Source organism: Neolamprologus brichardi, chromosome 3 (genome assembly GCF_056152115.1).
Source record: "Neolamprologus brichardi isolate AB-2024 chromosome 3, ASM5615211v1, whole genome shotgun sequence".
Classification (NCBI taxonomy): domain Eukaryota; kingdom Metazoa; phylum Chordata; class Actinopteri; order Cichliformes; family Cichlidae; genus Neolamprologus; species Neolamprologus brichardi.
In genome coordinates, this window is record NC_142106.1 from 11,699,735 (window position 1) to 11,831,096 (window position 131,362).

At 40.7% G+C, this 131,362-nt stretch overlaps 5 protein-coding genes across 7 annotated transcripts; all 5 read right to left on the reverse strand.

The window, feature by feature from the left end:
- Positions 1-9,844: 9,844 nt before the first annotated feature.
- LOC102778204 (uncharacterized) lies at positions 9,845-13,791 on the reverse strand. Its single transcript, XM_087838848.1, has 3 exons — positions 13,719-13,791; positions 10,283-10,621; positions 9,845-10,044 (listed from the first exon to the last, which is right to left on the reverse strand). The coding sequence occupies exons 1-3, from the start codon at positions 13,789-13,791 to the stop codon at positions 9,845-9,847; spliced, it is 612 nt and encodes a 203-aa protein (XP_087694974.1).
- An 11,484-nt stretch (positions 13,792-25,275) lies between these two features.
- Positions 25,276-73,815, reverse strand: LOC148103498 (Fc receptor-like B). 2 transcript variants are annotated; one of them, XM_087838806.1, is made up of 6 exons: positions 73,712-73,815; positions 72,864-72,899; positions 72,358-72,621; positions 72,033-72,278; positions 40,890-40,923; positions 25,276-25,465 (listed from the first exon to the last, which is right to left on the reverse strand). In XM_087838806.1, the coding sequence occupies exons 1-6, from the start codon at positions 73,740-73,742 to the stop codon at positions 25,276-25,278; spliced, it is 801 nt and encodes a 266-aa protein (XP_087694932.1). In that variant the 5' UTR covers positions 73,743-73,815. The 2 variants fall into 2 exon arrangements, with proteins under 2 accessions (XP_087694932.1, XP_087694933.1); XM_087838807.1 differs by lacking the exons at positions 40,890-40,923; positions 72,033-72,278; positions 72,358-72,621; positions 72,864-72,899; positions 73,712-73,815 and adding exons at positions 25,568-25,813; positions 25,893-26,153; positions 26,307-26,342; positions 27,274-27,372 and having other exon boundaries at positions 25,276-25,481.
- On the reverse strand, positions 47,951-57,895 carry LOC118455914 (coxsackievirus and adenovirus receptor-like). The gene is made up of 3 exons (XM_035916117.2): positions 57,793-57,895; positions 48,951-49,313; positions 47,951-48,712 (listed from the first exon to the last, which is right to left on the reverse strand). The coding sequence occupies exons 1-3, from the start codon at positions 57,863-57,865 to the stop codon at positions 48,573-48,575; spliced, it is 576 nt and encodes a 191-aa protein (XP_035772010.2). The 5' UTR covers positions 57,866-57,895; the 3' UTR covers positions 47,951-48,572.
- Positions 73,816-86,753: 12,938 nt separating the features above from the next.
- Positions 86,754-90,098, reverse strand: LOC148103499 (coxsackievirus and adenovirus receptor homolog). The gene is made up of 2 exons (XM_087838873.1): positions 89,996-90,098; positions 86,754-87,352 (listed from the first exon to the last, which is right to left on the reverse strand). Exons 1-2 carry the CDS (start codon positions 90,066-90,068, stop codon positions 86,982-86,984), a joined length of 444 nt encoding a protein of 147 aa, XP_087694999.1. The 5' UTR covers positions 90,069-90,098; the 3' UTR covers positions 86,754-86,981.
- Positions 90,099-120,773: 30,675 nt separating this feature from the next.
- Positions 120,774-124,910, reverse strand: LOC148103500 (coxsackievirus and adenovirus receptor homolog). 2 transcript variants are annotated; one of them, XM_087838837.1, is made up of 3 exons: positions 124,813-124,910; positions 121,796-122,158; positions 120,774-121,545 (listed from the first exon to the last, which is right to left on the reverse strand). In XM_087838837.1, the coding sequence occupies exons 1-3, from the start codon at positions 124,883-124,885 to the stop codon at positions 121,373-121,375; spliced, it is 609 nt and encodes a 202-aa protein (XP_087694963.1). In that variant the 5' UTR covers positions 124,886-124,910; the 3' UTR covers positions 120,774-121,372. The 2 variants fall into 2 exon arrangements, with proteins under 2 accessions (XP_087694963.1, XP_087694962.1); XM_087838836.1 differs by having other exon boundaries at positions 120,774-121,557.
- Between the last annotated feature and the right edge of the window lie 6,452 nt (positions 124,911-131,362).

Below are 131,362 nucleotides of genomic sequence, written 5' to 3' on the forward strand. Positions count from 1 at the left end.
AGAGACTGCTAAAAATAAAAACATAAGCGGTTTATGTTCTCCATTCTTTAAGCACCGGTTCGAGCACCGTTTAAGCACCGGCACTGTTTCAAAAGTACCGGTTTGGCACCGGTATTGGATAACACCTAAACAATACCCTTCCCTATTCCCATCAGCCTCATGCTTATTGGGAAATGTCAGCATGCTACTTACATAGTAAATATAATCAATAGACCTACTAACCAAGATGGTAGTACACTGAAGAGAATGTAGGAATTGTGAAAGGCGATGAAAATGACAAGCTGCACATCTCTCTGGAATCTCTGGAAAGTTTATCAGATGGTACTAAAGACTGATAACAGTTTTTAGTTTTGTTTTGGTTTTGTTTGTGTTTTTTAGGGGGGTTGGCCCTCCCTGAGATGGCATTTTCGGTCAAGGAAATTGGAGCTTTTTGAAAACGCTCTCCAAAGAGGATACAAGACACAGTTTTCACATCACAGTGTGGACAGCATAACCACAGGCTTTCGGAAACAATGACTCATTTTAGTCATGTGACCAAATAAACTAAGATATTGGAGGGGATTATACAGCAGTTGTTTTGTTTGCTCTCAATTTTGACAGCCCTATTAAAGATTAATAACAGTTTGTTCCTGCTCCAGATAGCATTTTTTCAAATTCTTTAATTCTCACTCGCTTTTGCAACTTTTCACTTTTATGTTATTCGCAGCAACAACCCACCTCATTGTCAGTACATTTAAAAAAATGTACTGTACTGTACTGTAAAATTTAAAAAATCTTGGTGCTTTTCCTCAACATTTTGCCATGACGTTCAAAGAGCCGGAAACTAAATAAACAGCAGACAGAAGTGAGGCAGGTCGAATCGTCTTACGTTTCACGATTGCATACTACAGGAACGTAAGCATTTTCGGTAGTTTCAGTGTGGATGAACAACTTTTCTGAAACAATTGAAAACTATAGTGTGGATGCGGAGGGTTTTTAGACGAAAAGGCAGTTTTCAAATTTATCCGGATTAGTGTAGACTAAAAGGGTGGTGAAATCTTCATTCTGTCACCTCAGATGTCTGTCAAAGGTTAAACCTTTTCTTTCCAGGTGTGATTTGGAAACTATTATCAATGCTTTTATAACCTCTTGCTTGAATTACTGCAGCTCTCTTTTAATAGGGGCCACCCAGGGTACCTTGTCATGCCTGCACCCGGTGCAGCATGGTTTTAACTAGTAAAGGAAAATTTGAGCATATTACTCCGTTGCTCTCAGTTCCTAAATCTGAAAGAAGAGTGAGCATTCTAAATTGTGGCCCTGAAACTTTGAAATGATCTTCCTCTTCACTTCAGGCAATCTACTTCAGTGGTGGTCTTTAAATCCAGGTTAAAAACATTTTTATTCTCTGGCTTTTCAATCAGTGGGTAACTAATACTGTTACTTTATTGTTATTTTGTATTGTATTTATTGTTCTTATTGTAATTTTTATATATCTGCTGTACAGCAGTTTGGTGCCATGTATTGTTTTTAAAGTGCTATATAAATAAATTATGGTATGGTATGGTATTGTATGGCAGATGTAAACAAAAGTTCATGTCTGTAAAAAAGTGCATTTTGGAAGAAAAGCAACTTTACCTCTCATATTTGAACTTTTTTGCTTCTTTTTGATGATGATTTGTCCATAAGTGACATCTTCTGTTCTGACTGCTGAGTGGTCTTTAGTACTCTCTACAGAATAAAACACATAAGGAAGACATCACTGTAGGTCATACAGTTGATAGCAGAGCTGATTATAAAGACAGTTCTGTTGTTACAGAAATGTCTACACAAAAAGCATTTGGATCATTAATAACTGACAATAGCGTTTACATAGAAAACATGACTACTCATCACAATGATGCTTGGATTGGATCAACATATCAGAAATGCACAAACTACAAAATAGTTATGTTTATAAAATTTAAATTTGGAATTTAAATAGAGACACCGAGATAAATAGAATTGAGTTTAACTGTGGTTTCACACCTGCAACTTTTTTTAAATCTGAGACAGGATGTTGGACGACTGCAGAGCTGTTAGCTTCTGTTAACCACAGACCACAAACACAGTCCAATGCACAACAAGCAACACTAAACACATGACAACAAATGGTATTTGATTAAGATAATAAAGTTTATGAATTCTGTACAAAAGCATAATAAGTAAAACAAAAAAAGTCTATTATAAGTTGTATAAAATATGCTTCCTATTCACACACAAATCTGAAATCAAACCAACACCTCCTATATATATATATATATATATATATATATATATATATATATATATATATATATATATATTTTTTTTTTTTTTTTTTTTTTTTTTTTTATTAATTTTTTTTTTTTCTTTACAAAGTATAAAGATGTGACTGAACTTGGTTGTGAGTGTCAATGGAACCCTCTATTAATAAACTCCATTAGGCAGTCATGCATAATGTGATGCTTCTAAGCAGGCCTATGGGTCAGTTGCATCCCTAAAAATTGTCTATGGCCAAAATAAAGTCATCAATCCCTCGCCTGGAGCTTTGCGTGCTGTGACAGGGGCTGACCTGAGAGACTATTTGCAGATGTCCACTGAGCATTCTGGGTATTATGAGAAAGAAAGGCTATCCGCCGTTATTAATCTAACTGCACTGACTGCAGACAATGGAGAGCCAAGCCTGGTTTTCCACAGATGACTGACCTACCAGACTTCCTCTTTACAAGCCAACCTTCTACTACACTGAGACAGACAGCTTCTGAAGACGTCTGAAGACGTTCTCAGGAATCTGTTGATTGAACTACAGGGCATCCTAAATTCAAAGCCATCAGGCTATGTATCCTCCAGCGTTTCTTACCTTGATCCAGAGACCCCCAGCCATTTGCTGATAGGGTAGCCAGGTGGATTACTGCCACAGGTTGTTAACCAGAGACTGAACTCAAACCTAACAGCATTTCAAATATTCAAATGTACTATATACATTTGAGGGCAGCTGTTAGAAAGGTTTCAAATTTTTATTTTGTTGTGTTTGGAATTTCATAAGATTCCTTATATGTGCTTTCAGTGATGCACCACCTGCTGGACTGGAAAGCAAATTCATACGCCTCACTGGCAGAATGGGTGGGGTAGTTGGAGTGTGGAGACCAAGCAAAACGTCCAGTCCATGTGGTGTTGTGCATTGTTTTACTACCAGTGAGTAGTTCCCAGTAGGGCCACGTATACACCTACATCTACCTGTTTACAAGCTTGTAATAAATGACCACAAAGAAATAAGAGGGCCTCTATTCTTGTGTTCTGACCGACACTGAGGCAAGCATCAACCAGCAATCAGTGCAAAACACAGTTTTTAAAACTAAAATAATATTTAATCTGTTTGACTGGCTGTTTTTCACTGTTTAATGTTGCTGTACATTTTTAACTGTTAGGCATGAAAGACATGTAACCAAAATTTAAAGTGTAGATTACTGAGCAAACCAAACCCCCATGTGTAAATTCCAGAATTCTGAGACTCACCTTCAGGTTTCCTGTGAACACATCGTCTTACCAACAGGAACAGTAACACCAGTAGAACCACAACACAGACTGATCCAACACATGAAAACACAGAGAGAACAGTAGGAGAGAGTGATGGAGGAGGTGTGGATGTAGGTGGAGGTGTGGATGTAGGTGGAGGTGTGTTGTTGTGTGTTCCCCTAAAATAAAGCAAACACAGTCATTAAGTTGTCATCACATTGTGAATGTTGAAAGCTGCAGAAACACAGACAGGTGAGTGTGTCACCTGTGACAGTGATCCAGCTGGATGGAGACTCTCCATGACCGCTGATGTCACACTTGTAGAGGCCTTCATCAGACCTGGAAACATGCTGGATGGTCATGTGACCTGTAGGCTGCTTCCTGATGAGGGAGCCATCTTTATAGAAAGCAGCTGGGAGGTTGGAGGGAGTGGTCTTTGTTTTACAGAGCAGAGTGACGTCATCTCCCTCCATCACAGGGAGGACAGGACTCTGCAGGATCACTGATCCACCTCAACACAGAGACAAACTACAGCATTTCATCCATTTACACACAGCTTCATCAACACTAACTCCACACACTCAGCTTACCAGTGACTGTCAGGTTAACCATGTTACTGATGGGACCCTCTCTGGACTCACACCAGTAAACTCCACTGTCATGAGGGAAAACATTGTTGTTACAGGAAGAGTTAGCTGGTTTTCCCCATCCATCTCCACACTGAGTCCTCTGTTGTTTGCTTGTGTTTCTCCTCAGAGTCCATCCAGCAGAGCTGTCGTCCTCCTCACAGCTCAGAGACACAAAGTCTCCTTTAAAGATCTGAGAGCTGCTGGGACTCACAGTCAGACGAGCTGTGAGGGTTAGAATTGAAAGGATCTGTTAGACTTTTGTCAAGAGATATAATTCTGTGATAAATTCTTCATTTCATCAGTTTTATATGTGAGATCCATTGTGAAACATGAACCCAATCAGGTCATATCAGTGAGCATTTATCAGGTTTAAACTGTGACAGAAGAAGGTTACTGACCTTGGTTTGTTGTGCAGCTCAGCAGTGAGATCAGAACTAAGGAGAAATGACACTCAGGTTGATTTGAGGTGAACATAAAGAACAACTCCACACAAACAGCTGACAAACACACAAACTCATCTCTCTGATATATCTGTTCATTTTCAATTTGATGATACAAATCAACAGCTTCAGCTTCAACAGCATTCCGAGGGAGACTGGGGATATTGAGTCCGAATGGACCATGTTCAGCGTCTCCATTGCCGAAGCTGCTGCATTGAGCTGCGGCCGCAGGGTGGTTGGTGCCTGCTGTGGTGGTAATCCCCGAACCAAATGGTGGACACCAGAGGTGAAGGGAGCCACCAGGCTGAAGAAGGAGTCCTATCGGGCTTGGTTAGCCTGTGGGACTCTGGAGGCAGCCGACAGGTATCGACAGGCCAAGCGGAATGCGGCTCGGGCAGTGGCTGAAGCAAAAACTCAGGTGTGGGAGGAGTTCGGAGAGGCCATGGAAAAAGACTTTCGGACTGCCTCGAAGAGGTTCTGGCAAACCGTCAGGCGTCTCAGGAGGGGAAAGCGGTGCTCTACCTGCACTGTGTATAGTGCTGGCGGAGCGCTGCTGACGTCGACTGAGAAAATTGTCAGGCAGTGGAAGGAATACTTCGACGACCTCCTTAATCCCACTGACACGTCACGTCAAGGAGGAAGCAGAGTCTGGGGATGAGGGGAATGACCCACCAATTTCCGGGAGCGAGGTCACTGAGGCAGTTAAACAACTCGTAGGTGGCAGAGCCCCTGGTGTTGATGAGGTCCGCCCCGAGTTCCTGAAGGCTCTGGACGTTGTAGGGCTGTCCTGGTTGACACGCCTTTGCAATGTTGCGTGGAGATCAGGGGCAGTACCCGTGGACTGGCAGACCGGGGTGGTGGTCCCCATCTTTAAGAAGGGGGACCGGAGGGTGTGTTCCAACTACAGGGGGATCACACTCCTCATCCTCCCTGGGAAAGTCTATGCCAGGGTGCTGGAAAGGAGAGTTCGTCCGCTAGTCTAACCTCTGATGCAGGAGGAACAATGCGGTTTTCGTCCTGGTCGCGGAACACTGGACCAGCTCTTTATCCTCTCAGGGATACTTGAGGGTGCATGGGAGTTTGCCCAACCAGTCTACATGTGTTTTGTGGACTTGGAGAAGGCATTCGACCGTGTCCCTCGGGGTGTCCTGTGGGAGGTGTTGCGGGAGTATGGGGTGTCTGGCCCATTGCCACGGGCCATTCGATCCCTATACAACCATTGCAAGAGCTTGGTTCGCATTGCCGGCAGTAAGTCGGACTCGTTCCCGGTGGGTGATGGGCTCCGCCAGGGCTGCCCTTTGTCACCGGTTCTGTTCATAATTTTTATGGACAGGATTTCTAGGCGCAGCCAAGTGGCGGAGGGCTTTTGCTTTGGTGGCCTCAGAATCTCATCTCTGATTTTTGGGGATGATGTGGTTCTGTTGGCTTCATCGAGTGAGGGCCTCCAGCTCGCACTGGAGCGGTTCGCAGCCGAGTGTGAAGCAGCGGGAATGAGGATCAGCACCTCCAAATCTGAGGCCATGGTTCTCAGCCGGAAAAGGGTGGAGTGCCCCCCGGGTCGGGGATGAGTTCCTGCCCCAAGTGGAGAAGTTCAAGTATCTCGGGGTCTTGTTCGCGAGTGATGGGAGAAGGGAGCCGGAGATCGACAGACGGATTGGGGCTGCAGCTGCAGTAATGCAGACGCTGCACCGGTCCGTCGTGGTGAAGAGGGAGCTGAGTGTAAAAGCGAAGCTCTCAATTTACCGGTCGATCTACGTCCCTACCCTCACCTATGGCCACGAGCTGTGGGTAGTGACCGAAAGAACAAGATCGCAAATACAAGCGGCAGAAATGAGCTTCCTCTGAAGGGTGGCTGGCCTCTCCCTTAGAGATAGGGTGAGAAGTTTGGCCATCCGGGAGGGGCTCAGAGTAGAGTCGCTGCTCCTCCACATCGAAAGGAGCCAGCTGAGGTGGTTCGGGCATCTGACAAGGATGCCCCCTGGGCGCCTCCTGGGTGAGGTGTTACAGGCATGTCCCACAGGGAGGAGGCCCCGGGGCAGACCCAGGACACGCTGGAGAGATTATATCTCTCGGCTGGCCTGGGAACGCCTTGGTGTTCCCCCGGATAAGCTGGAGGAGGTGGCAGGGGAGAGGGAGGTCTGGGCCTCTTTGCTTAGGCTGCTGCCCCCGCGATGAAGATGAATGGATGGATGATACAATAAAGGGGGGAGAGTGGTTAGCAGTGCTGCCTTGCAGCAAGGTGTAGGATTTGAATCCACACACTTGCTGAGGTCCTTTGGTGTGGAGTTTTTTCTGTTTGACCTACTTCATAGTACCAGAACACCTAGAGTTTGTTTTCTTCCACAAACAAATAACGTTTATATTGTGATTGTTCCAAGCCAGCCATGAATGTTAAATATGTGTTTGACAAATACAGAATAAAATGTTGTGTGGATCTGTTTGGAAGATGAAACTCATAGTCTAAAACACTTTGTGGCAAATGTTTTAAAAAGTTTGAACAACAAAAGGGAATTTGATGCTAAAACAACAGGTGAAAGCTCTCACATCCATCATTTTAATTAATAATCTAACTCTGGGATGAGACTGAGCTGGAGTATAAATCCACTGTTTTAAAATTACTGGAGTCCATTACAGACTAACATTCACACATTCGGCCAGTTTAGTATCATTAACCAAACATGTCTTTGGACTGTTGCAGGAAACCACCAGACACTAACCACTGCACCTCTGTGAAACCTGTACTGTTAGATATAAATTCTAATTATTTTTGTTGTTTTTTTAAACAACTCTTCTTATATTTATATCTAAAATTTCAATGCTTCATTGTCCTCTTACTCAGTTTGAAATTTTATATAAAACAACTCTTGAAGTAACCTTTATTTATATGTGTACTGACTTTCTGTAAATATATACAAAATACCCACTGCATTTAAATAACACAGTAAACTCATGTGTCCACTGTGCAGCTGTGTTGATATAATGAGTGAATGATTTGATCTTTTCACTGCCTGTTGTGTTTCCTCGACTCCTGAGCAAAGATAAAGAGTCAGTTCAGACCTGCAGTTGGTCCTCGTGGTGTTTTGAACTTAAATTCAGCCTGATTTGTTTTTCATGTCTTCTCCTCCATCATCAGTTATCAGGAGAGCAGACAGTCAAAGTACAAGAATTCAAACAAACACAGAGATTCTACTTACAGAGCAGACACAGCACAGATGTTTCCTTCATCGTCCTTCTCACTCATTTGAGCTTTTTTTCATTTCTGTCACTGACACCAAGTAAAGCCCGCCCTCTTCCTCTGAGCACCAGCTTTTCTATTGGTTCACAGGCAATGGCAGGTAACTCACTTTTAATTTCATGCAAAAATATGCACAATGAGATTATTTTGACACGCACACCACAAACTGCAGTTCCTTTAATTAATCATTTTGAAAACACTGTTAATGAGAACTGCTGCACAAGCAAAAATCCCATTATAGCAGCAATAGATAAAGTCTATTTGGATGTCAAGGGGTTCCAGAATCAGCTCAGCAGACTCCAATCCAGCTCATTGGACAGTGTCATAGAGTCAGAGTCATAGATTTTGTACTTTTAATTTTATCTTCATAGGTTTTACAGCTTTTGATGTCTAACGTAAAGACAAATGGTAGCTACAAAAGATTATCTTTAGGCATGAATTAATGGTGGAGATGAGACACCAGAGATCAAGGTGAGACAATTGTGTTTATGATTTGCTCATAAATTCAGTCTAACATTTGATTGCTCTGTTATAGTTGTGACTGTGGTAAAAGTGATCAGTGCATGCACCTCTGCATAAAAACAGGTTTGGGTCTAAGCTCACAAAAAAAGCAGCATTTAGAGACAAGACTGAAAGTATGAGAATAATAAAGTAAATGTACTCGATTGGAATTTGTTGACGTTTATTTAAATGCATGTGGAGTCATCACAGTATACAGAGTATTTTTCTTCAAAGCAGTTAAACACATATTTAGTTTTATACAGAAACAAAAAGAAAACAAATGAACAAAGAAAGAAAATAAACAGGCAGCAATGCATGTAAAACTTCAATAATAAACATATTCATTATATGAACAGAGTTTACTTATTCAAACTGAAGTAACAAACAGACTGAAAAGTCCTTCATGGAAGGAAAAGTGAAACAAAGCTTTACAGGTCAGATGGAGGAACATCCGACTCTGCAGCTACATAGATAAATGGATGTCTTTGGTTTAATATCACTGTAATAGCATTCAGTCATTCAATCCAATAAATAGCTCCTGATGAGATTAATGATTGTCTATAATCCACAATAATTTATCTGCACTCACTGATCAACACCTACAGTGTTTGTGCTTTCAGTTGGTCAGTAATTATACTGTAACAGCTGGTTCAAACCTCACAGAACAAGTTTGATCTAACAAACATCTGCTGAACCTGATAGGAAACAAACTATAACCAAAGCTGTTCATTATAACAGGTACATTTTGCATGAAATAAAACAGATTATTTTGTGTAGAGTACCACTGAAATAATTTTTGCCTTTTCAAAAATCTTATTTCATTATTTCTTTTTCTTGTCTAAAATCTGAAGTCTTGGCTGTTCCACGTACATAAACCTCCTAGAACCTGGCATCCACATATGTGGACACCACATTTTGGGTTGTCTAGACCAAAATACAAAATGCTCTACAAGCACAAGGACATTATACTGCCACTGCTCTATCGAAATGTAAAACGAATGTGGATCTCATTTCTTTCAGAAACAAAAATCAGGTTAAAAAAAATTAAAAAAAAATAAATCTGGCAATTATTTGTTTTTACATTCATCAGGTCCCAATATGCCCAATTATCAAAGAGAAATTAAAAATGCAAGCCATGAAAGAGCTTCTTAGGAGGTTAAGGCAGAAATGTAACAGATATTTTTAAAGAATGTAAACTGTTGAAATGAAATGAGTGACCAACCTGAGGCTACAACAAATACACTTTCGGATACCATATCATGCAGTACACTGAATAAATGAGTTGATTTAAAGCACATTTTCTCCATTCAACACTGAAGATGAGCAAACATTGTGGTGTTTGCACAGAGACACACCAATATAGTCTGAACAGGTCTGATGATATTCAGAGAAATTTACAAATCAAACTAAATTCTGCATGTCTGACGTCTGTCTGTTGGATGATGAGATCATTCCACTCCTCTGAGATCAATAATGACGCTGAGAAGTAGGAACATCAGCCTGGCACCCTTTCACACTTTCAGCTGTTAAGAGGTCTGTTCGCAGAGATGCTGATCTGAATACGGAGATGGACTTTGTCCTTTTGTATGGTTTCTGCATTTCACAGACCATAAAACTAAAACAACAACAGCAACAACAACAACAACAACAACAACTGGCAGACCAACTTTCAGTCCAACATATCCATCCTCCTTCCCTCCATCCTCTGTGTTTCCTCCTGTGTGACCTGCAGGTGAGAAACAGGTGTGAGGTGTCAGCTGTCAGGTAGGTGATGAGTGAAGAACAGAACAGAATCCATTTCCTCTTCAAACTGCTGTCAGACATTATCTACTGCACTCTGATCACATCACTCAGACCAGCTGCTTTCTACAAAGTCTCATCAACAACATCTTTAGAAACAAACATCAACAACCAGGAAGCAGCTTCACCTCTGATCACACACACACTCAACTCTACTCACTCACCTGGAGGAACAACATGAACATAGGTGGTGTTGATGAGCTTCAAACCTCCTCTCTCTTCTTGGATGACACCACACTTGTATGTTCCAGTATCATTAATCGTCACATTGTTCAGAATCAAAGACACGTCTCCGTCCTTCATCTTTGTGTCCTGCAGATTCACCCGGTTCTCAAAAGATGGATGCTGGTTTTCTGGATCCATCTTATTATTCCGGTACAAAAGCACATATTCATCTCCCAGGTCATCTCTGCTCCACTCTACACTTATGATGTTGTTGTTTGGAGCTCGACATGTCAGAGTGACGTTCTTCTGTCCAGACTCAGCTGTGATGGTTTTCTGGTCTGTAAGAAGAAACAACACAGAGCAGAGAGGCTAAAGGTCAAAGTACAACTGTTCACTTCAACAGCGTGAGGAGTAACACACACACTGATAATAAGTGAACATAATGTGTGAGAGAAAGCAGCCTCTCATTATAAGACACTGTGAGTCTCTGCATGCTGCCTTTATGGAGCTACAGCTGTTTGTATACACTGAACAAAAAGCTTTGTATCTGTACACAGGGCTGTATGTAATGAAATCTTCTTAACCAGGAAGCTTCTTAGGGTGGCATGGAAATCAAATGAGCTGGCAAAATCAAAGTAATCTCTTTACACATATGCAGCTTTTACATTGTGTAATATGACTTAAAATGTAGCCAATGCTTTTTTTGTCATCTACAAAACTACAATGGTGCTAGGTGTGGCAAGAAATCCTTATAGGGTGCCACATGCCACTCCATACCACCTCTGTAGATCCGCGCTTGGTGGTATACTGACTCCTGAAACTACAACACATCACACTGACACACACATTACACTTCTTTGTCACTGTGAGATCTGATCACACCAACATGTTAGGTGCACACAGACTCCACCCAGCCTTGTGTCACCTTCACAGAAGCATTGGGGATATTATTAAAATAGTTATTTTTTACATCTTCTTTTTTGCATTTTTTATTACTTGCTGAAAACTGTAATTAGTTACAGTTGTAGTTAAATTACATTACTGCATTACTCCATAACATGGTCTGAGATCTCAGTTTACTGGTGAAGAAGAAACTTTAAGCTACAGTCCCACCACATCTTTCTTGTTTGGGCTCCAACAAAGGTAAAAGCAGCCCAAAGAGGCTTCAAAGTGACTGCCACACAGATTCTGCCATAGGAACAGGCAGAGCTAGAAATGCAGGAAGAGCAGCTCAGACTGTGGCTGTGGCAGCTGGTTGCTGCTGCTGAGTGAAACTTAGTTCTAAGTGTAACTTCGGGTCCCACAAACGTACATGTGTCTGTTTGGAGAGAAAATGGATAAGGATGGAAACATGCTCCTGTGTAGTTCTTCAAAATCCCAACTGCATGTCAGTGGATCAGAATGACCTGTGGGACTACATTAGAGTTCATCAGGAACAGGTGAAGTGCAAAAAATTAGAGATATAAAAAAAACAGCATGGAAAGCACAGAGTGGCTGCAGTGAACACTCATTGTTGTAACAATGGCTTTGACTTTAGCTCTTTGTGTGTTATAACTTCACTCTTCTCTCCAATTGGCTGAAGATCAACAAACAGCACAAGGAAGATTTGCCCACAGACCGGTTGTACCACATACACTGCCTCCATCAACATCAAACACTGTGCAGATAGATGAGCCGTCCGTCTGCCTTCATATTACTGCACTGAAGCATAAAAGCAGTATTAGAGTGGCACCTCCAGATGCCACTGCTTTGCTGCAACAGCTGCCTCTAATCAGAGCAGGGCAACTTTTGCCATGGTTGCACTGGTGCGCTTTTTTTCTTCTTTTCTTAAATGCGCACCAGCACAAAAGTTAGGTGCACCCAATTTTTTTCAACCGCATCGCTTAACACCGCAGTTTTACATTTCACTTTTTTGGGTGGAAATTGCTGTCCAAACAGACGATATTGATTTGTAAATGATTAACTAACAATCTTGTCAACACAAAGTTCTTTATTTGGAGCACAGTTCTACAAGAAAGATACGTTACTGAAAAAGTGATTGTGCTTAAAGTGCTTTGGCAGAGAACACTTTGGTTCTATGGTCTTAAAGGGTTAAATAGCCTGTGGCAAATACAGTAGTGTTGTCTTCTCACTATACATGCTCTTAACTTTATGCAAGAGAAAATAAAGTATAAAAATTGAAATTTTTGGCATAGAAACTCCGTCTCGTGGTTTGCGACCTGGTGCTGCTGTACGTGCACCAGGATTTGCAAAAAAAAATCTCATTTGCTGTTTTAATTATATGGTGGTTGCTAAAATGGTTTGTGAGCTCTTTCTGGCAAAATTCATTTATATTTAAAAATCGATTCAGGATTTAATGAATCGATATTCAAGCTAAAATCCATTTAAATCGGAAAATTGAATATTGAAACCCACCCCTGCTACCTGTCTGCACTTTCAAACGTACATAAACGTAGGCCGACAGGAATATCTGGACCACAGCCAATCAAGGAGGTCCCGGTCCTGACTATGTCTTATTAGTTTAGACCACGATATGGGCAAAATGTGTGTTTGGTGTTGACCACACGGAGACTTTCAGAGTTGCGGCGATTTGAGACTTTAGACATGTGCGACCAAATTGGTCACGCATTAGAATCCTAGTTCAGAGGTAAACTAAAATATAATATTTAAAAGATACCCTTGGTATGCTGAACTCTGCAGCACAGGAGACCCTTTGCACTGTATTTAACAACTCGCAAATATAAAATAGTAGCAGTACGGATCAGTAGCCTCTTCCATCTGAAATGGGAAGTCAGAAATTCCTGCTTCTTAGTCAAAATTACTTTCAAATAGAACAGCCTTATTTTGTACTTTAAATTCACAAAGTCTGAGAAAGTTCTCCAACCTCGACTTTACAGTCCAACATGGCAGCAGTGCACACAAACAGTATAAAAACTAAAACTTGTATCAAACATATCATTTATGTTCAGTTTTGTGGTATTGTGTTAGCATTGTGCTATATGGCTAGTCACAGATGGATAATCAGCAGAATAACAAATCGGTGGGCCTCCAGCATGTAACAGGTCTTCGGTGTCCATCCACATCTATGGACTCTACTTAGCTACAAGCAACATAAATAGTGTTTTCCTTTCTTTTCTGACCAATTGTGCTGGAAGGAAGTTAGCTCAGGAGAGACGTCGCAGTATGACCTCCATCAGACCTCTGAGGTTAAATAACCGTAACAAGGTTTTTAATTTTAAACTTTTGCTAATGTTTACAGGCACTGCTGCCATCTTGGATGGTGAATTCAGGATTATTGGGGATTTTTCCAGGTGGAATCTGAAAGCTGAATGCCGTACTGTAACTCGTTACCGGGTTACATAAAATGATTCATACTCCATCTCACTTTTTATTTCAAAGTGACAATGAATTTGGTTTCTCATAGTTAAATCTTACCTGTCGAGACAAACATGAAGAGGTCAACAAACAGGAAAATCAAGCAGAACGAAGTAAATGTTCGGTGCGACATTTCCGTAGCCTAGCTAGCTAGCTGACGCTTCTTGTCAAACCCTAGCGGACGCCACATGATGACGCACATCCGTGGGAGTATACAATCATTTCAGTTTTAAGGCCAATTTTCAATTATATATTTTGTCAGTAAAATATTATAGCCATGGAGATGCTGAAAGACCTTGAGAAGCTCTCCAGAAATTAAAAGAAACAAAAAAATAAAAACTGAATTATTAGCTTCCTGTCACGACTTTTTCTATTTGAATAAAAGCACTGATGCCAAGTTGTTATCTGACTGGTGACACCTATCGTTCAGGAGACTAGCGTCTTTGGGTCATGAATCAAAAGTGGACCTGAGATACATTTTATCTGGTTCGTATTATTTTTAGTGGTTATATTAGGCTGATTTGGGCTCAAGTGGTTTAAATCATTGGGTTTTTAATTACTAATGTGATGCTGTCAAACTGCGGAGTAACTTCTTGATGGCAGTAACAAAGAAATTTGATCATTCATAGATGTTGGAAATTCACGCAAAGATGAAAGATGAGAGAAGATCATTTTCAGTGAGTCATTAGTCTGATAGATTGTTCCATCCAAAGATATTAAGCCATCTGTTATTAACTAGTAAGAAAGAAAGAAATGCAAGATTAGGTATGAAATTGTTGAGAAAGTAAACTTAAGTAAGATAGTGCTAGTTTATCAAATTGCACTTGATTAGCAGTCCTTACTTTTAAAAATAATCTCCGTCTTCCTCTCCTATCCTGTTCTGTCTATTTTTCTTTACACGTTTTTTACTGTGTTTCTCTCCCTGAGAGACAGATTGTGTGCCAAGGTGGGGCAATTAGACGGATTTATCGACTATCGACAATAGGCTGAGCATTTCACCGATTGTTTTTAAAAGAGCGATTTGTTTATTTATTTGCTAATGAGTAAGTTTGCTAATAATGTTTGTTAAAGCTAAAAGAAGCAGTCAGTGGAAAAAAATAATAGCGTTGTTTTAAAAGCACCCTCCTCAGAGTGCGTCCAAATGCAGCGATTCATTTACTCAAACTTAGAACAGAAAGAAAGGCAGTAGCTTATGTTCAGAAAAAACAAAAACATTTTATTTAAATTAAAAAAAAACAAAAACAAACAAAAAACACAATGGTGGGGAGGGAAACAAAGAGAAACTGGTTATTTTCCACTAAAACTGTCGTACATACTTGACCAAAAAAACAAAATTACACAAAAAGTACATTAAAAATCAAAATGTCTTTCCTAGCGAACATTAAAAAAAGATCTCAGATGTAACTTTAAGTCTTTTGTGCAATTTGGCACATCTCAAATAAATAAATAAATGAATAATCCAAAAAGTGTACTAATACTGAAACAAATAAGAAAAGAAGGTAAAATAGTCCCTTAAAAGATGCGCATAAATTCTAAACATGCAAATCAGTCCGTGCATGATTACTTTGCTCCGCCCATCAAAAAGTTACCTACACAAATATATTGCCTATCGTCATTTATTGGACTGACAAATGTCATTTGAGAAAATCACATATCGACCAACCTTAGTGTGCCAAACTGCACAGAAACAGTTTGCTTCTTCTGATATTTCCTGACATATTTCAAACATTTAGTTTGAAATTTTCTGTCACTTCTGTCCATCCATTTATTCTCCCCACTGCAGTTCTTATCAGTGCCGCTATCCCAGCTATAGTGTGAAATCTGTCAGTTAAAGTTAGTCTCCAGTAGAGCTAGCTAAATACTGAAGTACTACAACAATAACTTCAGTGACTTCTGCAGCATGAGCAGGAATGACAGAAATGCAGACCAAAGAGAACTTTCTCATAATTGTACTGTTTGAATCCTATGGACTGGTAAAGCCTACAGAAATCCAAAGGATGCAACCTCAGTACACTTGAGTGCACTAATGAACACAAACGTTCCATTGAAGCACTTCAATGACAAAATTGTGACACAAATGCTTCAGAAATGGACATAAATAAATAAAACAAAGAAGAGACTCCTGATAAATCATATCAGAAATTAAAGACACACAAAATAAAAAACAGGTTTCAATTAAACTGAAACCCGTTTCACGTGTAGAAAAAGTAAAACTCAGTCCTACAAGAATCATAAAGGAAGAAACACTCAAAATAGAAAATAAACTAAAATAGAACTCACTCAAAACAATAAAGAAAATAAAATTGTAAATCAAGATAATAATTTAAAAAAAACTTACAGAAAAGGAACAGCAAGAAACCAAACAGAAAACACTGAAAGACAAAATTACGAGGCAACTCAAAACCCTAAACTAAGCTAAGCTAAACTAGCAATCATGACAGAGTCCAGAGCTCCAAAGATCATCTTTATGATTGAGGTAATTTTCGTCTTATTTAGATTCTGTCAGATAAAGTCTGGCAGGTTTTGGTTCTTTAGATGAAAAAAACACATTGAATTCATTTCATATGATGTGTTTTCACAGATGAAACCAGCCAACAGTAAATCAGATGCTTCACACTAACTCCACATGACATTCATCTGTAACCAGTAAAGTGAAGCTTTAATCCTGGTTCAGATGGATTAACATGAACAATCTGTTAATCCACTGAAGCTCACAGACTTCATCAACCTGTCAGATTATCTAAAAGACTGAAAGACGTCATTTTAAACACTTACTGTTTTTCTGAAGGATCTCTGAAACCCTCAAACTCTCTTCTGATCATCAGGATGGAAAAATTATCCACTGAGAGCAAATAGAAAAAAGAAAGGAAACAAACTTTGACGATAGTGATTTGGTCTCTGGCTGCACTAAACAGCCCCAGTGAACAATCTAACCCGTATTTCCTTGTCAGCTGTTTAATACGACACACCTTAGACCAGTTTGACTTCATAGCATCACCGTGGCAACCATATTCCCGGACTGACTCAGCTGACTGGATCTGAGCCGTCTATTTGACAAGCAAATACCACAAACATAATGAAAGTAGCAGAGAGGTGACAGCAACAGGAAGTAAATTTGTTTCTCTGGGACAGGTGGATGTGTAGAATCTGTATAGAGTGTCTTGTGTGTGTAGAGTCGAGATAAATGATGAATGAAGGGTCTTATGACAAAATGATAATATTAAAAGTCAAAGGTGTTTTTGTATCCGACAAATATAGACACTAAGAAAAGAAGACAAATAAAAGAAAACCAGTTAATATTAAACACACACATTACAGAAAATGTCAAAGGAATTATTCTAAAATATACTGTTGTACCTCCAGAGTGTACTGATTATCGTAAAGGTTGCAGGTTCGATTCCATCTGGAAACACAAATTACTGTTGGACTGTCAGGAAGGGCACCGGGTGTAAAACTCTGTAAATCAAAATAAGGGACACTAACTGCTGTGGGGTCGTCATGTGACAAGGCACAGTCAAAAGTAACGACTTTCTCTTACATTTAACAATATGATGAATGTAAGAGTGTTGTTACTTTCATCTGTACAAAGTTTGTGTAAATAAGTTCTCACAGACAGAAAATCTGTGACAGCACCTCCCACCTGACCACTTCAGAATGCACTGATGTTAACTTAACCCTTTAAAACCGGTCGGAGCGGGCACGCTCTGTTTTGCTTAACTATTTTTAAATCCCGTAGCTCTGCAACCACGTGAGCTAGCGCAATAATTTTTTTTGCATATGAAACCGGAGTAGTTGTACTTACATCTTATGCCATCAGCTTGTCCTCGGTCACAGTTTCCTTCCACGTATAGCTTTGCAAAAACTGCATAAAAAGCACTTGCAGCAACAAAAACATAATATTCCAGAAACACACTTTGCCGATCCGATCAGCTGTTCATAACACTTCCTACATTGGATAAGACGTCAGCGCGAACTATCGCATGTCCGCCATGACCTGCCCGAAACCGGAAGTGACGTCATTTTCGCGGAAATGTATTTTTTACCATCAGGGCCTCATGAGCCTATACTGGTGTTTTTAAAAGTTATGTCTGACTTTATGACTTTCTGTGTCGTTTCTGGGATGCTTAGGACTCATATTGCACTGCTGGAAATAGTTTATTTTGATGCATATGCTGCTTTTTTGCAAATTTGCAGTATAATATTTATTTTTGTTTTTCCTGCAGTATATAAAAATTGGTGTATTTCAAAAATAAAACTATGAAGACACTCAAAATAAATTCAAGTTCAGGATATAGCCACATGAGGTTTTCAGGATTGACCAACGTATTTAAACTCTGTTTCCAAGTATTCTGAATGTTGACATTTCTTCTATAAAGATCTGAAGAAATCTCTAAAAACAGTTTGTGGTTGTGGTGAAGTGAGTCACATAAAGAGTGTCACATTTCATAAAAGCCACAGTTTTGCATATCCTGGTCAGACTGGTTCAGCTGGCAGTGTTTGTTTTTTGTTGGTACAGCTGGACTCTGGGTGTGTCAGTGCATATCATCATACGGGCTTCTGTAAAAGTACGTTCATCAAGGACTAAAAGACTAAGTGGATGCAGACAAAGCAGAGTTAAGCAACTACAAAAAGAAGGTTATCAGTAGCCTTCAAGAACTTGCAAAGGACAAAATCATTGACCTCCCTACATATCATCTTCTATACCCAGTATAGATGATAGAAAAGAGGAGCAACATGTGACCAAGAAATACAAGGTCAACAGGTGACTTTGTTCCTCTGTTCTTGCAGTGAATCAACACTAGGAAATAAACTGTTTACAGTTAAAACAGTCAGTAAACACTTTGAATCAGCCTCTGGACATAAAGGCCAAACAATGGTGAATTCATAGTAAAGTGCTGAGGATGATGAGGGAGCTGCAGCTCCCCCTGATGGATGATAGAAAACCACAACCAACAAACTGACATGACTCAAAAATAAATAATAAGTTTTCACCCTAATGATATTTTTGATTTCTGATGTGATTTTCTTGTGATTTTCACTCATGAATATGAGCTGCTGTAGACGCTCTTATTATTAAAACAGTTAAATCTGTCTTTGCTAGCAGCAGAGCAAAGCTGCTGAATTATTACTTCACATTTTTTTTTGTTATTAGACCAACTTTTTATAAATAAGCAGTGTTGGGTAAGTTACTTTAAAATAGTAACTTAGTTACATTACTAGTTACTTCTATCAAAAGTAACTCAGTTACTTCAAGTTACTCGTTACTTTCAAAGTAACTAGTTACTAGGGAAAGTAACTTTGGTTTTACTCAGAATTCTCTTGTTAATGTGTTGCTTCCATAACTTTGCCAGTCTTCTAGCTTGCTTACTTGCCACAAGTGCACTGTGCCACCTACCAATAGAAAGGAAAAGATAATGTGCATATTTCCACGAGAGAAATCCCACGCCTGGACCGTCATTGACCGCCGCCATGATTCTAGCCTACGTCACAGCATCATGTGCGCCTTTTACATCCAACACAAAAACTGCAGTCGTGATGCTTTGATTGTACTCAACTTACTGTACTGTAACTCAGAAATTCTGCCTCCTGAATAGGAAGATGTAGGTAACACCAGACTGCAGATGAGCTGCATACAGAGCTGGACTGGGACAAAAAATCGGCCCGGGCATTTTGACTAGAGACTGGCCCACCATTATAGGAAAAATCATAAAGCCTTTGAATGAAAACAAACGCTGTTGTGACAGTGATGTTCACTGTTTTGATGGTATATATGCATCAATCGTTTGTTGTAAGATTCAGATAATTATTTTTTAAAAGCTAAACATTTTAAATGAGAATAAGAAAGAAAAGTATTTCTTTGTGCCCCCCTCTCCCTGTTAATGCCCTACCTGGCCCCCCTGGCAAAACTTTGCTAGATCCGCCCCTGCACAGTTACCAGCTGTCAGCTACCTAAAAAAGGATCCTGGTGTTATCTGTCTCTCAGAAACAGTTCATAACTTCCCTTCAACTCATTCATGTCACCTAAAAGGTAAACCTGTTTCTCCATCACCTGCTCAGCTCTGATGATTCAGTAAGGACATCTCCTGGTTTCATCTTCATGTTTCCCTCTCACCAGATAACCAAACCAATATCATGACCAGCAGCTTTTTTGCAGCTGTGGCTCCAGCAAACATCAGCTGATACTAGAAATTAATATTAAATAAATTCTAACAACAGCTGATCAAGCTTAAACGTGCTGCTGTTGTTTAACGCGACATCGGCTGGTTTCCTATTTCTGGCGCAAAGTGGGCGATAAACAAACAAGAGAGCCGATTAGCTGATCAGTGATCAGTTTTCATGATTGAAGTAGAAACGGGAGAGGGAGGGGGAGAATGAAAGAAGAAGAGGCAGCTGTGCAACGTAAAGACAGAATAACTCCAGCTTTGAGTCTTTTTCATTGTAGATGAATTACGGGACAAACTGTTCCTTTTCACCTCAATAAGAAACACGCAATATTTTCTCTGAATACCAGACGGGACGGTTGGCAACTCTAATAACTTATGAACAAAATAAAGTTCAACATCATTAACTTCATAGCACCCACCCAGCTGTATAGAAACTCCGTCATGCTAGCTAGTACGCAGTATGGAAAAAGTCAGCACAACGAAAATAAACTCCACCTAAACTTGGTTTATATCTGACCCAGATAGACTGCAGGTCATAACTTCTTACCTGAAGTTCAGTTCACACTTGGACCGGCGGCCGCCTCGGGTCTCTTTTCCTTCTGCGATCCCTTTCCCTCATCCACCTGCTGCCTCCACCACTTGCCAATGTTACAGAATCTGTGGTGGAAGCTCCGCAATAGCCACCACACGAAGTAACGAGTAACGACCCTATCTAAATCCCGGTAACGACTAACGCATTCCTGATTTTGTCATAATAACTAGTTACCGTGCTCGTTACCACAATAATAACGTAGTTACTGTAACGTGTTACTTAATAACGCGTTAGTCCCAACACTGTAAATAAGTGTCATTTGTTTTGTAGGTCAAGCTGTTCTGTGAATTGTGTCCAGCGCTAAATGGGTGTATATCCAATATTTTATTATTATATCTTTTATCATCCTGTTTCACAGACAAATATTGTATTTTTTATAAACTTAAACTTTATTAACCTCCTAAGACCTGAACTCTTTCATGGCATGCATTTTTAATTTCACTTTGCAATTTGGGCTGATCAGGACCTGATCAATTTAAAAAGAAAGAATTTTGTGATTTCTTTTTTCTGAGAAAAATGAGATCCACATATGAGGACATTAGCTATAAAATTTCAAAAGAACAGTGGCAGTATAATGTCCTCGTAAGTGGATATCAGGCCCTTGTAGAGCAAAATTTAGCATTTTGGTCTATACAACCCAAAATCTAATGTCCACATATGTAGATGCCAGGTCCTAGGACAGGGGTAGGGAACTTCAGGCCTCGAGGGCCGGTGTCCTGCAGGTTTTAGATGTGTCCTTGATCCATCACAGCTGATTTAAATGGATAAATTAGCTCCTCAACATGTCTTGAAGTTCTCCAGAGGCCTGGTAATGAACTAATGTAATGAAGTACTCATTTGATTCAGGTGTGGTGACCCAGGGTGAGATCTAAAATCTGCAGGACACCGGCCCTTGAAACCTGGAGTCGCCCACCCCTTCAGCATATGTTCACTGCTCAAACACACGTTAAAACTTGATCACAGTCTATAGGCTTATTCTGTTCTTATTACAATTCATGTGTAAGTTGTTTTAAAAAAATCCTGATACACAAAGTTAAGATACATTTGGAAACTTGTATTGTAAATTGAGCAATTAACAACAACTACACACTACAATTATTCTACATATGTGAAAAATATGTGGTATTGTCCTGTTAAACATTAATATGTCACTGATGTTATAACTACTTTAGCTGACCGAATACACCAAGGATCTTCACACAACAAAAGACAATAGACAAATTAAAACATGACTGTTACAACTTACAAGGTTTCCTTTGGCTATACAAGCGAAAGCGTTTTACCATTTAAAGTGGGCACAACAAGTTATGAAATTATATCCGACTTTTGTTATAATTATTTATATAATATTAACACTTGTCTACTTAAGATAAATCGATTAAATACTACCAAATTAAAGGATTAAATAGTCATAATATAATGATTAGGTAATTAATGCACATGAGAAACTTCCCTTGTTGATTTGGAAAATGTGACATTAAAATAATAATTTATAGATCAAATGCAATTTCAACATATGCAACCCATTTAGAAAGCTAGCATGTCTCCAACACGTAGACGCTCTTCCTGCTAGCATTTATCACAGATGGTAAGTTATTAGCTGACTTACCGACAACTTGCTGCGCTACCTAACATTCACCTCACTATTTTGGTGGTAGCTAATACGTTGCTGGAACTGTTTTAACTAGCTGCGCTAATTGAGATGCTGATGCGCAAGCGCAACTTCCTGTAGATCTTCAAAATAAAAGCTGCTACAAGAACCAGCAGGAAGTGAAAATATAAAACAAAACAAATGAGTTCATGTAACTTCTTGCATGTAGCAATACAATTAAAACGATTAAAATAACTATTCAAAAACTAGACAATTCCTTTACAAATAATTTCTTATTAGAACCCATTTCTTCAACTTTGTTACGCACAGTTTTGCTGAAACACCATGCTGTGCTGGACTATCCAACTGTAGATCCTCATGCTGTGGATCAGTGAATCAGTGATTGATGTCATCTATGTGAGAGCTGGCTAACGTTTGCTCCATATCCTTTAGCCAGTCTGTAAAGTGAGTGACAGCCACGGTGTTGCAGGTTAGTGAGTGTTTTATTTTCAGTGTCTTCGGTTATTTGCTTGAGCAGCTTTTCAGCCGACTCATACTGCGCAGCACACAATGCTCTCTCGTAAGGTCCTGGCATTCTACTGAAATAGCAAAGGCATGACCAGGTGATGGAGAACAGCTGTGTGGGTCAGCCTCCCCTGACACCACACCTTTACCCCACTGCTCCACCCCTCCCCTGTAGCTGAGCTGCAAACTACACCCTGCCACACAGTCTTGTTAAAACAGCAGTGGGGACATCTCTTCTGTAAATTCCACAATTCATGGTGACTTGGACTCTCTTGTGCTTGAAGTTGGCCTCTAGTGTTGTTTTCCACAATCCAATCTAATTCCTTTTGAGTTCTTATTGATCTTGTACATTTCTGGGATTTCCAGAATTGGAGTGAAGGGCACTACGTCATAGCCTCCCACATGGATATATTGTGGGTAAGACCTGTGAGTATTTACCTGGCAGTTTCTAAGGCCTCAGGCCTCGGGTAAGGACAGCTGATCAAGCAACTATACCTTTACAATGAAAAGTTGTTCATCAGGAAGCTGCTGTATTTTCTCATGCACACAGCCAATATTGTTGGTGTGAAATCAGTAATCAGCTGTTTATGAATCACCTCTGGAGAATTTCACTCAAGAAATATAAGATATGCCGAAGAAAACAGCTTATAATTGATCTGTGTGGGATATTTGCATAATAACAAATATCAAAATATTAATTTTGATATTTGATATTTGATATCTGGGGACAAAATATTAATAGCCCAGATGTTTATCCACCAGAGGGTGCTGCACAACCCTGTGAAGTGAAACTATTTCAGACACCCATTTCCTCTGCAACATTTTGCAGCTCATCCTGATCTCGGGAACACTAAAAAGATTAAGAAAAGTCTTTAAATTTATGTTGTCTAATCTTATTATATAATATTTTCAGCAATATGTCACACCCACACAAAAAATTTATAACAGAAATAAATTGAAACATGACATCTTTTAAATTTTGTTTCTCTTGTTCAGAATTTGAGAAAAATACTCAAAAACTGACCCAAACCTAATCACATTATAATTAAATTAAATGTTATTGATATAGCTTCAAATCACAATAACAATTGACTCAAAGTACTTTATATTGTAATGTAAAGAACCAACAACATGCAATTACTTCTCTTCCAAAAATTCAAACCTGGAACAAGAAGAGCTGAAACAATCTGTTCATTGTCTGCAGTAAATGACATTAAAAAGACAATCATTTATTGCTTATGGCGTTTCTTACTCCTTTCTACAACTGACTTGTTTTAGTATTTTCTTTTAAACAATCATTGTCCTCCAGAGGTCTACGTGCCTGCGATGCTTGATAAGACTCCATCTTTGAGGTGATGGCCCCTTCACCTGTTGTTATTCCCAATCAAAATCACATAATTCCTGTAGTGAAAGCTGAGTCTGGGAACAAGGAGATGACTCGTCCATTGACAGGACTGAGGCCTCTGAAGTAAAAAGAAGTCAAACAGCTCCTCTCTGGCTGCAACCAAAGGATGGTGAGTCTCCTTTTGAAGAAGGGGCACTGAGGCAGGATTTCAAATTAAGAGTCATCACAGTCCTGAGCCCCCTGGGAAGTTTAATGGACAATTCTTTACAAAATCAGCACCTTTGTACAAAATTAGTTTGTTTATTTTTTCTCTTTTTAACACCTTTGCTGAGAATCCAAGTGACCACAATAAGCTGAGTGGGTGCTTCTGTGAAAAAGGAGGGTGGACAACCACAAAGCTGCCATCCTCTTTTAATGCAGACAGACACATTTAACCACAAAGCACAAAGCAAACATGTTTCCACTACACAAACACTGTCATTAGCCAAGCCAGGACTCACTGCAGTGAGAAGACCTTTTAGACTACAGTCAAACTAAAATCATAACTGAGATCTGGTCAGCATGGAGGATGTCGTTCACTATCAAAATATTAAAACTGTAGAAGTGAGAGTCAGAATTATGGTACAGATACTGATATAAATGAGATTTTAAATGCTGACGAAATATAAAAAGAGAAAAAGAGTGAATGAAATGTAAAAGGGTCAGTGTAGAGAAATGCTTTTCCAAATCTACATGTTCCTTCCTGTGTTTAAAATGAACAGCTCTGTGTTGAAACAGCTGCAGCTGAAGTGTTTTCTTTCTATCAGAAACAGGATGCTGGACGACTGCAGAGCTGTTAGCTTCAGTTAACCACAGACCACAAACACACAGTCCAGCTCACAGTGAACAACACTCAGTAAGTACAGAGTTAGACAGCTTTGAAACAAAGTGAAGACACATAAGAACGATATAAACTCAAATATTATGATTTCAGATTTGGATCAGATCAGGAAAATCTTTTGTTTTCACTTTTACAAAAATTTTTACACTTCTGATCATCCTTCACATGCTTAAAGTCAGTAAGTCCTCAGACCTAAATCTAATTCTGCCTTCATACTAAATTCAAGTCACATACTCAGCAGCCATCTTAGTCACAGGCCTGAGCTGATCTGTATGCAGTCATTTTAAAACATCTGCCAAAATCTCTTAAAAAGGAAGTTAAAACTGCCATGAAGGTTCTCTGATTGGCTGTTGTTGATGGTTTAACTTTTTGATAATGGTATATATGACATGAGTGATGATGTCATCTTCTCCAGTTTCTTCTTGGTCTGCTGAAATGATCCAAAATGAATATTTAAGAAAGGTGTTACAGTGATATGAATGTGAACTTTATTCTACGAAACAAACTCAGATGTGAAATATCAGGAAGTCTGAGTCTCACCTTCAGGTTTCCTGTGAACACATCGCCTCACCAGCAGAACCAGTAACACCAGTAGAACCACAACACAGGCTGATCCAACACATGACAACACAGAGAGAACAGGAGGAGAGAGTGATGGAGGAAGAGTGATGGAGGTGGAACCAGGTGGAGGTGGTGATGTAGGTGGAGGTGTGGTGGTGTGTTTCTCTAAAATAAAGCAAACACAGTCATTAAGTTGTCGTCACATTGTGAATGTTGAAAGCTGCAGAAACACAGACAGGTGAGTGTGTCACCTGTGACAGTGATCCAGCTGGATGGAGACTCTCCATGACCGCTGATGTCACACTTGTAGAGGCCTTCATCAGACCTGGAAACATGCTGGATGGTCATGTGACCTGTAGGCTGCTTCCTGATGAGGGAGCCATCTTTATAGAAAGCAGCTGGGAGGTTGGAGGGAGTGGTCTTTGTTTTACAGAGCAGAGTGACGTCATCTCCCTCCATCACAGGGAGGACAGGACTCTGCAGGATCACTGATCCACCTCAACACAGAGACAAACTACAGCATTTCATCCATTTACACACAGCTTCATCAACACTAACTCCACACACTCAGCTTACCAGTGACTGTCAGGTTAACCATGTTACTGATGGGACCCTCTCTGGACTCACACCAGTAAACTCCACTGTCATGAGGGAAAACATTGTTGTTACACGAAGAACCAGCTGGTTTTCCCCACATATCTCCACACTGAGTCCTCTGTTGTTTGCTTGTGTTTCTCCTCAGAGTCCATCCAGCAGAGCTGTCGTCCTCCTCACAGCTCAGAGACACAAAGTCTCCTTTAAAGATCTGAGAGCTGCTGGGACTCACAGTCAGACGAGCTGTGAGGGTTAAAATGGAAAATCAATGATCTTTTAAACGTTTTCCAGAGAGCTGTTTAATTTCATCAGTTTTCTATATGAAACATGAACCCAATCAGGTCATATCAGTGAGCATTAATCAGGTTTAAACTGTGACAGAAGACGTTTACTGACCTTGGTTTGTTGTGCAGCTCAGCAGTGAGATCAGAACTAAAGAGAAATGACACTCAGGTTGATTTGAGGTGAACATAAAGAAGAAATCCACACAAACAGCTGACAAACCCCCATGTTTCAGTAAGATTGGGACAACAAAAGTTTAGAAAGTGGATAAAGTTTCTAAAAAATACATGACAAGACTCAAAGAGAAAAAGACACCTCTTGCATTCACACCTATGGCCAGTTTACTGGCAAGACAAAATGAGCAATGGTTTCTAAATGGTACCACCTGTACTATTAAATATTCACTCACAAAGCCATTTTATTAGTTATGCCTTGCTACTGGCTTGGGCACACCTTTGTTTTAAAACTGACTTAATTATTTCCAACAAAGTGATGGAAACATCGCTCAGAAATTTTGGTCCATTTTGTCTTGATAGCATCACATAGCTGCTACAAATATGTTCCAACAAATCTCAAAAGTATATTGACTGAGATCTGGAGACTTTGGAGGTCAATGTGAACACATTGTTATTTCAAGAACGCTGACTTAGATGATTTGAGCTTTGGCTGCCAGCAGCCATCAAAACATGAATCAAAACACACTGGGCTCATTACATTTCCATTCCATTCTTACTCAGTTTGAAATTTTATAAAAAACCGGCTATTATTAATATGTGTATTGACTTTCTGTAAATATATATGAAATATCCACTGCATTTAAATAACCCAGTGAAGTCATGTGTCGACTGTGCAGCTGTGTCGATATAATGAGTGAATGATTTGATCTTTTCACTGCCTGCTGTGTTTCCTCGACTCCTGAGCAAAGATAAAGAGTCAGTTCAGACCTGCAGTTGGTCCTCGTGGTGTTTTGAACTTGAATTCAGCCTGATTTGTTTTTCATGTCTTCTCCTCCATCATCAGTTATCAGGAGAGCAGACAGTCAAAGTACAAGAATTCAAACAAACACAGAGATTCTACTTACAGAGCAGACACAGCACAGATGTTTCCTTCATCGTCCTTCTCACTCATTTGAGCTTTTTTTCATTTCTCTCACTGACACCAAGTAAAGCCCGCCCTCTTCCTCTGAGCACCAGCTTTCTATTGGTTTAAAGAGAGCTGGGGCTGTTTTTTTCTCTTTCTTTAAAGATATGAGTGATAGAATACTAAGTCCCTTTTTTAAACACTTTAATGTTACGCAAAACTGACATACGAACAAAATGACTATAACATGAGTGCATCTATTGTGTTAGTGTATTGTGAATAACAAGCAAAATAAAAGTAACCACTATTTGAATACAGTCTACTACACACTCCTCCATTCAAAAAGATGATTAGAAAACCCAAATGTCCTCTGCTCTCAGTGATCTGTAGTTTGGTTGATGAACAAATCCATGTCCATGTAGTGGACGCCCCCCTCAGTGAGAGAGGCAGATATGAGCTGAAACTCAGGAATCAAACCAGGGACGCTGCTGTTATGGAGCTGAACTGGAACCATTCAGACACTGAGGCCCTCTGAACACATTTTAATTACAGCTGTGCAGAGACACACTGATGACTGACTGGAACACTATGATTCACATTTTACATTAACACCATCCTCACACATGGTTTATATATGGCCACTAGAGGGAGATGTTGGACTTAAAACACTAACATGGATACAAACAGATCATCAAAGTGATTCAACACAACTGAGTTTGATGCTCTTTGATGTTTGCACAAGTACGTGAGGTGAAAATGTCTTCTGAAACACCTGTTGGGTTTTCTTTGTCAAACTATTCTAAACTCATATTAAAAACAAATATGTTGGACAGAATCCAGCTTTTGGGATCTACTTATCTGGATGATTGAGCATGCACAAAGACCGCCATGTCTATGTTATGTTGTAAAAAATCAACAGACGCTGTCGTTACAGCACCCACTTCAGCAGGCATACATTTAACAGCACTTTAAACACTCAACAATCCTGCGCCGGAGGAAGCTCCATCGCTCTTTTAAGTAGCTCCCCCGACGAGCCTGATCAGAAGCAGGTGTGTGAGAACCTAGGCGTGACCAGCAGCTGGTAGGGCCACACCCATCAGGCCTGCAGGTGGCTGTCCTTAATCCTCCAGCCACACCCGCAGACGCACACGTACACACACCAGCATGGAACACAAGAGCACAGTGCAGCAAACACACATCCAATACAATAATAATAATAATAATAATAATAATAATAATAATTATTATTATTATTATTATTATTATTATAATAAAGGTCCACACTGCTCACGGACCCCGAGTCCCAGGAACCGGGTCTGTGACAGAAACATACAATTTTTTTACATATTTAAATCAAGGACAATGGTTACCAAAAACAGAGTACTGTACAGTTATTAAAATTAAATACAATAAAATACAGACAAGAGACAAACCTAGGTTGTAGTGTGAATCGGTTGATGAAATAGTGCAAGTTACAGCGCAGATGTAAACATCTGTGTTTGTTGGGAGCAGTTCTGATTGTACAGTCTGACAGCTGCAGGGAGGAAGGACCTGCGGAAACGCTCCTTCATGCATCGAGGATGCAGCAGTCTGTCACTGAAGGAGCTCTGCAGTTCAGCAACATCTACATGCATGGGGTGGGAGACTCTGTCCATCAGAGATGCTATTTTGACCAGAGTCCTTCTGTCTCCCACCACCTGCACTGGGTCCAGGGTGCATCCCAGAACAGAGCTGGCCTTCCTGATGAGTTTATCCAACCTCTTCCTCTCAGCTGCCGATAAACTGCTGCTCCAACATACAACATTGTAAAAAATGACAGATACCAGCACAGAGTCATAGAAGGTCTTTAAAAGCGCTCCCTGGACTATAAAATATCATCACAACTGTGTCCTACACAAAACTTGTCCCTCATTCGGTGTTTGAGAGAAAACAAACTGAAAACAAGTTACTTTTTTATGAATTGAATTAAAATAAACAAAACCACTGTAAACAGAATTATTGCGTATATCAATAATAAAACAACAGGTCTTCCTGGTTGTTTCTTTCATAAAACCACATACCTTTAAAGGGGGGTTTCTTTCACCTTTGAAATACTGCTGGGTACAGCTAAAACAGTTATCATCAACTTAAACCACATTTGTACCAGTGCCCCCCACGCTCTTGTTTACCTTTTGCATATCATAAATATATAATATCAGGACCACGGAGAGTTGACTTCAATGATACACTTAGATGCAATCCACAACATTATGAGATATTCTTTGGACATCTCATGTCCTCGCTCCCAAGTTCATGCAAACCTTTGCCACTTGTCTCGCCCCATGGCAAAAAGCAGTATTTGGATAGGCTTCTCAGTCTAATAACCAAAGGCAATACAGACTTAAGATGACTGACAATAGGTAAATCTAATCCAAGTATTGTATCTACATGGTTGTGGTCTTCACTATATATATAAAATGGAAAGATGCAATGATTCATGTTTAAGAAGCTGTTTCTTTTGCTCTGCCTAAAATTAAGAAAGAAAAAAAAAGAAAGATATTATCTGCATCCAGAGTTTTTCCCTTATCATTTAGCTCCAGGTGACTAAAGAGAAAAAGGCATTAAACCTCTTCACACACACTCAGTACTGACACTCTTCTTGGCAGGTTACATTTACTGCTGTAGTTCTGGTTTAATGCCTATTCTTTGTTTTCTGCAGTGAAATGAGGCGTGTATCGGTTAGCCACAACCAAACCGAAAGAAGCTACATTTTCCATCTAACAACGTGGTGAAACCCACAGAACCACACAAGGAAAATAAATGAGAACAAAAATTTATTCAGCTGATAGAAACCAGACACTACAAATAATGGCATTGTTACTGTGGCAATAGATTAAGTGCATTAATGTCTTTTATCATTGTTTATTTTAAGTTAAAATTTTAAACTCATTTTCAAATAGGATGTGTGTTTTTAAACGCATGACACTAGGGGAATTGGAAAAAAAAATACTACTACTACTGTATACTATATATATATATATATATATACGCCACGTCGGTCTATCCTTCAAGCTCCTTCTCTGTGGATGACCACCTCTGGTCTGAGGTGCTGGGGGGACCAGTCAGTGGTTGGACTGGTGGACTACTTCAGTGAAGAGTAGACGACGTCTGGCTCTGGTTTAAAGTCTGAACAAAAACACACACAGTTCAAACAACAGGAAACATGATTACAAGCTTTGTAGTTCAATCAGGACCTTCAGTCTCCACCTCTCTACATCATAGAGAGTCCCAGTTCAGACCAGAGTTTAGAGAGTTATATAGCTTGCATAGTTTCCACACTTTAACTGCTTCATAACACACTGATAAAATTCAGGAAGTGACCTCCCATTGTTCATTCAGTTTGCAACAGTATTGGTCAAGTTACTTGAAAAACGTAATCAGTAACTAATTACTGATTACTTCCCTAAAAAAGTAATCCTGTTACTTATTTTCAAAAGTAATTAATTACTTAGTTACTTACTTGCTTTTTAAAAACACGATTTACAACCTGGATAGGTGATAAAGCGATAGATCTTTCTGCCCAATTCTACTTTTTCTGCATAATCCATGCAAGTAAAACACAGCAGAAAATAAATAAAGTCAAAGACTAGCGGTCCTGTTGCTCTATTTTCACCTGTAAAGCAGGAGTGTGATAGGCGGAGGTTTACCCTGGTGCAGGTGTGCAGCGGTCAGTGGAAGAATCCGCGTGTTTCTCTGTGAGTTTCCCATTACGTCGTAGCGCACTCGGTGCTTGTTTAGGGTTTTTTTTTCACTGTAAAAAGAAGTTTTGTTCCCACGCACAACGGACACTAATGTTTTTGTCACTTTTTATGGAATCAAACTCAAAGTAAGGTCAGTACTTCCACGCTTTAAACGCTGCACGCTCATACTCTCTCCGCACTCGATATATGATCCATTGTTGATCTGCACACAGCTGTTGTCACGAATGTCGCACTCGCTTACGTCATTGTCATGAGACATTCTCGCAAAAAAAATCACGGTTTTAGTAACGCAGTAATGCAGCGTTCCTACGGGAAAGTAACAGTAATCTAATTACCGTTTTTGCAAATAGTAATCCCTAACTTTACTCGAAAAAAGTAATCGGATTACAGTAACGCATTACTGCCCATCTCTGGTTGGCAGGCTTCAGTCATTGTGCAAATGTACTGTTTATAAGATTGGGGAAACATGCTGCTACAGCTCTTGGCCTCGGAGAAAGTGAGAAAGCCTTTTTCTCTTCAAGCAAATCTGAGAGTGCCAGGACTCACTGACAATTGGCTAGCTGGAGACCCGTGCCAGCCCTCCTGTATGCAGATTGAAGTGTGTCAACCCACATAGATGGTTGGCTGCCTGGGGATCCTGTGGTCCTACATGTAGCATTGAGTGGCTGATTGTGCTCACCTGTGGCTACAGAAGGCTGGAGATCCTTCACTCTGTGGGCTGCTGCTTAGGACTGAACATGTAGTTTTTCTCTTGCCTCTCTCTGTTTGAACTTTGCTTTGCTAAACTCTGTCTATGGTTGAACTTAGCTGGAGTAGATTTTTGTGGTGTTACTGCTTGTGAGGTTAGCTTTAGTTTTTCACTCACGGGAGTGTTAGTTAATTGTGTGCTGATTATTTGCCCAGTGGTCGGCAGAACGTGTCCCTGTCGGTCTTCTGTTTGAATTTTGCAATAAAACCTTTATTTCACTTAGTTTCCTGTGTCAGGGCTTATGTATGTTACTCCTCCCTGTCCCCTAACAGAGGGGGTCGTAACACCTCTGAGACAGAAGCTGAGACTGAAGAAGTCACTTGGATGAGTGAAGAAACATTTCTCCCACTTAAAACACTACGTCCAGATAACCAGAATCAGCTTTTTGGGAGTATTGTTTTATTGTTACACTATAGCTCTGGCAGGACAATTTTTATTTTGGTTTAATCAGATATTAAACAGTAATCTTTATACACAGCTGTGGGTTTTCAGTTTTTTTCCACTTCTTACCACCTCTGCTGAAAAACTTTTGACCTGAAAGAGCTGGTGGGTGTTTCTGTGAAAATGGGAGGCAGACGACCACAAAGCTGCCATCTTCTTCTAATGCAGACTGAGACGCTTCACCACAGAGCACAACGCATGTTGTTCTCACAACATGAACACTTCTGTTAGCCAAACCAGGACACACTGTGGTAAGAGGTCTCATCACCCACAGTCTACATTTAACTGGTATCAACAACAGGAAGTTGCTTTGGGGGTTTCACGTGCAGAAAGAAGTCAAAATAATTCATTGTATTAAAGTAGGTTAAGTATGATTATTTTGTTTGCTTAGACATCTAATCCCAACTAATTATTTCTGTTTACAACTTGTTTGCTAAATCCCAATCAACAATGCTTTGAGATTTAACACTCAGTTATGGCAATCGTCAAAAATTACAACACACCTAAAATTGTGTCGAGGTGAGGTGGACTTGAGGCTGAGACTACACAATTAGTTATGGCCTAATGTCGTCCACAGACCTGTAGATCTGCCAAATTTAAACCAGTCTGAGATATTTTATTCCTCATAGAAAATCACTGGTTGAATTGATGAACATGATCCTTCATGATCATGATGACATGCTGTAATCAGTTTGATCAGTCGGCATCATTCTGGCGTAAGCACTCAATACAGAATTTTGAAAAAGTACAATCAATCACACAAATATGTGTGTATACTTTTTTTTTTAAGAATTTCCCGCTCGCCTCTGTGGTCTATCCATCAAGTTTAGGTCCTCTACCAGAGACCTGGGAGCTTGAGAGTCTTAGCTGTTTCTAGGACTGCGCTCTTCTGGGCAGAGATCTCTGATGTTGATCTGCTGGAGCCACTCGCCTAGCTTGGGAGTCACTGCACCTAGTGCTCCGATTACAACGGAGACCACCGTCACCTTCACCCTCCATATCTTCTCGAGCTCTTCTCTGAGCCCTTGGTATTTCACGAGCTTCTCGTGTTCCTTCTCCCTGATGTTGCTGTCATTCGGAACCGCTACATCGATATGTCCGGTTGGTTAGCCACCACCATTTTGTCCGTCTGTATCTGGAAGTCCCACAGGATCTTAGCTCGGTCATTCTCTATCACCCTTGGGGGTGTCTCCCATTTTGACCTCGGGACTTCCAGGTTATACTCAGCACAGATGTTTCTGTATACTATGCCGGCCACTTGGTTATGGCGTTCCATGTATGCCTTGCCTGCTAGCATCTTGCACCCTGCTGTCATGTGCTGGATTGTTCCAGTGGCATCTTTACACAGCCTGCACCTGGGGTCTTGCCTGGTGTGATAGACCCCAGCTTCTATGGATCTTGTGGTCAGAGCTTGTTCTTGTGCTGCCATGATTAGTGCCTCTGTGCTGTCTTTCAGTCCAGCTTTGTCCAGCCACTGGTAGGATTTCTGGATGGCAGCCACCTCCTCTATCTGCCGGTGGTACATACCGTGCAGGGGCCTGTCCTTCCATGTTTCTTGGGTTACTGCTGCCTGAGGTATTCACTGAGCATGTGGTCAGTTGGGGCCATCTTCCTTTTCTGTTGTGTACCTTTCTCTTGTTTTGGTATATTTTTCTCTTAATTGTGTATATTTGTCCTGTTTATTATTTATTTCTGCTGTCCTAATTCTTATATTTTATTCCTGCACAGTTTTTGTGGCACACCAATAATTTTACTGTACATGTACAATAACCATCAAGGGCTAATATTCTTCTTCTGTTTTATTCTATAATTTCTCAAATTCTGATGACTTTTTAAAAGCAACCAATGAACTCTAATTACCAATAGATATCATAGTATTCCCATCAGCCTCATGCTACTTACATAGTAAATATAATTAATAGACCTACTAACCCAGATGTTAGTACACTGAAGAGAATGTAGGAATTGTGAAAGGCGATGAAAATGACAAGCTGCACATCTCTGTGGAAGATTGTAGTAAAGACTGATAAGAACGTTTTTTTGTTTTTTTGGGGGGGGGGTTTGTTTTTTGTTTTTTTCAGCCCTCCATCCACACTGAGACAGCCTTTTCGGTCAAGGAAATTGAAGCTTTTTGAAAACGCTCTCCAAGTGGATACATTTGAAAACACTATTTTCACGTCACAGTGTGGACAGTGTGACCACAGGCTTTCGTAAACAATGGGTCATTTTTGTCATATGATGCAGTCATGTGACCGATTAAACTGAGATATAGGAGGGCATTATACAGCAGTTGTTTTGTTTGCTCTGAATTTTGACAGCCCTGTTAAAGATTAATATCAGTTTTAATATCCATTTCCAAATGTATCAGGATTAGTGTAGATGTAGCCTAAATGGGGTGGTGAAATCTTCATTCTGTCACCTCAGACGTCTGTAAAAGGTTAAACCTTTCCAGTCGCGAAACTATCATCCATGCTTTTATAACCTCATGCTTGAATTAATGCAACTCTCTTTTAATAGGGGCTGGCCTCACTCCAGTCAGCTGAGCAGCTGTTGCTGTCAGTTCCTTAATCTAAATGAAGAGTGAGCATTTTAAACTATAGCCTATAGATCTTCCTCTTCACTTCAGGCAATCTACTTCAGTGGTGGTCTTTAAATCTAGGTTAAAAACATTTTTATTCACTGGCTTTTGAACCAATGGGTAACTGATACTGTTACTGTATTGTTATTTTTTGTGTTTATTGTTCCTATTGTACTTCTTATATATCTGCTGTACATCAGTTTTGTTGGCCTTGTATTGTTTTTAAAGTGCTATATAAATAAATTATGGTATGGCAGATGTAAACAAAGGATCATGTCTATAAAGAAAGGGCATTTTGGAAGAAAAGCAGCTTTACCTCTCATATTTGAACTTTTTTCCTTCTTTTTGATGATGATTTGTCCATAAGTGACATCTTCTGTTCTGACTGCTGAGTGGATTACAGCACTCTCTACAGAATAAAACAAATAAGGAAGACATCACTGTAGGTCATACAGTTGATAGCAGAGCTGATTGTAAAGACAGCTCTGTTGTTACAGAAATGTCTACAGAAAAAGCATGTGGATCATTAGAAGTGGACAATAGCATTTACATAGAAAACATGACTACTTTTCACAATGATGCTTGCATTCGATCAACATATCAGAAACTCACAAACTATATAAAAGTTAAGTTTTTAAAAGTTACATTTGGAATTTAAATAGAGACACTTAGATAAATAGAAATGAGTTTAACTGTGGTTTCACACCTGCAACTTTTTTAAAATCTGAGACAGGATGTTGGACGACTGCAGAGCTGTTAGCTTCTGTTAACCACAGACCACAAACACAGTCGAACACACAACGAGCAACATTAAACACATGACAAAAAAACTACACTGGATTAAGATGATAACGTTGATACATTCTGGACAAAAGAAGTAAAACAAAAAGAGTCTATTAAAAGTTAGAAGCATAAAGTTTAACCCTGAAAAATAAATAAATAGTACTGGCAGGAAGTGATAGTTTCCGATCTCATCCATGACCTTGTTTCAGTCTTTTCCTGTTCATGAGTATTTCTTCGCACTAACATGAGGGTTTATAGTAATGTTAGTGCATGTTTGACAATTCTGATAGGTCAAAGAAGATGTACATTCTTCCATGTTGGTGGCCTATCTGTCTGGAAAACCTCATCTTACCTACCAACTTCCTCAGAAGTCGCTCCATAGCTTCACTGTCTGGCTCAAGAGTATTGAGCATCACAACGAGAGGCCTGATTCATAAAGCAAATACTCCATTGTCTCCCCATCAAATGTCTGATAAATCTATCTCATCACCAATCGTCATAAAAGCTAGCTCATGCAGCTGGCAATATCTCTGTGATGAGGTGGGTCCAGGGGCCACCTGCATGTCCAGCAGGGGCAACAGAGCTATACTGGAGGCAGCCTACATGGCAAGGGGCGGCAGCACAGCAGTCGTAGTCTTGGGCCGAGGCTCCCAGGCAGCGTGGCAGGCGACCAAGCAGGACTGTCCCTGCCACCGACCTCCGGCTCTAGTGCAGCAGGACTCTCCCTTGCTCTTTCCACTATCTCAGGCCGAGCAGGTTCCTTGGCTTCCCCGACCTCTGTCTCAGGCCATGCAGGTTCCTCTATTGCGCTGTCCAGCGGGTCAGGCTGAGCAGGTGGTGGACATGGAGGTTGCTTTACTGCCTTCCTCTGGGAGGCAAGAAGAGGTGCAGGCACCTGCTACGGGTGCAGGCACCTTCTGAGACACGCTGCTCCCACCCGAGTAGTGGGTACAGGGGTGGAGGAAGGCTGGGTCTTGACGGGCCTCACCCTAGGGACCGGCAAGGGTGCAGGAGTAGACTAGACACCCGCCACTCCCACACAGCTGAGGGATACCGGTGGGCCCGGCAGCGGTGTCTGCAAGCAACCAATCCAAGCTGCCAGACTTGTGATCTTCTGTACCTGGGGCTCGTATTGGTCTTGCAGCTGCTCCACCGCCTGCTCACTCCATGTCGCTGCCTCCCTTCCCCTGCCTGGCCTGGTCGCAGTTCCGCCATGCCCCAGTCCTGGAGTTTACACCACTGTAAAAAAACACATGGTGTCGACTGCATTGCAACGCTTCCCAGCCCGGTTGTTGTTCACTTCCAGATGCATACCAACAACATCAACAAACAGCCAGGACCTAGTTCTTCCTTTTAATGCAGGCGCAGTGTGATCGCTGATGCGATGTCTGAGTGGTTCAATCTGCTAGTGACAGAAGTGGGTTGATTTACTAGTATAGGGGGCTGAATGAGGCTACACAGAGACTTGTAGTGATAGGATAATGTCAGATCTGATCATGTAACAGAAGGATGATCACAATATGACATAGAGGCTACTTTTTGGCCTATAGACGGTGGTGGCTTACTTGGTGTCACTGATACCACCTGGTCTTTTAAATTCACTCAACATTTTTCAAATTAGGAGCTAACTTGTCCATAACCCTGCTCCCCGACTAAGACAAGTTAGTTGTTTCAAGAAACTTTGATGAGTTGGGTTTGGGGGACAGAGGGCAGTGACGGGGACACTCACACAATGCTGCTGACGGTGCAGTGGTAGAAGTTATCAGGAGTGTATGGCCTTCCCTACTCTGGAGGAATGATTGTGAGACCATTATTGACTAAAACAGGTTGCAGTAGGATTAGGATGTGATCCCTGTCTGCTCCTGAGAATCACATTTAACCCATACTGGCTGATTCACTCCTGAGGTGACTCCTGGGGCTCTTTCACACTGCTGATAGTAGGGAGATGACTGTGGCAGGCAGTCAGGGTGTAGGAATGGAATAGCAGAAGAGGAAAGATAAGGTTGTGTGTCCAATTCCTGCACCTTCACTAGAGGCAGTGTTTCTAGAGGGGATTCATCAGCTGCATTAAAGTGAGTCCAAAGTTTCTCATCAACTTTGACTCATAGGGCTTGAGGCTCTAGAGGATGATGGAGTTGCCTTCTGGGCTCCTTTCTCCAACCTGATTTGTTTCATTTCCTTAGTTACTGGAACTTGATTTGCTGTGTAAAGGGGTATGGGATGCTCACCATATCTGTAGCCTATTCTCAGATCACTGAAAGCAGCCACACAGACACCAGAGCACGTTTCACTTGCAAGGGGAGCTTCATGGAGTTCAGTCTTGCCACTTGCCTGTCCAAGCAACTCCACTCTTTTATTGACAACAGAGGTTACACATAATTCAGTTAACCATGTAACAGGTTTTAAGCAGGCATGTGTGTGTGTCAGCAAAGTATACGCCTGCGTGCATGTGTGTGTCACTTCTTGACACCATACAAGGCATGATATCTTCCTTTTAATGCAGGCGCTGCATTGTATGATGTATTTTGGCATGACAACGTGTGTCATGCCACAATAGCAGAAGTGAGTGTCTTGCTAAACTATAAAAACAGGAACTTGCAACAGGTCATATCTCAAATGACCACTTAAAGGTGTGAAGTCTTCCACTTTAATAGAACAGAACAGTCTAGTTTCTAAAGCTGTAATGGAAATTATAACATTGAGGCTGCTTCCTCCCATCTCATGGTACACAAATGCACACAGAATCTTATCAGACCTAAAAAGGATAAGATATTTTATCCGCATACAAATGATTACATATTTCTAAGCATAAATAACAATATAAAAAATATCAATCCTGACAGGCATGTGGGTGTATTTGGCTGAGTGCTTCTGCCTGAGAGAAGATTGCCTGCATATTGAAAAGCTTCTTCAGATTCTAGGAAAAGATACGACATCCAGCTTGAAGGACTAATAATGAATAGAGGTAGCAGGAAGGACTGCATACAGGCTGACTCTTGTAAAAGGAGTCTTCCTGGCAAGGATGTGATTGAATTCGGTAGTGATTGTCAATGGAACCCTCTGTTGATAAACTCCCCTTTTCATTAGCCAGTCATGCCTAATGTGATGCTTCTAAGAGGCCTATGAGTCAGTTGCATCCCTAAAAACTGTCTATGGCCAAAATAAAGTCATCCATCCCTCGCCTGGAGCTTTGCACTGCTGTGACAGGGGCACAGCTAGATGAAGATCAAGACCTGACAGACCCATATGCATGGAGGTATGTTAATTCAGCCAGAAACCCCGATAATGAAATCACCAGAGAAAGAACCTTTAAAGAGCTGGCTGAACTAAACAGGTCGAGTCAGGGCTCCTTTCTTTTCCATGACCAAGACAGCTGGCCAGTTAAAACGTTTTCTAACCCAGAGGAAAAAATACTTAAGAACTGTGGAAATCTGCCTTCTTAGTTAAAGTTCCCAGACAAACAAAGTTTAGTTCAGAAACTGCAGAGCTCTAGACACCCTAATGTACTGGACCCAAACAACTCCTTTACAAAGCTTCTCATCAAGGATTATGACCAGTGCTTATGTCACCTGGACCCGAGAGACTTTTTGCAGATATCAACTGAGCATTCTGGGTATTATGAGGAAGAAGGTTCTCCACCGTTATTAATCCAACTGCAATTACTGCAAATAATGGTTGTAGCCTGGTTTTCCACAGATGACTGACCTACCAGACTTCCTCTTTACCTCACTCAGGCAGACTGCTTTGGCCCATTCAGGGTTAAGATCTGACAAAGGACTGAAAAGAGATGGGGCATCAAGTGCTTGACAGCTAGAGCTGTACATCTTGACCTTCTAAACCATACTGATATTGATTCTTGCCTCATGGCCCTAAGAACATTTATTGCTCACAAAGGAGCACCCACAGGGATTATCTCAGATTGAGGCATTAACTTTTGGGGGGATAAAAGGGAGCTACAGAAAGCAATTACTGAGTGATCCGCCAGTTTGCAACAGATCCTTACCAAGCAGAAGATTTACTTTAAATTTAACACACCTAGTGCCCCACACTTTGGTGGTTTGTGGGAAGGGAAAATTACTCTATTAAGACAATGTTCTATGTAACTGTTGGTATCCAACCTGTGGCTGAAGATGTTCTTAGGAATCTGTTGATTGAACTGGAGGGCATTCTAAATTCAAAGCCATCAGGCTATATATCCTCCAGTGTTTCTTATCTTGATCCAGAGACCCCCAGCCATTTGCTAATGGGGTAGCCAGGTGGATTACTGTCACAGGTTGTTAACCAGAGACTGAACTCAAACCTGAGAGCATTTCAAATATTCATCCATCCATCCGCTTCTCCTTTTCAGGGTCGCGGGGGGTGCTGGAGCCTATCCCAGCTGTCATAGGGCGAGAGGCGGGGTACACCCTGGACAGGTCGCGAGTCTGTCGCAGGGCCAACATACAGGGACAGACAACCATTCACACCTAATGGCAATTTGGATTTTCCAATTAACCTATCCCCACAAGCTGCATGTCTTTGGACGGTGGGAAGAAGCCGGAGTACCCGGAGAGAACCCACACAAACTCCACACAGAAAGACCCTGGCCTGATGGTGGAATTGAACTCAGGACCTTCTTGCTGTGCGGCAACAGTGCTAACCACCGTGCCACCGTGCTGCCCATTTCATTTGAATATTTCAAATATTCAAGTACTATATACATTTGAGGGCAGCTGTTAGAAAGGTTTCAAATTTTTTATTTTGTTGTGTTTGGAATTTCATAGGATTCCTTATATGTGCTTTCAGTGATGCACCACCTGCTGGACTGGAAAGCAAATTCATACGCCTCACTGGCAGAATGGGTGGGGTAGTGGGAGTGTGGCAACCAAGCAAAAAGTCCAGTCCATGTGGTGTTGTGCATTGTTTTACTACCAGTGAGTAGTTCCCAGTAGGGCCACATATACACCTACATCTACCTGCTTACAAGCTTACAAGCTGACCGACACTGAGGCAAGCATCAACCAGAAATCAGTGCAAAACACAGTTTTTAAAACTACAAAAATATTTCCTCTGTTTGACTGGCTGTTTTTCACTATTTGATATGTTGATGTTGCTGTTCATGTTTAACTCTACCATCAAAGACATGTAATCAAAATTAAAGATTAAGCAAACAAAAACCCCAATTGTAAATTCCAAAATTCTGAGTCTCACCTTCAGATTTCCTGTGAACACATCGTTTCACCAGCAGAACCAGTAACACCAGTAGAATCACAAAACAGACTGATCCAACAGATGACATCACAGGTGTGATAGAGAAACCAGGAGGAGGTGTGGATGTAGGTGGAGATGTGGATGTAGGTGGAGGTGTGGTGGTGTGTTTGTCTAAAATAAAGCAAACACAGTCATTAAGTTGTCGTCACATTGTGAATGTTGAAAGCTGCAGAAACACAGACAGGTGAGTGTGTCACCTGTGACAGTGATCCAGCTGGATGGAGACTCTCCATGACCGCTGATGTCACACTTGTAGAGGCCTTCATCAGACCTGGAAACATGCTGGATGGTCACGTGACCTGTAGGCTGCTTCCTGATGAGGGAGCCATCTTTATAGAAAGCAGCTGGGAGGTTGGAGGGAGTGGTCTTTGTTTTACAGAGCAGAGTGACGTCATCTCCCTCCATCACAGGGAGGACAGGACTCTGCAGGATCACTGATCCACCTCAACACAGAGACAAACTACAGCATTTCATCCATTTACACACAGCTTCATCAACACTAACTCCACACACTCAGCTTACCAGTGACTGTCAGGTTAACCATGTTACTGATGGCACCCTCTCTGGACTCACACCAGTAAACTCCACTGTCCTGTGTTAAGATGTAGCTCATGTTACAGGAAGAATTAGCTGGTTTTCCCCATTCTGCTCCACACTGAGTCCTCTGTAAATTGCTTGTGTTTCTCCTCAGAGTCCATCCAGCAGAGCTGTCGTCCTCCTCACAGCTCAGAGACACAAAGTCTCCTTCAAAGATCTGAGAGCTGCTGGGACTCACAGTCAGACGAGCTGTGAGGGTTAAAATGAAAAACTGATGATCTGTTAAACTTTACATTGTGAAATATGAACCCAATCAGGTCATATCAGTGAGCATTTATCAGGTTTAAACAGTGACATGTTATCTGCAGTGTTGGTCAAGTTACTTTTTTTTTATCCTGTCCTGTTTGGTTGTTTTGCCATCAGAATTATTGTCTAAAGGTGAAGAAAGATGCCCAACGGATTTACTTTACCAAATAGACCATCCCAGCCTTTCCGTAACGGTCTATTTGATTCACCTTTTATTGTTTTTTTTATTTATTTTATTTTCACTTGCTAAATACGGGACAGACTTGAATGAGGAAAAGAAAAGGGAGAAAGAAAGTGGGAAAGAAAAACAGCGGGGAAGAGGAACGGTGATAATGGGCAAAAAACAAAAACCAATAAAACAAACAGACAAAAAATACATATATCAATCACCTGGATCACCTGTTTAGAAAGAAAAAAGAGAAAACAAGCAGAAAAAAAGAGCAATATAATAAACAACATCACGATGATCTATGAGAATATAACATTAAATGGTCAATGGCCTGTATTGATATAGCGCTTTACTAGTCCCTAAGGACCCCAAAGCGCTTTACATATCCAGTAATCCACCCATTCACACACACTAGTAAATATTAAACATTATTGTGCAGCACGTAAGATCGACAGCGCACAGTGTGCTTTGAGGTAGGAGCCAAAAAGGGTGTAGTTTGTATGTGTGAACACCCGTGTGTACACCTGTGAGCATGGACGCGCTTGTTTTTTTTTAAAAGGTTCCTTCATGTAATGATCTGCTAGAGGGTGTGGGGGGGGCCACAGCCCCCGTCCTCCAGGACATGAAGGTATAGAGGAGATCAAGACTCCAGACATCCAGAGGCCCCCAGAACACAAGAGACCAAGGAAGACCAACAGAGGGGCAGCTGCACCACTATCCCAGAAAGAGCTGAGGAGAGTCCCAGATGAGGGGTCATTCAGCAGCCACGGAGCAGAAGCCAGGGGGGTTGCAGTGACATGTCCGTGAGCTCCGCCGGCAGCCAGCTGTGTCAGAGTGACCGAGCCCCAGGCCGAGAGGCCGAGGGCACCCCACCTCTGAAGTGGCCCGAGTGAACCCCAGGCTCCAGGCCCCGGCGAGCAGCCACCAGGAGTGAGCCGGTGTGTACCTGGATGCCCATCCCTGGACACAAAGAACCACCAACGCACCGATGTCTGAAGGCGTCTGCCACTGGCAGGGGAAGTGGGGGGGGGGGGAGATAGGCCTCCATACCTTGGAGGGTCTGAGATGTCCCTAGAGAAGTGGCGTCTGATACCCAACCTGACATATAGACAAAGACATACAGGCACACACAGATACAAACATCCATTCCCACCCTCATGCTCTCATATGCAATTACTCAACACTCAACCAACGTGGAGACAGACATAGAGAGACACTGTACACACAATCACACTCTAAGCCCCAGGTCTAGGTACCCTTGCCCCTGGAGGAGGAAACTGCACCCAGACCCAGGTGGTGTTACCCTTTTCCCTGGGGTGGAGAGAAGCAGAAGCAGGAGGAGAGCGATGGGAGAGAAGTAAGGTCAGTACTTCCACGTTTTAAACGCTGCATGCTCAAACTCTCTCCCGCACTCGATATATTATCCATTGTTGATCTGCACACAGCTGTTGATCCGAACGTCGCACTTGCTTACGTCACTGTCATAAGACACTCTTGCAAAAAAAATCACGGTTTTATTAACGCAGTAACGCAGTGTGCTTACGGGAAAGTGACAGTAATCTAATTATATTTTTTGCAATAGTAATCCCTTACTTTACTCGTTACTTGAAAAAAGTATTCAGATTACAGTCTGAGGTACTGTAATCCACGTTACTGCCCATTTCTGATCATCTGTGAATATTTTCTTACATTTTTTCATTTCAGCACTTTTATATTTGATATCTACCAACATGACCCCAATCAGGTCATATCATTGAGCATTTCTCAGGTTTAAACTGTGACAGAAGAAGGTTACTGACCTTGGTTTGTTGTGCAGCTCAGCAGTGACATCAGAACTAAAGAGAAATGATACTCAGGTTGATTTGAGGTGAACATAAAGAACAACTCCACACAAACAGCTGACAAACACACAAACTCACTTTTCTGATTTTCTACAACAACATGTTGTGTTCTCTTCTTTTGCAGAATTATCGACTTCGGGGTCACAGTAGAGCTCAAGTTTATCAGACCTGTTATAGTCAGTACAGGTCAGTACTACAACTTTTAAATACCACAGTAAACCCATGTTTTCACTATAGAGCTGTGTCCACATAATGAGTGAACGACTGAAAGACTAATTTGTACATCCTCTATCCAAGAGCAAGGGGTGGCTCCCGCCACTTTTTTGGTCAACCGATCCCAGCGAGTGAATCTGGATCCTGACCTCTCTTCCCCTCGCACTCTCAGCATCAGCTCTCCCCAGGGTTGTGTACTAAGGACACTACTCTACTCCCTCTACACATCTGGCTGCAGTCCCACTCTCCCAGAGAACATCATTGACAAATTTGCCAATGACGCAACGGTGGTGGGGCAGATCACAGGGGAAATGAAGCGGCTTACAGAGATTAGGTCCTGAAACTTGGAGAATAGTGTGCATTAAACAACCTCTCATTTAACATCTCCAAGACCAAGGAACTCATCTGTTGAGTCTGTGTTTCCACGGACCCCGCTAGTTTAGAGACTTATTCCTCACAAAATATGAAACCAAGACAGAACATCTTCAACCGGTCTTTTACTCGCTAACGAGGGACGGCTTGGTCAGAACCAGGCAGTGGAGCTTAATACTCCTCACCTGTCTCCAGCTGAAGTCCTTCAAAGAGCAGCTCTCCTCGCTGCTGTTGTAAACTGTTACAATACACAATACAACACAAGCACCTCCCACCGTAACCCCCCCAACCCTAACCCTAACCCTAAGCCCCCTAATCAATGGTTACAAAAGACGAGGCATTGTGCATGTGTATGCATGTCTATGCATGTGCAAGAACTGACAACATTAATTAATTTGACCCTAACATCATCCTTGACTTCAGGCAAAACAGAAATGCCCCTGCCCCCCTGCCCATCAACGGTGAATGTGTAGAGCGAGTGAAATCCTTAAAATTTAACACCACAGCGCTGGTTAAGAAGGCCTAGCACCGACTACACTTTCTAAGGGTGCTCAGGAAGGAGCAACTAAGCTCCCCACTGCTGGTGACTGTCTACAGATGCACCACCGAGAGCCTGCTGACTTATGCAGTGGCAGTGTGGCAAGCTAGCTGCATGAAGGCAGACAGGAAGAGACTGCAGACGGTGGTAAACACAGCAAGAAAAACCATTGGCTGCCCCTTCCCTTCTTGTCTGCCATCTATAACTCCCGTTGTCTCAGCAGGGCCAGAAACATCTTCAAGTATACAACCATCTTTTTAACCTACTGCCCTGTGGCAGATCAGATCCATACAGGCTAGAGCAAACAGACTCAGATATAGCTTCTTCCCCAAAGCTCAAACTTGCACAAAAGTAATTTGCACTACAAATTGTGCTCAAATTGTCTGTGTCATAATTCTCTGGCTGGCTGTGTCACCGGTGCTGTGTATTTGTATTTATATTATTTGTATAGTTATATTATTGTTGATCGTGGCTCAAGAGTTGGGAGTTCGCCTTGTAATTGGAAGATTGCCGGTTTGAGCCCCGGCTCGGACAGTCTCGGTCGTTGTGTCCTTGGGCACGACACTTCACCCGTTGCCTACTGGTGGTGGTCAGAGGATGCGGTGGCGCTAGTGTCCAGCAGCCTCGCCTCTGTCAGTGTGCCCCAGGGTGGTTGTGGCTACAATGTAGCTGCCATCACCAGTGTGTGAATGTGTGGATGACTGGATGTGTAAAGCACTTTGGGGTCCTTAGGGACTAGTAAAGCGCTATACAAATACAGGGCATTTACCATTTTACCATATTATTGCATATTTTTTATAATGTGTTAAGTACATGTGCACTTTTATGGAGCTTTTTTAAAATCTTGTTATACAGAGGATAATGACAATAAAGGCTTTCATTTCAATTTGATCTTTTCACTGCCTGCTGTGTTTCCTCGACTCCTGAGCAAAGATAAAGAGTCAGTTCAGACCTGCAGTTGGTCCTCGTGGTGTTTTGAACTTGAATTCAGCCTGATTTGTTTTTCATGTCTTCTCCTCCATCATCACTTATCAGGAGAGCAGACAGTCAAAGTACAAGAATTCAAACAAACACAGAGATTCTACTTACAGAGCAGACACAGCACAGATGTTTCCTTCATCGTCCTTCTCACTCATTTGAGCTTTTTTTCATTTCTCTCACTGACACCAAGTAAAGCCCGCCCTCTTCCTCTGAGCACCAGCTTTCTATTGGTTCAAACACAGTGGGTAACTAAATTCTTATCAAAAATGCAAGATACAAACTATAAACATGTGTCTTTTAATGCAATGAGCTTCAATCAGATCAGAATACTTTAATGATCCCTGGGGGAAATTATTTTTTTGTTACAGTGCTCCATTATAAACAGTCTTTCCTCAGACATTTGGCAATTTACACAGCTGGATAGAATAATCGGAAATAAGTCAGATGTCCTCTGCTCTCAGTGATCTGTAGTTTGGTTGATGAACAAATCCATTTCCATGTAGTTACGTCCCCCTCAGTGAGAGAGGCAGATATGAGCTGAAACACAGGAATCAAACCAGGGACGCTGCTGTTATGGAGCTGAACTGGAACCATTCAGACACTGAGGCCCTCTGAACACATTTTAATTACAGCTGTGCAGAGACACACTGATGACTGACTGGAACACTATGATTCACATGTTACATTAACACCATCCTCACACATGGTTTATATATGGCCACTAGAGGGAGATGTTGGACTTTAAATACTAACATGGATACAAGCAGGTCATCAAAGTGAGGTTTCAACACAACTGAGTTTGAAGTATGAAGCGTGTGGCCACAGCTGAAAAGCCCAAACCATGAGAAAGAAAGACTCTGTAAACTACTTGGTTTTTGTATCATTTCTGATGACAATGTTAAAAAGGAGTCAAAAACATTTTATGTTTTTGTTTTGGCCTTCCATTATGATTTTTTAAATTTAATTATTATTTATTCATTTTGACTCAATACAGACTGTGCACCATAACGGAACAGGTAACTGTTCTGTCATGGTGCACAGTCAGGATTGACTGATTGACTGATTGATTGAGTCCTCGCCGGTTGACCTGACATGTTTATCCCTAAATTTGATTCTGTTCATCTGGACGTAGCGTTTTCAGTGGGGGAAACCTTTCGTCACTCATCCAAGTGACGCATTCACCCTCAGCTGACTGCAGGTTTCCACAATCTAATAAACAGTACATTACATAGCATAAATCCTGGCAATCCTCCTTTGGCAATGTAGTGTGAAGCGCTTTGGGGTCCTTAGGGACTAGTAAAGCGCTATATAAGTCCAGGTCATTTACCATTTATATGTATGGGATGCAAAAGTTTGGGCAACTAATTAGTTAATTGTCATTATTTTCTTGTTTATTATATTATTTTCCTGTATAAATCATTGGTTGTCACAATAAAAAATGTCACTTCTCAAATATCACTGTGTGTGTCTCCTATATGATATATTTAACTGACATTTTTTATTGTAACATTTTGCATCACACTGTATATACATACATATGAATAGTAAATGGCCTGGACTTGTATAGCACTTTACTAGTCCCTAAGTACGGTGGCCCCTAGAGACAAAACACTTGCAAGAGGGCACACTGACAGAGACAAGGCTGCCGGACACCGAGACTGTCATATATATATATATATATATTTAAATATACTCATCTTAATCTGTTTCACATATTTTCATTTTATTCAAGTGTCTGTTTTATCGTATGTTTGCACAAAGTGCCATAGCAATTTCCTAATGTTGTAGATCTGCTCAACATTTGGCAATAAACGCTCTTCCTGATTTCTGACTCAGCTGAGACTGAAAAAGTCACTTGGATGAGTGACAAAACGTTTCTCCCACTGAAAATGTCCAGATGAACAGAATCACCCTTGACTGAGCATCAGGACTACTGTGTCTATGTTGTGTCTGGTGAAGTAGCCGGACTCCTTTTTAGAACTAGTTAAATTTGAGGTCATATTGTGAGCTCCTAACATCCAGGTTAGCCTGCACTGTATAGGTAGTTGATCAAAAACAGGCTGTTTTATCAATGTAATAGGGAGGAAGAATAATGTATTTGACCAGTTGTCCAACGATTCTGATATATTATCAGAATCTACCTCTGAGAGGCAGTTCTGTAATTATGAGAAGCAGAAACAGTTTACACATGGTTATATTTATTTTGGATTGATTCAAGGTGACAAAATCTGCATCAACAGTTCCAGGAAGTCAGAGCTTCTGATTAAAAAAACAAAAAACAAAAACAAAGTACAACCACAGGAAATGTTGGAATAAAACAAACAAAAAAACAAAACACACATTAAGTACTAACACATGTGGATCTTTGTCAGGTAAAGGAAAGTAACAGGTGGACAGTAACAGACTGAAGTGTCTCCTTCATGGAAGGTAAAGTTCAATAAAGCTGAATCATTCCAGGTCAAAGGGAGGAAATGTTGGACTCTGCAGCTACATAGAAATGTTTTTTTTTCTTTGGTTTCATTTTAATATAATTACATTTAAAATGAGTCAAACACCAGCAACATGTGATCAAAGGATCCTGAGTAATATCAGAAAATACTGTTTATATTCCAAACAACTTTCTCCTCTTTTCTGATGAAAAATGTAAATTAAATGCAAAATCTGGACGTGTCTGACAGGTACCTGCTAAATGTTTAATATTACTGATTTCTGTCTTTCCACATTTTAAGTGACACGACTGAAAGCAAAGCACAAGAATCACTGTTAAGCTGACATTTCAAACAGGCTGAAATTCAACAGGAGGCTAATATGAATCCTGACTCTGTTGTTGTTTATGTTTTCTGTAGATCAAAAACCCAACAGCAGCAACAAGAAGCACAGCAGAAAGAATCAGACCGACGATCAGTACAACAGATCCATCCTCTGTGTCTCCTCCTGTCTGACCTGCAGGTGAGAAACAGGTGTGAGGTGTCAGCTGTCAGGTAGGTGATGAGTGAAGAACAGAACAGAATCCATTTCCTCTTCAAACTGCTGTCAGACATTATCTACTGCACTCTGATCACATCACTCAGACCAGCTGCTTTCTACAAAGTCTCATCAACAACATCTTTAGAAACAAACATCAACAACCAGGAAGCAGCTTCACCTCTGATCACACACACACTCAACTCTACTCACTCACCTGGAGGAACAACTTTTAGGGTGACGATGCTGATGGGGGGATTTTTCAAAACAGCTCTCTTCCTGCGCTTTGCTCCTCTCTGGACGACACGACACTCGTATGTTCCAGTGTCATTACTCGTCACATCCTTCAGAATCAAAGACACGTCTCCATTCTTCATCTGTCTGTCCTGCAGCTCCACCCGGTTCTTAAAAGATGGATACTGGTTTTCTGGATCAAACAGCTCATCGCGGAACAAAAGCACATATTTCTCTCCCAGGTCAGCTCTGCTCCAGTCTAGAACAATAATGTTGTTATTGTTTGGAGCTCGACATGGCAAAGTGACGTTCTTTTGTCCAGGTTCAGCTGGGATGATTTTCTGATCTGAAACAAGAACCAACACAGAGCAGAGAGGTTAAAGGTCAAAAAACAACAACTCAGTTCTACACCAAGCAATGAGAGTGAAGGTCACTTGTGTCGAACCTCATTTTTTACTGACAGTGATTTAAAAGTTCTTATAATAGAAAGATGTTTCACTTTGTTACCTACCTACAGACCGGTTGTACCACATACACTGCCTCCATCAACATCAAACACTGTGCAGGTAGATGAGCCGTCCGTCTGCCTTCATATTACCTCACCTTAGCATAAAAGCAGTATTAGAGTGGCACCTACAGATGCCACTGCTTTGCTGCTGCAGCTGCCTCTATTCAGAGGTGATGCCACCACCTGCTGAGCAGAGCTGTCGTGATTAAACACTGAAGGATATTAATCACATGCACATTTGTGCAACCACACACAAGAACTTGAGTTGTGGTTCATTTGTAAAGCTCTGGAGAGTTACAGACAACACTGAAAAACGAGGCATGTTCAGTACAAAGAATCTAGATTTCCTCATGCTCTGGTAACTTCAGGGTTAATTTGGGGTTTTCTGTACAACAGATTTGTAGTTAAACAGCTATGAAAGACCCACTTACTGACTGAGCAATCGTCCAGCATTATCATCAATATAAAGTCTTAGACACAACTGTTGCTATTTTTGAGGGGATGGTGTCCTTTAGGGTCAATAGACGTCCAACATCTTATTCTGATTCCTTCAATAACCGAACAGAGAAGCATCCAGGTAGCAGACCAGCCTCAACTATAATCCATCATATTCATGTGTCTTACTGATAAAACTGTGGAATTAAAACTCACACAATAAGTGTTTGTGAGCTTTTCTTCCTTCCTTTAAATAGGATACATTTTATTAACAGCTCTTCTGCAGTCTCACTGAGCAAAACGTGCCGCACATTTATACAGCATGTTTTACACTGACCTACAGTACAGAGCCTTTTCTCTACATCTGCTAATTATCTACAGCAGATTTAATGTATACCTTTACATATTTTTAATAGCCTTGTATAGTTTATCCTTCCTTTGCACAATCAGCTGCTGTTACACTAATCACTGTGACTGTTTTGATGTTGCCAACACATCTGTTTCATGTGAACATGTAAGTGAATCCTTGTGTAGTTTTTGGCGACTGTTTCATGACCACACAAGAAAATGCTACTTGTCTATCTGATCAACAGTATTTGGGTACATGATAGTGATGGGATAACCGGCTCTTTTTAGAGATCCGGCTCTTACGGTTCGGCTCACTAAAAAGAGCCGGCTCTTTCGGCTCCGAACCGGCTCTTCCGGCTCCGAACCGGCTCTTCGGGTTGTTTTGTTGCTTTAATTAATTTATTATTAACAATAATATAAAATTATGCACAAAAGGAATTACTAACGTAAAAAAAAAAAGTGGTTTTATTTATATATTTTTATATATAAATATATGCGGTGGCCCCTAGAGACAAAACACGTACAAACTCCAAAACACATTTCTAGCATGAACTGAACTTCCAAAGCAGAGCTACTAGATCACTTAAATTACACAATTGAAAGCATGTGTGTATTTTTGTGTATTGTTTGTGTATATATGAGTGCCTGTACACAGGCATATATTCAAATAATTTAAAAAAATGTTCATTTACCTGTTATTACCACACACCAAATCCGGTCGTTGCTACTTGCTGGCTTGTGTAGGTAGGTAACAAAAGCTCAACACTGTGTCCTAGCATCCTGGAGCACTTCTGTTGTCTTTTGTACGTGTTTTGAGTTTTTATGTGCTTCTGAGTTTTTACGTGCTTCGGAGTTTGTACGTGTTTTTACGTGTTTTGGAGTTTTTACGTGTTTTGGAGTTTGTACGTGCTTCAGAGTTCGTACATAATTTGAAGTTTGTATGTGCTTTGTCTCTAGGGGCCACCGTAAATATACTTTTATTTATTCACTCCACATAAAACGTAATAAATAAATCATATAATACAAAAATCAACTATTCACATTTCAACTTTTAACTATTTAAATTTTCAGCTTTTTCCTTTTAAACAAATTTAAAGTGAAACAACACAAAACACTGCAAACCACAACACAATTAAATATAAATTAAAATATGAAAACAAAAAGAACATGCATATTCTCTGTCATATGGACCTGCATGAATAAACTTTCTGAATCCTTTATCATCCGCAACTGAAAATAGTTGTGGATGATTACTATACCTTTCTAATGTGACGTTGTTGTCCCTGGCTTTCTCTCTCTCTCCCTCTGGCTCTGTTCCTGTGCTACTGAGAGTAACTACCGCCCCTCCCCCCTCTGCCCAGCGGTAAGCACAAGGTTCGCGTGCTGAGTGAAGCAGAAAAAAAGTGCGAGAGAGAGGGTGAGAGAAAGAAAAAAAAAAACCACGTGACGGCTCGCGATAAGGAGCCGGCTCTCGTCGTTCACGTCAAAGAGTCGGCTCTAAGAGCCATTTCGTTCGCGAACGACCCATCACTAGTACATGAATCTAGATAACTTAAAGACACCCTTTATCAGTGTTGCCAACTTATAACTAACAAACACACACACACACAGAGTAACTCCCCCAGAGTGCCAATTTCGGGTCACTGTTGCCGGTAGCAGGGTTGGAATTGTGACATTAAAAAACACAATAATTGCTAAAATAAATGTAATTTGTAGTTAAATAATTCTAACTGCCTTTTGGACGTTTTTTACTCACTTTATGTCTCTTCCATGATGTTATTTCTGTCTCCAACAACGTAGGTTACGATTACATTAGCATGACCAATTATGCAAATTAGGTGATTTAGCGACTTTTAGGACAACCAATAGCGTATACATGTTCTGTATACTGTTTCTTAATAAAGTTTAATAATTTTAAAAAAAAGGACAACCAATAGCAAATTTCAGTACTGAGGAGTTGGCAACACTGCCCTCTATATGTTGAACTCTGCAGTACAAGACCAAGTTCTCAGAGTGCAGCGTATTTAACAATTCACAAACAGTAGCAGTGCAGATCAGTAGCTTCTTCCATCCGAAATGGGAAGTCAGCAATTTCTGCTTCTTAGTCAGAATTACTTTCAAATAGAAGTACAAAATGAGGCAGTGCACACAAACAGTATCAAACCCAAAACGTGTAATCTGTACTTTCACTTTTGTGCTATTGTGTTAGCATTGTGCTGTATGGCTAGCTACACATAGAAGAACAAATAACAGAATAATGTATAACTGTAACTGTTGTGTGGAGTTCTTTAGATCAGCCTTTAGCATAGGACTGCATAGAAATGCAGTGTGCTGATCTCCAGATGCATCTGTAAGAATAATGGGTAATAAAAGGATTGTGTAAAACATGGAAACATCTCAGAGTGATCTCTACCAGGACCAAAAGAATCGCAGAGACCGGCGTTGTCTCGACAATTTGGTGCCAGTGACCCGGATCTTGGTAGTTGATCTCCATTTGGACCTTGGCTGAAGCGGAATGGACACTGAGGGTATTGCCGGCAAAAAACAAGGTAAGCAGAACCTGTTTAATCGAATCTGCATATTGGAATTAAGCTAAATTTCACCCAAAAGTGTCCTGAACGCAGAAGTCCATAAATTTTGATAAGAGATGTGTGTAGAACAGAGCTGAATTCTACTAAAACGGTTTGAGGCCGAGGGAGTAGATTGGCTAAAAATTCCTCCCTAAATTCTACTAAAACGGTTTGAGGCCGAGGGAGCAGATTGGTTAAAATTCCTCCCTAAATTCTATTGTCCTTGGATGTGGCTGCCCCTCCTATGAGTTGACGAATTCATAGGCCCAGACGGCGTTTCTGGAGCTAGGTTTGAGGCCTGGGAAGTTCAGGACCCCCGAATTCTACTAAAACGGTTTGAGGCCAAGGGAGTAGATTGGTTAAAATTCCTCCCTAAATTCTAATAAAACGGTTTGAGGCCGAGGGAGCAGATTGGTTAAATATTCCTCCCTAAATTCTACTTTGTTGTGAGTTTGTGTTTTAAGAAAACTTAGGTTTGCAAAGTGTGATTGTGCAGAGAGTAGCATGTGGCTGAATCTGAAGAACAAAAGGTGTGTGTGTGGGGGTGCTCCTTTGAGGACAAAGGAAAGTTGTGTAGGTGTGTGTTTAAACTACCTGATAACCAAAATGGAGGAGGTGTGTGTAAGTGCCCTGAGGGGCAAAATGGAGGTGAGGAGCAAAGTAGAGGTGTGTGTGTGTGTGTGTGTGTGTGTGTGTGTGTGTGTGTGTGTTCCTTTGAGGGACAAAAGGGGAGACAGAGCGGATTACAGGGGATTATTGACAAAACAATAATAGTAATAATATGGAGAATTTGATCAACAACTAGATGAGAGCAGTTGGGGAGAAAGGAAAAGAGAGGTTGGAGAAGTGGATTAAGAGGTTGATGTGCGGGTGTAAAACTATGGGGTAAAAAAAAAAAAGGGTAAAAATTAAAAAGAAAAAACAACAAAACCAAAAAAGTGTGGAATTGTGAGAGGGGAACTGTCTCCAATTGGGGGAGCGAGTGATACTGCAGGTCACCAGCTGCCCTTAGTGGACACAAAAGAAAAACAGAATAGGAGTGTGGTTGATGAAAATAAGTAGTAATAATAAGAAGAGGGTTTTGTTTTTCTCAGTCAAGAACAACTAAAATCTTACTTTCAGATTTTTTAAGACAGGAGAGAGACACGGCTGGAATTAATTGGACATTACAACACATGGGGAAGTGAAACTAGACACACTGAAAAGAGACACGGACCTTCAAAATAAAACAGGAAACACACCAACTGAACTCTAACACAGACGCAAACGTAACACTAGGGATAATTAGAAACAACACAAAATAAACAAAACCACAGAATGTTAATAAACTTAAACATAAACACGGAGTCCACAGACTCCAGACCAGGACAGTGAATGATCAAGTTGTCTCAGTGTGTCACTTGCAGGTGGGGAGATGGACCTTGATCAATTCTCCACAAGCAGCAGTCGGAAGACAATTATAGGTAAAGATCATTAGAAACACCCAGCCCAAGTTTTGGCTGAATTGTTTTGCAGCTTCCCGTCCTCATCCTGAAAAAGCAAGCTCCAAGGAAGCTAATCTCTTCTTGAAGACACGGAGTGCAGTTAACATTAACAGTGGACAGCAGTCCAAGAGACAACAGCAGAGTCTTGAGCATGGAGGTCCAGCAGCGCTATGGGCAAATGACATCAGAGAAAGAAAGAGAAGATCCATCATCACGACTGGATGGATGGAGAGATGCAGTTCCAGCAAGCTGCAACTTCACTGTGGGTGAAGGACTTTTCAGGAGACTGTCTGAGTTTGACATTTGCCATGTTTGGAGCAAAATGGCAATGAAAGAGACAGTGGGAGAATACACAGGACAAAGCTGAAGCGAACTGACTGCCATTGGACTGCAAAGTGGGATTGGAGAACGGAGTGAGAGGAGCAAGTGAGGACAGAGGCTGCTGTTTTAGTTTGGGGAATCAAATTGGGTTAAGGAATCCAGGGAGACAAACGACTGACTTGAAGTGGAGGATTGAAAAAGTGTCCAGACCACCACAAAAGGGGGAGGAAGACAAGCACTGAGGTATGCAAGTGCACTGCTGGACAAAATGGAAAGGCAACACCTCACGTGCACACAACATGTACTGGGGGTAGCACAAAATCATACAGGAAGTGCACACATCACAAAAGGGTACCTGTAGAAGGGGTTAACAACACACAGCGTGGTTGCCTATGGTAACTCGCAAGCATTAGGATTTAGCTGTGCCTGACTATGATTGAGATTTTTAATTTTATTTAGGTGTTTCTGAAACAAAAAGGTGGAGCAAAAGGGGTTTTGTTTCAGAAAAAAGGGGGGAGGTAAATAAAATGACATACATAAGTACAAAATGCATGACTAGGAAAAGTTTGGGGGATTTAATTGGCTGATGCATTTTTCTTTTGTTACCAAGTTGAACCTGCCAATTAGATTTGGTGTGTTTTATTTTTTAGAGAAGGAATATTCTGGGACAAGTCCTAAGACTACGATTTTATATATTTGGTTATTCTGGTATTTTTATTTTTTAACAGTGCACTGAAAGTTTTGTTTGACAATTTTCTCTCCTACAAGCAGGCCTGCACGATTGGATCTGAAAGCGCTATACTAAATTTTTGCTTGAAAATTATCGCAAACTGAGCTTCTCCACTTTACAATGGGCTCTGGAGAAAGTCACTTATCTGGGACGCAATCAGATAATGAGTCCCTGCCTAAAAGGATTTCGCGAGGTAATCCATTCTAAAATTCTTTTTTTGTTCTTTTTGAAATGTCGTCATATTGCTGGCAGTAGGAACTTAATGCGACGCAAGAGGTTCTGCTATCAGCAATAAACACGGGGATTGACTGGACTGACAAAAACTTGACTGACTTGACACCAATATGCAAGATTGCACCTCCACCCACAGAGCAAAAAGGGTGGATGTATGTATTTATGTTTCTTTTTACAGGAGCAGAAAGATGACAGCAACAGGTTGCATGGGCTTTTGGGCCGTGCTGACTTAACCTTTTAATTGCCACTTTCTGTGTCTGTGAATTTATCAGCGGTGTGTTATTCATGACCTTGTATTGTTTACAGTGCAGAGGTCACTGTGAGAAAGTGTGCATACAAGATGCACTGGGCTAACATCTACACCATTTTTCTACAGCAGAGGGTTAATCATATGATTTAATCACATGATTTGCAACAGGAAACACCACTGGCCAATTTTTTAAACACAGGTTTACAGGCCTGGAGCAGAGCTACTCCATGGGAGAAGCCCTGGAATTTTTAAGAGAGAATGGGCAACTTGATTGTGCATCTCTAATTGTTTTGAATTGACACATGGCAAGGACCATGTGGCAAAAGGGGTTTGCTGGGGTAGTTTTAAGTTTTAATTACAGGTTCAGTGACCAAACTGACAGAAGGAGATCACCCATAAGATGCAGACTGAGACCTGGAGAGAAGGCTTCAAGAGCGAGCAAGAGAGAGAGCACAGCTTGCTGCAAGAAGCACACTGTCGGAAGCCTGGTGGGTACATCTGAAAGTGATTAAAAGAAAGTGGTTGGAGCCGAGGTGGACAGGACCAATCGAGTTGGTGGACAGGACATCGCACGCTGTTCGACTGAAGGGCAAAGGCGAAGCCGGGTACCACTGGAGCCAGTGTGCAGTAGCCGAGGAGCAAGGAGCAACTTGAGCACCAAAGGAGGAATCGAGCCCTGACTCAGACGAGTCAGAGAACACCCAGACCTCAACCACAGGGGCAGAATAATCCCCTGGTCTGTGGCAAGGTCTCAGGGTAGTCTACCCCTGAGACTGAAGAAAGAAGAGACGGAAGAACGCAGAGACTCACCCCACGCTGGAAAAAGAAGACTGAGGGAATAGATAGTGAAGGTTGTCTACTCCACACCACCCTATTCAAGCAGTTAAACAGAGTTTATCTCAGGAAGTGAGGAAAGCATTCACACCAAGTCTGGTCAGGTTTAGGAAACCAGTTATGCCCCAGGATGAAGGAGAGGTGTGATGTGATCTCTCATTGGAGAGATCAAAAGGGGGATTGTTGAGAATAGATTCCTTAATGTAGATCAGAGTTAAAGAGAATGTAGTTTGTGATTGCTTGCAACATTATAATATTGTGGTAATGGGTGTAAGTATACAAAATAGAAAATAGGCCTTGGATGGGAACAAAGAACTGAGGTGCAGGGCAGAAGGACAATCAACCCCCACCCCCAGGGCATGAAGCAAGAGTTACTGAGGGTGAGGAGCAGACAAAGGACAAACAGGCACTACCATAAAAGGAGATGGGGGTCAGGGTGTCAGCACCCTTGGCCACTGTACTAGTGTATTTCCATTGTGGGGGTGTTTACTGTAGGGGGGAGGAGACCAGAGGTTATAACTGTAACTGTTGTGTGGAGTTCTTTAGATCAGCCTTTAGCATAGGACTGCATAGGAATGCAGTGTGCTGATCTCCAGATGCATCTGTAAGAATAATGGGTAATAAAAGGATTGTGTAAAACATGGAAACATCTCAGAGTGATCTCTACCAGGACCAAAAGAATCGCAGAGACCGGCGTTGTCTCGACAATAACAAATCAGTGAGATCTCCAGCATGTAACAGATCGTTGGTGTCCATCCACATCCACGGACTCCACTTAGCTAGAAGCAACATAAATAGTTTTTTCTTTTCTTTTCTGACTCGTACTGGAAGGTAGTTAGCTCAAGAGTGACGTCACAGCACGACCTCCATCAGACCTCTGAGGTTAAATAAGCGTAACAAGATTTTAAATTTCAAGCTTTTACTAATGTTTACAGGCACTGCTGCCATCTTGGATGGTGAATACAGGATTATTGGGGATTTTCACGGGTGGTATTTGAAAGCTGAATTTCGTACTGTAACTCGTTACCGGGTTACATAAAAATAGTTCACGCTCATCTTAGTTTTTATGTGAGAGCGAAAGTGATTTTGGGTTGTCATAGTTAAATCTCACCTGCAGATACAAACACGAAGAGACCGACAAACAGCAAAGTGGAGAAAAACAAAAAAGATGTTCGGCGACACATTTCCGTAGCCTAGCTAGCTAAAACTTCCATCCAAACATTAGCGGACGTCACATCCGTGTCTTGGAGACAGGGTGTACGATAATTTCTGTTGTTTTTTTTTTTTTTTTTTTTGAATAGTTTTCAATTATATCTATATTTTATAATATATTATAATCATGGCGAGGCTGCAACGGCTCGAGACGAGAAAGAAATTAAAAGAAACGAAGGCAAAAACAAAAAACTGAGTTCTCTACTTCCTGTCTTCACTTTTTCTACTGGAATAAAAGAGCTGATGCAGAGTTTTTATCTAAGTGGTGACGCCTGCCGTTCAGGAGAAAACTGCAGAAAAATTGCTATGTGACGCAGTCATGTGAGGTTGATTTGGGTTCCAGAGATTCGTATTATTGGGTTTTTATTTACTGATCTGATGATGGGGAACTGGGGTTTAACTTCTGAAAGTCACAGAGAAACTTTGATATCTCAGTGAACTGCAGATAAAATTCGATAAAATCCAAACACTCCGATATGAAAGCTGAGCTAAGACTAGGCTAGCTTTCACTGAGAGTTTGGTTATCTGATCGCTTGGTCCATTTTTTAAAATTTGAATATATTGAAAAAGTAATGAAAAGTAACATAGCACTAGTTTATTAAACAGCAATGCTTAAGCAGTCCTTAGTTTCGAGAAGAATAATCGTTAATCTGTCCTGTTCTCTTTCTTACATCTTTTCTCACTGAGTTTCGCTTCATGAGAAACAGTCCATCCCTGATGGATCAGAAACAATGTTTTCTGATATTTGTTGAGATGTTTGAAACATTTACTTTGAAATTACCTGTCACTTCCATCCATCCATTCTCTTCAGTCTATCCTTATCAGGGTCGCAGGCAGAGCCAATCCCAGATGTCATAGGATCAGATCCATCACTGAAAAAAACAAAACTAAGGTTACTCTACAGTAGAGCTGGATAGATCCTTAATTACTGCAATTTTAACTTGATTGACTTTTTAGCACGAACACGTGACAGGAATGACAGAAATGCAGACACGTCTATAAATGTTTTGGCAGCATCAGCTGGGAGGAAAGCAACAAATTGCAGCCCAAAGATGATCTGGCTTGACATTAGCTAGAAATTCACATGATAGCCTCATGTGACAAATCAACATCAGTCACATGGGTGTATCAAACAGGGGCTGCAGAAAGAAAATAGACACATATGAGAAAAGTGACCCTTTGAACCCAAATCAGCTTCAAATTTTGAAAACTATCCTGGGAAAACGTTCTTACCTATGACCAAAACCTGGAGAGTGGAGTAAGCTCTGCAGTGTGGTGGCAGATTTCTTTTCTTGTGTATTAATCACATATTTAATCATATCACATTAGTTATAGTAATTTCACTTTCTCACTTAGTTGTATGCATGTTCACTACAGAGGGGCCTTGTGCTCTGCACACACAGTGAGACCACTGTAAGGGAGACATTAAAGAAGTCTTAAGATAGTGAGACTTTTGCATATCGAGGGATGTGGATGTTTAGGTAGGGGCCCAGTTATGAAGTTGAAGGTCTACAGGCATCCTGCTTGTAGGGAGGTGACGGGAGGTCATAACTTTCCTTGGATTGGGGGGGAGTCAAGGATGAGTTGGACTGAAGGTATAGAGATAAATGATGTGCTGTGGAATGTTCTTTGTTTGACAGTGTTTGGGAAGGTATAAAACTGTTCATGGGCGGTGTCTTTCCTCAGAAAACTGTTTGGTGTTTGACCTGAACGTTTTCTCCACATTGCAATGTGTTTATTAAACCCACTTCAAATCAAGCTCACTGGGTGTGTTGCAGGTTATTGTTAAAATTTCCATAGCAGCAGCAAATGAACATTCCTTTAATTGGTGAGCAGTAGCTTTCCATATAGTCTGTTTTACACCTCAACCAAACAACAAATACAAAATTAAAACATTTAAAACATTATCTACTAAAGACAAACAAAACAGAAAGCAGAAAGTCACCATAAAAACAGCAACAATAAAGTTAAACTGGAACCCAAACGTGGAGTAGAAAACCTGAAACTCAGTCCTATGAAAACTACAAAGGAACAAACACTCAATATTGTCAGAAATACACCCCACTATTAGAACAATAAAGCAATTAAAATTGAGCCAAATAAAAATCAAAAACAGAAACCAAACAGAAAAGACTGAAAGAGAAATCTCCAAGGCAACTCAAAATCCCAGGAGCTAAATCAGGGATCATGTCAGAATCTCCAACATAAATAGTGCCCTCACTACATTTCCTGTTTGTGATTGAGTTGATTTTCTTCTTTATATTGTGTCAGATAAAGTCTGACAGCTTTGAATTAAAACACATTGAAATAATTTCATATAATGTGATTTCACAGATGAAACCAGCCAACAGTAAATCAGATGCTTCACACTAACTCCACATGACATTCATCTGTAACCAGGAAAGTGAAGCTTTAATCCTGGTTCAGCTGGATTAACATGAACAATCTGTTAATCCAGTGAAGCTCACAGACTTCAGTCAACCTGTCAGATTATCTAAAAGACTGAAAGACGTCATTTTAAACACTTACTGTTGTTCTGAAGGATCTCTGAAACCCCCAAACATTCTTCTGATCATCAGGATTAAAAAATTATCCACTGAGAGCAAATAGAAAAAAGAAAGGAAACAAACTTGACTTTGGTTTGGTCTCTGGCTGCACTAAACAGCCCCAGTGAACAATCTAACCCGTATTTCCTTGTCAGCTGTTTAATACGACACACCTTAGACCAGTTTGACTTCATAGCATCACCGTGGCAACCATATTCCTGGACTGACTCAGCTGACTGGATCTGAGCCGTGTATTTGACAAGCAAATACCACAAACATAATGAAAGTAGCAGAGAGGTGACAGCAACAGGAAGTAGATTTGTTTCTCTGGGACAGGTGGATGTGTAGAATCTGTATAGAGTGTCTTGTGTGTGTAGAGTCGAGATAAATGATGAATGAAGGGTCTTATGACAAAATGATAATATTAAAAGTCAAAGGTGTTTTTGTATTCAATAAATATAGACACTAATAAGAGAAGATAAATAAAAGAAGAACAGTTAATATTAAACACACACATTACAGAAAATGTCAAAGGAATTGTTCTAAAATATACTGTTGTACCTCCAGAGTGTACTGATTATCGTAAAGGTTGCTGGTTTGATTCCATCTGGAAACACAAATCACTGTTGGACTGTCAGGAAGGGCACCGGGTGTAAAACTCTGTAAATCAGAATAAGGGACACTAACTGCTGTGGGGTCGTCATGTGACCAGGAGCAGTCAAAAGTAACGACTTTCTCTTTTACTCAACAGTGTTGAATGTAACAGTGTTGTTACTTTCATCTGTACAAAGTTTGTGTAAATAAGTTCAGCACCTCCCACCTGACCACTTCAGAATCAGCTGAAGATATTTGTACAATCATTTATTAAAGGTTTTAAAATACTACATATATATTGGGAATTACATACCCTTGCACTAAACAGCAGTGTTGGTTAAATATTTCTATCATTTTGTGCCCTCATAATTATAGTTCAGGATATACATACATGACATTTTCAGGGCTAAAAATCTTTGTTAAACTCTGTTTCCAAGTATTCTGAATGTTGACATTTCCTCTATAAAGATCTGAAGAAATCTCTAAAAACTGTTTTGTGGTTGTGGTGAAGTGAGTCACATAAAGAGTGTCAAATTTCATAAAAGCCACAGTTTTGCATATCCTGGTCAGACTGGTTCAGCTGGCAGTGTTTGTTTGTTGTTGGTACAGCTGGACTCTGGGTGTGTCAGTGCATATCATCATATGAGCTTCTGTAAAAGTATGTTCATCAAGGACCAAATGATTAATTGGGTATTTACCAGATACTGATAATAAAATTTTTTGCTTCTTTTCCAGTTTATTATTCCTCCACTGAAACACGTCAGCATGATTAGTTAAATGACATCAGGACAAATGTGATGAAACTCAGCAGGAGAGAAGAGACGAGGAGCAAAGTGTGACCAAGAAGCAACGTCACAAGGTCACATTGTTTCTTTATGCTTGCAGTAAAACAACAACAGAAAATAAACTGTTTACAGTCGGTAAACACTTTGAATCAGTCTCTGGACATAAAGGCCAAACACTGTAAAGGGCTGAGGATGCTGAGGGAGCTGCAGCGCCCCCTGATGGATGATAGAAAACCACAATCAACAAACTGATATGACTCAGTTGCACAAAAAAATAAAACGTTTTAAAACACATCTGTCTTTGATATCAGCAGAGCTACTGAATGATTACTTCACATGTTGTTGTTATTAGACCAACTTTTATTTGCTATGTAAATAAAGCTTTTTCGTGGGTGGTGACCAACGCTAAATTTGTGTGTTTCTAATATTTAATTATTATTTCTTACTTCATTCTGGTTCACAGAAAAATATTACTTATTTTAATGGAGCTCAATCAAACATGAACACATTCATAAAAAGTGTAGATTCAAGAGGAAAATAATTAAAACATTTTTTTAATGTTGCCTTGAGAGTGTAATGTCCACAACACCTCATCGTTCCAACAGCGTGTCACTGCTCAGCGACGCATTAAAACATTTGTATTACAAATTCAAAAAATTATCAACATCTACACACTGAAATTATTCTACATTCTGAAAAATATGTGGTATTCTCCTGTTAAACCACTAACATGTCACTGAAGTTAGAACTACTTTAGCTCACAGAATGCACCAAAGTTATGACCGTAACACAAATGAGAGACAAATTAAATAAATACTGTTCCAACTTTCAAGGTTTCCTTGGACATAACACAAGAAAGCCTTTATTTGTCACATGCAAGTCGCCCTGCAGCAAAACAGGCTCCTATGGGGGGACAGCATGAGAACAGAAAACAAAAAAACTCCTCTGCATAAAGAGCACATAAATATCCACATCACAACAGCATGAAGCACGTGACAAGCAACAGGTGTGGGTAAGGGGTGAGAAGTAAGCTAATGCAGACACAGCTATCCTGCCCTGCAGTTATTCATCCAGCGCTGGGCCCAGACCTGCCATCCGACTCGGCCTTGGGGAGAAATGTACGAGGGCGTTTGGAACGAAGAGTCTAAACACAGTTTGTTATCAGAAATTGTTTCTTATGTTCAGCTCCAGCCTTGAGACCGCAGCTGGCACTGATATGGTAGCTACATGAAAAAATGGTGGTGTTCTTGCTTTAGTGTGAACCACTGCATGTCAATTTTACAGTCGATCTAATGTCCATCACTGGTTCCTCATCATTCCCGATGTTATCCAGTTTGACCATAGAGCATGAGTCTTCATGACAGCCGTGATTCTCTTCAAGATGGTGTCAGATGTTGTTGTCAGAGTCTAGCAGTCGCAAGCTTCTCCAAGATGTCATCCGTGCTGCGTCTAATGAGCCCATTCTGAGAAGCCACTGCTCGCTCCATCCTTCCAATCAACATAGCGGGCAGCCTTGTGGGGATTTGAACAGCCGTTTCCGCTTTCTTTATTCTTCGATAAGCCAGCGCCGATCAGCAAGAATGGTTCCGAAAAGGTAGATGTCTTTAATGTCCTCGATCGACAGTCCCGCCAGGCTAATGAGCCTCCCAGTCTTCCACCTGTCCATCGTGTATCCGGGAACGTGTCTGCAGGACGCACAGGCTCTCCCGAACTCAGGCTTCTCATCGAGAAGAGGGTGTCAATTGTAGTAAGTAGTTCCCTGCATTATCTAGCCAATATAGCACTATATATATATATATATATGTATATATATACATATATATATATATATATATATATATATATATATACATATATATATATATATATATATATATATATATATAGTATATACTATATATATACACTGAAAAATATTAGCCTACAATTTACCATGGGTGTAAGATGTTCATCAGGAAGCTGGTGTATTTTTTTACCCACACACAGCCAATATAGTTAGTGTAAAATGAATAATCAGCTGGTTATGAATCAGCTCTGGATAATTTCACTAAAGAAATATGAGATATGCTGAAAGAACCCCCAGAAATCTTCTGAGTGGTGGTGAGCACAAAATATTAATATCCCAGATGTTTAGAAGCTTAATTAGTCAGTTTAATAATAAATGTATGATTAATTTTAAATGAAATATACATTATATGACGTTTTGCTAATACTGTTATTGCACCTTATCTATTATCAGAGCTATATATAACAGAGAGACAACACTGCCACCATGAGGTCAAATTAAAACACTACACTTGCAGCTATGTAGAGCTGCACTAACTGGTACTTGCACAGGACTTTTCTATTGGACGCTCAAAGCACTTCATATAGCATGCCACATTTTATATTAACACAACTCTCCTTCATGTTTTTATATATATCCAGCATTAATGGTGCTGCATCACAAAAAACACCATACTTCCTGATGGGCCGCATTTTTTAATGTCACTGAATTCCTCTCAGTTTAAAAGATTACATTTAAATGTGTGCTGTTTCAAAAATAAATAAACAAAAACAAAAACCTCAATATATAAATGCCAGTTAAACTTCGGGAAAATAATAACCCAGAGTTAGCAACATCCCCCAAAAACCCAAAGAGTAGATTCCTGGCCCCTAGCCCTGCCAGTGTAGCAGAAATGAGGACAGACAATGATGGCAGCAGCAGCCGTTCTTATCTGGGGGGAGTAGCTTAATGTTGTGTCGTGTGTAATTTACGTTGAGTAGGCTAGCCTCATTATTAAATTAATGCATGTAAGGTGAACTACCAAACACCGCCGTAGTTACATGCGGCTGTCTTCTTGTTTAATGGCAGATAATAGTGATGTGACGTTCTGTATCGAGGCTTCGAAGCTTGTGTCGAGTAATGGAGGGGACGTTTCCACGATGCGCGTATCGAGGCTTGCTTCATTTATGGGAGGAGCTGAAAATGATGACGTCCGAAGCCTCGCTGCCCGGCTGTACCACGTGACTGTTTCATGAAGTGGTTCGAACTTTGCCGCGAGCTATGACAGCGATATAAACCCCTCGAACTTGATTCAAAATGTGAGTGTTTGATGGAGAGTTGCGGTTAGTGAGAGTTTGGAGACGGTTTGGAGGTTTAGGAGAGTGAGGAGAGAAAGTCAGGAGAGAATGGAGCCAGCTAAGAAGAGGAGGATGTCCTCCCCTGTGTGGGAACATTTTGATTTTATTCCTCCCAACAGGGTATGTACATTTCTACAGAAGATGTATTTTCATAATACTGATGGTGCAATACAATTTATGTTAAGCGGCTTTACTTTTGTACAAGGTGAAGTGTTTGCTATGTACCAGGGAGCTGGGGTGCTTTGTTTTTGTTGTCTTTCCTCAGGAGAACAATCTCAAATAGATGAAGACCTGGTTAGCATGGTGATTGAGGACTCCCAGCCATTTAGCATTGTGGAGGACAAAGGATTTAAAAGATTTGTTAAATCATTAAATCCTAGCTATGTTCTCCCCACTAAAAAGGTCATAAAAGCAGTGAAGATTTAGTTTTTATTGAATAAAATTTGAACAGGCAGGACTGAGGCTCAAAGCCTCAGTGTGTAGCTGTCCATACCTCAACGTTACAAAAGCTCAACCACTGTCCACACCCCAACCACACCTCACCTCACAGTAAATGATAATTTCCATTTTAAGCATTTCCAAATGATCATTTTCCATACTGCCTGTATAAATATACACAGCATACTGTGTATATCTTTTTTTTTTTTTTTTACGTCCACTAGGTGTCCTACTAGAGCAAATGAAGCTTCAAGAAGCTTTGCATTGGGGTGAACCAATCGGATGAAAAGCTTCAGTGCTTCATGAAGCTTTATCTGCCCATCACTAGCAGATACTCCCTTCACCCTGGCCAAAAAGCCTAAAATGACCAAAGAAAAAAGTGGAAAACAGCTGAACATGAGAGGGTTTTGGACAAAGTTTGTGTTCTCCATTCTTTAAGCACTGGTTTGAGCACCGTTTAAGCACTGGCACCGTTTCAAAAGTACCGGTTTGGCACCGGTATCGGATAAAACCTAAACAATACACATCCCTAGTAATAACAACATGTGCCAGAACATGCAAAAGTAACATGCCGAGACTCTGGTCAGACATTGAAGGGACTGGTTTTTATATAGAATCTTATACACTTTCTCTAAACTGAGCATTTCCTAACTACATTCATACTCTTAACATGCAGACTGGAGGAACCAGGGATCGAGCCACTAACCTTCCGATTAGTAGGTGACCTGCTCTACCTCCTGAGCTACAGCCACCCACTGGAAAAGATGAGTAAATCCTCACTAGATTTTGGATAAAGTGAACACTCAGAAACCTGTCAAATCTGCATTTGAAACGTTGGCTACCATAGCATTATAGTATTGCAACATGGCATTTGGGTCTTCTAACTAAACCAGGAAAATAGGAACATAAACATACATAAACCAAAACCACAATTGAGCCAGATATGGCATGCCATCACATAGACAGTGCCATCTATGCCAGTTCTGGCTCATATCTGGATGACATACTTACCATGCCAGAAGTCAACCAGTAGTGTCAGCTTTATACCAGATCCGGCCCAGACCTGCTTGCTATGTGGGTTTAAGATGTAACAGCTCTCCTGTTCTGGGGGATCCTAATATGGCAAGAAAAATGAGATCCTCCCGTTTGTGTCAGTAGCCTCTTAACACCCACCAGTCCAACCCAGTGAACTCTTTAGATTTAGAATCTCATCTATCCCCCTATATAGTATTTTCAGCCACACAGAGATCTTTTAACAGAACTGAATTGAAACATGGCATCTTTAAATGTTTCTGAAATTGTTAAGAGTCTGCATAAAATGCAAACTGGTGATTGTCAACTGTTTAAACTGTAATGGTTTCACCAGTAGATGGTGGAAAACTTTAAAAGGCATTCACAGCTATTTCAAGCTTCACTGCACTGAGAGGTTTCACAAGAGGAGCTCTGATTCAGGCAGTGTGAGCCAGATGGAAGTCCAGACTAAGTCTCATCTTTATCAATTTATACTTGTTACGTTCCCCCCAAAGGGGTCTAGGCATGCGAGCGAGAGGACCAGTAACAAATGAGTCCGGAAACAGAATGAAAAGGAAAAGGTTAACCAATAGATAAAAATACCACCGACCCTCTCCCCAGACCTACCTACTAAAATTTATGCCTAGTTATCTTCTGGAGTGTACCAGGCTCAAGGCAACTTTAAAGGCTAAGCATCAAGTGCACAAAGCACCGACAAGCCTACCCCCGACAAGGGAACTAATCCCCACCCAGGATTACTCCGAAAATAATAAAGGCAAAATAAAAAATAAGTGCCTTAAGGAGGAGCTTACGCTCAGCTAGACACTCCCCTTTGCTAACTGGAGAGAGAGCGCAGCAGATACAATACAACTAAACAGGCCACGGGCAAACAACTCACTAAAACTCAATTGCTGTTCCTTCCATTCATATCCCGGACGAGCCCCCACATTGTTACGTTCCCCCCGAAGGAGTCTAGGTATGCAAGTGAGAGGACCAGTAACATATGAGTCCGGAAATAAAATGAAAAGGAAAACAGACAGAGTTGTTCTGTATTAATATAGTTTTATTACAAATGATATAGGTTTATTACAAACAACATTAACTTAAAGAGCCGGCAACGCCGTTTTACCAATAATGCCAAAGAAACAAAGGAAACACTCGCAACAACAAAAGACAAGAAGACTACTAAACAAAAAAGGGAGGCACTTCCCACACTTCCTACGCTACTCCTCACCACGGGGAGACACTCTCAGGGCCCACAAGCCCGTCTACTCACTAGTCAGCAAGAGGCTGTCTGTCCAAAACCTAGCACAAAACCGTGTAGCGCCACAGAGGGGAAAAAAAAAAAACACCCTGCTCACAGCTCATCCCCAGTTTAAATAGCCTCAGAGGTGATTGCTGACTGGAGTCAGGTGGCAAACGAGGCTAATCAAAAGCAGCTGTGTCCTGGGGAGAGAGGAGAGTGATAGAGACAGAGGGGGTAGGAGTGGCAAGAGAGGAGGAGGCGGGGAGAGCGGGCAAACACACCACCCACACACTCCCACAGCCTCACAGGATGTAACAATACTTTATCACACTAAAACACTTCATTTCTTTATTTTAGGTCAGACCACTGAGTGTGAGACTGTAAATATTGACAGGGTAATGAACACTAGTTATTCACCATGTTAAACCTTCTCTATAATCATATCTTATTGATAAATAAGATGTGATTATTATATTATTATATGATAAATAATAAATAATAATAATAAAAAATGCACAGTACATACTGTACTGTTCTGTACTGATGTTTTACTGTGTTTTGCACCCACTGAATGATGTCCCTGCTGTTTATAGTGTGCCAGGTGAAGCTTAATCTTTATGCCTTGTTTCATGGTAAATAAAAAAAAAGATTGAACAAAGAGGGAATCCTTTTTATTGATTGAGTTTATTGATCCTGCAGAGAACTTATATGGGACGCTTTTACAGGTTATAGAGGAAATTAAGAAATATAAATAACATGTGGATGTCCTCTGGTCTGAGGTGCTGTTGGGACCAGTTAGAGAGCAGATGTATGATTAAAATGTATGATTTTTGTTCCACTTCTCAAGTGTATACCACTTTGTATTGGTCTTTCCAGTAAAATTGATTCATGTTTGTGGCTGTAAAATGTGGGAAAGTTCAAGGGGGCCGAATACTTTTGCCAGACAATGTAGTTCTCAAGGTCAGACGAGATCAGGCATGCTCAGGGTAGTATGGCCGTAAGCTATCCATATACTTCTTTGTAACATGTGGATGTCCTCTGGTCTGAGGTGCTGGGGGGAGGAGTTAGAGAGCAGCAGTTGGGCGTCAGTGGTTGGACTGGTGGACTACTTCAGTGAAGAGTAGACGACGTCTGGCTCTGGTTTAAAGTCTGAACACAAACACACACAGTTCAAACAGCAGGAAATATGATTACAAGCTTTGTAGTTCAATCAGGACCTTCAGTCTCCACCTCTCTGCATCACACACAGTCCCAGTTAAGACTTTACTGGGAACAAGTTCAGAAATCAATGAGCTGTCGACACTCTAATTAAAGTTCACAGAAGTCAAACCTTGAGCTCAACAACAATTTGCTCTTTAACTGCATTAAATGACATTAAAAAGTCAAACATTTGGTTACGTGGTTAGCTTAGCTTAGCTTAGCACGATGGTTGGAAACATGGTGAGCAGCTAGCTTGACTCAGTTAGAGATAAAGAGCAGCTGTACCTGGGCCTCCTTGTTCTGATGTTGGTTTGTTCATAACTGACATCTTCAGTTCTCACTGCTGAGTCGACTGCAGCTGAATTTCTGTCTGTGTAATAAATAATAGAACACATTTACATTTCTGTAGGTGCACAACTATAAAACTACATTATCACACTACAGCAAAAATGTTTTAATTAATGAAGTGCTACATGAGGGGATTAAATATATATATTTTTTGAAAGCTCAGCACCTTTTGTACAGTTTTTTTTTTTCTCTTGCTTTCACACCTTTGCTCAGAAAAACAAAGTGACCACAAAGAACTGGCGTGTGTTTCTGTGTAAGGGGCAAGTGGACGACCACAAAGCTGCCAGTGAAGACTGACACTCTTCACCACAGAGTACAAAGCAAACACTTTTCACAACATGAGCACTAATATTAGACACACTGGTATGGTGTGATGACTACTGTTATACTAGAATTATTACTTTATTTAAAATAAAATTATATATAAATACTGAGATAGATCGAGTTTAAAATGTCGGAGTCAAAAAAAAAAAAAAAATATAAAAAGGTAAATTTAAATGAAAACTGAATAAAATGGAAACAGTCCTTAATGAATTAATATTGACCTTGAATGGATGGTGATCTGTGTGGAAATTTTATTGAAATGCTTTTCCAAATGATATCTCCGTGTTCCTTCCTGTGTTTAAAATGAGCAGCTCTGTGTTGAAACACCTGCAGCTCAAGTGTTTTCTTTCTATCAGAAACAGGATGCTGGACGACTGCAGAGCTGTTAGCTTCAGTTAACCACAGACCACAAACACACAGTCCAGCTCACAGTGAACAACACTCAGTAACTGTGAAACATGCAGACGGTTGCACTTGACTAAGTTTTACTTACTACCATCGGTTCTTGATGGAACTGACAAAGCATTTCAAATTTTAAATGAAGTAATAAATGTATCACAAAAGTATGAAATTAAATATTGTGATTTCAATGTTTGATTCTTAAAATCTTACATGGTAAGAATAGGAAACAGTCTTTAAATTGACCCTGAACTCAAATACTCGGCAGCCATCTTGGTCATACCTCTGGGAAGATGTTTGTGCAGTTATTTTAAAACCCTGACCTAAATGACAGGGAGCTTCATAGCTTTCAATTGACAGAAAAAAAACCACCAGAACAGACACCTCCCTCTCGCTAGGCCAGGGCCCGGGGGTGCCGACGGTCCGGGCTGATCCCCTCTCCTGCTCGCGGTGGGGGGAGTAGGTTCGGCCGGATGGCTCCCCGGCCTCAGTCGGGCGATGGGGGTATGTGGTGGGACGTGGCCTGCGGTGCCATGCAGGGAGGGCGGACGCACCTGCACGGCATCCTTAATCATGTCCGCCAAGTTAAAAACACGAGGACTCAGGGGTTGTGGGGTTGTGGTGTGAGGTGATGTAGATAAAATGGCTCAAAACACTGATCCCTGGACCCGCCGTGCCTTATTCACACCACAAGGTTTTACAAGCTTCTGTGCAGACATGAGATGAAGGAAGCAGCATCAACCCTATCATTTTCTGTTATACATTTAGAATCCAGAAGGTTCTATTCTTCTAAGGTGCAAGACTGTTTATTTCTCCTCTACACACACGTACACATGTCAGCTCATTGAAAGGTCGCATCCTGGGCATCTGGAAAGGTTTATAAGAAACTATGCCTATGTATGTGATGGCGAGGAACACACACCTAGACAGGCGTATACTTTGCTAACACACACATGCCCGCTTAAGACTGTCATGTGTTCATGGAACTATGTGTAACTGCATATTCATGTAATCACTGTTGTCAATTAAAGAGGCAGGAAAGGGGAAGTCAGCCCAGGTTGGCTAAGTTCAAGAGAAGACTGAAGAGCTCTTGACCTTGGCCGGCTTCCCTCACGAGAGAAAAGACAAAGAGCGCCGTCTTGTCCTGTTTTGCCGTGCAGTTGGTTGTCTCTGTTTCAGCCGGGTTTGTGCCTTAATAAACCCAACACTGCTCTTCCCTCTGAACTTCCCAAACATACAAACCACTCCCCTTTCACTCACCGCCCCACCCCCACTTGCACACGAAATAGCCACAGTCACTATGATTGTGTTGGACACTGCTGTTTATATAATTGTATGGTATTGTGTGATGTTGTAAATAAAACTTTTATTTTATTTGTATCTTTTTATCTTTATATTAGTTTAGTATACACTGAGGGCTATGAGGAATTGTCAATTCAAATTCTTGTGTGTGACTGTACATATGGTCTTTGACAATAAAGCTGACTTTGACTTCACTTTTGACCGATACAGAGAAGAAAGAAAGAAAAGAGATAAGCAGACTGATCAACATGTTTACTACGATAACAAAGAGCTGAAACCTCAACATGAACTCTTCTATGAAGAAAACACAGTACTACCTCTGCGTCGTGTGATTGGCTGTTTCTGAAGTTTTGAAGTTTTGACATCACAGTACATGACATGAGTGATGATGTCATCTTCTTCAGCTACTTTTCCATCTGTTAAAATTTTCCAAAATGAACAATTATATAAATTAAATATCTAAACAAAGATTACATTTAGGTTAAGTTGTTGCTGTGATCATAGTGAATGTGAACGTTATTCTACTAAACAAATTCAAACATGAAAGATTAGGAAGTCTGAGTCTCACCTTCAGGTTTCCTGTGAACACATCGTCTCACCAGCAGAACCAGTAACACCAGTAGAACCACAACACAGACTGATCCAACACATGACAACACAGAGAGAACAGGAGGAAGAGTGATGGAGGGGGAACCAGGAGGAGAGGTGGATGTAGGTGGAGGTGTGGTGGTGAGTTTGTCTGAAATAAAGCAAACAGTCATGAAGTTGTCGTCACATTGTGAATGTTGAAACCTGCAGAAACACAGACAGGTGAGTGTGTCACCTGTGACAGTGATCCAGCTGGATGGAGACTCTCCATGACCGCTGATGTCACACTTGTAGAGGCCTTCATCAGACCTGGAAACATGCTGGATGGTCATGTGACCTGTAGGCTGCTTCCTGATGAGGGAGCCATCTTTATAGAAAGCAGCTGGGAGGTTGGAGGGAGTGGTCTTTGTTTTACAGAGCAGAGTGACGTCATCTCCCTCCATCACAGGGAGGACAGGACTCTGCAGGATCACTGATCCACCTCAACACAGAGACAAACTACAGCATTTCATCCATTTACACACAGCTTCATCAACACTAACTCCACACACTCAGCTTACCAGTGACTGTCAGGTTAACCATGTTACTGATGGGACCCTCTCTGGACTCACACCAGTAAACTCCACTGTCCTGTGTTAAGATGTAGCTCATGTTACAGGAAGAATTAGCTGGTTTTCCCCATTCTGCTCCACACTGAGTCCTCTGTCTTTTGCTTGTGTTTCTCCTCAGAGTCCATCCAGCAGAGCTGTCGTCCTCCTCACAGCTCAGAGACACAAAGTCTCCTTCAAAGAACTGAGAGCTGCTGGGACTCACAGTCAGACGAGCTGCGAGGGTTAAAATGAAAAATGATGATCTGTTAGACTTTTGTCCAACCAGTGGTGATATTTTTTTATTTCATCAGCTTTGCATCTGATATTCATTCTGTAAACATGAAAGTGTTGAATCTGATGAAAACATTAGCAGGATGCACTTTTACATGTGAGATTCATTGTGAAACATGAACCCAATCAGGTCATATCAGTGAGCATTTCTCAGGTTTAAACTGTGACAGAAGAAGGTTACTGACCTTGGTTTGTTGTGCAGCTCAGCAGTGAGATCAGAACTAAAGAGAAATGACACTCAGGTTGATTTGAGGGGAACATCAAGAACAACTCCACACAAACAGCTGACAAACAGACAAAGTCGTCTCTCTGATTTATCTGCTGATTCTCAATTTGATGCAACATGCTTCAATAAAAAAATGGAAAAACAGTCTAGATATTCTCCTGATCATTGAGCCATTAGGGAAAGAAGGGACCAGCTGGTGACTTGAAGTCTGAAGCATTTGAGTGGCCAGTAATAAAAAAAACAAAAACACTAATCAGAAGTTAACCTAACCTAAGTCTTTGGACTGTGGGAGGAAACCTACACATACACTAACCACCACCTCTGTGACATTTCTGCTGTAGATATAAATTGTAAATGACTCTATATATATATATATTCTAACACTTCTCACCACATCCACACTTTTCTGCAAAGCCTGTACTGACGTTAAAGTAGCCACAAACTTTAGACTCTTCTTCACACAAGTTTTATGTGAAATTGAAAATGATTTACATCTATTTGCACTGACTACACAGTGATTATATAGAAAATTCCCACTGCATTCAATTAAACGAGTAAAGTCATGTGTCCATTGTGCAGCTGTGTTTATATAATGAGTGAATGATTTGATCTTTTCTCTGCCTGCTGTGTTTCCTCGACTCCTGAGCAAAGATAAAGAGTCAGTTCAGACCTGCAGTTGGTCCTCGTGGTGTTTTGAACTTGAATTCAGCCTGATTTGTTTTTCATGTCTTCTCCTCCATCATCAGTTATCAGGAGAGCAGACAGTCAAAGTACAAGAATTCAAACAAACACAGAGATTCTACTTACAGAGCAGACACAGCACAGATGTTTCCTTCATCGTCCTTCTCACTCATTTGAGCTTTTTTTCATTTCTGTCACTGACACCAAGTAAAGCCCGCCCTCTTCCTCTGAGCACCAGCTTTCTATTGGTTCAAACACAGTGGGTAACTAAATTCTTATAAAAATGCAAGATACAAACTATAAACATGTATCTTTTAATGCAATGAGCTTCAATCAGAATCAGAATCAGATCAGAATACTTTATTGATCCCTGGGGGAAATTATTTTTTTGTTACAGTGCTCCATTATAAACAATCTTTCCTCAGACATTTGGCAATTTACACAGCTGGATAGAAAAATCAGAAACAAGTCAAATGTCCTCTGCTCTCAGTGATCTGTAGTTTAGTTGATGAACTAATCCATGTCCATGTAGTTATGTCCCCCTCAGTGAGAGAGGCAGATATGAGCTGAAACACAGGAATCAAACCAGGGACGCTGCTGTTATGGAGCTGAACTGGAACCATTCAGACACTGAGGCCCTCTGAACACATTTTAATTACAGCTGTGCAGAGACACACTGATGACTGACTGGAACACTATGATTCACATTTTACATTAACACCATCCTCACGCATGGTTTATATATGGCCACTAGAGGGAGATGTTGGACTTTAAACACTAACATGGATACAAGCAGATCATCAAAGTGAGGTTTCAACACAACTGAGTTTGATGCTCTTTGATGTTTGCACAAGTACACGAGCCTTAATATAGATGTCTTCAGAAACATCTGTTGGGTTTTCTTTGTCAAACTCTTCTAAAGTCATATTAAAAACAAATATGTTGGACAGAATCAACCTTTTGGGATTTACTTATCTGGATGATTGAGCATGCACAAAGACCGCCATGTCTATGTTATGTTGTGTACTGGTAAAGGTAGCTTGACTCAATTTAGATCCAGTTGAACTTTGAAGTCATATTGTGAGCTGCTAACCTCCAGGTTTAATTTTAAAAGGCAACTTTTGGGGTATAAATATAGAAGAATCTAAAAAGAGGTGTGGCCACACCTGAAAAGCCTAAATCATGGAGAAAGAAGGACTCTGTAAACTACTTGTTCTTTGTATCATTTCTGATGACAATGTTAAAAAGGAGTTAAAAATATTTTATGTTTTTTTTGGCCTTCCATTATGATTTTTTTAATTTAATTATTATTTATTCATTTTTACTCAATACAGACTGCGCACCATAAGGTGCGCAGTCTGTATTGAGTAAAAATGAATAAATAATAATTAAATTAACCCTTAAGAGCCCAGACCTATTTCTACTTTCATGAAAATTACGGGGGTCTTATATCAAATGAATCATATATAACCAATTCTCTAAGTGTAAAGGGGCAGTGACACCAGTGTCACTCTGGGTCCTTAAGGGTTAAGGAGGACTGTGTTCTGTCATGGTGCGCAGTCCTCGCCAGTTGACCGACATGTCTATCCCTAAATTTGATTCTGTTCATCTGGACGTTTTAAAATTATGCACAAAAGGAATTACTAACGTACCAAAAAAAAGTGGTTTGTTTATATATGTTTATATATAAATATATGCGGTGACCCCTAGAGACAAAACACGTACAAACTCCAAAACACATTTCTAGCGTTAACTGAACTTCAAAACAGAGCTACCTAGATCACTTAAATTACACAATTGAAAGCATATGTGTATTGTTTATGTATTTATACACAAGCATTCATATATAGTCAAATCATTTTAAAAAATGTTCATTTACCTGTTATTACCACACACCAAATCCTGTCGTTGGTACTTGCTGGCTTGTGTAGCCACTAGGTAACAAAAGCTCAACACTGCCCCCTAGCATCCTGGAGCACTTCTGTTGTCTTTTGTACGTGTTTTGAGTTTTTATGTGCTTCTGAGTTTTTACGTGTTTTGGAGTTTGTACGTTGTTTTACGTGTTTTGGAGTTTTTACGTGTTTCAACGTGTTTTGGAGTTTGTACATGCTTCAGAGATCATATGTGATTTGAAGTTTGTATGTGCTTTGTCTCTAGGGGCCACCGTAAATATAATTTTATTTATTCACTCCACATAAAATGTAATAAATAAATCATATAATACAAAAATCAACTATTCACATTTCAACTTTTAACTATTAAAATTTTCAGCTTTTTCCTTTTACAAATTTAAAGTGAAACAACACAAAACACTGCAAACCACAACACAATTAAATATAAATTAAAATATGAAAACAAAAAGAAGATGCATATTCTCTGTCATATGGACCTGCATAAATAAACTTTCTGAATCCTTTATCATCTGCAACTTAAGATAGTTGTGGACCCATACGGTAAAAAAATATATTTTTAAATATATTTTTAAATATATTTCAAAATATACAAAAAATGGCCAAAAAATATATGTGCTAAAATACATTTTAAAATATATTTATATATTTTGAAATGTATTTTAGCACATATATTTTTTGGCCATTTTATGTATATTTTGAAATATATTTAAAAATATATTCATAATATATTTTGAAATGTGTTTTAACGCTTACATTTTTTTGGCCATTTTTCTATATTTTGAAATATATTTAAAAATATATTTCAAAATACAATTTAAACTTATTTAAAATCATCCAAAAATATATAAATTTAACCATTAACCCGGAATATTAATTTTACAATTTTATTCTCATTACATACTTAAACATTCTAAAAGAAACACACACACACACACACATATATATATATATTGGAACCCCCGACTTACGAAATTAATTTGTTCCTGAGGGTCTTTCGTAAGTCGAAGCACCCATCGCGCCTGTTGAGTGAGGTGATGCTGAACGATAGGCTATAGGCTAATTGCTAAGTAGAACAACAATATGTCGTTCAAGTGAAGCGAAGAGCAATTACAAAAGCCAAGGGGTTGTCACATGATTCGGAAGGCATTGTGGGCATTGTAGGCTTAGGTAATCAGAGCCAGCGGATTTCGTAACACGGGCATTTTTTTTCCTTATCAAGGGCAGGTCTTCACTCTGCGCCGATGTCCGTTTTGCTCTGTCCTCCTATAAAAAGCATGAACATTTGAGTATCTGACTAGTTTTAGATTTCCAAAAATCTGATATTTGTACAACTAAACATTTGAACTACAATGATATGCTATTGAGAGATACTTTTATGGGTACATATTGGTAAAGAAACTGGTGACAGAGAAGTAGGCTTTTTAGAATACTATTAGCTAACCATTTTAACTGACTTTCAAAGCTGTTTACCTTTTAAATTGCTGTGGATCAAAACCTCCAGTGGGAAGGGGGCCATTAGAAGAACACGCACCACTGAACCTAAAAACAACAAAAACAAACAAACAAACAAAAAACAGAACAATATATAAGAGTCCGGTAGGGTAATAAATCTCTTCTGAAGCAATATAGTTCATTTTGGGTGAAAAACAAAACATTCCTCTAAAATATATATACTGACATCAGCAATCAACATCATGATTGTAATTATTTCCCTCCTGGTCCATCTACTGCTCTGTGCATGTGTCAAGCACTACGACTGTATCTATGCATATAAATTCACCATATATATCCTGCAAAAATGTCTTCTTATGGTCAAAAAAGCCCAACAAAAAAGGCATTCAAAATAAATAAATAATAATAAAAATAACACGATGTAATTAAAATGCACAACTTACATTAAGGACATCTGTATTTGTATCCACAAGCTAAAAGTAAAACAGTAAATGTGTTAGTAATAGTCCAGGTATTTGTGAAAAACAAAAAAACAAAAACGAGGCAGTAACTGTGACTCTTCTAGTCAGATGCTAAATGCAGAGATTTAAATTTACAGTACAGTACTGCATGTACAGGTAGCTGTGTTGTGAACTGTAACTGAATATCAGAGAATCTCAGAGAAATTAAATGTATTTATTTTTTGAGTTTATCAATCATGAAACCGTCTGTTTTGTAGGCCTGTTACGATAACAACCTTTTGTTGGTCTGTATATTGCCCCATAAACAATTGCGACAAGTTATGTCATCGTCATTTTAAGACCATTTTATGCCAGTGAATGTATAATCATAATATAACACCATAATAATGCAAGATCTACACACTTTCAATTGACAAACCAACATCTAATTCTTAAAGTATTTAGATCATGGAAATTAGGTATCAAAATATTAGATACCTTAAAAACTTGTATAAACAGCAATTTTTTTTAACAAATAGAAAACAATGTTATTATTTTGTTATTATTATATTTTATTTTTGTAATTTTTTATGTAAATATAATGGCAGATATATTGCATCATCAACAATTATTGAGGTCATGTACATATATTGTGCGTTTGGTTGATATATCGACTATTGTGACAGGCCTACTGTTTTGGTATCATAACAAGCTTGCCAAACATGTATGACCACTAAGCAATGTCTAAACAGTAGTACTGGTCTGAATGACAACAAACATAGCTAGTGTTTGGGAAAATCTGTTAGAAAACAGTTATTATTTCAATAATTATGCTTAGCATTTGTGACACAGACACTGCATAAAAAACTACAACAACAAATACTTACTTTAGGAGGATGGGAGAGGGCAGCATGAGGTTGAGACTGTTCCCTGCTCAGATGCAGTGTAGGACAATCAGGGCTGTCACAACAATGGGGTGGGGCCAAGTGGCTGCAACCCTAGTTACAGTGTACAAGTATATATAATTACATATAATATATGTGAATAAAGCAAGAATCTGTTTAGGTTAGTTACTGTGATGACTGATGCTTGCTAGGTTTATATGATTGTAAACTGCACAAAAACAACAACAGCAACAACATTAATGATAACAACAAACAAAATTACTTAGATTTATGTAAATCTCACATTAGGAAGATCTGCATTCGATTTCATGGGCTGAAATAAATAGGCAGAAACATTACTGCTAAACAACCATAAAAACTCTAAAAAGCCTAAAAATGACTAAAAAAAGCAAGGAAATGTGGAACATTGTAATTAGTGAATATTAATAAAGCCTAACTGTGCTTTGTTTCTCACCTTGGTAAGTAAGTGCTCTGTAGCCAGAAGGACAGGTGGGATTTCTGTAAAAGTCAAATTAAATGTGAATATTCTATATAACAAGTGTAAAAAGTTTTATTTGTAATTTTTTTCCCTTTCTGAGAAGGCAGAATAATAAGAAAAGGCAAAAGTACGTCACAATATAATTAATTAAGTTACATATTTTGATTACCAAATTATGGAAGCGTGGAGCTGCCACCCAGGCAAAAGCAAAATAGAGCTATATCACGTTATGACGTGAAAAGTTTATTGTTCTAACATTATGCTTTTCATGTTTGTATAATATAATATCACGTTATTATAATATACATAATTATCACGTTCGCACAATATTTTACGAACGTGAAAATTATGTATATTGTAATAACGTGATATTACATTGTTCAAACGTGAAAAGTATATTGTACAAACATGATAGTATATTGTTAGCACGATATACTTTTCACGTTATAACGTGATATACTTATATTTCTCTTTTGTCTGGGTGGCAGCTCTACGCTTCCGCGCCAAATAGCGAGAATAAAGTAATATTATATTTGAGAAAAGGCACCTGCTAGCTTGATGATGGAGGCTTCGTAGACACCCGCCTTTTGGCTCCTTGTCGCCACTCCACGAAATAAACGTCCATTTCCTCCATGCCGGCTAATTATTCATCCTCATTAAAATCTCGTATATGTTCAGTTGGCAGAATTGAGAATTTTATATCTTCCAACCACTTAATTAACGCGAACATAATCGGCTTGTTTCTTCCCGTCTCCTGTATCCGGCCGTTCCTCTCACTGTCGGAATTCACGCCTCAGAGACGTCGGTTATTTTTCAAAAGAAAGAAAAAAAAAGAAAGAAACAGCAACGACTACTAAACAGATTTTTTGCACGTTCATTGCACATTTGTGGGAATATTTAAATATGTACTTTTTATTAATTACTTTTCATTTTATCTTCACCATGGCAATGCGCATGCGCATACTCTCCTGCACGCAATGGGCTTTGGAGTTGACGTAACGCTGCAATGCATTGTGGGAGCGCAGGCCACGAATCAAAACAAACACACTCTCTGTGTTGGAAGGAGCAATTCTGAACACTAGCTCAAAAGAAAAAGGACGGTATAGAGACAGATTGTGTCCAGATGGAAAGAGACGGTACTTGCAAAAAAATATTGTGCATTGGAAATGTGGACCCGTATGAAATCCGGCAGTGGAGTAGAAACCTTGAAGACCAAACCGCTATTGACGTAGCCTGATATATTCTCGTACCTTGCCTGTGAAGTCAGCGCATACTCGGCGCACCAATTTCGCCATTATAAATCTCTGGAGGCTCACATCCAATTCACCAAGGATCTGGGTACAATTGTGAGTACGCTGTCATTCAAACAAAGGTAAGTCAGCTTGAGTACTGCGAGTAAAATGCGTTTGATTTCCCTCCGAACATTCAGATTAGTGCAGCATAAATTCATTCATGAGGGGGAAATTACAGTGAGAACACGTGGAGGCTCTTTTAGATGGATAACATAGTGAGTTCAGTGCACTGATGTGACATTGTCCTGAAGGATTTAAATATTCTCTATGGTTAAAGAAATTGCACTAATTAATTCATATTTATTATAAATAATCCTAATTACACTTAAAGTCGAACTTTATGCTTTCTCACTCTTGAAAGTGATTACATCCTTGCATTACATACTTAAGTTTTTTTCTGATAGGTTTCTAAAAAGAAACATGCAGATTTAAAATATAACATGCAGCTTTCTATAGATAGATAGATAAAAACACTTTATTTGTTACATTTATGATTAATGTATTTGAACGTAGATACAACACATTTGTGTCGGCCTTGGCTTATTAAAGTTCGTGTCTTGAACTTTGTCTGTGCGTGTTTCAGGTCCTGCACTCTCAAAGACTGAATCAACCAGCATTGCAGCCATGGGTCATTGTGAGCATCACAGGGAAGGTTGAAGCCGCCTACTGCAGCTGTATGGCCGGAGTCGTGGAGACCTGCAGCCATGTCCCTGCTCTTCTGTTTAAAGTAGAAGCAACAGTGAGGATCTGTGGCACAAGGACTGTTACAGATGAACCTGCATACTGGGTTTTGCTGGGTAATATGACCAAGATACAGTCAGAGGGTGGCCATAAAATAGAGTTCTCCTCTTCAGCTGCCCAAAAAAAGGCTCTCAATCAAAACATAAACAGATCATCTGTAGTGACAGGGAAAAAAAGCCGTCCTCAAAACAGAAAAATTCCACCTGCTACTGTGGAGGAGTTGGATCAAAATATTTTTCCAAGCATAGTTCTGTTCTGAATAACCCATAATGTTTTAATTTAGGGGGGCATGTAAATAATTTGCATTTACTGGTTATGTACTTACTAATTACCACTGTTCAAAAGTTGAATAAAGAAACAAACAAATGTTTGCCTATTTTTAATTAAAAGCACTTTGTAGAACATCACATCAGTTACAATGTAGAATCAATGTCATGTATAGTTTACAAATGACAAAATCATGACAGCATTTATATAATATCACCCACTACTAGCATTCTGTAATTTACTGTCTCTTTTGAAAATGTATCTCTACATATACAGCACAAGAGTTTTAACAGTATTTAACAAGAGTATTTTCCCTGGTTTTACTAACACACTGGGGCACATGTTCACCAAAACGCAGCAAACCTTTGCCATCTTATCCAGGAGGGTCACCTTTTCACCCTCACATGGAAGAAGTAATCTGATTGGCATGGTGGTATGTAGCATGTAGTTTGAAACAAAGATTTCGTAGTGCCCCATGTGTAGTGTTGGAACCCAGTCAGGATTTGTTTCATTCATTTCATCGGCTGGTTTGCTGCAATAATGCCAAATAATTAGCAACTCTATAAATAAAGGTAGTTCTGCATGTTTGTTCTAATTTGCTATGACCTCAGAGCGCATTGAAAATAAAAAGAGTAATATGAACTTATTTAGAACTTACCAGAATGAAAATACTGGAGCACACCAACAGATATCTGTGGCTGGTAGAGAACTGAATATCAGCTCGTCTCACAGCTGCTATCCAGGCTAGACGCCTTCTTTTGGTAACATCCAACACATAAGCTCCCTCATGATGCTTCCAGGTGAGGAAACAATGAAAAGAGAGCCCGTTTTCAAGCTTATTCTTTTGCCAGTAGTGCAATCTAACATTACAACCGACCACACAGCAAGCATTTGTTTGGCCTGCTAATATGGCGCCTCAACCAAAAATCCTGGCTACGCCCCGTCCGGTAAGCTCACGCACCAGAGCCCTATTAACGTATGGATCTAGAAAGAAGACGCTGCATTTTTAACTCTGAGGGAGATGGAGAATGAGCCTATTTCCAAAAAAAGTGGAGTGTGTTCCTTTAAGTACTATATTGTATATATTGTCAAAAACTAAAGTGTACATAGCAGTTGTTGTATCTTGTTTACTGTATCACTGACAGATAATTTCAAAGTCAAGTGAACGCTACATTATAGTGAGATATTGTGTAATGTGAAATACTGTAAGCAAATGAATAAACAGCCTAATTCTTGCTAAACCTTTGACTCTGTTTTTTTTTAATCCAACTGTTTTTTCCAGATGTAAATAAAACATGTTGTTACTTTTAGTATTATTATTATTAATATTATTATCATCATTATTGCACTAAATACATTTTAAATAAAGGATACTTTGATATACATTTTACTGTAAGGTTGGAAATGTATTTTCTTCACCCTGAAATATCTTTTGAAATGTATTTTGGTTTGAAAAAAATATATTTTCAATTTTAAAAAATATATTTTTTTGAGCATCACAAATACAACATATATTTACCATATATTTAAAATATATTTTGGCCAGGAAAAAGGTATTTTTTTACCGTATGGGGATGATTACTATACCTTTCTAATGTGAGGTTGTTGTGCCTGGCTCTTTCTCTGTCTCTCCCTCCTGCTCTGTTCCTGTGCTACTGAGCGTAACTACCGCCCCTCCCCCCTCTGCCCAGCGTAAAGCACAAGGCTCGCTGCTGAGTGAAGCAGAAAAAAAAGTGCGAGAGAGGCTGAGAGAAATAGTGATGGGATTTCCGGCTCTTTTTAGAGATCCGGCTCTTTCGGTTCGGCTCACTAAAGAGAGCCGGCTCTTTCGGCTCCGAACCGGCTCTTCAGGTTGTTTTGTTGCTTTAATTTATTTATTATTAACAATAATATAAAATTATGCACAAAAGGAATTACTAACGTAAAAAAAAGTGGTTTTATTTATATATGTTTATATATAAGTATATGCGGTGGCCCCTAGAGACAAAACTCGTACAAACTCCAAAACACATTTCTAGCATGAACTGAACTTCCAAAGCAGAGCTACTAGAGCACTTAAATTACACAATTGAAAGCATGTTTGTATTGTTTGTGTATTTATACACAGGCACTCATATATATTCAAATAATTTTTTAAAAAAGTTCATTTACCTGTTACTACCACACACCAAATCCGGTCGTTGGTACTTGCTGGCTTGTGTAGCCACTAGGTAACAAAAGCTCAACACTGCGCCCTGCATCCTGAAGCACTTCTGTTGTCTTTTGTACGTGTTTTGAGTTTTTACGTGCTTCGGAGTTTGTACATGTTTTTACGTGCTTCGGAGTTTGTACGTGTTTGTACGTGATTTGAAGTTTGTATGTGCTTTGTCTGTAGGGGCCACCGTAAATATACTTTTATTTATTCACTCCACATAAAATGTAATAAGTAAATCATATAATACAAAAATCAACTATTCACATTTCAAATTTTAACTATTTAAATTTTCAGCTTTTTCCTTTTACAAATTTAAAGTGAAACAACACAAAACACTGCAAACCACAACACAATTAAATATAAATTAAAATATAAAAACTAAAAGAACATGCATATTCTCTGTCATATGGGCCCGCATGAATAAACTTTCTGAATACTTTATCATCTGCAACCGAAAATAGTTGTGGATGATTACTATACCTTTCTAATGTTAAGTTGTTGTCCCTGGCTCTCTTTCTCTCTCGCTCCCTCCGGCTCTGTTCCTGTGCTACTGAGTGTAACTACCGCCCCTCCCCCCTCTGCCCAGCGTAAAGCACAAGTGAAGTGGAAAAAAGTGCGAGAGAGAGGGTGAGAGAAAGGAAAAAAAAAACACGTGACGGCTCGCGATAAGGAGCCGGCTCGCGTCGTTCACATCAAAGAGTCGGCTCTAAGAGCCATTTCGTTCGCGAACGACCCATCACTAGAGAGAAAGAAAAAAAAAAAACCACGTGACGGCTCGCAATAAGGAGCCGGCTCACATCGTTCACGTCAAAGAGTCGGCTCTAAAAGCATTTCGTTCGCGAACGACCCATCACTAGCATTTAGCGTGGTTGTGTGATTCAGTAGGAGGAGACGGACGTCTTGCTGGCGTGTCAGAGAGGTCCCTTCTGCTGGTGTGCTGAAGTTATGTGTTCACGTGGGAGCACGTGGAAAGGATGACTGTGAGTGCTGCTGCCGCGGCCTGCTGGTAGCCGTGACCCAATTTCCCCGCTATCCCCTTGAACTGCCTGGAGGTGTGAGTACTGTTGTTTGCACGTGCTTTTTATTTTTATTGCTTGGCAACAAGTGAAGCGACCACATTGTTTTAGGTCCCAACGCACCCGAGCCACGACTCAGGCCCAGTGTTGTCAACTTAGCCACTTTGTCGCTATATTTAGTGAGTTTTCAGACCCCCTAGCGACTTTTTTTCTAAAAAAAGTCGCTAAAAAAAGACGTGAAAGCGCATATTGCTTTTACTCTCAACAAGCAGCGGGTGCTGTAACGCAGTCAGTTCTTCTTTTACTCTTTTACTCTTATGCTGTTTTGTGGATCACAAGGTTTAAAACTACTTATAAACACACACAAAGTAACTCCACCAGAGCGCCTATTGCGGGTCACTTTTGCTGGTCCAAACCCGGATAAAGGAGCAGGGTTGGAATTGTGACATTAAAAAAAACAATAATTACTAAAAGAAATTTAATTTGTAGTTCTAAATAAACTCTAAATGCATTTAGGATGTTTTTTACTCACTTTATGTCTCTTCCACGATGTTATTTCTCTCTCCAACAACGTAGGTTACAATTATATTAGCATGACCAATTATGCAAATTAGGTGATGACGTCATTTAGCGACTTCTAGCGACTTTTAGGACAGCCAATAGCGATTTTCCTTACTGAGGAGTTGGCAACACTGCTCAGGCCTGCAACGAGGGGTTTGCTAGCAGAAAGACTGTAGCACTTGAGGTGTGTGTATGTTGGTGAGAGTGCGTGTGGGCCCACAATATTATTTGATTATTTTGTTTCTGTTGAGGTAGATACCTTACCATTGTTTAACAAACTTTATTGGTTGTACTTATTTTCTTTTGTGTTGTTAATTAAGCATTCACTAAAGTGGAGTTAACTTTAGTGTAACCTGCTTGTGTGTGGTTTGTTTCCATATTTAATACCATAAGCATTAAAAAGGGAGTATCAGTAGGAAAGTAACAAAAGGAACCCAGGGTCCCTCTCAATAGAACGTGGGACGGGTGTTACACTTGATTTGCTCCCTTCAGGCAGGAGGTTCCGGTCCATCTGGACCAGAACCTCTTGTCATAAGAACAGTTTCTTCCCCTCTGCTGTTGGATTCTTAAATATTTACCATAAGACTTTCCCTACAACCTGCTCTGATTCAATCAAATGCAGCACCTGTTCTTTTTTGCATTATAACCTGCATTCATGTATACATCTCAATCTGTTTCTCACATTTTATTTTTATTCAAGTGTCTGTTTTATCGTATGTTTGCACAAAGTGCCATAGCAATTTCCTAATGTTGTAAATCTGCTCAACATTTGCCAATAAACGCTCTTCCTGATTTCTGACTCAGCTGAGACTGAAGAAGTCACTTGGATGAGTGACAAAACGTTTCTCCCACTAAAAATGTCCAGATGAACAGAACCACCCTTGATTGAGCATCAGGACTACTGTGTCTATGTTGTGTCTGGTGAAGTAGCCGGACTCCCTTTTAGAAGTAGTTGAAATTTGAGTTCATATTGTGAGCTCCTAACATCCAGGTTAGCCTGCACTGTACAGGTAGTTGATCAAAAAAGAGGCAGTTTTATCAATGTAACAGGGAGGAAGAATACAGAATAATGTATTTGACCAGTTGTCCAACGATTCTGATATATTATCAGAATCTACCTCTGAGAGGCAGGTCTGTAATTATGAGAAGCAGAAACAGTTTACACATGGTTATATTTATTTTGGATCGATTCAAGGTGACAAAATCTGCATCAACAATTTCAGGAAGTCAGAGCTTCTGATTAAAAAACAAAAAACAAAAACAAAGTACAGCCACAGGAAATGTTGGAATAAAAAAACACACATTAAGTACTAACACATGTGGATCTTTGTCGGGAAAATATATAAAGGAACAGTTGGACAGTAACAGACTGAAGTGTCTCCTTCATGGAAGGTAAAGTTCAATAAAGCTGAATCGTTCCAGATCAAAGGGAGGAAATGTTGGACTCTGCAGCTACATAGAAATGTTTTTTTCTTTGGTTTCATTTTAATATAATTACATTTAAAACGAGTCAAACACCAGCAACATGTGATCAAAGGATCATGAGTAATATCAGACAAATACTGTTTATATTCCAAACAACTTTCTCCTCTTTTCTGATGAAAAATGTAAATTAAACGTAAAATCTGGACGTGTCTGACAGGTACCTGCTAAATGTTTAATATTACTGATTTCTGTCTTTCCACATTTTCAGTGACACGACTGAAAGCAAAGCACAAGAATCACTGTTAAGCTGACATTTCAAACAGGCTGAAATTTAACAGGAGGCTAGTATGAATCCTGACTCTGTTGTTGTTTATGTTTTCTGTAGATCAAAAACCCAACAGCAGCAGCAAGAAGCACAGCAGAAAGAATCAGACCGACGATCAGTCCAACAGATCCATCCTCTGTGTGTCCTCCTGGCTGACCTGCAGGTGAGAAACAGGTGTGAGGTGTCAGCTGTCAGGTAGGTGATGAGTGAAGAACAGAACAGAATCCATTTCCTCTTCAAACTGCTGTCAGACATTATCTACTGCACTCTGACCACATCACTCAGACCAGCTGCTTTCTACAAAGTCTCATCAACAACATCTTTAGAAACAAACATCAACAACCAGGAAGCAGCTTCACCTCTGATCACACACACACTCAACTCTACTCACTCACCTGGAGGAACAACTTTTAGGGTGACGATGCTGATGGGGTCATTTTTCAAAACAGCTCTCTTCCTGCGCTTTGCTCCTCTCTGGACGACACGACACTCGTATGTTCCAGTGTCATTACTCGTCACATTCTTCAGAATCAAAGACACGTCTCCATTCTTCATCTGTCTGTCCAGCAGATCCACCCGGTTAACAAATGATGGATGCTGGTTTTCTGGATCAAACAGCTCATCGCGGAACAAAAGCACATATTTCTCTCCCAGGTCAGCTCTGCTCCAGTCTAGAACAATAATGTTGTTGTTGTTTGGAGCTCGACATGGCAAAGTGACGTTCTTTTGTCCAGGTTCAGCTGGGATGATTTTCTGATCTGAAACAAGAACCAACACAGAGCAGAGAGGTTAAAGGTCAAAAAACAACAACTCAGTTCTACACCAAGCAATGAGAGTGAAGGTCACTTGTGTCGAACCTCATTTTTTACTGACAGTGATTTAAAGTTCTTATAATAGAAAGGTGTTTCACTTTGTTACCTACCTACAATAAATAAGGAGCTAATTGAGGTCTCGTGTTACTGGTGAAACAGAAACTTTAGGCAACAGTCTGAACATATTTCTGTCTTTTACTGTTTGGGCTCAGACACAATGTTCCCGTCTGGGTACGTGTTACTTTTTAGACAGCAAATGCAAACATGCTTTAAAATCCCAACTGCACATCAATGGACAAGGATAAGCCTTGGGTTGGGTCAATACTGATTGGCTGATTAAGGGTAAGCACAAGTACGCAAAAAAAGCACAGACTGGCTGCAGTGGACACTAGTTTCCACTTCAGCTCTTTGTGTGTTATAATTTGACTCTTCTCTGTGGTTGGCTGAAGATCAACAAACAACACAAGGAAGATTTGCCCACAGACCGGTTGTACCACATACACTGCCTCCATCAACATCAAACACTGTGCAGGTAGATGAGCCGTCTGTCTGCCTTCATATTACTGCACTGAAGCATAAAAGCAGTATTAGAGTGGCACCTACAGATGCCACTGCTTTGCTGCAGCAGCTGCCTCTATTCAGAGGTGATGCCACCACCTGCTGAGCAGAGCTGTCGTGATTAAACACTGAAGGATATTAATCACATGCACATTTGTGCAACCACACACAAGAACTTGAGTTGTGGTTCATTTGTAAAGCTCTGGAGAGTTACAGACGACACTGAAAAACGAGGCATGTTCAGTACAAAGAATCTAGATTTCCTCATGCTCCGGTAACTTCAGGGTTAATTTGGGGTTTTCTGTACTACAGACGTGTAGTTAAACAGCTATGAAAGACCCACTTACTGACTGAGCAATCGTCCAGCATTATCATCAATATTCCTATAATCAATATAAATTCTTAGACACAACTGTTGCTATTTTTGAGCGGATTGTGTCCTTTAGGGTCAATAGATGTCCAACATCTTATTCTGACTCCTTCAATAACTGAACAGATAAGCATCCAGGTAGCAGACCAGCCTCAACTATAATCCATCATATTCACGTGTCTTACTGATAAAACTGTGGAATTAAAACTCACACAATAAGTGTTTATGAGCTTTTCTTGATTCCTTTAAATAGGATACATTTTATTAACAGCTCTTCTCCAGTCTCACTGACCAAAACGTGCACACATTTATACAGCACGTTTTACACTGACCTACAGTACAGAGCCTTTTCTCTACATCTGCTAATTATCTACAGCAGATTTAATGTATAACCTCTACATATTTTTAATAACCTTGTATAGTTTATCTTTCCTTTGCACAATCAGCTGCTGTTACACTAATCACTGTGACTGTTTTGATGTTGCCAACACATCTGTTTCATCTGAACATGTAAGTGCATCCTGGAGTAGTTTTGGGCGACTGTTTCATGACCACACAAGGAAAATGCTAATTGTCTATCTGATCAACAGTATTTGGGTACATGAATCTAGATAACTTAAAGACACCCTCTATCAGTGTTGCCAACTTATAACTAATAAACACACACACAGAGTAACTCCCCCAGAATGCCAATTTCGGGTCACTGTTGCCAGTAGCAGGGTTGGAATTGTGACATTAAAAAAAACAATAATTGCTAAAATAAATGTAATTTGTAGTTAAATAATTCTAACTTCCTTTTGTTATGTCTCTTCCATAATGTTCTTTCCGTCTCCAACAACGTAGGTTACAATTACATTAGCATGACCAATTATGCAAATTAGGTGATGATGTCATTTAGACTTCTAGCAACTTTTAGGACAACCAATAGCGAATTTCATTACTGAGGAGTTGGCAACACTGCCCTCTATATGTTGAACTCTGCAGTACAAGACCAAGTTCTCAGAGTGCAGCGTATTTAACAATTCATAAACAGTAGCAGTGCAGATCAGTAGCTTCTTCCATCCGAAATGGGAAGTCAGCAATTTCTGTTTCTGAGTCAGAATTACTTTCAAATAGAAGTACAAAATGAGGCAGTGCACACGAACAGTATCAAACCCAAAACGTGTAATCTGTACTTTCACTTTTGTGTTATTGTGTTAGCATTGTGCTGTACGGCTAGCTACAGATAGAAAACCAGCAGAATAACAAATCAGTGAGAAATCAAATCAGTGAGATCTCCAGCATGTAACAGGTCGTTGGTGTCCATCCACATCCATGGACTCCACTTAGCTAGAAGCAACATAAATAGTTTTTTCCTTTCTTTTCTGACTCGTACTGGAAGGTAGTTAGCTCAGGAGTGACGTCACAGCACGACCTCCATCAGACCTCTGAGGTTAAATAAGCGTAACGAGATTTAAAGTTTCAAGCTTTTACTAATGTTTACAGGCACTGCTGCCATCTTGGATGGTGAATTCAGGATTATCTGTGATTTTCACGGGTGGTATTTGAAAGCTGAATTTCGTACTGTAACTCGTTATAGGGTTACATAAAAATAGTTCACGCTCATCTTAGTTTTTATGTCAGTGCGAAAGTGATTTTGGGTTCTCATAGTTAAATCTCACCTGCAGATACAAACACGAGAAGACCGACAAACAGCAAAGTGGAGAAAAACAAAAAAGATGTTCGGCGAGACATTTCCGTAGCCTAGCTAGCTAAAACTTCCACCCAAACATTAGCGGACGTCACATCTGTGGCTTGGAGACAGGGTGTACGATCATTTCTGTTGGGTTTTTTTTTTTTTTTTGGATAGTTTTCAATTATATCTATATTTTATAATATATTATAATCATGGCGAGGCTGCAACGGCTCGAGACGAGAAAGAAATTAAAAGAAACGAAGGGAAAAACAAAAAACTGAGTTCTCTACTTCCGGTCTTAACTTTTTCTACTGTAATAAAAGAGTTGATGCAGAGTTTTTATCTAAGTGGTGACGCCTGCCGAAAACTGCAGAAAAATTGCTTTGTGACGCAGTCATGTCAGGTTGATTTGGGTTCCAGAGATTCGTATTATTGGGGTTTTTTTTAGTGATCTGATGATGGGGAACTGGGGTTTAACTTCTGAAAGTCACAGAGAAACTTTGATATCTCAGTGAACTGCAGATAAAATTCGATAAAATCCAAACACTCCGATATGAAAGCTGAGCTAAGAGTAGGCTAGCTTTCACTGATAGCTTGGTCCATTTTTTTAAAATTTGAATATATTGAAAAAGTAATGAAAAGTAACATAGCACTAGTTTATTAAACAGCAATGCCTAAGCAGTCCTTAGTTTCGAGAAGAATAATCGTTAATCTCTCCTGTTCTCTTTCTGACATCTTTTCTCACTGAGTTTTGCTCCATGAGAAACAGTCCATCCCTGATGGATCAGAAACAATGTTTTCTGATATTTGTTGAGATGTTTGAAACATTTACTTTGAAATTACCTGTCACTTCCATCCATCCATTCTCTTCAGCCTGTCCTTATCAGGGTCGCAGGCGGAGCCAATCCCAGTTGTCATAGGATCAGACCCATCACTGAAAAAAACAAAACTAAGGTTACTCTACAGTAGAGCTAGATAGATGCTGAATTACTGCAACTTTAACTTGATTGACTTTTTAGCACGAACACGTGACAGGAATGAGAGAAATGCAGACACGTCTATAAATGTTTTGGCAGCATCAGCTGGGAGGAAAGCAACAAATTGCAGCCCAAAGATGATCTGGCTTGACATTAGCTAGAAATTCACATGATAGCCTCATGTGACAAATCAACATCAGTCACATGGGTGTATCAAACAGGGGCTGCAGAAAGAAAATAGACACATATGAGAAAAGTGACCCTTTGAACCCAAATCAGCTTCAAATTTTGAAAACTATCCTGGGAAAACGTTCTTACCTATGACCAAAACCTGGAGAGTGGAGTAAGCTCTGCAGTGTGGTGGCAGATTTCTTTTCTTGTGTATTAATCACATATTTAATCATATCACATTAGTTATAGTAATTTCACTTTCTCACTTAGTTGTATGCATGTTCACTACAGAGGGGCCTTGTGCTCTGCACACACAGTGAGACCATTGTAAGGGAGACATTAAATAGATAGTGAGACTTTTGCATATCGAGGGATGCGGATGTTTAGGTAGGGGCCCTGTTATGAAGTTGAAGGTCTACGGGCATCCTGCTTGTAGGGAGGTGGCGGGAGGTCATAACTTTCCTTGGATTGGGGGGGAGTCAAGGATGAGTTGGACTGAAGGTATAGAGATAAATGATGTGCTGTGGAATGTTCTTTATTTGAGAGTGTTTGGGAAGGTATAAAATTGTTCATGGGCGGTGTCTTTCCTCAGAAAACTGTTTGGTGTTTGACCTGAACGTTTTCTCCACATTGCAATGTGTTTATTAAACCCACTTCAAATCAAGCTCACTGGGTGTGTTGCAGGTTATTGTTAAAATTTCCATAGCAGCAGCAAATGAGCATTCCTTTAATTGGTGAGCAGTAGCTTTCCATATAGTCTGTTTTACACCTCAACCAAACAACAAATACAAAATTAAAACATTTAAAACATCATCTACTAAAGACAAACAAAACACAAAAGAAGAAAGTCACCATAAAAACAGCAACAATAAAGTTAAACTGGAAGCCAAACGTGGAGTAGAAAACCTGAAACTCAGTCCTATGAAAACTACAAAGGAACAAACACTCAATATTGTCAGAAATACACCCCACTATTAGAACAATAAAGCAATTAAAATTGAGCCAAATAAAAATCAAAAACAGAAACCAAACAAAAAAGAGTGAAAGAGAAATCTCCAAGGCAACTCAAAATCCCAGGAGCTAAATCAGGGATCATGTCAGAATCTCCAACATAAACAGTGCTCTCACTACATTTCCTGTTTGTGATTGAGTTGATTTTCTTCTTTATATTGTGTCAGATAAAGTCTGACAGCTTTGAATTAAAACACACTGAAATAATTTCATATGATGTGATTTCACAGATGAAACCAGCCAACAGTAAATCAGATGCTTCACACTAACTCCACATGACATTCATCTGTAACCAGGAAAGTGAAGCTTTAATCCTGGTTCAGATGGATTAACATGAACAATCTGTTAATCCAGTGAAGCTCACAGACTTCATCAACCTGTCAAATTATCTAAAAGACTGAAAGACATCATTTTAAACACTTACTGTTGTTCTGAAGGATCTCTGAAACCCTCAAACATTCTTCTGATCATCAGGATGGAAAAATTATCCACTGAGAGCAAATAGAAAAAAGAAAGGAAACAAACTTTGACGATAGTGATTTGGTCTCTGGCTGCACTAAACAGCCCCGCTGAACAATCTAACCCGTATTTCCTTGTCAGCTGTTTAATACGACACACCTTAGACCAGTTTGACTTCATAGCATTCCCGGAGCTGACTGGATCTGAGCCGTGTATTTGACAAACAAATACCACAAACACACACAGTAGCAGAGAGGAGAAAGCAACAGGAAGTTAATTCTCTGGCACAGGTGGATGTGTAGACTTTGTAGGCTGTCTGTGTGTTTAGAGTTGAGATAAATGATGAATGAAGGGTCTCATGACAAAATGATAATAATAAAAGTCAAAGGTGTTTTTGTATCCAATAAATATAGACACTAATAAGAAAACATAAATAAAAGAAGAACAGTTAATATTAAACACACACTTTACAGAAAATGTCAAAGGAATTATTCTAAAATATACTGTTGTACCTCCAGAGTGTACTGATTATCGTAAAGGTTGCTGGTTTGATTCCAGCTGGAGACACAAATCACTGTTGGACTGTCAGGAAGGGCACCGGGTGTAAAACTCTGTAAATCAAAATAAGGGGCACTAACTGCTGTGGGGTCATCATGTGACCAGGAGCAGTCACATGTAACTACTTTCTCTTTTACTCAACAGTGTTGTTACTTTCATCTGTACAAAGTTTGTGTAAATAAGTTCTCACAGACAGAAAATCTGTGACAGCACCTCCCACCTAACCACTTCAGAATCAGCTGAAGATATTTGTACAATGAGTACAAATGAGTGAGTCACATAAAGGGTGTCACATTTCATAAAAGCCACCGTTTTGCATATCCTGGTCAGACTGGTTCAGCTGGCAGTGTTTGTTTGTTGTTGGTACAGCTGGACTCTGGGTGTGTCAGTGCATATCATCATACGAGCATCAGTAAAAGTATGTTCATCAAGGACTAAATGATTAATTGGATATTAATCAGATACTGATAATGAAATTTTTTGCTTCTTTTCCAGTTTATTATTCCTCCACTGAAACACGTCAGCATGATTAGTTAAACGACATCAGGACAAATGTGATGAAACTCAGCAGGAGAAAAGAGACGAGGAGCAAAGTGTGACCAAGAAGCAACGTCACAAGGTCACATTGTTTCTTTATGCTTGCAGTAAAACAACAACAGAAAATAAACTATTTACAGTCTGTGAATCGGTCTCTGGACATAAAGGCCAAACACTGTTGAATTCATAGTAAAGTGCTGAGGATGCTGAAGGAGCTGCAGCGCCCCCTGATGGATGATAGAAAACCACAATCAACAAACTGACATGACTCAGTTGCACAAAAAAATAAAACTTTTTAAAACACATCTGTCTTTGGTATCAGCAGAGCTACTGAATTATTGCTTCACATTTTGTTGTTATTAGACCAACTTTTATTTGCTATGTAAATCAAGCTTTTTTGTGGGTGGTGACCAACGCTAAATTTGTGTGTATCTAATATTTAATTATTATTTCTTACTTCATTCTGGTTCACAGACAAATATTACTTATTTTAATGGAGCTCAATCAAACATGAACACATTCATAAAAAGTGTAGATTCAAGAGGAAAAATTATTAAAACATTTTTTAATGTTGCCTTGAGAGTGTAACGTCCACAACACCTCATCTGTTCCAACAGCTTCTCACTGCTCAGTGACGCATTAAAACATTTGTATTACAAATTCAAAAAATTATCAACAACTAACACTGAAATTATTCTACATTCTGAAAAAATATGTTGTATTCTCCTGTTAAACCACTAACATGTCACTGAAGTTATAACTGCTTTAGCTCACAGAATACATCAAAGTTATGACCGTAACACAAATGAGAGACAAATTAAATAAATACTGTTCCAACTTACAAGGTTTCCTTGGACATAACACAAGAAAGCCTTTATTTGTCACATGCAAGTCGCCCTGCAGCAAAACAGGCTCCTATGGCAGGACAGCATGAGAACAGAAAACAAAAAAACTCCTCTGCATAAAGAGCACATAAATGTCCATATCACAACAGCATGAAGCACGTGACAAGCAACAGGTGTGGGTAAGGGGTGAGAAGTAAGCTAATGCAGACACAGCTATCCTGCCCTGCAGTTATTCATCCAGCGCTGGGCCCAGACCTGCCATCCGACTCGGCCTTGGGGAGAAATGTACGAGGGCGTTTGGAACGAAGAGTCTAAACACAGTTTGTTATCAGAAAGTGTTTCTTATGTTCAGCTCCAGCCTTGAGACCGCAGCTGGCACTGATATGGTAGCCACATGAAAAAATGGTGGTGTTCTTGCTTTAGTGTGAACCACTGCATGTCAATTTTACAGTCGATCTAATGTCCATCACTGGTTCCTCATCATTCCCGCTGTTATCCAGTTTGACCATAGAGCACGATTCTTCACGACAGCCGTGATTCTCTTCAAGATGTTGTCAGATGTTGTCAGAGTCTAGCAGCCGCAAGCTTCTCCAAGATGTCATCCGTGCTGCGTCTAATAAGCCCATTCTGAGAAGCCACGGCTCACTCCATCCTTCCAATCAACATAGCGGGCAGCCTTGTGGGGATTTGAACAGCCGTTCCCGCTTTCTTTATTCTTCGATAAGCCAGCGCCGATCAGCAAGAACCCTGTTATCATGATTCCGAAAAGGTAGATGTCTTCAATGTCCTCGATCGACAGTCCCGACAGGCTAATGAGCCTCCCAGTCTTCCACCTGTCCATCGTGTATCCGGGAACGTACCTGCAGGACGCACAGGCTCTCCCGAACCCAGGCTTCTCATCGAGAAGAGGGTGTCAATTGTACTAAGTAGTTCCCTGCATTATCTAGCCAATATAGCACTATATATATATATATATATATATATATATATATATATATATATATATATATATATATATATACACTGAAAAATATTAGCCTACAATTTACCATGGGTGTAAGATGTTCATCAGGAAGCTGGTGTATTTTTTTACCCACACACAGCCAATATAGTTAGTGTAAAATGAATAATCAGCTGGTTATGAATCAGCTCTGGATAATTTCACTAAAGAAATATGAGATATGCTGAAAAAAAACCCAGAAATCTTCTGAGTGGTGGTGAGCACAAAATATTAATAGCCCTGATGTTTAGAAGCTTAATTAGTCAGTTTAATAATAAATGTATGATTAATTTTAAATGAAATATACATTATATGACGTTTTGCTAATACTCTTATTGCACCTTATCTATTATCAGAGCTATATATAACAGAGAGACAACGCTGCCACCATGAGGTCAAATTAAAACACTACACTTGCAGCTATGTAGACCTGCACTAACTGGTACTTGCACAGGACTTTTCTATTGGACGCTCAAAGCACTTCATACAGCATGCCACATTTTATATTAACAACTCTCCTTCATGTTTTTATATATATCCAGCATTAATGGTGCTGCATCACAAAAAACACCATACTTCCTGATGGGCCACATTTTTTAATGTCACTTAATTCCTCTCAGTTTAAAAGATTACATTTAAATGTGTGCTGTTTCAAAAATAAATAAACAAAAACAAAAACCTCAATATATAAATGCCATTTAAACTTCAGGAAAATAATAACCCGGAGTTAGCAACATCCCCCAAAAACCCGAAGAGTAGAGTCCTGGCCCCTAGCCCTGCCAGTGTAGCAGAAATGATGACAGATAATGATGGCAGCAGCAGCCGTTCTTGTCTGGGGGGAGTAGCTTAATGTTGTGTCGTGTGTAATTTACGTTGAGTAGGCTAACCACGTTATTAAATTAATGCATGTAAGGTGAACTAGCAAACACCGTCGTAGTTACATGCGGCTGTCTTCTTGTTTGATGGCAGATACTAGTGATGTGACGTTCTGTATCGAGGCTTTGAAGCTTGTGTCGAGTAATGGAGGAGACGTTTCCGCGATGCGCGTATCGAGGCTTGCTTCATTTATGGGAGGAGCTGAAAATGATGACGTCCGAAGCCTCGCTGCCCGGCTGTACCACGTGACTGGTTCATGAAGTGGTTCGAACTTTGCCGCGAGCTATGACAGCGATATAAACCCTCGAACTTCATTCAAAATGTGGGTGTTTGATGGAGAGTTGCGGTTAGTGAGAGTTTGGAGGTTTAGGAGAGTGAGGAGAGAAAGTCAGGAGAGAATGGAGCCAGCTAAGAAGAGGAGGATGTCCTCCCCTGTGTGGGAACATTTTGATTTTATTCCTCCCAACAGGCCATGTACATTTCTACAGAAGATGTATTTTCCTAATACTGATGGTGCAATACAATTTATGTTAAGCGGCTTTACTTTTGTACAAGGTGAAGTGTTTGCTATGTACCAGGGAGCTGGGATATAACAACAACACCTCATCCATGCTTAGGCACTACAGAGCTTTGCATGAGAATAAGGGGAACACCGATTGTGGAGCAAGACCAGGTGAGCCATCAAATGTCATGATAATATAGCATGCAGTAATGTTACTAAATGATATAACAATATTATACAGCTGCAGGCACGTGCAGGGGGGGGGGGGGGCTAGAGGGGCTTGAGCACCCGCCCCTTTCCTGATGGGTGCCCAAAGTGCCCTTTTGTTGAGGCAACTTAAAAATTAATTATTATTTTTTTAATGTGTGTGTGCGGAGTCCTGTCTATGCCCCTCAACAATAATATTTAACTATTAATCACAGTTTTGCTAAATAAAAGGATCTGGCTTGCATCAGTCACATGATCACATTTAACCAATGATCGCCCTTGACGGCAGAATGCGCTGGTTACGAGCCGGGAACGAGCTCACAAAGAGCACGCGCATTTTTTGCAGTCCAGAGCTGTAGGAGAAACACAAGTTAACTCAGAGACACAGACTGATGCGACAAAACCAGTAAGTAGGTGTACAGCGTACACTGTAGTGTATAGCACACAGGAGTATTAGCTTATTACGTATAAGTTGGTAAGCTATCTTGTTGCAGCTGACGAACTGAAACAAACGAGCGTGCTGTGTGTGCAACAGCGCGACAAACATTACCTGTCCTTTTATTAACTGCACAAGTAGTGCTGGTCATAGCTGCTGGCTACCTGTGTAAGGCTGTCATGGGTCTGTAGCTCTGTCACCGTTTTAGTGAACATATTTAGTTTTAAAGTAAGTTTCCGGGCTTTTCCTGCCTTTCTGGAAGGATTATATTACACTAAAAAACGATCTAATATGCAAGTCCACATAATTATGCATTATTATAATTATAATATATTAAAAAACACACGCTGTATTTGAAAGAACATACATTAAGAAGCAGATTATACTAGATTCATATTTTAAATAAGACAAAATTTGGTTTTTACAGCAGTAAAATGATTCTATCTCTACAGTTTAAAAATGTAATAAGCTTTGCCCCTGCACAGAGTGGATAGTGAAACAAATGGAATCATCATAATGACATTATTTCATATTTATTACTTCCCCCTCCTCATTGCTTTATTATTGTAGCTCTAGTAATAAATAATAATGTAAGGATTCTGGATCAGCACCATGATGCCCATAGTGTATACAGTATTATGAAGAAGGTCTAAAATGTCACTGTGTGTGCGTGCATGTGTGTGTTTTATTTAGATGGATTAAAAAAATATATATTACTCATGATATAACATTGTCCAGACATGCCTGGTAAGGACATGGGGAGGAAACAGTAGGAGTTGTGTGAGGATACTAAAGGCAGGGCTATAACATTTTTCTGTCATCATTTTATTATAGATTAAGTGCAAGAGTTGTTAGGTGTGGATAATTATATTATAGTTTATTGCAATAGCAAGTTGTGCCTTGTTCTCAGGTAGACAGCATGTGGAGAGTGATATATGAAATGATGGGATGGAAGGAAGAAGAGAAACAAAGAGTGATTCACAGGCAGAGCCTAATTTATTTCTCACAGTTTTTTTGTTGCCTTATGGTTCCATGCGCTGTCACCAATCTTTGCATTATCTCATGACACTTGTTTAATAAGCTACCATCTCTCCTATGGACTTTTTAATGTCTACAGTCTCAGATCAACACAGCCCTGCCCTTCCCATATTAGATTCTTGATGAATGTGTGTTGCTGTTATTCAGCCTGGTTCAATGTGCCCCTGTTTAACTTTGAGCACCCGCCCCTTTAAACCTCTCTGCACGGCCCTGTACAGCTGTAATAAGTTACGTGTTTGATATTTATATTTGTGCTTTGTTTTTGTTGTCTTTCCTCAGGAGAACAATCTCAAATAGATGAAGACCTGGTTAGCATGGTGATTGAGGACTCCCAGCCATTTAGCATTGTGGAGGACAAAGGATTTAAAAGATTTGTTAAATCATTAAATCCTAGCTATGTTCTCCCCACTAAAAAGGCCATAAAAGCAGTGAAGATTTATTTTTTACTGAATAAAATTTGAACAGGCAGGACTGAGGCTCAAAGCCTCAGTGTGTAGCTGTCCATACCTCAACGTTACAAAAGCACAACCACTGTCCACACCCCAACCACACCTCACCTCACAGTAAATGATAATTTCCATTTTAAGCATTTCCAAATGATCATTTTCCATACTGCCAGTATAAATATACACAGTATGCTGTGTATATCTTTTTTTTTTTTTTTTTACGTCCAGTAGGTGTCCTACTAGAGCAAATGAAGCTTCAAGAAGCTTTGCGTTGGGGTGAACCAATTGGATGAAAAGCTTCAGTGCTTCATGAAGCTTCATCTGCCCATCAACTCCCTTCACCCTGGCCAAAAAGCCTAAAATGACCAAAGAAAAAGTGGAAAACAGCTGAACATGAGAAGGTTTTGTGTTCTCCATTCTTTAAGCACTGGTTTGAGCACCGTTTAAGCACCGGCGCCGTTTCAAAAGTACCGGTTTGTCACCGGTATCGGATAAAACCTAAACAATACACATCCCTAGTAATAACAACATGTGCCAGAACATGCAAAAGTAACATGCCGAGACTCTGGTCAGACATTGAATGGACTGATTTTTATATAGAATCTTATATATACACTTTCTCTAAACTGAGCATTTCCTAACTACATTCATACTCTTAACATGCAGACTGGAGGAACCAGGGATCGAGCCACTAACCTTCCGATTAGTAGGTGACCTGCTCTACAGCCACCCACTGGCAAGGATGAGTAAACCCTCACTACGTTTTGGATAAAGTGAACACCCAGAAACCTGTCAAATCTGCATTTGAAACGTTGGCTACCATAGCATTATAGTATTGCAACATGGCATTTGGGTCTTCTAACTAAACCAGGAAAATAGGAACATAAACATACATAAACCAAAACCACAATCGAGCCAGATATGGCATGCCATCACATAGACAGTGCCATCTATGCCAGGCCTGGCTCATATCTGGATGACATACTTACCATGTCAGAAGTCAACCAGTAGTGTCAGCTTTATACCAGATCCGGCCCAGACCTGCTTTCTATGTGGGTTTAAGATGTAACAGCTCTCCTGATCTGGGGGATCCTAATATGGCAAGAAAAATTAGATCCTCCCATTTGTGTCAGTAGCCTCTTAACACCCACCAGTCCAATCCAGTGAACTCTTTAGATTTAGAATCTCATCTATCCCCCTATATAGTATTTTCAGCCACACAGAGATCTTTTAACAGAACTGAATTGTTTCTGAGTCTGCGTAAAAATGCAAACTGGTGATGGTCAACTGTTTAAACTGTAATGGGTTCACCAGTAGATGGTGGAAAACTTTAAAAGGCATTCATGGCTATTTAAAGCTTCACTTCACTGAGAGGTTTCACAAGAGGAGCTCTGATTCAGGCAGTGTGATCCAGATGGAAGTCCAGACTGAGTCTCATGTTTATCAATTTATACTTGTTACGTTCCCCCCGAAGGGGTCTAGGCATGCGAGTGAGAGGACCAGTAACAAATGAGTCCGGAAACAGAATGAAAAGGAAAACAGACAGAGTTGTTCTGTATTAACATAGTTTTATTACAAATGATATAGGTTTATTACAAACAACATTAACTTCAACGCCGTTTTACCAATAATGCCAAAAAAACAAAGGAAACACTCGCAGCAACAAAAGACAAGAAGACTACTAAACAAAAAAGGGAGGCACTTCCCACACTTTCTACCCTACTCCTCACCACGGGGAGAGACTCTCAGGGCCCACAAGCCCGTCTACTCACTAGTCAGAAATAGGCTGTCTGTCCAAAACCTAGCACAAAACCGTGTAGCGCCACAGAGGGGAAAAAAAAACCCCCACCCTGCTCACAGCTCATCCCCAGTTTAAATAGCCTCAGAGGTGATTGCTGACTGGAGTCAGGTGGCAAACGAGGCTAATCAAAAGCAGCTGTGTCCTGGGGACAGAGGACAGTGAGAGAGAAAGAGGGGGTAGGAGTGGCAAGAGAGGAGGAGGCGGGGAGAATGCGCAAACACCCCACCCACACACCTCCACAGCCTCACAAGATGTAACATCCCCGCCCCTTACATTAAAGCTCTACCAAAACAACAACACCCTATTGTGAGCTGCGTGAGAGTGCATCAGCCACTATATTGTCAGTACCTTTCTTGTGTTTGATCACCAGATTATAATCCTGGGCCAGGAGTGCCCAGCGCATCAGTCGGTGGTTGTGGTTGTACATCTGGTTCAGAAAAACGAGGGGATTGTGATCTGTGAACATGGTCACCGGGGAAGCGCTGGAGCCCACATACACTGCGAAATGCTGCAGAGCTAGAAGCAGAGCTAAAGCTTCCTTCTCTATGGTAGAGTAGTTCAGCTGATGGTGTTTGAACTTCGCAGAGAAATAACAGACCGGGTGGCACACACCCTCCTCATCATCCTGCAGTAGAACTGCCGGATGGCAGGGCCGATGCTGTCGATGCAGTCTTCCATACGAGGAAGCGGAAACGAGTCAGAGACCGTTACAGCGTTTACCTTCCGATAATCTGTGCAGAAACGGGGTGTGCCATCAGACTTAGGCGTTAGTAGACATGGGGAGCTCCAGGGGCTGTGCCAAGCCGTTTTCTACCAAGTACTCAACTTCCTTTTTCATCACCTCACGTTTGGCGATGGGGCAACGGTATGTATGCTGCTTGATTGGGGCTGCATCTCCAACATCAATGTCATGCTCACAAACATTGGTACGTGAGGGTACGTCACTAAAGAGAGATGGGTAGGAGTGCAACAAGTCAAGTACATCTTTACACTGGGATGGAGGAAGGTGAGACAGGTGGCCTTGGCCTTAGCTAAAAAAAAACAGAATTTGACAACCGCCCACATTGCTGTCCCTCAGAAAGGATAGCCAGATCATTATCACCCTTAACTTCTACACTTAGCAGGGTAACAGGGACTGAACCGGGGACAGCCGTCCCAGCAGTGTCTGATGATTCTGTCATGCTGGTGTCTCTGGTATGGTATGGTTTCAACATGTTAACATGGCATAGGCGAGTCTTCCTTCTGCGTTCTGGGGTGTTGAGAATATAGTTTGTGTCAGACACTTTTTACTATCACATAGGGGCCTGTGATAGGCCCCATAAGCACGGGCAACAACACAAGAACTTTGTCCCCAGGCTGGAACTGTCTTTCCACTGCTTTTTGATCAAATCGTTTTTTCATGTTTGCCTGGGATACACAGAGAGCATCTTTTGCTAACAAAGTAGCCCGTTGCCACCTGTCCTTGCATGTTTTTACAAACTCCACCACATTAGTTTTAGGCACACAACCACTGAGAAAAGTCTCCTTCAGCACCTTTAGTGGACCCCGCTCATCATGTCCAAACACCAGGGTAGCTGGGCTGAACCCCAAAAGACTCCTGCTTCGCATCACGTATAGCGAACAATACAAAAGGGACCCCTTCATCCCAGCTTTTTCCTGTGCCATGGCAATACTTACTCAACATTGCCTTGAGAGTTTGATGCCACCGCTCAAGTGCACCTTGTGACTCGGGGTGATAAGCACTAGATACAGAATAAGAAACTCCAAAGGACTGTAAAGTCCATTTGAAATCCCTGGACATGAAATTGGTACCCTGATCACTCTGCACAGTTTTCGGGAGGCCAAAGGTGGTAAAGAATTTGATTAGTGCTTTGGTAATGCTTGCTGTAGTGATTCTCCGCAGCGGAATTGCCTCGGGGAATTGAGTGGACACACACATTATGGTTAACAAGAACTGATTCCCTGCCCGCGTCTTTGGTAAGGGGCCAACACAGTCTACAAGGATATGCTCAAATGGTTCACTGACAGCAGGGATAGGACGTAGAGGGGCGGGGGGCACCGCCTGGTTCGGTTTACCCACAAGCTGGCAAGTGTGACAGGTGTTACAAAACTGCACTACATCTGCTTTCATTGCCGGCCAAAAAAAAATGCTGCAGTACGGTCATACGTTTTAGTGACACCCAAATGACCTGACCATGCATGATCATGTGCTAACTGTAGCGCATGCCGCCGCAGACTTGTCGGAACCGCCATCTGCCGCACTGCGCTCCAGTCTTCTCCAGGCCTTGGGGTCCACTTGCGCATCAATAAACCTTCCCAAACAAAAAATGTCTGCTTCTTGCTCCCCTCACCACCCTTATCCTGAGCTGCAGCGGTAAAACACTTAACTAATGAAGGGTCTTTTTTCTGAGCCTTCACAAGTGCTTCCCGGGTGAGCAGAAAAGCTCCAGACTCAGGAGCTGGCTCAACCACACTTGGAGCCGACTCTAAGGCTCCATTATCTCCCTCATCAGTACAGGACATCACATCCTTCTCTAGAATAGAGCCAATCACTGATTCTGACAAATCAACCCCCCCACCTTGTTGCTGGGCACGTGCTGCTGGCTGAGGGCATCTAACACAGGCTCTATAACAGGATTGTTGGTCACCTCAGGGGTAGGATAAACTTTCCCACCCACGATATTATTTCCCATTATAAAATCCACCCCATTAATTGGGAAAGAAGGCTGCATACCCACTGAGAAGAAACCACTCACCAGCTCACTCTGTAACCAAATACGATGGAGTGGAGCAGGCACAAAACTCATCCCAACACCTCTTACAATGATACTAGAGTCACAGTCAGACTTCTCATTAAATTCAAGCACACTAGCTAGTATGAGGGACTGTGAGCCACCAGTATCACGCAGAATGGTCACTTCACACTTATCCTCGGTCTTACCAGAAAGCGAAACTGTCCCCTTAAAAATGAAGGGCATAAACAGGACAGGAGGCATGGTTTTAATCAGCCCGACCGCTTTTGGTTTACGTGAAGTCGAGACTGATTGTTTCCATTTATAAGCTTCACAATCTGCGATCAAGTGGCCAGACTTAAAACAGAAAAAACACTTTCGGTCTGCCTTGGGACGAAACACAAGTACCTCACTCTTTGGGTGCTGTGCAACTGGCACCTCGCTAGCCTTCACTGGGGCATGGCGCCGGTCATACCTACTGACACTGGTTTTATGGACGAGCGCAAACTCATCAGCCAGCGTCGCAGCCTGCTGTAGCGAGGAAACCTTCCGTTCATTAATATATACTGTGATGCGCTCAGCAATGCAGTTCTTAAATTCCTCTATGAGCATTAGTTCCCGGATCGAAGCCAGGTCAGTGGTTTTGCAGGCCGCACACCACCGATCGAAAAGAACACCTTTTTCCCTGGCGAAATCAAGATAAGACTGACCCTGTCCCCTTTTCAACCCCCGGAAATGCTGCCTATAGGCTTCTGGGACCAGCTCATAAGCCAGCAGGACAGCATTTTTCATCTTGTCATAGTCCAAGCTGTCCTCAGCTGACAACGAGGAACATACTTCTTGAGCCTTACCTGCCAGCTTACATTGGAGCAAAATGGCCCACGAATCCCGTGGCCAGTGCAAGGCCGTGGCTATTCGTTCAAATGACTTGAAGTAGCTGTCGACCTCAGTGTCACGGAACACCGGAACCAGACGACTGTTTTTCCCTACATCAAACGGTGTGTCTGCCTGACGAATGAGGCAGTCGGAGGAAGGGAAGCCTGCCGGAGTTCCAGCTGTCGCAACTTAACAGCTGTCTCCGCTTCCACCTCCACCTTTTTCAATTCAACCTCCCTGGCTCTGGCAAGCTCTGTGTCTAAACGCCTAAGCTCCAACTCCTTCTTTAGCTGGAACTCCCTGTCACAATCCTCCTTTTCCAACTGGAGACGAGCCAGGCGTACACGGAGCTTAGCATCCTGCTTTGAGCCTACACTTGATTCAATGGAGAGAGATTCGAAGCGAGGCAATGTCATGGGTTTGTCCTCAGGCAGCCCCTGAGCAACAGGTGTCAACACCAATGGACCTACAGCTTGAGCTGGCACCTGCGGCTGAGATGCTACACCATGCTCAAGTGGCCTGGCAGACACTGGCAGGGCCACTATCCCTTTCTTCACCAAGCCAGACACAAGAGCAGCTTTCAGCTCAGCCTTACGCAGAGCTGTGGAGACAGAAATGCTATAAAATGATGCCACCTCATGCAAATCCCTCTTCCTACAGGCGTCCAGTTGGACAAGCGAGGGGTTTTCCTTAAACACGGACGGCAATATCAAAGGTAGCCATTAAATCTAAAACAAAAACTACCTGAGGCTAACAATAACAACAAAGAAGCACCACCTCCAATACACAAATGAAAAACAGGTGGGAAATGTGTGGCCACAGGTTAACCAATAGTTAAAAATACCGCCGACCCTCTCCCCAGACCTACCTGCTAGCTTCTGGAGTGTACCAGGCTCGAGGCAACTTTAAAGGCTAAGCATCAAGTGCACAAAGCACCGATAAGCCTACCCCCGACAAGGGAACTAATCCCCACCCAGGATTACTCCGAAAATAATAAAGGCAAAATAAAAAATAAGTGCCTGAAGGAGGAGCTTACGCTCAGCTAGACACTCCCCTTTGCTAACTGGAGAGAGAGCGCAGCAGATACAATGCAACTAAACAGGCCACCGGCAAACAACTCACTAAAACTCAATTGCTGTTCCTTCCATTCATATCCCGGACGAGCCCCCACATTGTTACGTTCCCCCCGAAGGAGTCTAGGCATGCGAGTGAGAGGACCAGTAACAAATGAGTCCGGAAACAGAATGAAAAGGAAAACAGACAGAGTTGTTCTGTATTAATATAGTTTTATTACAAATGATATAGGTTTATTACAAACAACATTAACTTAAAGAACCGGCAACGCCGTTTTACCAATAGTGCCAAAGAAACAAAGGAAACACTCACAGCAACAAAAGACAAGAAGACTACTAAACAAAAAAGGGAGGCACCTCCCACACTTTCTACCCTACTCCTCACCACGGGGAGAAAATCTCAGGACCCACAAGCCCGTCTACTCACTAGTCAGAAAGAGGCTGTCTGTAGTGATGTGTCCTGTGTGTCGAAGCGTCGAATCGTGTGTCGGGTAATCTCGGGGGCGTTTCTGTGAAGCGCGTATCGAGGCTTGCTTTGATTACGTATGCAGAAACGTTTGAGGCCTCGCGGGCAGTCCGTACCACGTGACTGATTAAGGGACTGGTTCACCGGTTCGCGCCAGATTCGAAATAAAATGGGCAGAAAAACACAGCTGATTTCCCATCACACTGTGTTGTGGAATTGGATTATGTGTTACATGTTACTTGAGCATTTCTTCTTCGATGGAACCAGGAAGGAAGAGAATTTTTATTTTATTTTATCTCTCCTAATAAAGTATGCACACAGTAATAAATATCACAAATGATAAGCACCATAATATAAATAAACAACACTACAGATCCTATAATCTGATTTCTGTCTTTTAGTTTATTAAAAAGTGAAGCGCCAAATACTAGTTTTTGTCATTATCCAGATGTACATAAGCATGATTACACAGGTACTAGGAGGGGGTTTTGATTATCGATTAAAATCGATTCTAGCTTGGATAACGTGATATCGATTTATTAAAATCCTGAATCGATTTTTAATATAAATATTACTGCATTTCAACCACCACCAAACAGCTAAAACAGTAAATGAGAGCAGGTACACCAATTCTTCACAAAGACGTAAACACAAAGCGCTGACGCATCAGAATCAGTGAGATGTCGCCTTTCTCACCAGACAGCACGGAGACGATCGGGGCTGAAAGCCGACAGCTCACTGATTCTAATCTAAGGCATCTGCTGTGATGCTTACACATTAGATAAAGTCTCGAAAGTGTCAGCTTTCTTTTTATAGTTATAAAAATATGCAAATGTACTGATCTATGATCTGAATTATACTATTGACTGACTGTCTGAGGCTAACAGTTACACAATCATACCAAAACTCTGTCCTGATAGTTTCCACTTTCTCTTTTGTATCACACATACTGAGACAATATTTGGGAAAACAATTTATTTATTCAGTTTAGAGGTTTACACATCATTATAATCACAGAGCCCGCTTCACTTGAATTGTCCACTTGATGGCGCAGTAGAGCAAATGAATCATCACAATGCTTCGAACCATGAGTCGACCAATTGGGTGGAAAGCTTCAGTTTATCATGAGGCTTCATCTCACCATCACTAGCTGTCTGTCCAAAACCTAGCAAAAAACCATGTAGCGCCACAGAGGGAAAAAAAAAACAAAAAAAAAAACACCCTGCTCACAGCTCATCCCCAGTTTAAATAGCCTCAGAGGTGATTGCTGACTGGAGTCAGGTGGCAAACGAGGCTAATCAAAAGCAGCTGTGTCCTGGGGACAGAGGAGAGTGAGAGAGAAAGAGGGGGTAGGTGTGGCAAGAGAGGAGGAGGCGGGGAGAGTGGGCAAACACCCCACCCACACACTCCCACAGCCTCACAGGATGTAACAATACTTTATCACACACTAAAACACTTCATTTCTTTATTTTGGGTCAGACCACTGAGTGTGAGACTATAAATATTGACAGGGTAATGAACACTAGTCAAACATTCACCATGTTAAACCTTCTCTATAATCATATCTTATTGATAAATAAGATATGATTATTATATTATTTATAAATAATAATAATAAAAAATGCACCGTACATACTGTACTGTTCTGTACTGATGTTTTACTGTGTTTTGCACCCACTGAATGATGTCCCTGCTGTTTATAGTGTGCCAGGTGAAGCTTAATCTTTATTCCTTGTTTCATGGTAAATAAAAAAAAGATTGAACAAAGAGGGAATCCTTTTTATTGATTGAGTTTATTGATCCTGCAGAGAACTTATATGGAACGCTTTTACAGGTTATAGAGGAAATTAAGAAATATAAATAACATGTGGATATCCTCTGGTCTGAGGTGCTGTTGGAACCAGTTAGAGAGCAGATGTATGATCAAAATGTATGATTTTTGTTCCACTTCTCAAGTGTACACCACTTTGTATTGGTCTTTCCAATAAAATTGATTCATGTTTGTGGCTGTAAAATGTGGGAAAGTTCAAGGGGGCCGAATACTTTTGCAAGACACCGTAGTTCTCAAGATCAGATGAGATCAGGCATGCTCAGAGTAGTATGGCCGTAAGCTATCCATATACTTCTTTGTAACATGTGGATGTCCTCTGGTCTGAGGTGCTGGGGGGAGGAGTTAGAGAGCAGCAGTTGGGCGTCAGTGGTTGGACTGGTGGACTACTTCAGTGAAGAGTAGACGACGTCTGGCTCTGGTTTAAAGTCTGAACACAAACACACACAGTTCAAACAGCAGGAAATATGATTACAAGCTTTGTAGTTCAATCAGGACCTTCAGTCTCCACCTCTCTGCATCACACACAGTCCCAGTTCAAACTTTACTGGGAACAAGTTCAGAAATCAATGAGCTGTCGACACTCTAATTAAAGTTCACAGAAGTCAAACCTTGAGCTCAACAACAATTTGCTCTTTAACTGCATTAAATGACATTAAAAAGTCAAACATTTGGTTATGTGGTTAGCTTAGCTTAGCTTAGCACGATGGTTGGAAAGATGGTGAGCAGCTAGCTTGACTCAGTTAAAGATAAAGAGCAGCTGTACCTGGGCCTCCTTGTTCTGATGTTGGTTTGTTCATAACTGACATCTTCAGTTCTCACTGCTGAGTCAACTGCAGCTGAATTTCTGTCTGTGTAATAAATAATAGAACACATTTACATTTCTGTAGGTGCACAACTATAAAACTACATTATCACACTACAGCAAAATGTTTTAATTAATGAAGTGCTACATGAGGGGATTAAATATATATATTTTTTGAAAGCTCAGCACCTTTTGTACAGTTTTTTTTTCTCTTGCTTTCACACCTTTGCTCTGAAAAACAAAGTGACCACAACGAACTGTGGGGTGTTTCTGTGTAAGGGGCAAGTGGACGACCACAAAGCTGCCAGTGAAGACTGACACTCTTCACCACAGAGTACGAAGCAAACACTTTTCACAACATGAGCACTAATATTAGACACACTGGTATGGTGTGATTACTACTGTTATACTAGAATTACTACTTTATTTAAAATAAAATTATATATAAATACTGAGATAGATCGAGTTTAAAATGTCGGAGTCAAAATATATATATATATTTATATATCAAAAAAGGTGAATTTAAATGAAAACTGAATAAAATGGAAACAGTCCTTAATGTAATTAATATTGACCTTGAATGGATGGTGATCTGTGTGGAAATTTTATTAAAATGCTTTTCCAAATGATTTCTCTGTGTTCCTTCCTGTTAAAATGAGCAGCTCTGTGTTGAAACACCTGCAGCTGAAGTGTTTTGTTTCTATCAGAAACAGGATGCTGGACGACTGCAGAGCTGTTAGCTTCAGTTAACCACAGACCACAAACACACAGTCCAGCTCACAGTGAACAACACTCAGTAAGTGTGAAACATGCAGACGGTTGCACTTGACTAAGTTTTACTTACTACCATCGGTTCTCGATGGAACTGACTAAGCATTTCTAATCTTAAATGAAGTAATAAATGTATCACAAAAGTATGAAATTAAATATTGTGATTTCAATGTTTGATTCTTAAAATCTCACATGGTAAGAGTAGGAAACAGTCTTCATATTGACCCTGAACTCAAATACTCGGCAGCCATCTTGGTCATGCCTCTGGGAAGATATTTGTGCAGTTATTTTAAAACCCCGACCTTAATGACAGGGAGCTTCATAGCTTTCAATTGATAGAAAAAAAATGCATGTGTAGAATCATCAGTGAAGTCTCATAAAACTTGTGTAAATATATTGGTTGTTGTTGCCCTGACTCAAGTTTTACCCAACATTTATCCTTCAGCTACATCTGTGTGAAGTTATGTGTTATATGTCTTCATTAGAACATTAAACAAAAGGGAAGCTTTTCAGAGCTGAAACATAACCTGAGAAAACCTGCAGTTCCTTCAGTGTTCACTTGAGGCTCCAAAAGTCCCCATAGTTACCCATGTTAACATGTCCAGTACATATTAAATTCCCCACGCGAGGGAGCAACATTTTAGACAATGTTTTCACCAGCCAGAGAGAAGATTACAAAGCCCTCCCCCATCTTGGTGCCTCTGATCACATCACTGTTATGGTAATGCCGATATTTGTGTGGCCAGAAAGGTCCTCAGAGGCACTGCAAGACTGCTTTTCCTCCAAAGAATAGGGGATCTTTAAAATCTGCCACAGATGACAACACCACAGGAATATAGAGAAACTGTCATTGCCTACATCTCAAAATGCATTGATGATGTCACGGAGACCAGGACTATCACTGTCCGGGCGAATCAGAGACCATGGCTCACAGGTAAGGTCTACAGGCTCCTGAGGGGGAGAAATGCAGCCTCAAGAGCTGTGGATGAGGTGAACCTACGGACCGCAAGGGCAAACCTGTCACGTGGCATCAGAGAGGCGAAAAAGGCAGTACTCAAGGAGGATTTCACAGAGCTTTTGCGGCAGCAGAGATACTCTGAGGATGGGCAGAGTATTGTCAGAGTGCCTGTCCCACCTCTTTATGGGATAAGCTAAAGCAATTCTTCTTGAGGTGCAGAACCTCATCCCCACACAGAGGATCTCTTGCCAGGATCAACACATGCAAACCCCCAGGTCCTGATAACATCCCAGGACGAGCACTGAGGGACTGTGCTGTGAAACTCACAGATGTCTTCACAGACATCTTTAATACATCACTGAGCCAGGCTGTCGTTCCCGATGACCGATAATGCAATTTCAACTTCGCTCAGCCCTCACACATCTGGACACTAGAGACTCATACATTAGAATGCTGTTCATAGATTTCAGTTCAGCGATCAACATCCTCATTCCGCAGCAACTCATTCCCTGGATCTGCTGGGATCAGCACCTAGCTGTGTAACTAGCTGCTGGATTTCCTGACAGGAAGACAGCAGACAGTACGGGTCGGCAGCAACACCTCCAGCACAAGAACAATGAATATGGGGGCTCCCCAAGGATGTGTGTTGAGCTCCCTTCTCTTCACTCTGCTGACCCACAACTGCACACCATCACACAGCTCCAACATTTTCATCAACTTTGCAGACGACACAATTGTGGTAGGTCACATAAGCAACAGAGATGAGACCTACTACAGGAGTGAAGTTAAACATCTGGCCGAGTGATGCAGCAACAACAACAACAGATCATCATAGACTCCTGGAGAACTCACACCCTGCACACCCCACTAACCATCAATGGTGCTGCCATGGAGGGTAAGCAGCACCAAGTTCCTGTGTGTGCACATCTCAGAGGATCGCCACTCATCTGTCCAACAGCTTCTTCAGTATGTTGCCATCAGGAAGGAGACTGAAGAGCCTCCGGGCCAGAACCCGCAGACTGAGAGACAGCTTCGTCCATCAGAGTGTCTCACACACGAACTCCAGACGTGCACTCACCTTGTTAGAGTTGATGCTTTTGAGATTGTCATTTGTGCTGAGATATATATAACATTCCGAGGGAGACTGGGGACATTGAGTCCGAATGGACCATGCTCAGCGTCTCCATTGCCGAAGCTGCTGCATTGAGCTGCGGCCGCAAGGTGGTTGGTGCCTGCCGTGGTGGTAATCCCCGAACCAAATGGTGGACACCAGAGGTGAAGGGAGCCACCAGGCTGAAGAAGGAATCCTATCGGGCTTGGTTAGCCTGTGGGACTCCGGAGGCAGCTGACAGGTATCGACAGGCCAAGCGGAATGCAGCTCGGGCAGTGGCTGAAGCAAAAACTCGGGTGTAGGAGGAGTTCGGAGAGGCCATGGAAAAAGACTTTCGGACTGCCTCGAAGAGATTCTGGCAAACTGTCAGGCATCTCAGGAGGGGAAAGCGGTGCTCTACCTGCACTGTGTATAGTGCTGGTGGAGCGCTGCTGACGTCGACTGAGAAAATTGTCAGGCGGTGGAAGAAATACTTCGAGGACCTCCTTAATCCCACTGACACGTCTTCCGAGGAGGAAGCAGAGTCTGGGGATGAGGGGAACGACCTGCCAATTTCCGGGGGCGAGGTCACTGAAGCAGTTAAACAACTCCTTGGTGGCAAAGCCCCTGGTGTTGATGAGGTCCGCCCCGAGTTCCTGAAGGCTCTGGACGTTGTAGGGCTGTCCTGGTTGACACGTCTCTGCAATGTTGCGTGGAGATCAGGGGCAGTACCCGTGGACTAGCAGACCGGGGTGGTGGTCCCCATCTTTAAGAAGGGGGACCGGAGGGTGTGTTCCAACTACAGGGGGATCACACTCCTCAGCCTCCCTGGGAAAGTCTATGCCAGGGTGCTGGAAAGGAGAGTTCGTCCGCTAGTCGAATCTCGGATACAGGAGGAACAATGCGGTTTTCGTCCTGGTCGCGGAACACTGGACCAGCTCTTCATCCTCTCGAGGATACTTGAAGGTGCATGGGAGTTTGCCCAACCAGTCTACATGTGTTTTGTGGACTTGGAGAAGGCATTCGACCGTGTCCCTCGGGGTGTCCTGTGGGAGGTGTTGCGGGAGTATGGGGTGTCTGGCCCATTGCTACGGGCCATTCAATCCCTATACAACTGTTGCAAGAGCTTGGTTCGCATTGCCGGCAATAAGTCAGACTCGTTCCCGGTGGGTGATGGGCTCCGCCAGGGCTGCCCTTTGTCACCGGTTCTGTTCATAATTTTTATGGACAGGATTTCTAGGCGCAGCCAAGTGGCGGAGGGCTTTCGCTTTGGTGGCCTCAGAATCTCATCTCTGATTTTTGCGGATGATGTGGTTCTGTTGGCTTCATCGGGTGAGGGCCTCCAGCTCGCACTGGAGCGGTTCGCAGCCGAGTTTGAAGCAGTGGGAATGAGGATCAGCACCTCCAAATCTGAGGCCATGGTTCTCAGCCGGAAAAGGGTGGAGTGCCCACTCCAGGTCGGGGATGAGTTCCTGCCCCAAGTGGAGGAGTTCAAGTATCTCGGGGTCTTGTTCGTGAGTGATGGGAGAAGGGAGCCGGAGATCGACAGACGGATTGGGGCTGTAGCTGCAGTAATGCGGACGCTGCACCGGTCCGTCGTGGTGAAGAGGGAACTGAGTGTAAAAGCGAAGCTCTCAATTTAACGGTTGATCTACGTCCCTAACGTCACCTATGGCCACGAGCTGTGGGTAGTGACCGAAAGAACGAGATCGCAGATACAAGCGGCAGAAATGAGCTTCCTCCGAAGGGTGGCTGGCCTCTCTCTTAGAGATAGGGTGAGAAGTTCGGCCATCCGGGAGGGGCTCAGAGTAGAGCCGCTGCTGCTCCACATCGAAAGGAGCCAGCTGAGGTGGTTCGGGCATCTGATAAGGATGCCCCCTGGGCGCCTCCTGGGTGAGGTGTTCCAGGCATGTACCACCGGGAGGAGGCCCCAGGGCAGACCCAGGACACGCTGGAGAGATTATATCTCTCGCCTGGCCTGGGAACGCCTTATATCATTTTCTGTTATACATTTAGAATCCAGAAGGTTCTACTCTTCTAAGGTGCAAGACTGTTTATTTCTGCTCTACACACACATACATTGATTACACGCTCATTGAAATGTCGCATCCTGTACAGGGCATCTGGAAAGGTTTATAAGAAACTATGCCTGTGTATGTGATGGCGAGGAACACACACCATACACTTTGCTAACACACACATGCCCGCTTAAGACTGTCACGTGTTCATGGAACTGCATATTCATGTAATTACTGTCGTCAATAAAAGAGGCAGGAAAGGGGAAGTCAGCCCAGGCTGGCTAAGTTCAAGTGAAGACTGAAGAGCTCTTGACCTTGGCCAGCTTCCCTTGCGAGAGAAAAGACAAAGAGCGCTGTCTTGTCCTGTTTTGCCGTGCAGTTGGTTGTCTCTGTTCCAGCCGGGTTTGTGCCTTAATGAACCCAACACTGCTCTTCCTTCTGAACTTCCCAAACATACAAAACACTGCCCTTTCACTGACTGCCCCACCCCCACTTGCACACGAAATTGCCACAGTCACTATGATTGTGTTGGACACTGCTGTTTATCTAATTGTATGGTATTGTGTGATGTTGTAAATAAAACTTTTATTTTATTTGTATCTTTTTATCTTTATATTAGATTAGTATACACTGAGGGCTATGAGGTATTGTCAATTCAAATTCTTGTGTGTGACTGTACATATGGTCTTTGACAATAAAGCTGACTTTGACTTCACTTTTGACCGATACAGAGAAGAAAGAAAGAAAAGAGATAAGCAGACTGATCAACATGTTTACTACAATAACAAAGAGCTGAAACCTCAACATGAACTCTTCTATGAAGAAAACACAGTACTACCTCTGCATCGTCTGATTGGCTGTTTTTGAAGTTTTGAAGTTTTGACATCACAGTACATGACATGAGTGATGATGTCATCTTCTTCAGCTACTTTTCCATCTGTTAAAATTTTCCAAAATGAACAATTATATAAATTAAATATCTAAACAAAGATTACATTTAGGTAAGTTGTTGCTGTGATCATAGTGAATGTGAACTTTATTCTACTAAACAAACTCAAACATGAAAGATCAGGAAGTCTGAGTCTCACCTTCAGGTTTCCTGTGAACACATCGTCTCACCAGCAGAACCAGTAACACCAGTAGAACCACAACACAGACTGATCCAACACATGACAACACAGAGAGAACAGGAGGAAGAGTGATGGAGGGGGAACCAGGAGGAGAGGTGGATGTAGGTGGAGGTGTGGTGGTGAGTTTGTCTGAAATAAAGCAAACAGTCATTAAGTTGTCGTCACATTGTGAATGTTGAAAGCTGCAGAAACACAGACAGGTGAGTGTGTCACCTGTGACAGTGATCCAGCTGGATGGAGACTCTCCATGACCGCTGATGTCACACTTGTAGAGGCCTTCATCAGACCTGGAAACATGCTGGATGGTCATGTGACCTGTAGGTTGCTTCCTGATGAGGGAGCCATCTTTATAGAAAGCAGCTGGGAGGTTGGAGGGAGTGGTCTTTGTTTTACAGAGCAGAGTGACGTCATCTCCCTCCATCACAGGGAGGACAGGACTCTGCAGGATCACTGATCCACCTCAACACAGAGACAAACTACAGCATTTCATCCATTTACACACAGCTTCATCAACACTAACTCCACACACTCAGCTTACCAGTGACTGTCAGGTTAACCATGTTACTGATGGGACCCTCTCTGGACTCACACCAGTAAACTCCACTGTCCTGTGTTAAGATGTAGCTCATGTTACAGGAAGAATTAGCTGGTTTTCCCCATTCTGCTCCACACTGAGTCCTCTGTTTGCTTGTGTTTCTCCTCAGAGTCCATCCAGCAGAGCTGTCGTCCTCCTCACAGCTCAGAGACACAAAGTCTCCTTCAAAGATCTGAGAGCTGCTGGGACTCACAGTCAGACGAGCTGTGAGGGTTAAAATGAAAAATGATGATCTGTTAGACTTTTGTCCAACCAGTGGTGATATTTTTTTATTTCATCAGCTTTGCATCTGATATTCATTCTGTAAACATGAAAGTGTTGAATCTGATGAAAACATTAGCAGGATGCACTTTTACATGTGAGATTCATTGTGAAACATGAACCCAATCAGGTCATGTCAGTGAGCATTTCTCAGGTTTAAACTGTGACAGAAGAAGGTTACTGACCTTGGTTTGTTGTGCAGCTCAGCAGTGAGATCAGAACTAAAGAGAAATGACACTCAGGTTGATTTGAGGGGAACATAAAGAACAACTCCACACAAACAGCTGACAAACAGACAAAGTCGTCTCTCTGATTTATCTGCTGATTCTCAATTTGATGCAACATGCTTCAATAAAAAAATTGAAAAACAGTCTATATATTCTCCTAATCATTGAGCCATTAGGGAAAGAAGGGACCAGCTGGTGACTTGAAGTCTGAAGCATTTGAGTGGCCAGTAATAAAAAAAACAAAAACACCAATCAGAAGTTAACCTAACCTAAGTCTTTGGACTGTGGGAGGAAACCTACACATACACTAACCACCACGTCTGTGACATTTCTGCTGTAGATATAAATTGTAAATGACTCTATTTTATATTTTTTAACACTTCTCATCCACACTTTTCTGCAAAGCCTGTACTGACGTTAAAGTAGCCACAAACTTTAGACTCTTCTTCACACAACTTTTATGTGAAATTGAGCTTCTAGAGTTATTTTAATGATTTACATCTATTTGCACTGACTACACTGTGATTATATAGAAAATTCCCACTGCATTCAATTAACCGAGTAAAGTCATTTGTCCACTGTGCAGCTGTGTTGATATAATGAGTGAATGATTTGAGCTTTTCACTGCCTGCTGTGTTTCCTCGACTCCTGAGCAAAGATAAAGAGTCAGTTCAGACCTGCAGTTGGTCCTCGTGGTGTTTTGAACTTGAATTCAGCCTGATTTGTTTTTCATGTCTTCTCCTCCATCATCAGTTATCAGGAGAGCAGACAGTCAAAGTACAAGAATTCAAACAAACACAGAGATTCTACTTACAGAGCAGACACAGCACAGATGTTTCCTTCATCGTCCTTCTCACTCATTTGAGCTTTTTTTCATTTCTCTCACTGACACCAAGTAAAGCCCGCCCTCTTCCTCTGAGCACCAGCTTTCTATTGGTTCAAACACAGTGGGTAACTGAATTCTCATAAAAATGCAAGATACAAACTATAAACATGTATCTTTTAATGCAATGAGCTTCAATCAGAATCAGAATCAGATCAGAATACTTTATTGATCCCTGGGGGAAATTATTTTTTTGTTACAGTGCTCCATTATAAACAATCTTTCCTCAGACATTTGGCAATTTACACAGCTGGATAGAAAAATCAGAAACAAGTTAGATCTCCTCTATTCTCAGTGATCTGTAGTTTGGTTGATGAACAAATCCATGTCCATGTAGTTACGTCCCCCTCAGTGAGAGAGGCAGATATGAGCTGAAACACAGGAATCAAACCAGGGACGCTGCTGTTATGGAGCTGAACTGGAACCATTCAGACACTGAGGCCCTCTTAACACATTTTAATTACATCTGTGCAGAGACACACTGATGACTGACTGGAACACTATGATTCACATTTTACATTAACACCATCCTCACGCATGGTTTATATATGACCACCAGAGGGAGATGTTGGACTTTAAACACTAACATGGATACAAGCAGATCATCAAAGTGAGGTTTCAACACAACTGAGTTTGATGCTCTTTGATGTTTGCACAAGTACACGAGCCTTAATATAGATGTCTTCAGAAACATCTGTTGGGTTTTCTTTGTCAAACTCGTCTAAACTCATATTAAAAACAAATATGTTGGAAAGAATCAACCTTTTGGGATTTACTTATCTGGATGATTGAGCATGCACAAAGACCGCCATGTCTATGTTATGTTGTGTACTGGTAAAGGTAGCCTGACTCAATTTAGATCCAGTTGAACTTTGAAGTCATATTGTGAGCTGCTAACCTCCAGGTTTAATTTTAAAAGGCAACTTTTGGGGTATAAATATAGAAGAATCTAAAAAGAGGTGTGGCCACACCTGAAAAGCCTAAATCATGGAGAAAGGAGGACTCTGTAAACTACTTGTTCTTTGTATCATTTCTGATGACAATGTTAAAAAGGAGTTAAAATATTTTATGTTTTTTTTGGCCTTCCATTATGATTTTTTTAATTTAATTATTATTTATTCATTTTTACTCAATACAGACTGCGCACCATGACGGAACAGGCTACCTGTTCACATCGTTCACGTCAAAGAACCGGCTCTAAGAGCCATTTCCTTCAAGACTGACCCATCACTAGAAGCGAGAGAGACGAGAGCTGAACAGTGTTGAGTGAATGCAGAGTTCATAGAAGGGCGACAGACTTATTTTCGGGTTGACGGATAGTTAACTGGAGTCGAGAACTGTTGTACCCTACTGTGAGGTAAATGTGAATTTTGTCTGACACTTGTACCCAATGTTATTGTGTAAAACGGGCTAACTGCTAACCGCGATTAGCCGCTAGCACAACTGCTAACACAGCCGCTAACGTAGCCTAGCATATTCACTAAGCTCTTGTTATGCTCTGTTTTTATTTATTAAGCTAATGCTAAGATTGAATGTTATCGCATGTGAACTGGCATTTAGCGGGGTTGTGTGATTCAGTAGGAGGAGACGGACGTCTTGCTGGCGTGTCAGAGAGGTCCCTTTTGCTGGTGTGCTGAAGTTATGTGTTCACGTGGGAGCACGTGGAAAGGACGACTGTGAGTGCTGCTGCCGCGGCCTGCTGGTAGCCGTGACCCAGTTTCCCCGCTATCCCCTTGAACCAGTGTTGCCAACTCCTCAGTAAGGAAAATCGCTATTGGCTGTCCTAAAAGTCGCTAGAAGTCGCTAAATGACGTCATCACCTAATTTGCATAATTGGTCATGCTAATATAATTGTAACCTACGCTGTTGGAGAGAGAAATAACATCATGGAAGAGACATAAAGTGAGCAAAAAACGTCCTAAATGCATTTAGAATTTATTTAGAACTACAAATTAAATTTCTTTTAGCAATTATTGTTTTTTTTAATGTCACAATTCCAACCCTGCTCCTTTATCCGGGCTTCGACCGGCAAAAGTGACCCGAAATAGGCACTCTGGTGGAGTTACTTTGTGTGTGTGTGTGTGTGTGTTTATAAGTAGTTTTAAACCTTGTGATCCACAAAACAACATAACAGTAAAAGAAGAACTGACTGTGTTACAGTCAGTGCGGGAGCAGCAGCTTCATTTGCAGTTTGGAAGCATATGTGTGAACGTCTCCTGCAGCTGGGGGAGGACTATCCTCCGCCCGTGAGCGCTTTAGCACGGGTGAGGTGCCCACGGCAGCACCGCTGCTTGTTGAGAGTAAGAGCAACACGCCCTTTCATGTCAAAAAGTCGTCATAAATAAGTCTCCATTAACACCAGAAAAAGTAGCCAGATTTGTCGCTAGTCGCTTTTTAGAAAAAAAGTCGCTAAGGGGGTCTGAAAACTCGCTAAATATAGCGACAAAGTCGCTAAGTTGGCAACACTGCCTTGAACTGCCTGGAGGTGTGAGTACTGTTGTTTGCACGTGCTTTTTATTTTTATTGCTTGGCAACAAGTGAAGCGACCATATTGTTTTAGGTCCCAATGCACCCGAGCCACGACTCAGGCCCAGTGTTGTCAACTTAGCCACTTTATCGCTATATTTAGCGAGTTTTCAGACCCCCTAGCGACTTTTTTTCTAAAAAAAGTTGCCAAAAAAAAGACGTGAAAGCGCATATTGCTTTTACTCTCAACAAGCAGCGGGTGCTGTAATGCAGTCAGTTCTTCTTTTACTCTTTTACTCTTATGCTGTTTTGTGGATCACAAGGTTTAAAACTACTTATAAACACACACACACACAAAGTAACTCCACCAGATTGCCTATTTCGGGTCACTTTTGCCGGTCCAAGCCCGGATTAAGGAGCAGGGTTGGAATTGTGACATTAAAAAAAAACAATAATTGCTAAAAGAAATTTAATTTGTAGTTCTAAATAAACTCTAAATGCATTTAGGACGTTTTTTACTCACTTTATGTCTCTTCCACGATGTTATTTCTCTCTCCAACAACGTAGGTTACAATTATATTAGCATGACCAATTATGCAAATTAGGCGATGACGTCATTTAGCGACTTCTAGCGACTTTTAGGACAGCCAATAGCGATTTTCCTTACTGAGGAGTTGGCAACACTGCTCAGGCCTGCAACGAGGGGTTTGCTAGCAGAAAGACTGTAGCACTTGAGGTGTGTGTGTGTTGGTGAGAGTGCGTGTGGGCCCACAATATTATTTGATTATTTTGTTTCTGTTGAGGTAGATACCTTACCATTGTTTAACAAACTTTATTGGTTGTACTTATTTTCTTTTGTGTTGTTAATTAAGCATTCACTAAAGTGGAGTTAACTTTAGTGTGACCTGCTTGTGTGTGGTTTGTTTCCATATTTAATACCATAAGCATTAAAAAGGGAGTATCAGTAGGAAAGTAACAAAAGGAACCCAGGGTCCCTCTCAATAGAACGTGGGACGGGTGTTACACTTGATCTGCTCCCTTCAGGCAGGAGGTTCCGGTCCATCTGGACCAGAACCTCTTGTCATAAGACCAGTTTCTTCCCCTCTGCTGTTGGATTCTTAAATATTTACCATAAGACTTTCCCTACAACCTGCTCTGATTCAATCAAATGCAGCACCTGTTCTTTTTTTGCATTATAACCTGCATTCGTGTATACATCTCAATCTGTTTCTCACATTTTATTTTTATTCAAGTGTCTGTTTTATCGTATGCTTGCACAAAGTGCCATAGCAATTTCCTAATGTTGTAAATCTTCTCAACATTTGGCAATAAACGCTCTTCCTGATTTCTGACTCAGCTGAGACTGAAGAAGTCACTTGGATGAGTGACAAAACGTTTCTCCCACTGAAAATGTCCAGATGAACAGAATCACCCTTGATTGAGCATCAGGACTACTGTGTCTATGTTGTGTCTGGTGAAGTAGCCGGACTCCCTTTTAGAAGTAGTTGAAATTTGAGTTCATATTGTGAGCTCCTAACATCCAGGTTAGCCTGCACTGTACAGGTAGTTGATCAAAAAAGAGGCAGTTTTATCAATGTAACAGGGAGGAAGAATACAGAATAATGTATTTGACCAGTTGTCCAACGATTCTGATATATTATCAGAATCTACCTCTGAGAGGCAGGTCTGTAATTATGAGAAGCAGAAACAGTTTACACGTGGTTATATTTATTTTGGATCGATTCAAGGTGACAAAATCTGCATCAACAATTTCAGGAAGTCAGAGCTTCTGATTAAAAAACAAAAAACAAAAACAAAGAACAGCCACAGGAAATGTTGGAATAAAAAAACACACATTAAGTACTAACACATGTGGATCTTTGTCGGGAAAATATATAAAGGAACAGTTGGACAGTAACAGACTGAAGTGTCTCCTTCATGGAAGGTAAAGTTCAATAAAGCTGAATCGTTCCAGGTCAAAGGGAGGAAATGTTGGACTCTGCAGCTACATAAAGATGTTTTTTTCTTTGGTTTCATTTTAATATAATTACATTTAAAACGAGTCAAACACCAGCAACATGTGATCAAAAGATCCTGAGTAATATCAGACAAATACTGTTTATATTCCAAACAACTTTCTCCTCTTTTCTGATGAAAAATGTAAATTAAACGTAAAATCTGGACGTGTCTGACAGGTACCTGCTAAATGTTTAATATTACTGATTTCTGTCTTTCCACATTTTCAGTGACACGACTGAAAGCAAAGCACAAGAATCACAGTTAAGCTGACATTTCAAACAGGCTGAAATTCAACAGGAGGCTAGTATGAATCCTGACTCTGTTGTTGTTCATGTTTTCTGTAGATCAAAAAACCAACAGCAGCAACAAGAAGCACAGCAGAAAGAATCAGACCGACGATCAGTACAACAGATCCAGCCTCCTTCCCTTCTGTCTCCTTCCCTCCATCCTTCTTCCCTCCATCCTCTGTGTGTCCTCCTGGCTGACCTGCAGGTGAGAAACAGGTGTGAGGTGTCAGCTGTCAGGTAGGTGATGAGTGAAGAACAGAACAGAATCCATTTCCTCTTCAAACTGCTGTCAGACATTATCTACTGCACTCTGATCACATCACTCAGACCAGCTGCTTTCTACAAAGTCTCATCAACAACATCTTTACAAACAAACATCAACAACCAGGAAGCAGCTTCACCTCTGATCACACACACACTCAACTCTACTCACTCACCTGGAGGAACAACTTTCAGGGTGACGATGCTGATGGGGTCATTTTTCAAAACAGCTCTCTTCCTGCGCTTTGCTCCTCTCTGGACGACACGACACTCGTATGTTCCAGCGTCATTACTCGTCACATTCTTCAGAATCAAAGACACGTCTCCATTCTTCATCTGTCTGTCCAGCAGCTCCACCCGGTTAACAAATGATGGATACTGGTTTTCTGGATCAAACAGCTCATCGCGGAACAAAAGCACATATTTCTCTCCCAGGTCAGCTCTGCTCCAGTCCAGAACAATAATGTTGTTGTTGTTTGGAGCTCGACATGGCAAAGTGACGTTCTTTTGTCCAGGTTTAGCTGGGATGATTTTCTGATCTGAAACAAGAACCAACACAGAGCAGAGAGGTTAAAGGTCAAAAAACAACAACTCAGTTCTACACCAAGCAATGAGAGTGAAGGTCACTTGTGTCGAACCTCATTTTTTACTGACAGTGATTTAAAAGTTCTTATAATAGAAAGATGTTTCACTTTGTTACCTACCTACAATAAATAAGGAGCTAATTGAGGTCTCGTGTTACTGGTGAAACAGAAACTTTAAGCAACAGTCTGAACATATTTCTGTCTTTTACTGTTTGGGCTCAGACACAATGTTCCCGTCTGGGTACGTGTTACTTTTTAGACAGCAAATGCAAACATGCTTTAAAATCCCAACTGCACATCAATGGACAAGGATAAGCCTTGGGTTGGGTCAATACTGATTGGCTGATTAAGGGTAAGCACAAGTACGCAAAAAAAGCACAGACTGGCTGCAGTGGACACTCAATGTTTTCACTTCAGCTCTTTGTGTGTTATAATTTGACTCTTCTCTGTGGTTGGCTGAAGATCAACAAACAGCACAAGGAAGATTTGCCCACAGACCGGTTGTACCACATACACTGCCTCCATCAACATCAAACACTGTGCAGGTAGATGAGCCGTCTGTCTGCCTTCATATTACTGCACTGAAGCATAAAAGCAGTATTAGAGTGGCACCTACAGATGCCACTGCTTTGCTGCAGCAGCTGCCTCTATTCAGAGGTGATGCCACCACCTGCTGAGCAGAGCTGTCGTGATTAAACACTGAAGGATATTAATCACATGCACATTTGTGCAACCACACACAAGAACTTGAGTTGTGGTTTATTTGTAAAGCTCTGGAGAGTTACAGACGACACTGAAAAACGAGGCATGTTCAGTACAAAGAATCTAGATTTCCTCATGCTCCGGTAACTTCAGGGTTAATTTGGGGTTTTCTGTACTACAGACGTGTAGTTAAACAGCTATGAAAGACCCACTTACTGACTGAGCAATCGTCCAGCATTATCATCAATATTCCTATAATCAATATAAAGTCTTAGACACAACTGTTGCTATTTTTGAGTGGATTGTGTCCTTTAGGGTCAATAGACGTCCAACATCTTATTCTGACTCTTGAATAACTTTGAACAGAGAAGCATCCAGGTAGCAGACCAGCCTCAACTATAATCCATCATATTCATGTGTCTTACTGATAAAACTGTGGAATTAAAACTCACACAATAAGTGTTTGTGAGCTTTTCTTCCTTCCTATAAATAGGATACATTTTATTAACAGCTCTTCTCCAGTCTCACTGACCAAAACGTGCACACATTTATACAGCACGTTTTACACTGACCTACAGTACAGAGCCTTTTCTCTACATCTGCTAATTATCTACAGCAGATTTAATGTATAACCTCTACATATTTTTAATAACCTTGTATAGTTTATCATTCCTTTGCACAATCAGCTGCTGTTACACTAATCACTGTGACTGTTTTGATGTTGCCAACACATCTGTTTCAACTGAACATGTAAGTGCATCCTGGAGTAGTTTTGGGCGACTGTTTCATGACCACACAAGGAAAATGCTACTTGTCTATCTGATCAACAGTATTTGGGTACATGAATCTAGATAACTTAAAGACACCCTTTATCAGTGTTGCCAACTTATAACTAATAAACACACACACAGAGTAACTCCCCCAGAGTGCCAATTTTGGGTCACTGTTGCCAGTAGCAGGGTTGGAATTGTGACATTAAAAAAAACAATAATTGCTAAAATACATGTAATTTGTAGTTAAATAATTCTAACTGCCTTTTGGACGTTTTTTATTCCATGTCGCTCCCATGATGTTATTTCTGTCTCCAACAACGTAGGTTACAATTACATTAGCATGACCAATTATGCAAATTAGGTGATGATGTCATTTAGACTTCTAGCAACTTTTAGGACAACCAATAGCGAATTTTATTACTGAGGAGTTGGCAACACTGCCCTCTATATGTTGAACTCTGCAGTACCAGACCAAGTGCAGCGTATTTAATAATCACACAAACACAAACAGTAGCAGTGCAGATCAGTAGCTTCTTCCATCCGAAATGGGAAGTCAGCAATTTCTGCTTCTTAGTCAGAATTACTTTCAAATAGAAGTACAAAATGAGGCAGTGCACACGAACAGTATCAAACCCAAAACGTGTAATCTGTACTTTCACTTTTGTGTTATTGTGTTAGCATTGTGCTGTACGGCTAGCTACAGATAGAAAACCAGCAGAATAACAAATCAGTGAAAAATCAAATCAGTGAGATCTCCAGCATGTAACAGGTCGTTGGTGTCCATCCACATCCATGGACTCCACTTAGCTAGAAGCAACATAAATAGTTTTTTCCTTTCTTTTCTGACTCGTACTGGAAGGTAGTTAGCTCAGGAGTGACGTCACAGCACGACCTCCATCAGACCTCTGAGGTTAAATGAGCGTAACAAGATTTTAAATTTCAAGCTTTTACTAATGTTTACAGGCACTGCTGCCATCTTGGATGGTGAATTCGGGATTATCGGGGATTTTCACGGGTGGTATTTGAAAGCTGAATTTCGTACTGTAACTCGTTACCGGATTGCATAATTCACGCTCCATCTTAGTTTTTATGTCAGAGCGAAAGTGATTTTGGGTTCTCATAGTTAAATCTCACCTGCAGATATAAACACGAAGAGACCGACAAACAGCAAAGTGGAGAAAAACAAAAAAGATGTTCGGCGAGACATTTCCGTAGCCTAGCTAGCTAAAACTTCCACCCAAACATTAGCGGACGTCACATCCGTGGCTTGGAGACAGAGTGTACGATAATTTCTGTTGGGTTTTTTTTTTTGGATAGTTTTCAATTATATCTATATTTTATAATATATTATAATCATGGCGAGGCTGTAACGGCTCGAGACGAGAAAGAAATTAAAAGAAACGAAGGGAAAAACAAAAAACTGAGTTCTCTACTTCCGGTCTTAACTTTTTCTACTGGAATAAAAGAGCTGATGCAGAGTTTTTATCTAAGTGGTGACGCCTACCGGTCAGGAGAAAACTGCAGAAAAATTGCTATGTGACGCAGTCATGTCAGGTTGATTTGGGCTCCATAGATTCGTATTATTGGGTTTTTATTTACTGATCTGATGATGGGGAACCTGGGTTTAACTTCTGAAAGTCACAGAGAAACTTTGATATCTCAGTGAACTGCAGATAAAATTCGATAAAATCCAAACACTCCGATATGAAAGCTGAGCTAAGACTAGGCTAGCTTTCACTGAGAGTTTGGTCCATTTTTTAAAATCTGAATATATTGAAAAAGTAATGAAAAGCAACATAGCACTAGTTTATTAAACAGCAATGCCTAAGCAGTCCTTAGTTTCGAGAAGAATAATCTTTAATCTCTCCTGTTCTCTTTCTGACATCTTTTCTCACTGAGTTTCTCTCCATCTCCATCTCTCCACCCCCGAAACAGTGTTTTCTGATATTTGTTGAGATGTTTGAAACATTTACTTTGAAATTACCTGTCACTTCCATCCATCCATTCTCTTCAGCCTATCCTTATCAGGGTCGCAGGCGGAGCCAATCCCAGTTGTCATAGGATCAGACCCATCACTGAAAAAAACAAAACTAAGGTTACTCTACAGTAGAGCTAGATAGATGCTGAATTACTGAAACTTTAACTTGATTGACTTTTTAGCACGAACACGTGACAGGAATGACAGAAATGCAGACACGTCTATAAATGTTTTGGCAGCATCAGCTGGGAGGAAACCAACAAATTGCAGCCCAAAGATGATCTGGCTTGACATTAGCTAGAAATTCACATGATAGCCTCATGTGACAAATCAACATCAGTCACATGGGTGTATCAAACAGGGGCTGCAGAAAGAAAATAGACACATATGAGAAAAGTGACCCTTTGAACCCAAATCAGCTTCAAATTTTGAAAACTATCCTGGGAAAACGTTCTTACCTATGACCAAAACCTGGAGAGTGGAGTAAGCTCTGCAGTGTGGTGGCAGATTTATTTTCTTGTGTATCAATCACATATTTAATCATATCACATTAGTTATAGTAATTTCACTTTCTCACTTAGTTGTATGCATGTTCACTACAGAGGGGCCTTGTGCTCTACACACACAGTGAGACCATTGTAAGGGAGACATTAAATAGATAGTGAGACTTTTGCATATCGAGGGATGCGGATGTTTAGGTAGGGGCCCTGTTATAAAGTTGAAGGTCTACAGGCATCCTGCTTGTAGGGAGGTGACGGGAGGTCATAACTTTCCTTGGATTGGGGGGGGGAGTCAAGGATGAGTTGGACTGAAGGTATAGAGATAAATGATGTGCTGTGGAATGTTCTTTATTTGAGAGTGTTTGGGAAGGTGTAAAATTGTTCATGGGCGGTGTCTTTCCTCAGAAAACTGTTTGGTGTTTGACCTGAACGTTTTCTCCACATTGCAATGTGTTTATTAAACCCACTTCAAATCAAGCTCACTGGGTGTGTTGCAGGTTATTGTTAAAATTTCCATAGCAGCAGGAAATGAACATTCCTTTAATTGGTGAGCAGTAGCTTTCCATATAGTCTGTTTTACACCTCAACCAAACAACAAATACAAAATTAAAACATTTAAAACATTATCTACTAAAGACAAACAAAACAGAAAGCAGAAAGTCACCATAAAAACAGCAACAATAAAGTTAAACTGGAACCCAAACGTGGAGTAGAAAACCTGAAACTCAGTCCTATGAAAACTACAAAGGAACAAACACTCAATATTGTCAGAAATACACCCCACTATTAGAACAATAAAGCAATTAAAATTGAGCCAAATAAAAATCAAAAACAGAAACCAAACAGAAAAGACTGAAAGAGAAATCTCCAAGGCAACTCAAAATCCCAGGAGCTAAATCAGGGATCATGTCAGAATCTCCAACATAAACAGTGCTCTCACTACATTTCCTGTTTGTGATTGAGTTGATTTTCTTCTTTATATTGTGTCAGATAAAGTCTGACAGCTTTGAATTAAAACACACTGAAATAATTTCATATGATGTGATTTCACCGATGAAACCAGCCAACAGTAAATCAGATGCTTCACAATAACTCCACATGACATTCATCTGTAACCAAGAAAGTGAAGCTTTAATCCAGTTCAGATGGATTAACATGAACAATCTGTTAATCCAGTGAAGCTCACAGACTTCAGTCAACCTGTCAGATTATCTAAAAGACTGAAAGACGTCATTTTAAACACTTACTGTTGTTCTGAAGGATCTCTGAAACCCTCACACTCTCTTCTGATCATCAGGATGGAAAAATTATCCACTGAGAGCAAATAGAAAAAAGCAAGGAAACAAACTTTGACGATAGTGATTTGGTCTCTGGCTGCACTAAACAGCCCCAGTGAACAATCTAACCCGTATTTCCTTGTCAGCTGTTTAATACGACACACCTTAGACCAGTTTGACTTCATAGCATCACCGTGGCAACCATATTCCCGGACTGACTCAGCTGACTGGATCTGAGCCGTGTATTTGACAAGCAAATACCACAAACATAATGAAAGTAGCAGAGAGGTGACAGCAACAGGAAGTAAATTTGTTTCTCTGGGACAGGTGGATGTGTAGAATCTGTATAGAGTGTCTTGTGTGTGTAGAGTCGAGATAAATGATGAATGAAGGGTCTCATGACAAAATGATAATATTAAAAGTCAAAGGTGTTTTTGTATCCAACAAATATAGACACTAAGAAAAGAAGACAAATAAAAGAAAACCAGTTAATATTACACACACACATTACAGAAAATGTCAAAGGAATTATTCTAAAATATACTGTTGTACCTCCAGAGTGTACTGATTATCGTAAAGGTTGCAGGTTTGATTCCATCTGGAAACACAAATCACTGTTGGACTGTCAGGAAGGGCACCGGGTGTAAAACTCTGCAAATCAGAATAAGGGGCACTAACTGCTGTGGGGAGCAGTCCCATGTAACTACTTTCTCTTTTACTCAACAGTGTTGAATGTAACAGTGTTGTTACTTTCATCTGTACAAAGTTTGTGTAAATAAGTTCTCACAGACAGAAAATCTGTGACAGCACCTCCCACCTGACCACTTCAGAATCAGCTGAAGATATTTGTACAATCATTTATTAAAGGTTTTAAAATACTACATATATATTGGGAATTACATACCCTTGCACTAAACAGCAGTGTTGGTTAAATATTTCTATCATTTTGTGCCCTCATAATTATAGTTCAGGATATACATACATGACATTTTCAGGGCTAAAAATCTTTGTTAAACTCTGTTTCCAAGTATTCTGAATGTTGAAATTTCCTCTATAAAGATCTGAAGAAATCTCTAAAAACAGTTTTGTGGTTGTGGTGAAGTGAGTCACATAAAGAGTGTCACATTTCATAAAATCCACAGTTTTGCATATCCTGGTCAGACTGGTTCAGCTGGCAGTGTTTGTTTGTTGTTGGTACAGCTGGACTCTGGGTGTGTCAGTGCATATCATCATACGAGCTTCTGTAAAAGTATGTTCATCAAGGACCAAATGATTAATTGGGTATTTACCAGATACTGATAATGAAAATTTTTGCTTCTTTTCCAGTTTATTATTCCTCCACTGAAACACGTCAGCATGATTAGTTAAATGACATCAGGACAAATGTGATGAAACTCAGCAGGAGAAAAGAGACGAGGAGCAAAGTGTGACCAAGAAGCAACGTCACAAGGTCACATTGTTTCTTTATGCTTGCAGTAAAACAACAACAGAAAATAAACTGTTTACAGTCGGTAAACACTTTGAATCAGTCTCTGGACATAAAGGCCAAACACTGTAAAGGGCTGAGGATGCTGAGGGAGCTGCAGCGCCCCCTGATGGATGATAGAAAACCACAATCAACAAACTGATATGACTCAGTTGCACAAATAAATAAAACGTTTTAAAACACATCTGTCTTTGCTATCAGCAGAGCTACTGAATGATTACTTCACATTTTGTTGTTATTGGACCAACTTTTATTTGCTATGTAAATAAAGCTTTTTTTGTGGGTGGTGACCAACGCTAAATTTGTGTGTATCTAATATTTAATTATTATTTCTTACTTCATTCTGGTTCACACACAAATATTACTTATTTTAATGGAGCTCAATGAAACATGAACACATTCATAAAAAGTGTGGATTCACGAGGAAAAATAATTAAAACATTTTTTAATGTTGCCTTGAGAGTGTAATGTCCACAACACCTCATCTGTTCCAACAGCGTGTCACTGCTCAGTGACGCATTAAAACATTTGTATTACAAATTCAAAAAATTATCAACAACTACACACTGAAATTATTCTACATTCTGAAAAATATGTGGTATTCTCCTGTTAAACCACTAACATGTCACTGAAGTTAGAACTACTTTAGCTCACAGAATACACCAAAGTTATGACCGTAACACAAATGAGAGACAAATTACATAAATACTGTTCCAACTTACAAGGTTTCCTTGGACATAACACAAGAAAGCCTTTATTTGTCACATGCAAGTCGCCCTGCAGCAAAACAGGCTCCTATGGCAGGACAGCATGAGAACAGAAAACAAAAAAACTCCTCTGCATAAAGAGCACATAAATGTCCACATCACAACAGCATGAAGCATGTGACAAGCAACAGGTGTGGGTAAGGGGTGAGAAGTAAGCTAATGCAGACACAGCTATCCTGCCCTGCAGTTATTCATCCAGCGCTGGGCCCAGACCTGCCATCCGACTCGGCCTTGGGGAGAAATGTACGAGGGCGTTTGGAACGAAGAGTCTAAACACAGTTTGTTATCAGAAATTGTTTCTTATGTTCAGCTCCAGCCTTGAGACCGCAGCTGGCACTGATATGGTAGCCACATGAAAAAATGGTGGTGTTCTTGCTTTAGTGTGAACCACTGCATGTCAATTTTACAGTCGATCTAATGTCCATCATTGGTTCCTCATCATTCCCGATGTTATCCAGTTTGACCATAGAGCACGATTCTTCACGACAGCCGTGATTCCCTTCAAGATGTTGTCAGATGTTGTCAGAGTCTAGCAGCTGCAAGCTTCTCCAAGATGTCATCCGTGCTGCGTCTAATGAGCCCATTCTAAGAAGCCACGGCTCGCTCCATCCTTCCAATCAACATAGCGGGCAGCCTTGTGGGGATTTGAACAGCCATTTCCGCTTTCTTTATACTTCGATAAGCCAGCGCCGATCAGCAAGAATGGTTCCGAAAAGGTAGATGTCTTCAATGTCCTCGATCGACAGTCCCGCCAGGCTAATGAGCCTCCCAGTCTTCCACCTGTCCACCGTGTATCCGGGAACGTGTCTGCAGGACGCACAGGCTCTCTCGAACTCAGGCTTCTCATCGAGAAGAGGGTGTCAATTGTAGTAAGTAGTTCCCTGCATTATCTAGCCAATATAGCACTATATATATATATATATATATATATATATATATATATATATATATAGTATATACTATATATATACACTGAAAAATATTAGCCTACAATTTACCATGGGTGTAAGATGTTCATCAGGAAGCTGGTGTATTTTTTTACCCACGCACAGCCAATATAGTTAGTGTAAAATGAATAATCAGCTGGTTATGAATCAGCTCTGGATAATTTCACTAAAGAAATATGAGATATGCTGAAAAAAAACCCAGAAATCATCTGAGTGGTGGTGAGCACAAAATATTAATATCCCAGATGTTTAGAAGCTTAATTAGTCAGTTTAATAATAAATGTATGATTAATTTTAAATGAAATATACATTATATGACGTTTTGCTAATACTCTTATTGCACCTTATCTATTATCAGAGCCATATATAACAGAGAGACAACACTGCCACCATGAGGTCAAATTAAAACACTACACTTGCAGCTATGTAGAGCTGCACTAACTGGTACTTGCACAGGACTTTTCTATTGGACGCTCAAAGCACCTCATATAGCATGCCACATTTTATATTAACAACTCTCCTTCATGTTTTTATATATATCCAGCATTAATGGTGCTGCATCACAAAAAACACCATACTTCCTGATGGGCTGCATTTTTTAATGTCACTGAATTCCTCTCAGTTTAAAAGATTACATTTAAATGTGTGCTGTTTCAAAAATAAATAAACAAAAACAAAAACCTCAATATATAAATGCCAGTTAAACTTCAGGAAAATAATAACCCAGAG

Bases quoted from the DNA above. Each gene is read 5' to 3' on its own strand.
- LOC102778204 (XM_087838848.1), bottom strand. From the start codon at position 13,791: ATGTCGCACCGAACATTTACTTCGTTCTGCTTGATTTTCCTGTTTGTT. The intron at 10,622-13,718 runs GTAAGATTTAAC...TTCTTCTTACAG, and splicing joins CTTCATGTTTGTCTCGACAG to ACCAGAAAACCATCACAGCT. The intron at 10,045-10,282 runs GTGAGTGAGTAG...TCTCACCTGCAG, and splicing joins TGTTCATGTTGTTCCTCCAG to GTCACACAGGAGGAAACACA.
- LOC118455914 (XM_035916117.2), bottom strand. From the start codon at position 57,865: ATGTGTCGCCGAACATCTTTTTTGTTTTTCTCCACTTTGCTGTTTGTC. The intron at 49,314-57,792 runs GTGAGATTTAAC...TTCTTGTTTCAG, and splicing joins CTTCGTGTTTGTATCTGCAG to ATCAGAAAATCATCCCAGCT. The intron at 48,713-48,950 runs GTGAGTGAGTAG...TCTCACCTGCAG, and splicing joins CCTAAAAGTTGTTCCTCCAG to GTCAGACAGGAGGAGACACA.
- LOC148103498 (XM_087838806.1), bottom strand. From the start codon at position 73,742: ATGAAGGAAACATCTGTGCTGTGTCTGCTCT. The intron at 72,900-73,711 runs GTAAGTAGAATC...ATTTCTCTTTAG, and splicing joins ATCTGTGCTGTGTCTGCTCT to TTCTGATCTCACTGCTGAGC. The intron at 72,622-72,863 runs GTCAGTAACCTT...TAACCCTCGCAG, and splicing joins GAGCTGCACAACAAACCAAG to CTCGTCTGACTGTGAGTCCC.
- LOC148103499 (XM_087838873.1), bottom strand. From the start codon at position 90,068: ATGTCTCGCCGAACATCTTTTTTGTTTTTCTCCACTTTGCTGTTTGTC. The intron at 87,353-89,995 runs GTGAGATTTAAC...TTCTTGTTTCAG, and splicing joins TCTCGTGTTTGTATCTGCAG to ATCAGAAAATCATCCCAGCT.
- LOC148103500 (XM_087838836.1), bottom strand. From the start codon at position 124,885: ATGTCTCGCCGAACATCTTTTTTGTTTTTCTCCACTTTGCTGTTTGTC. The intron at 122,159-124,812 runs GTGAGATTTAAC...TTCTTGTTTCAG, and splicing joins CTTCGTGTTTATATCTGCAG to ATCAGAAAATCATCCCAGCT. The intron at 121,558-121,795 runs GTGAGTGAGTAG...TCTCACCTGCAG, and splicing joins CCTGAAAGTTGTTCCTCCAG to GTCAGCCAGGAGGACACACA.